At 37.4% G+C, this 129,308-nt stretch overlaps 8 protein-coding genes across 8 annotated transcripts; 3 read left to right on the top strand and 5 right to left on the bottom strand.

Annotated features, from left to right (window-relative positions):
- Nucleotides 1–20,023: 20,023 nt before the first annotated feature.
- mmel1 (membrane metallo-endopeptidase-like 1) lies at nucleotides 20,024–43,084 on the top strand. Its single transcript, XM_055160899.1, has 24 exons — nucleotides 20,024–20,221; nucleotides 24,704–24,875; nucleotides 25,353–25,406; nucleotides 26,310–26,369; nucleotides 27,158–27,319; nucleotides 28,071–28,151; nucleotides 28,247–28,342; nucleotides 29,679–29,797; nucleotides 29,885–29,950; nucleotides 30,877–31,011; nucleotides 31,334–31,423; nucleotides 32,197–32,333; nucleotides 32,417–32,510; nucleotides 33,142–33,270; nucleotides 33,433–33,531; nucleotides 34,024–34,107; nucleotides 34,211–34,314; nucleotides 34,481–34,539; nucleotides 34,935–35,054; nucleotides 35,321–35,454; nucleotides 36,604–36,669; nucleotides 36,764–36,859; nucleotides 39,107–39,183; nucleotides 40,227–43,084. Exons 1-24 carry the CDS (start codon nucleotides 20,108–20,110, stop codon nucleotides 40,324–40,326), a joined length of 2,448 nt encoding a protein of 815 aa, XP_055016874.1. The 5' UTR covers nucleotides 20,024–20,107; the 3' UTR covers nucleotides 40,327–43,084.
- Nucleotides 43,085–46,836: 3,752 nt separating this feature from the next.
- On the bottom strand, nucleotides 46,837–53,235 carry prxl2b (peroxiredoxin like 2B). The gene is made up of 7 exons (XM_055161019.1): nucleotides 53,033–53,235; nucleotides 51,683–51,887; nucleotides 51,275–51,326; nucleotides 51,108–51,171; nucleotides 50,930–51,005; nucleotides 50,080–50,198; nucleotides 46,837–47,464 (listed from the first exon to the last, which is right to left on the bottom strand). The coding sequence occupies exons 1-7, from the start codon at nucleotides 53,090–53,092 to the stop codon at nucleotides 47,438–47,440; spliced, it is 603 nt and encodes a 200-aa protein (XP_055016994.1). The 5' UTR covers nucleotides 53,093–53,235; the 3' UTR covers nucleotides 46,837–47,437.
- A 2,926-nt stretch (nucleotides 53,236–56,161) lies between these two features.
- slc45a1 (solute carrier family 45 member 1) lies at nucleotides 56,162–63,876 on the top strand. Its single transcript, XM_055160801.1, is given in 9 exon segments — nucleotides 56,162–56,386; nucleotides 56,388–56,586; nucleotides 57,475–57,567; nucleotides 58,754–58,978; nucleotides 59,387–60,252; nucleotides 61,128–61,281; nucleotides 62,057–62,233; nucleotides 62,724–62,929; nucleotides 63,604–63,876. Coding segments are annotated over 9 exon segments (2,418 nt in total).
- A 3,444-nt stretch (nucleotides 63,877–67,320) lies between these two features.
- si:ch211-222l21.1 (prothymosin alpha) lies at nucleotides 67,321–70,063 on the bottom strand. The gene is made up of 5 exons (XM_020932253.2): nucleotides 69,888–70,063; nucleotides 69,258–69,326; nucleotides 68,774–68,837; nucleotides 68,544–68,617; nucleotides 67,321–68,178 (listed from the first exon to the last, which is right to left on the bottom strand). The coding sequence occupies exons 1-5, from the start codon at nucleotides 69,936–69,938 to the stop codon at nucleotides 68,107–68,109; spliced, it is 330 nt and encodes a 109-aa protein (XP_020787912.1). The 5' UTR covers nucleotides 69,939–70,063; the 3' UTR covers nucleotides 67,321–68,106.
- A 20,248-nt stretch (nucleotides 70,064–90,311) lies between these two features.
- Nucleotides 90,312–98,306, bottom strand: odad1 (outer dynein arm docking complex subunit 1). The gene is made up of 14 exons (XM_055160625.1): nucleotides 98,227–98,306; nucleotides 97,749–97,839; nucleotides 97,232–97,421; nucleotides 96,500–96,625; nucleotides 96,312–96,425; nucleotides 95,946–96,013; nucleotides 95,690–95,862; nucleotides 95,116–95,253; nucleotides 94,783–94,865; nucleotides 94,542–94,710; nucleotides 94,277–94,440; nucleotides 91,194–91,297; nucleotides 91,028–91,115; nucleotides 90,312–90,740 (listed from the first exon to the last, which is right to left on the bottom strand). The coding sequence occupies exons 1-14, from the start codon at nucleotides 98,291–98,293 to the stop codon at nucleotides 90,636–90,638; spliced, it is 1,680 nt and encodes a 559-aa protein (XP_055016600.1). The 5' UTR covers nucleotides 98,294–98,306; the 3' UTR covers nucleotides 90,312–90,635.
- Nucleotides 91,534–93,951, top strand: LOC129411043 (uncharacterized). The gene is made up of 2 exons (XM_055160626.1): nucleotides 91,534–91,700; nucleotides 92,107–93,951. The coding sequence occupies exon 2, from the start codon at nucleotides 92,207–92,209 to the stop codon at nucleotides 93,704–93,706; it is 1,500 nt and encodes a 499-aa protein (XP_055016601.1). The 5' UTR covers nucleotides 91,534–91,700; nucleotides 92,107–92,206; the 3' UTR covers nucleotides 93,707–93,951.
- Nucleotides 98,307–98,968: 662 nt separating the features above from the next.
- On the bottom strand, nucleotides 98,969–104,749 carry LOC110166943 (taste receptor type 1 member 3-like). The gene is made up of 8 exons (XM_020932243.2): nucleotides 104,544–104,749; nucleotides 104,048–104,348; nucleotides 102,243–102,599; nucleotides 101,298–101,711; nucleotides 100,769–100,972; nucleotides 100,546–100,666; nucleotides 100,007–100,377; nucleotides 98,969–99,905 (listed from the first exon to the last, which is right to left on the bottom strand). Exons 1-8 carry the CDS (start codon nucleotides 104,747–104,749, stop codon nucleotides 99,306–99,308), a joined length of 2,574 nt encoding a protein of 857 aa, XP_020787902.2. The 3' UTR covers nucleotides 98,969–99,305.
- Nucleotides 104,750–106,001: 1,252 nt separating this feature from the next.
- LOC110166942 (taste receptor type 1 member 3-like) lies at nucleotides 106,002–110,709 on the bottom strand. Its single transcript, XM_020932242.2, has 8 exons — nucleotides 110,516–110,709; nucleotides 109,739–110,039; nucleotides 108,955–109,311; nucleotides 108,469–108,882; nucleotides 108,198–108,401; nucleotides 107,723–107,843; nucleotides 107,263–107,633; nucleotides 106,002–107,161 (listed from the first exon to the last, which is right to left on the bottom strand). Exons 1-8 carry the CDS (start codon nucleotides 110,707–110,709, stop codon nucleotides 106,562–106,564), a joined length of 2,562 nt encoding a protein of 853 aa, XP_020787901.2. The 3' UTR covers nucleotides 106,002–106,561.
- Nucleotides 110,710–129,308: the final 18,599 nt, after the last annotated feature.

Raw genomic sequence — 129,308 nt, 5'->3', positions numbered from 1 at the left:
TTCTCTTAAACTCTCCATGGGCTTCAGAATGGTGAAAAATTAGGACTGTTACCATACCAATTGATACTTATATTGATATTGTGAGGAAAATGTATTCTCTGCATTTGACCATCCTTGTACCTTAGCTGGAGAATTTTACCTATATTATATGGTGCATATTTTGGGTTAATTGGGGAAATCTGAATGTCTGGAGGAAATCCACCCAAACACAGAGAGAAATGTGCAAACTCAACTTAGAAATCAAGCCCACTCGTTTTCAATGTAATGTTAAAAAATTAACATTGTTTTACTCTAAAGACAAGCCCAAACCCTTTTCCCTAACCTTAACCATGATAGATTTGTGCCTAACCAGACACAACCATTTTGTCCATGAATGTGCTGCTATAGGAACTATGTTTTTGTGTTATTTGTATGTTTTAAACTGCTAATTTCCCTAAGCAAGCAAAGTAGAGCAGAGACAGCTAAAAGATACTTACAAATTAGGACACTTTTAGAAATTTATCAGAAATGTACAATGTTTGAAACTCTTAAGAAGTGCAAATATTTTAATTTGTTTTTAATAACATTTAATAGCAAAATAAGCAAAAACTGAAGATAATAATAATAATAACAGCAATAATAATAATAATAATAATAATAATAATAATACATTTCTTTATAAAGAGTAAATGAAAAATAAAAATGATGACGAGCATGCGGTGGAGGTGCATCCTGGTAGAGGTCTGTGGGGTAGGGTCCTCTCAAGTGAGCCACTTAGCCACCAAGCCGTCAATTAACAATCTGAAACAAAATACTAACTAGGCTTATATCTTTTGAATGTAAATAGTCCTGAAAATATCAAAGAGCAGAAAGCTGAAGCCAGTGAAGTCAGTCTCATGTGAATATGACTGGTGGATTAAACCAAACAAGAGTGAACTTGGAGAAGAAGCAGTAAAGCTTCTATTTGCACTATGTCCTGTGACTAGATAAGCCATTTCAAACGGGTCCTAAAGGACCTATATTATACTGAGTTATGTTATAATATAATACACATGTTCAAACACTAAAAGCAACCATTTTAATCCATTATCTGCTAACAGATAGATGTTTAGTACTGACATTATAAAGTATTACAGTATTAAATCTACCTTTGACACATCCTGACCACTGCAGACCAGGAGCACCCACAGTATCTGCAGGTTTGGACATGCTATGACCCAGTTGTCATTTTCCTTACTGTTAACAGTGTGAGAAAAGATATTATTCTCAGGTTTAGTCATGATTGTTTAGACTTACATAACCGACACACACACACACACACACACACACACACACACACACACACACACACACACACACACACACACACACACACACACACACACACACACACACACGCACACACACACACACGCACACGCACACACAAATAAAGTTTCTAACTGTATGTGGATTTTATTCTCTTTACCTTTACACATGATTGAATGTAAAAAATCTATCTATAAAACTATCCATGTAATTTGCCATGAAATACTATTGTATTATTGTGCTAACAGCATAAAGTGCTATCTAAATGTCCAGTGTTGTCCAGGCTGAAGTCCCAGGCTGAGGCTGAAGGACCTGCACAACATCATTGCCACAGACCTGCTTCATATAGACCTCGAGGGGAATGCCCCGTGCTGGAATGCTCTCAAACATGAAGGTCTCCATGGGAAGATCCTGCATACTCCGGATGTTAACCAGGTTCTCAGCAGCCTGGTTGTTTGTGACCTGGTTGCTGTGAGCCTAGTTGGGCCTGCTGGTGCAGGGCCTGGTGGTGCAAGGTCTTGTGGTGCAGGACCAGGTTGTGCAGGGCCTGGTGGTGCAGGACCTGGTTGGGCAGGGCCTGGGCATGCTGCTGCTGGGAGGTCAGAGCTACAGGAGCAGAAAAGGACTGATGTTTTTTGAAGACTGGAAGACCCTTAGTTTTCCTCTTCTTGGTCTTTTTGCCCTGAAAGGACATAAAGGTTTTAGTAATAATGTTAGTAGCATTCAATTTCAGTTCATTGTGAATACACAGACGCATGACTATTGTGAACATGGTGTAAACAGGTGGAGACATAGTAGTGAATGTACTCTAAGCACTGAAATGATCCAGATCGGTGTGTATAATATGTCTCTTTGATTCTATATTCTGTGATGCACTTACAAAGTTGTCCTTGGTGGACCATCTAGGGTACTTGGCCTTGTGAGCTCTTCTCTCTCTGTGAACCTGTTCAAAGTACAGAGCCTTCTCCTCTTCAGACAGCATCTTCCACAGCAGAGGAACAAGACACACAGGAATTCTACCTTCTGCTCTTACATCTGCTCCAAATGACTCGATACAATTTACATTTGTGAACTGTATTGACAACCATTGGTTCATGTTTTAACCCAAGACCTTGTCTGTGTGATGAACGCTCCTGTAGACTGGTGTGTTCCACTCACCCTCTGTCCCAGCACCACACTGACTTTAGCAGAGTCAGTGATGTGGAGCTCCTGCACCACCTTGACTCTCTGCTCAGCTCTGAACAACATAAAGGCATTGGGAGGCTTCTTTATGTTGGGTTTGTCCTCTGTGTCATCCTGTTTCCTCCTGCTACAAACACAACACACTATGTTACAAGGATATATACAGGGAAATTATTGCTATGGAAAGATGAGTTTGTGCAATAACTTCTCAAGAGAACAAAGATGTGCTGTATGCATAGGTTCTTCCATGGGACTAAGGATTGTATATCTATTTTTCTTTTCTGTTCTTTACCTTGGTGCAGCACAAGTGTCAGAGGAGGCTGGTACCACACATGTGTACAACTGCTTTCCTTGGCTGCAGATAATAATAGAAAGACATTCATTAGTACTGAATGTAATGGGACAAAATGGGACATCGTGGTAACAAGTGTTTTTAGTAGATTAGTAAATTTAAATCATTTTTACTGAGAGATGACAAAAGACATTCCCTAAATAAAAAAATAAAAAAATATTGAAAAAGTACAATATATCTTTGGGTTATGAATGTTCCCTTACAGTAGACCATGGCATGTATGAAGGAGCAGCCATATTTTGATGGCTGTTTGGCTGTTGTCTGGTTACATAACACTTTCCTCTTTCTTTTTGGACTGGAGCACTCACTTGAGTCTCCAAAAACTGCAGCTTCAAAGCAACTCTTTTTTTAACATGTCCAGTCATGTCTGAACCATCTATAAATCCATATATTGATCAAAAGACTCAAAAGGTGAGCCAGGTGATGGGGTTTGATCACTGGACAAAGCATTCACTATCAGCCAGTTCTGCATCGACTAGCTGGTCAGTTCGGCCAGTGTTTCCTCTCACTTTCCTCCCAGAACATAGTCCTCAAACCCTGTGTGCTCAGGTTTTGAATGTGGCGGGGTGATGGAGGGGTAGGAGGTTCCACAGGTGCAGGAGGAGGTAAAGGTCTGAACTGAATGACGAGTCTGCCATCTCCTGCTCGCCCTCCCAACCGCTCAGGAAGACCTCTGGGAGGAGACACCAATTTCCTGACTCCACAGCTAAGAGCTAAGAAATACTGTAAAGACAAAACCCCAAATTCTTTACTGAGTTGCACCACATCCCTAACCCAACAACTGTTATACTACTAACAGTACATCTCATATTGTATCTTGGCAATATTGTATCTTGAATAGTCAGAATGTGTTTTTTATAGTATTAATAAACTGCTTGAACCATTTTACACTGAAGCTGCTTGTCATTCGTCTATTTCCAAAAGTTAAACATGATCACATTTAGATATTAAAACTTCTGCAAAGATCATTTTATCCAATATAATGTATTATTTTACTTTGAGACTACTGTTTTTTCCCCCCAATGTAACGTCACAAAAAACGATGACTCCCATCTCCCCAAGATTCATCGTGTTATGTCAAAATGTTTTAAAATATGGTGTAATATCATATTTATTCTGTTTATAGCTGTAAATTAAACTAAAAATAAAAAATACTACCAGAAACAACTAAACAGGACCAAAACTCAACCATGAAGTAACCCAGAGCTTTCTGGGTTTAAAGCAGTGCTTCAAACCATCACTTACCAGTTGGACTCAGTGAGAACAGATTTAAACCTTTGGAGGCTTTAAATGAAGTTGTTTGAGAAAAGTTGAGGAGAGATTGTGTGATGTGGCTCTCTGTATGCTCAGCAGACCAAAGTGATCTTTGGTATCAACAGAACAAAACTGACAATGCAACCTTCACGTCACACATTATAGTGAATGTTATAGTTGTAGTAAAGACCTCAAAACTATGAAAGATACATGTGGAATGCAGCAAACAAAATCTCAAAACTTTGAACACTGGTTTGCACTTTTAACATCTCTTGACCCTTACAAGGGCCACCTGTGAAGTGAAAACCATTTCAGGAGACTTCGTCTTGAAGCTTATTGAGAGAAGGCCAAAGGTTTGCAGGGCTGTCAAGAAAGTAAAGTGTGAGGATTTGAATGTAAAATATATTTTAAAAATATTTAGTTGAGTTAGTTCACTTTTATTCTTACATTTCTCACAATTCCTTATATTTATTTGTGTATATTAAATGTGGAAATTTGTAAATATATATTAAAAAAACAAAACAAAACAAAAAAACACACTGAACGAGAGCATGTCCAAACTTAGGAGTTACTGAGTACAACACAAGTCCTAATCCTCTCTCTTGTCCTTTTGACAAACACAACAGCACTGCATTGCCTGTCCTGACTGGCCAGCACTGGTCAGAATATGTGGATAGTGTTTTCAAAAAGCAACTTTTAATGTTACTTTTCATGTTGTAACGTTTAGGTTACTACAGTTGTGTTGTGCTGTGTATTGTGTATAAAAGTAACCAGTGGAAATAAACACACTGAATCAACTTTTTTGGAACTTAACATAGGTATAGGTTTATCCTATTGCATACATATATGTTATTTGTCAATCATAAACTGTAGTCTGTGTTGTCAAGACAAAATGAGTATATGGATATCTCATACTTTCCACATCAAATGCACATATTTATTTAAAGGACAGTGTTGTGTAAAATCCCAAACAAGAAAAAGCCTCTTGGACCAAAGTTGAACATAAACAGTACCAGCAGAGACTCAAAGTGAACATGGACAAAGTGGTACACCATAACAGGGAGACACTGTAAATAAAGAGGCTTTAAGAGGTAGAGAAAAAACAGCCTTAAATTTTAGAATGCAGTGCATTGAGATACGATGTCTTGGCACTTTAAAGTTTAGACTTGAAGTCTCCTTCAAAGCAGTAATAAATAGTGAGGTAAAGTTTACATTTCCTTATATTGTGTATGTAGTACAGCAGGCCTATTACATAATAAGATTCACTAAAGGTACACAGAGTGACTGGGACTCTTTTGGCTTGTATCTTCAGTTATCAGTGCAGCTGGGACCAAATAATTATGTGGCATAGTTCTTTACATGGTATTGGTTTATAATGGATATCCATAAATACTTGCATTTATCTGGACTCTTTGGAAATATGCAAGTGATTTGTTGCTTAACAGAATATAGGTCTACCAGTTACTTCAATATTTAATGCCAAGAAAGTTGTTTTTACAGTTTTCTTATTTATACTCTGTAGTATTGCATATTATGAGTTAGTGCCTATACAAAATGAAATGAAATAGTATTACATACAGCCTAAAGCTTTGCTAATGTGTGCTACTCACCTACTTTGCTCTTAGCAAATTGTAGTTTTTTGTTATTATGCTAATGACATTGCTGATGGACCATTTGTTGTTAATGTGGTTGGTAATATTTATTTTAATAAGTATTAAAATTATTTTTAAAAAATTGGGAGCTCCAAAGAAAAAAAATCTTTTTTACATTTTTTTGTCTTTGGACCCAGATTTAACTTTTATCAGATGAGCATGTCTCCATCTACACAGTAACTGGTAAAATTGGTTTACCTGCTGCTGTTGCTGCACCATAGACTCAAAGTGCATATTTTCCCAACAGTATGTTGTTGAAACATGTAGATTTTTCTTTCTATAATACTACGATCTACAGTGCATCCTAATCAACCTCCACAGATAGCCTTATGACATCAGTTTATGTAAGTTAAACCAGTGTTCTTTTCTCTCCCTCTCCCCCTCTCTCTTTTCACACAGGCCATGATAATGACAGTGTTGCAGGTGGCGCAGGGTCACAGCCATAATGATATACTTGATCCCCCGTGGAGGTTAGCGCGTGGAGCAGCGTGGGCAGATACCTCGTCAGTATTCAAGTCATGGCCCGATCCCACCCAGAGCTGCACAGGTCGGACCGCTGTGATTAGCTGACCACCGCACAGCCCATTATCATTAAACGGTACCACTCGTCAAGTCATATAGTCCACCCTGTCCCCCTAATTATACCCCCACTGTTACGCTCCAAGCAATTACTGCCTGCCAACAAAATGCTTCATTGTTCATTAGGCACACATAATGGACACATCACAACAAAAACAAAAGAGAAAGGTTGATTTACAATTTAAAAGCTGTATGAAGTAAGAAAACATTGGAAATAGTGCATGTGATAAGTGTGATATGATGACTGCATAACCAGTCAAGGTATTTTCTCTCACTTTTCAAATTATCCAAATTAGAAAAGTGAGAGAAAAATGAAAGATTAATATAATTTAATTTAAAGATGTAACTTTTCAAGTGTATGGTTTGCCCCTTACTTGTTTCCATTGAAATGTTTGAAATGTTCCACAGTGTTGTATTAAACTTACCTATGTAGAGCCCTGAGGTCAAGTTACAGGTCAGATCTGCAGGGAGGCGACCCTGCTCACAGTAAGAATTCATGTTTTTAAGGGAACTTTCTAGCAATAGAAATATCTCTCAATGAATAAATCCAAGATATGTTTAAAAGCATACCAGATCCTCACCACCACTACTACAGTAGACACTAAATGCCATATTTTACTTTTGTGAGTAGTTTCTCTCTTCTACATATTTTATATGGTTATGATGTAGTATGTCCTTTTGTCATCACTTATCACATGAAATCTGTCTTGATTTTGTTGGCAGATGATTTATAAAGCTGGTTAACTAGAATCAGTTACAGTACAAAATTGCAAGGACAAAATGTCCACTCAGCAAAGCTACCCCTGCTGATAGTGAAAGGGCACTTTAGAGTTTTCGGCAACAGTATACAGCTAGAAACCTGATAGAAATGCACTGAGTTTGCATGCTGGGACATTTCATTGTTTTTTTGTCAGAGTATAGGCTAATGCGTTCTATAAATTGTAACTGAAATGCACTAAATATTTTCATGGCATCATATTTAGATGGCTGTCAAAACAAACTTAATATATGATGTACTTTACAAATCATCAGTCAAAAACAGTATAGTCTGTCCGTCCCATTTCTGCATCAACTGCCAACATAATTTTTAGATGGTTGTCAGTGGTGCTATAGAGAGGGATATTTTTTGTCATTATATGTCCCCATCATTGTTTATTATTAGAAAAGTACAAACAGTTTACTTTACCTCTCTGGCCTATCTTTTGGCCTTTGATAACATGCTTTGCTACTTATGGTCAGATAATTATTGCACAGATACAAAGAACAACAGTGTTTAGTTGAACTTATGTCATTGTTATGCTGTTTAAACTTTAGATTATGTCTTATTTGTGAACCACTGTACAATCTTATGCTAAAATTATACACTGTTCGGATATTACACATTGATGAGGTTGGCTCCTGTCACTGTGAGAGAAGCTTTTAATATATAGTGCTGGTAGTAATAACATCACTCCATCATAGTCAGCCTTAAGGTCATTGCATCCATGTTTTATGCAAAATATGCATACTAATGGATATGCTATCTAATTGGTGCCCATTTAAAAACAATGAAAAAAATGTATTGTTATAGTTTCATAGTATAGCCATATGCAACAGTTTGAGAATTGTTGTGAACACTTGGGAGGACCTTTTTCCATTCAGAAGATATAATACATATATTTTTTAATTGTTTATCCTAAAACATGGCACGTTCTGCTTCTGAAGAAATACTTATATTCATTCATATTCATTCATTCAAAAATCACAATACTTGTATATTTAACCTTAGATCTATAGGTGTTCCCCAGAGGTCACTCTTGCTAACAACTTCAATAATTTTCATTAATTCTTTGCTTCATTCAGTGCCATAATTACATAGATAAAAATGTAAAAAATACATGATGCTGTTTGCAGTCACATCTCCTCAGTAAGAAAAACACAGTTGCTCAAAATCTTGATCCAGTAGTGCCTGTGATGGAATGTATTTGACATAAAACTGAACATTAGCCTGGACAAACAGATCTCCTAGAGTTGAGTGAGGTCTTGTACAAACTGCAGCGTGTGGGACTTTGAAAGATAAACTCAGACATGGTCTACAGCTCATAGCAATCTGCCCTCCTCCTGACTCCCCTTGTTGCAGGTTGGCTTGTGGCTGTGGGACTGTAAGAAAAATAACCTGGAGCCAAGGCACACATTGACCCGAGTGTGTGGTAGTTATCTGTCAAAATATTGAAGCTATTTGTAGGTTTTCGTACAAATGGCAGCATCAGACTTCTCAAACCAGATTTTAGTATTTTCCTAGCAACAGTCAAGTGATACAAGTGGGCCAGAGTATATTAGGTATGCACAGGTGTCTTTACTTTACCCCAAAGACGTCTGAGCAGTCGCCAAGTGCTCCCAAAGCACACTTGTGTAAGTATGAGGTATACTTTTCCAACAGTCAACCAAAACAGTAGTCTACTAGTGTAATTTCTGTCTCAATTTCATGGACATAATAGCTGTATTGTATTATACTGTACCTTAGAATACAAATTGTACGTAGCAATAAGTTGATTTGGATTGAAAAACACATTGATAAAGTACTCAAAAATAATTGTATTTCTTACAGGTGGCTTGAATCATTCCCAACGACAACAAAAACTACACTATACTTGTGCAGAAACACACAGTGAACTCTCATAATAAATGAAAGTGGGCACCTGGCAACTAAAAGTGAGAAGTTCAATATGCATCATTCCACTTGAGATGCATTGTTATTATTGTTCTTGACATTTTAAGATGATGTACATTTTCTTTACGTTTCAATCATTTAAGTCTCAGCAGGGTCAGAGAATGATGTAACAGTAGAAAAAGGCATGTTTTTGATGTTATGGATGTGAAGAGGTCAGATGGAGGGAGCTGACGCGGGAGAAGGTTCTGTGTTGATAAAGAAAGAATGGGTCGATTGTCCCTGAAGCTTTAGTGATAGCGCTGGATGCTATTAAGATAAGAAGGATTAGAGCTGCCTCGGCTGTCCTCACCCTCACAGCCAGGTGACAGGTGTGCCGAGGGACCCACACACTAGAGTTTTCACTGATCAAAAAGAAGAGAGAGGCCCTGAATGGGGAAGCGGCTACACAGGCCAAAAGAGGAGAAAAAATGAGTTTGATTTTTGTGTTGTAGTTAAAGGTGCACAGTGTAACTTTTCTCACACATGGACTGCCACCTGCTTTTTTCACAAAGTTGTTCTTTAGTATGGTATATACTTTTATTATTGTATTATTCAATTAAAGAATTGTCAACCTTTGAAAAAGATTCATTCATATATTCATATTCATTCATATATATTAATCGAGTGTACGGGGTTACCTCTCCACAGATCTGTAGGCTGGCCTGCATGTCTTCATGTAAATGGATGTTTCATGCTATTCTGTGGAACATTCCAGGTAAAGCCTGACATCTCCATGGAGCAAGTTCAAATCCAGATAATATAAGTAGGATATTTCATGAATATTGCCAAACTTTGTCCACAGATCTGAACATAACAATGCTTTTGTTTATGTACAATTAAAAACTCTGCATGATTTTAAAAGATGTTTATGTTTTGTGTCTTGGGTTTCAAGCCGAATTTCCAATTAGAAAACAGGAAAAATTTGCCTTTAAAAACAACAAAATTGTTAAGCATTTATTTTAACCTGCTGAACTGTTAATTTGCATATAGTGGATTGTAAGGCTTTCTGCAGCTCTGGGACCAAATGAAGCCACTTCAGTCTTACTTTAATTAAGTTTAAGATAAACACTGAGCAAATGGCATTTCACTTTAAGCAGGTAGTTCCAAATGGCAGTATAAAAGTCTACAGGCTGTCCAAAATTGAATTGAAAAATAACTATTATTATACCTTTGTGCACGGTATCATTAAATAAGTATGTTTTATTCAGTGTCAAAAATAAAACATTAAAATAGTTTATAGGTATTTATGTAATTTTGGTCTGCACAATGACTTAATAGCCTACAGTGTCACAGTGTTCCCAATGTTTTATTTTTAGGCACCATAGTTAGTTGTCTGAATTGTGAGTTGTTGAGTTTGAAACAACAAAACAATTTATGTGCACTAAGGGGCGGCTTTGGTCCCTTTTTCGGGGTCATTATTGATAACGGTTTTCATTTCATTTCATTAAAAGTTACCTATAAATCAGTGGGCAGATTATAGGTTACAGATAAACTTGCATTCGTTTTTTGTCCTCTTAACATCATGCTGCATTTGGTAACGAGAACAGCATCACAGACATTACGCACTATAGGGGCCTAATACTTTTCAGTGAAGCAGACTCTGCATAAGTAGATTACACTTTCCTTTAAATGGCTTTTTTGTTAGGAATTTGTCCCTCAGTGCATTAATGCTGGGCCATGCTTTGTTTATCTTGAGTAAGAGTGAGAGTTAAACGCAGTGAATCTAACTATCAAGTCTGGGGAGCTTCAGCACTGTCCACCTGCAAATGGTCAAGAAATAGACAGTGAATTATTGGCTGGAGACGTGGGCCAGACTTGGGCTGCTGGTGAGCTGCCTATTTAGATAGCACTAGGTCTACTCTTCTTAATAGCTACATGTGCCCTGCCCGAACACTATAAAACACGTGTGGTAAATCAGCACAGAGCCTATAGCCACAGTGTTGGGCCCAGGATCAAGGAAGATGGTAAATTCTGTGAACTGTCAAGAGTCTGTGTAGAGGAACTAATGCAATCATGGCCAAGGAAAGGTGCAGGCCACTAGTGTCAGACAAGAATCAATGTTTTTATTTTAGGAGCAGTCGACTGGTCTGAGAAAATCTTGTTCATGAAGCAAATCAGACGACTGTAGATTTGATAATATATAGCAATAGTAGCTGGTATAAAGTAGCAGACATACTGTATCTGTTCATACTTTGCAGCTGATGTCATCAACATTCCCAGGAGGTGTGATGCTAACTGAGTGTACTGCTCTCTCTGAACCTCTATTAAACTCAAATTAAACTTGTTCTTGAATCCTTGTATTGATCACAGCCTCCTGAAAATATGCTGTTTAAATCCTTCTTGCATTTTTTCTTGGATTTTCAGAATATCGTAAAACTCTTTTGGCTCTGTTTGCTATTGTGTGCACAGTGTCACCATGGTAACGTCTAAACATTCCACTATACACATACATGTAGAACACTCCCAGCATGATGTTGCTGGAAAGTATCAATGTCTGACATGTGTACTGAATGAGAAAGAAAGCTCTAACCTGCAACATTTTCACTAATGGAAATTCAATGGAGTGCACTGAACACATTTGTTATAGTAAATGAATGTGTGTTTTTTATCATTTCATTTCACAATTAATCATGTTCTTGCTCTCTGAGAAATATGTATTCATCTTGTCCATTCTTCTCTTTACCTCCCATGCGGCGCAACACGTGCAAATCAGCTGTATGTATTATTTGATCTTATTCAGCATTTATGTTCTCAAAACAACCAATTCCTTGAAACTGAGCACCCTCCAGCCACAAGAGCGTTTCCAAGCACATGTTTCTGGTTCAGGCTTTTAGTGAAGTTCAGCAGCTTCCTCCATCAAACACATAATGTTTACTGTATCCACAATAGCTTAATTAAAAAGCTTTCAAGGCTGTTTGTCAGATCCACTCATAACTGACACAGTCCAGTATTTGTCAAAGGGCTGTGTGCAAATAAACATAGGCCACTGCAAAACAGTCTCCCATAATCCAATTGGAGAGCCCTTAATAATAATTAGCCTCATAGTGGTCCACAGCTGAGTATATAGTCCTCTGTGAGCTTGTGTGTAACCAGGCGCAATTCTTCAAGGAAACTTCTAGGAAAACTAAACAACAGACAAACAGAGCACACATTCAAAAATAGCTACATAAGTAACGTAAGGAACATGCTACCTCAAAGCATTCAGCAACTACTGTATGGGTAAGCGCTAATTCTTCATGTGTCATTCTGAAAACCATCTATAGATATATTTTTTGTTTGTTTTAAGATACTTCTTGCCTATAATTTTTCTTGTGCTAAAAACAGTTTTTTGTTTCACTTCTGGCAGAACCTTTGTCTTTCTATGGAACTATGTCCTCTGCATTTGACCCATCCTCCAATGCCGCAGGCTTTGGGTAACCTGTCAGGAGCAGTGGGAGCAGTGTAGCACCCTGGGGAGCATCTCCATATCTTGAGGTAGGTTTGCTCTTTACTGTCTAACACGAGGATTAGCCAGTTGTGCTTGTTAGGTGCTTTATAAATACCCCACCAAGAGGAGTCATTATGGAATATTAAATTATAAAGTTAACATCATTATGGGTAAGATACACTTTATGGTCCTGGTGGGAGGACAATGAAGCGTGATTTGGATTTCACGAAACAGCCAGGCTTTGTCTATGATTAAGCAATCAAAGGCTGATTAGTTATTTGACCTTTGAATGCTTAATTGTCTGTGCTGTGTGTTGTACATTTCTGTCTTTTCTCTCTGTGAAATATAACAAGCATTCATTCAGTAATCAACCACTACTGTTAACCGCTCACAACTTGTAAAGATACAACTTACCTCAATTCAAATCTTGTCCCAATGAAATATGTTTTTAGACTAGGATTGTCAGTATTCACTTACTGATACTTAAACTAGATTTTACTTTTAATGTTATTTTGTTATTGATATCAGTGTTGAGTGTCTTGCTTTCTCCACTGTATTGAAACTGAGATTAACACTATTTTAGAACAAAATAGGTACAGAAATAGGTACAAATTTCCCATATAACATTAGGATATAGCATATTACTCATGTGTTTATTAAATAATTATATCAGGGTTTGTATAGTTACTTAAAATTCCTCCTTAGTGCTAAGTAAGACCCATGAATAAATAAGAAGCTCAGTTGCCAACCGTGACTTCCCACTGTCTCTACTCTCACCAGTCCTGTTGATAATTATCGGGCTGGTTTTTAGCCTCTTACATCATCAATAATGAATGCCAAAAGGTTGAATGGGTAAGTCTATAAAATATACCTCATTATATCCTGGTTTTATCATTGGTTTGGGTCTCCTCTGGGCAGCAGCAGGGGCACCACCCGACTGGACGACGGAACAGTGTTGGTTGACCAGTGCAGCCCCCTCTCTCTCTTTATTATGAGCTAATTAGCGTGGTTAATCGGGGTGATAATGAGGCTGCTATTTCCATCTGACTCAGGGCCAGAGTTCACCTCCAGTCTCTAATGTGGCAGCTGGAAAGGTGTACTGTTTCAATGCAAAGGATGTGAAAGAAATAGGGTAAGAAAGTCCTGGTGTGTAGATAAAACACGGATCTAAATCTTGTAAATTACAAAAGCATACCTACATAATTCCAGGTTTGACATTCACATAGACTTAAAGCTGCATTGTGTCACTTTTCTGGTGCAGGGTCCATCAAATGCTTCTCACTGTGCAGATGTTATTGCTTTGTCTAGAATGTTTCACAGTATGGTATTTAATGTTTCTATCTTCATGGAGTCCATACCAGACCAAGTTACAGGTCAGATCTGCGGAGAGGCGACTCACAGTCATAATTCCTGTTTTTCTAGGTATTTTTGAGCTATAAAACCACCTGTAATTGAATGAATCTAAAGAATAAGAAGTTTTATGTCATACTGGAACATTCCAGGCAGAGCAATGACATATCCATAGAAAGAAGCAGGTGACGGAGCCCTAACCAAAAAGTTACATAGTGCACCTTTAAAGCAGTTTCATATTGGAACACTTGGGTTGATTGCTGGCCGTCAAAGTAAGTAATAATGTTGACCAATTAAAAATATAAGAAAACGTATGTCTTTCTCTCAACTGGCTGCTTTTAAATAGAAATAATGAAATTAAATAATGGGAAACAACGCATTGTGAAACGTCAGTACATTTTTTATTTTATTCCAGAGGTAAGAAAGATGGAACAAGCAGTGGCTCAGTGGTAAGGAGGACAGAGGTTTTATCTCAGTGCAGGCTGATGTTGTGTCATTGGGCAAGACATTTAACCCACATGAGGGTGACTTATAAATACATATGTATAAATCATGTGTAATGTCTTGCAGAATGTTATAATTTGCAATCAGTTAACTTGCCACAAAATACCACCTGCTCTGAACAAGATGAGCATAGGTTTTATACCTGGTGCCCTTCCTGATGCAACTTTCCTATTTTGTCCAGGCTTGAAGTGGCAACTGACTCCTGAATGCTTCTTTGGAGAGAAATCCCACAGTCATTCCCCCACACTCACCCTGGTCTGCAAAACATGATCTGGTAGTGCTTGTGTTGCTGTCACCTCCCTCTCTCCTCTTTCTCTCTCTCTCCCACTCTCTCCTTCTCTCTCTCTCTCTCTCCCTCCCTCTCCTTTTGCTCTCCTCCTGGTCACTCATTTGCTCAGTCGTTGGTGGAGCAGAGCGTTGGACCGGAGCAGCCGCAGCAGCGCTCTCTCTCTCCTCACACCAGCTCTGAGGCTCTCAGCGGGGTGTGAGAGAAACCAGCGCCTGTGGGAGATCGGCCCAGGGACCTCCACCGTCCTCCTTCTCAGGTAACACACACTGGGAGTACACTTTTATAAAAAAAATTTCACCTTTATTTTTGTCTAATTTATTTAAACTATATATAAAATAATGAGAATGAAAAGGTGCAGAAAGAAGTGCATTAGAAGTGTATTATCCACCCCCTAAAACAGTTCCAACTTGAACAGAATTTGCAACACAGCTGTCTTTACAAGTGTCTTATTTAAGTGAGGTAGAAAGTTATCTTACTCTGATGGATTTTTTTTTACTTACACGTGTTTATTAACTGAGGTAAGATGCCCACATTTCTGGTTGTTTTAGGCAGTATTTAGAAACAACATCAACTTGAGGTGAGTTACAATTACATTTTGAACATGATTTTTGTAACTTCTGCATTTGGTTGGTTGTATTTTTGAAATTTGAAAGTTGGTTTTACTCATAAAATATTATTAGTTGTGGTTCTGCGTATTTTGGTATCATGGTTTATCTGGCCTGATTTAATAATGCTGAAGGACTTCATCACATAGTTGACATAGTTATTATTATCTGTTTGCCATGGTAGTTTTGATAAAAATGCATTGCATTGAAATAGTTTTTAATGAAATTAGATCAAGACTGAAGTGATCAGTGTGCTTAAAACAGAAAAATATCAGAGGTTTGCTGGCAGTTGTTCGGCAATCTCCCTAGTTTGAACATGTTTGAAGTTGATTTTATATACAGTATTATCATCATGATACTGTCTTATGCAGATCGCAGGAAATTATTGTTGCTTTTGGAATAGTAGATTAGATAACTGCGTAAAATCTTTGATCTTGGGAATAATTCTGCAAGATAGTTATTGTGAACTGACAGAGAAGCTATTTTCTAGTTCAAACAGCCACATGTGGCCATAGTCAAAGATAGTTCAGTTGAAAAGTGCAATATTATTCTACATTTGAGTGAATGTAATCTGATTTTGTTGTAATATTCTTCATGTAAAACATACCTGGTTGGGTTCTTGGTTCATGTTTTTTTAAAGGTGCTGTAGGTAAATTGCTGGCATCTGTCTAATGCTTGTCTCCATGGAGATTTTATTGCTTAGCCTGGAATGTTCCAAAGTATGCCATCATCTATATTTTATTGAATTATAGGTGTTAAAGGTAAAGCAATGAAATAATGCAATGAAAATGTATATTTTTACTGTAAGCAAGCTCATCTCTCCACAGATCTGATCTGTAACATTGCCTATTCTTAGCTGCTTGTCTCATTTGTAACCATTGGAGCATTCCCCATACTACACAGACAAGCTTTAAGACTACAAGTTGCATGTGATGTTTTGATAATGTTGTGTTATTGTTGACTGTTTCTGTAAGAATCCAGTCCAAATTGCTGGAATAGTTAGTGTTAATTAGGTCTGTTTTCAAAGGGCAGTACCAGTCACTGAACCAGCCACATATAATCTCATTTGGATTAGCACAACTGACCTAAACAAGCCAGTCCAGCGACAGTGGTGTTGCCACTGTTGTTCTACTCATACTTTATAGTTTGTATTTGTATATCATGTTGCAGCTTAAAATTCAGATTTTGAAAAGTATTTTAATATTCTCATTACCACTTCAGAGGGGACTGGCACATAGTGTAGATCATGGATTGACAGCCTTTTCTTAATAAGTACTCCCACAAAACTATATAGCTCTCCCACTGTTTTCTATAGTGACTTCAAAATGAGTTTTCCAGCCATATAGTGCCCCACTACTATTGCAGTAACAACATGTGATAATAGCCAAGTATTCTTTATATACTATAGGAATAGAATATTACTAATTCAAAGAAACATCATGTGATTTTTATTAATGATCCAAACTAAGACAACTGTAACCGTGTGTTAAAGAATTGGGTATTTTGCTTGTTTCATTAAAAATCGTATGTCTAATCTTGAAAGATTTTTAAAATATGTTTTTATGATCCATTCAACACAGTGGTATATATTTTCACTATTGCCATTTTCATTTTTAAATCAATTTAGATCTATTTAGCTTGAAGTCATTGAAGAAAAACTGCAACCAGTGCTTAGTGAATAGACTGTAGATGAGGAAAACTATTGTTGGCACCATTCTTGTTGTGTTTTTGTGGCAGGGCATTAAGGTCAAGCCACAATAAATAACTCCAGCAATATTTAAGTTTTAATTATATTTTCAGAGTCGTCGAATAGGAGCCAGGCAGTGTAATTGCATTCAAGTTTTGCCCATGATAGCTTTATAGATCCAAGAGATTTGACTTTGGTTTGGAAGTAAACTGGTGTTTTTCAAAATACAATGGAAAATGTAACCCACAAAATAAGTATGACGCTACTGTGGCAGTTTATGTGGCTGCATCTTTGTCCTTATAATGACAGTAATTGTATCATGTCAGAAATGTTAGTGGTGAAACAATTTTAGCTCACAGGAACATAAATGAAACCAGAACTATTTGTGCTGCAACTTATGTAATACATGCATGTTTTTATCTCCTGCGTGCGTCACTGTGGCATGTGTGGATGGATTTAAATATTTTTGTGAGGTCAAATCTTTCAAGCTACTTAAAGCCACAGTGTGTAACTTTTTCATTTTGATTGTGTTTATTGTTACTTACTGCACCTTTAAGTTGTTTTCAACAATAGTTTTAATAATTACTCACTATAATTGCATCAACTTGCAGATCAAAACAATTCAGCATAGTGCACCATAAAAATCATTCTTAATTTTAGTCTTAGAGTACTGACTTTATATATTGTTCTAACTCAGTTTGACAGTTTTTAGTTTTTTCACAAGACCTACTCCAAGTCTACAGATCTTTTGCTCTGAGGGGTATTAGCCTATTTGGCATCCCTCAGCTTGAGACTGGGGAAATATGTAAACTTGCACAACTGAAAAATTGAACCTGGGTCCCTCTTGTTGGGAAGTGAAAGAAAAAGCCAGCTACGACCATCCTTAGACTTGGACAAACTTTATTGATCCACAAGGTGATCAATATATACATGTCCCTTCTCCCAAACATCTAGCATGAGCAGTGATGTACTTCATCCTCATCATTATCTCCAAACATCTGTCTTTTACAAAAAAATTTCTACTGCACCACAGCAAACCAGCCATCCGCCATCATTGGATCTGTTTCAAATCAAATGATAGTGCATTACCTACATTAAAAGTGCACAGCACTTTTCAGGTTGAAGTTCTGCCATCTACATGTTGATGATATTGATGTTATTATTTTTGCCTGAATGTTTCACAGTATAGCTTTATACATGGAGACAAGCTATTGTTACCAACAGACAAAGTTACAGGTCAGATCTGGTGAGGTGATCCAGCTCTCTGTAAGACAGATGTTTTTCAAGTTATCCCTTAACATAAGGTATCCTTTTAGCAATAAAAGCACATGTTATGGAATAAATGCAAGACAGATTTGTGTTGTAGAATAAATTGAAGTAGTCAAACAGTTGAAGAGAAGAGGGATGATGGTGGAGTTCTAATGCAGGAGGAATTATCCATTTCAGTCTAGTCCAGTCGAGTCACAGTCTGGTCGAGGCTCTAGGTATGCTTCCGTTGTAGGGAGTATTATACCAGTGATAACAGGTTCAAGATAACAAGGACTGAGGTGGCATTGAGTGTACTTGGTACAGCACTGCAGTGCAATTTCTTTAACATTTAGTTTAATGTCATGCTGTGGACCATTCTTGAAAAAAGCAAGAACATCTCCATGGTGACCAGAAAGTAGTAGATCACTCACCGGAAAAGTTACATAGCACATCTTTAACTTTAATGTACTGTACCTTAAAATTTACTTCTTTGCTTATTTCTGTTCGGTCAGCTCATATTAAAAACCTCTCTCCACTTGCTTTTACTGTGTTGCCAGATTTGTGAGTATTTATCAGCACAGGGTAATGGAGCAGGGCAGTGTGAACCTGTGATTTAGAGCTTCCCTTGTCAGGCCTAATGATAGGGCAACAGCACTGGAGTGTACAGAAACAGGTGCTTCCATTTGAATAGAGCAACGCTATGCCAGTGAAAGCCAACACTGATTGTCAATGTCCCCTGCAATTCACGCTCATTTGCAATATTGTGTTCAAGCCTTTATAATTATTGTGCATAGAAATCACCCTTTTGAACTGGAGAGCCTATTCTGGGTCTGAATTTTCTAGGAGATACGACAGTAATGGATAATTTAGGGTTTTGTTAAGGATTGGACGGTCGCTGCCACATTCAATAAACACAGTAGTGGGGCTCTGGGTGGAAGTGATAAGGCATTTTAAAACCGGCAATAGTTCAGTGCATAAAAGAGTAACTTTTAAGGACAAACAAATACTTGAAAAAGAGGAGACACTGTGAAGGAAATAAATAAGGATTCATAGGTTTGTTTAACTATTGCGTGAAAACTGGTTACCCATGTACTAAAGCAAGTTTAAAATAAAATAAAATAGAATTGAATGATATTTTAAATGAAAACTGTATATATGTTAGTGAAATTTAGTCAAATAAGACAATAAACTACTCAAATGTCATTAATCGAGTTTTACAATATTTTGAAATCATAATTTGCATGTTAGAATGTTGTTATCTCCTCAAAAACTCATGTTTTGTTCGGACATGAGTAATCATGCATTATTAGTCTGTCTACATCTCCAAATCTCAAAACACTCTGCTCTACCTTGTGATGACATGTAGTGGTAGTTTTCAAGTTAACAATTATCTTTTGACTTTTGTTCAGTACATGGCTGAAACCATCTGAAATCTATATGATTCTAGTGAAGGTGTAAGGAGTTTAAAAACACAGTGGAGCACTTCCTTTATTGCCACATGACATCACAAGGTGGAATAGATAGCGTATATAAAAATAGCATAATATTAATGTCATATTTTTATTTACAATGTTCCAGCCACTCTCTCAATATGTATGTTTTAAAGTTATAAATCTTTTCATCCTTACGAAGTGTACATCACTGTTAGAAATAACTCCCAAATGTGGGTGTATGTTTTCACACTTTTGGCACTGTTTACATTATATTTAGTAGATGAGACCTAAGTTGCCACTAAAATGTAAGTGTTTAGTTCTTCATATAGATGAAAAAGATTGTTAACTGCTTGTTGAAATCTAACAGCAAATACTTAACATGCTCATGTTATTAGCTGATTGACATTACTAAGAAACCAATCCCAGAGCACAGACCCCTTTTAACCCCACCCCTCTCTTTGTACTCACCTGTTAGTAATCTCCAGTCACATCACAGTTCAAGAGCCTGTTGCCTTTTGCTGTGACGCAAAAGTTTATTATTGAATTTGTCCCAATATCTAAAATGTTTCATGTATTTAAGGCCTGATTTGACCTCATTATTATCCCAACATTTTCATACTCTGGACACAGTCGACAAGGCTACAGGAGCAACCACAAATCTGGTGTATTTTCCTCCTCACCAAGTCAGTCATTTTCTTTTTTTACTTTCTGTCTTCCAGTTCTTACATATTTGTGAAAATCTTGTGTCAAATTGAGCATCATTTAGAGACCAATTTAATATTGTTTTGAATTAAATTCTGGGAGAAATGGCTGAGACTTAGTTCAAATTTTGCAAATCATTGTCACTTGTACTGAAGATAATTTTATGATCTCATGGAGAAATGTACTGACGGCAGCTCTTGATACAAAATAATGGGCAAGTTTGCAGTGACAAACAGGTATATATTTTAAGGAAATCAAAACTGTAACAAGACAATATAAAAGTACAAAAAATCTATCTACCCAAATGCATAGTGGAGATATAGACTACAATCATATTTATGGTACACAGAATTATTACAGTGTTTTCTGTGATGCATTTACTCAAGACATGCATAAATATGACTTTTGTTTAGTGTTTAGCGTTATAATTTATTGTAAAATGTTACTTCCCATAGAGATGTGTAAGTTCAAGATTCAGTCATTTCATCAATAACGTGAAAGCGTCTTTTTAATCAAGAGGTCCAGAGTCAATAAAAGCATGTGGTTTGGAGCAGAGTTCACACTTTGGAAGAATAAATTGGAATATTTTTTGTGATAAATGGCAGGCATTTATTTAAGATAATGAGGACGCTGGTACAGAATGCATTTAGTAACAAAGAAGGTGTACAAAGGTTAATTTGTGCCAAGTGTTAAATAAGCACTGGTGAAATGTATGTGTGTTTGTGGAGTTACCTGGCCAACCACAACCAGATGCTTTGACAAAACTTCACAAAGATGAGATCTGAAGCTGTATCCTGTCTCCCTAATTTCAGAGGGTGTGATTGACAGATGGATTAACCAGTCAGAGAGACGCATGCTCAATTTGAATCAAAAACAAACTGGGCTGCTTCCACGTAAAAAACATAAAGCGCTAAGAAACAGTGCAGAGTTTTACATAATCAACAACCAAAGCCCCCAAACTCTTTGGTATAAGGAGTTTTAGATTTTTTTCTAAATGATACAATAATACTGGAGAGGAGATATCTTCTGCATTTGTAAAACACATATGCTACAAATTAGCAGCTGTGGTTGGATCGTGTCAAGTTTGGACATGCAGCACACTCCTTTTATATGCAGTGAATATTTTATAACTTATTTATTGAACTGTAAAAGTTTTATGAGTGATGTGTTCATGTGATGGTAAACCAAAGACAAAATTCAACTATGGTGGACAATAAAGTTAAGCTACTGTAAGTCTGTATTATTTATGTTTAGGAAATTAAAATCTCACAGAGCTGACATGAAAACAACCGCAAAGCATTTATTTATTTATGTGGGGACATTTTGTTGTGATCCTCACTTTTTTTGATGATTTCTTTGAACTGCAGTGTGCTTTGACTTCAGAGAAAAGTTGTGCAAGTTTCAAAAAGTGGACCAGAACAATAACAAAGTACTGCACAGTTAACAGCAGTGTGTCAGCTTCAGAACACAGTGAACCTCCCGAGAGGGTAGAGTCCTTAACTGTCCCTATTACTGAATACAAATGCGTTTTTATGGAACTCATGAAATTCAAAGACGATATCAAACTGCAGGGACTTGTTGTTTTTTAAAGGTGCACTGCGAAACTTTTCTGGTCTGTCACCTGCTTGTCTGCATGAATATTTTATTGCTTTGCCTAGAATGTGACATAGTATACTGTAGCATTAAACATCTATGTAGCATTTAGTACATTATGGATCTTTTAGGGCCTGATTACATGACGGCGCTTGTGGGTAAAAACGACAAAATATTTTATCAGAAGTGCCTTTTGTTTAGACAGTGACGCTGTTTTTGGGGACTAAAAATGCAAAAATCTGAGACCACCCTTCAGAGTGTAAAAGTTGAATACACTCTATGTAGTGTTTCTGTTTACAGTGCCCAGGACGCAAAAGTCTGGTCAGATCTGCTCACGTTGTGTATGCGACGTGATAGTGTATCACAGTACCACCTAGCCGCCTGGCATACACACCCAGTTGAATTCCACACACTTTTGCGTCACAGTATGCACGCAGATTTCCTCCCAAAAAAATGTTCGTCTAAACACGGAATATAAAGTGAATACGGGATGCCACTTTTGTGTCTTCTGTTCAGACCGTCATCACATAAACGTAGCCTTAATTGAAAAAAACTGTTACTGGGGTTGCCTCTTTGCAGATTTGCAGTAACTTGTGGTGACGTCTCCATGGAGATATATATTTTTATTCCCATACTCTAGTAGAACATATCAGCCCAAAGCAGTAGCATCTCCATTGAAACAAATCCTCTACTAGAAACTATTCTAGTAAAGTTACGCAATGCACCTTTAAGTTTAAACTTTTTTATTGAGACTAGGATGAAAATATGCCAAATATATGATGATATGATTTTTTGAAGACAGATCAAGATTCATGTAGAAATGGTACCTTAATATGTATGTTTTAATATGAAGCTCATGATTTTGTAAGTACCTAATGCTTTTTGAAGTTTGTGGTGGCATTGTAGGCTACATCTGTGATATTGTGTGAGTGTGTGGGTCGGAGAGTGGACAGTGTGAATTGTATTTGACTGAATGTAATTGCACTGTATAGTTTATTTGTGTAAATCAGGGACTGGAAATAGAAACTAGCTATTTAACTATAATCTGGATCTTAATGTCTCTGTACATTGTCCCTTCAAATAAAGACTAAACTAAACTAATGTAAAAGTTACCTTTATACATTCTTTATATAGGCTTCTTCTGAAAGTTTACATCATTGCAATTGGTTAAATCCACCAAGGACATTGCTGTGGCTGAACAATAAGAGGACTGGGTGGGGAAAACAGTTTTAGTTTGAACATAGAGCTGCATTCAGGAGAAAACTTCTGAATCACAATATGGCGATTTAATTAAAATAACATATCGCCATGGGAATGAGATCACTATTCAACAGAAGATCATCTGTTCTCCCATTTTGTGAATTAGTCTTAATTATCAGTGATTTTAATACACAAGAAAGTGTTGTAAATGCCTTGGTCACTCACTTGATTTTATTATATTGTTATTATATATGATTTTATTATATATATATGTATTTATTTGTTCCAATAGGGTTTTGTATTTGACATGCATTCTAATGTTAAAATTCCTTTGGTATATTTGATTTTAGATGGGATTCTTCATGATAGTTAGTGGTTTACTGAGCTTGCAATGATGAATTTGATGGATTTGTGTATTATAAAGGGTGCTTCTATGTGTTTTACATGTCTATATGATGCATCAAGTGGCAGAGAGGTAACAATAACCTAAGAGTAATAAAAGTAAAGGCTTTTTTTCTAATTTTCTCATTTGTTTTAATATAAATTGAAAAACTATGGAAATGCATTTATCCAATTATAGCTCAGAGCAAAAATGATTAAGCCTAAGCTACAGATTTTAAACAAAATACTGGCCACTATTGCTTTTGCTTGTGAGCTTGCCTAAATGTATTTTCTTCATGCAGCTTTAAGTATGTTTGAGCGATGTGTGAAAAGTGACAGACTGTTGTGCAATAACACTGAACGCTGAAGTTGTAGGTGTTGGGCATTCACTGTGGTTCAGCTGCCTCCTGTTTACAGATGGATCAGCCCACTCGCACACACATATACACACACAGAGACTATGTGGACATTAAATAGACTTCTAATATTCTTTTCTGAATACTAACTTTAAAGACACATTATGTAACTTTTTTGCCAATTAACAGATCAAAATAAAAACATGTTTTTATGTAGCATATGACATAAAAATTAACTATCTCCATGGAGAAAGTTCAGAAGTATCGTTTTAATTTTCTGTTTTCATGGAATGATGCAGTTGAACTTCCACCCCAAGAAAGTTATGTATTATCACTTTAAACTTAAAGAGACTTATGTCATTATGTTGATAGGTGTGAGTTCCTTATTAATTTGATAGTTGATAATAATAATAAGCATTAAGACAGTGTCCATTAGTAACTGTCTGAGCAGGTTTAAGTGCCAACTTGACATAAAGATAGACTCAACTACAGCTGAACAATATCCATTTTGCAAGTTTTCTGACACATTGATTGCTTTTAGATTTATGTTTGAACAGTATATTGTGTAACTTTTCTGGTGGGGGGTATGCTACCACAGAGTGGCCTAATGGCTCCATCTGCTGTCTCCATGGAGATAGGTAAGATTAATGCCATACTGTGGAGCATTCTAGGCAAAGCAAAAACATCTCCATGAAGACAAGCAGGTGACAGACCCTCTACCTTTTTAAAGTACAGATTTCAAAAATTTTCAAAGACAATGATATTTGCAAGAAGAGTGAAATATGAAGTGCTTAACCTGATGTCATATTTTATACATATATGGACACAATATATCTTGTAGTTTGAAGAAATAGGTATCCCTTCATCTTGTGTGCTTAGAGATACCTGAAACACAGAATACCACTCTAACTCACTTTGTGTCCTGCTCCTCAGTCCGCACTCAGGAGAATGGGCAAATCTGAAAGTCAAATGGACATCATGGAGAAATCTAGTAAACCTGGGAAACACCGCTGGACCGCGGCTGAGATTGGGCTGTCTGTGCTCCTGCTGCTGGTCAGCTGTGCCCTTGCTGGACTCGTGGTGCTCTACACATCGGCAGTGAAAGGTAAAACATTAACAACATGGGACTGAACAGTTTGCAGAGATGAGAGATAAGCGTATTATGTTCACAATATACATTCACTCCACACTCAATGGAGCAGGCTGACAGATATGCCCCTCTGACCATCATCAATCATTCACAATTGGACTTACTGGTTATATAACAATGATGGGAATGGGGGATACATGTGCCCCCAAAACAGTGCTTTCATTGCATAACATTTTGGTTTTTACTCTTTTAATATTATGTCATACCTGTCTGATGTTCTGGAGGCCCCTTTGCAATGATTGGTGGTAAAAATAACATTATGTTTAATACCAAAGCATACTATTGAATAACCTATCATTACAGCGAATTTGAAGCCCCCTCTGTGAAACCTGCAGTCTGTCGTGCTAGACTGTCTACAAAAACACTTTAATCACAGCTACTTACTTCTAACATTACCTCTTTCTGTCTGCAAATTTTATTCTTCTTCCTCAGAGCAATCTAGCAGGCCGAGTGTGGCGAGGGAGTCCAAGGGTTCCACACTTACAGGTACATCTCCATAGCTTTAGATGTGTTTTTCCGACCTAAAAACAGTAAGAATAGATAAAATAACCTTTATTTGCCCCAAATTTCAGTGTTGCAATACAAAGTACAGGGACAGCAGGAGGATAGAATACAATGTCAAAAATAAAGATGAATAACTGCAAAAATAGAATAGAAATATCACTATTTAATGAGAACATTAAAATATAGGCCACTTTAGTTACGCCTCATTTACGCCGCATAAGCCCCTCAGCATAAGATTTAAAAATAAAGTCATTTTGTCCTTATGGGTGTCATTATGGGTGTTCTTAAAGAATGAAAAGCATGTACCTTTGTGGTGAGGGGGCTTCTCTCCACAGACCAGACTTGTCACTTTTTTGATTGCAATGCAGACACACTACCTGCCTGTCTTCAACGTGTCTGGAATTTTCCACAGATTAGCATAAAAAGGATCTATCTCCATCGTAAATGTTCCATACTTTGTTTTTATTGTTGCTGCTTAAATTATAAAGCTAAACACTATTATGTACAGTGTAAGTGGTTATGAATATGGTTATGTACAGTACAGCATATGGACAACATTAAATAACTGCTAAAATGACTCCAGTGTATTTGGTGATTCACATTATTTGACAGTTGCTGCACATGATTACTACAGGTGTAGGACACATGTACAGGACTAGCACTGGTCATTGTACAATCTGACAGCTGCATGACAGAAAAACCTATCAAAATAAAATAATAGTTTGGCATGGTCATCTATGGAGGTTTGTGCCTTTATGACCCTATAATGGCATGAAATGGTAAACTGAGTGACAGATTACTGACGTTTCTGTGCACTCTATAACCACAGATATTGTATCTTTTCTGACTGTAATGACTTCAAAATTATCTTTTTTTTTTTTTTAGGTCAACAGGATCACTTGAGCTCAGACAATGTTTGTACCACCGCTGACTGTGTTACTGCAGGTGAGTGATCATACTGACATTTTATTTACGACAGCTCACATTTGCTCATTTGCTACAGCTTTTCCATGTTTCACCACCTGTCTGGTGGGTTTCTTCTGGGCACTCCGTTTCCCCCCATCAACACAGAACACGGCTCACTGCTCCTGATAAGTTAGCCCCAGAAGGAGGATTGGTCAAAAACAGAAAATGAATTTCCCTTACAATGGAATAATAAAGTACCTGTACTTGTAAAGTATCTGTAAGATAACCTTATTTGTGTTTAGAATCAAAATCTTAAAGGTGCTGTATTACACAAAATGGATTCTTGTGAGCTGTAAGTCATGTTATAATGCTGTTACCTCCTCAAAAACACATCCAAAATTGTTTCATTCACACAGTCACTCGAGTAAACCTTCTCTAAAGCTCAAAATGCTCTGTTCCATCTTGTGATGTCATGTAGTGGTAGTTTTCAAGTTTACCTTCAGTTCAGTAGAGATTGGCAAATCCAAGGCTGAAATCATCCAAATTATTCTAGTGAAGGTGAATAGAGTTTAAACACACAGTGGAGCACTTATTACCCTATGACATCACAAAGTAGAACAAAGTGTTTCTGTTTGAGAGAATTACTCTCTTGTGTGTTAAATGTGGGAATGCAACAAAACAAAACTCAAAAGAGGTATGTTTTTGATGAGGAAATAACATTATAACATAGAATACTTTTAACATCTTGCTTAGACGGCACATGGATAAACTAGGACTCTTGCTCATATCTTACTTTGCTAATCCCATCCTTCTTGATTTTGTTTCAGCTGCACGTCTGCTACAGAACATGGACAGCTCGGTGAAGCCCTGTGAGAACTTTTACCAGTTTGCTTGTGGGGGCTGGTTAGAGCGGCATGTCATCCCAGAGACCAGCTCCAGACATAGTGTCTTTGACATCCTGCGAGACAAACTCGAGATTGTCCTCAAAGGTCTGTGCTAATATTGATGGATAAATATGTCAAGGTTAATTGATTAATCTGGATTATTCAGGTCACAGTTATTTCTATCCAATACGTATTAAAAATAATAATAAGCCTACTAAATGTGAAATGCTGTTACTTTATTCTAGTCGAGATAAATTGCCATTTACATCATGCATTGTATTGTAAAATCAGCTAAATAAGATTTAAATTGAGACTGCAGTACATATTTGATATATTTCACAAAGCATTTTGTTGTGTGTCATCTAATTCAGGTACTGACACGGTCACCTATTTTTGTCCAATCAGGGCCACTGTTCACTAAGAGTCATGGGAAACAACTGCCTGATACTATCCCAGACACTTGATTCCCGATCATGGTACATTTTCAGTAGTGAAAAAAAACTAGTTGTTATGTGCAATATCACAGTTGCAGAAAGGACTAAGTGAACAGGGCTAAAACTCATGGGCATCAAAATGCCCTGTGAGTCTGTCATTAAAAGTATACACATTTGTGCTTGTTCAGCTATAACACACAACATTTGACTTGCTACTTATATTTGTGTTCAGGTCACTGCTCGGTTGTTTATTGTTCTCTGAAAATCTGGCAACCCTGATCCTGGCATTTCAGCTTTGTGCTTACTACCCTCCTCACCCTGTCTCCACCGCAGCAGCCGAACCATCCATCTCCATTTCCTCCTCCTCCTCTCCTCCACCAGTGTTCAGACCCTTCATTCATTTTTCATTTTTCATTTCTCAGGTGCTCTGGAAACACCAAGCGACCAAGACAGAGATGCCATCAGAAAGGCCAAAGTGCTTTACAACTCCTGCATGAATGAAAGTGAGAAGTGATAACAAACTAATGATTAAAAAGATGGCTGTAAATAGTATCATTAATGTTTTTTTGTTTGTTTGTTTGTTTGTTTTTACCCACAGGTCTAATAGAGCAAAGAGATTCTCAACCTCTACTCAAACTTATAGACAGTATAGGAGACTGGCCTGTAGCATCTGATGACTGGAGCAACACAACAGGTATTTAAGAAGATTTGCAAAGGAGTTGGATGATGTTGTTTTTGATATTTAAAAGTGAACTGCCTCATCTTAACTTGCTTCAGAATATTCAATGAGTTATTTGCTATTAGTGCTTTATGAAAGTTAGTATTTCACATTCCAACAATTATGGAGTACTTTTAACTCAACTGTTTGACTGAATAGAATGAACAAAAAAAGGTGTTAAAAGCACTGTACTTGATTTTGTACTTTCTCAAAAATGTGATAAACAGAATTAGTTTAAAAGGTTTGCAGTGGTCCAGAGTTAATGCTCACTTATTCCTCACTTTTGACAACTCTCGGACACCAGCGCAGAGTTGTGAAGGTAAACCTAACAACGCATGCTAACGTGCACTTCTTGATTACTGGACAATAAAACACTATTTTGACCTTAAGAGCTATATCTGTACAGGGCAAATTTTGCTCAAATACACTGGGAAAAGATCTTCGGTTTTAAGTCATACATAGCCTATTGTATTGGTGTGTGTTAGATATGATGCTCAGTTTCTCACAGATTAGATATGTGATTTTCTGTGCATAAATATAAACACCCTCCCGTGTCATGTCATTATAACTAATATGGTTTGGTGGTTGGTTAGCTGGATCTAATATGTGCTAGATGAATTTCCTGGAATACAAGAGCAATTAACCATAAAATTGCTTTACAGCCAGTTTACTCTTTATGTATTTTAAACCATGCAATCACTGTAATGTCAGTGGTTTGAAATCACACTGCGATAAAATGGTTTATCCTCACCAAACAATTTACCCTCAACCACTGTGTTTGAGTGATAAACATGCAATTTGAAGATTGGCTTATTGGGATGCCTATATCAGCTACATTTACTTGAGAAGCATTTTGTATGAATATACTTTCTTAATTCCAAAAGAAATTTATGTTTTCATCTGCATTTAATGAAAATATTTAAATTTTACGCTTGCTTGAGTAATACATTTTACTGAGTAACAGTGTAACTATTTTGTACTTCTACTTAATAATATTATTTGAAGTACGTAGAACAACCTATGGCTACTCTACCACATCTACCTACAAACTCGCTCGAATTATCCTTTTAAAAGCTTTGTGCTGGGAAACAAATTCAGTATTCAGGTATTCTCATTCAAGAGGCCGTTCCTTAATATAGCGTAGTCTGCACTTCCTCAGCTCTAGGCCACTTTAATTAAACGTAATCATTGACTGCAGATTAAACAGAATTACTGAACATAGGGATTTACTCACTGTAAAAAGTGCAAGAGAAGCAATAGGTCTCTGTATTCAGGATGGTGTAAAGTTGTCTCTTCTTGGTGTAATTTTCAGAGGAAATTTGGAGCTTGGAGGACACTCTTGCCACCCTCACAGCTCGGTTTCACAAGAAGGTTGTACTGGACATGTACGTGTGGACAGACGACCGTGACTCGCAGAAACATATCATCTATGTAAGACCAAAGCTAAGAAGACAGAGGAGTCGGGGAGTGAAGTCTGAGAGGTTGTTTTTAATCATTTTGTTATTTTGAAATGTCCAGATTGATCAGCCAGGACTGGGAATGCCATCAAGAGACTATTACTTCAATGATGGGAACTACAAAAAGGTTATACTTTATTTTATGTTTTGATACTGATGAAAATACACATACAGTGGTTACTTTATTAGGTATACCTTTGACCTAACGAAGTGACCTGCATTAAAATGTTTTCAGCAATGCAATACATTTTTTATTACATTTTTGCCAATCCCTTCCAGATAGCATTGTGTTATTTTGCACTATTAAACCTTCCTCCACATATTAAGGCTATAGGCTGCTGAAGACATACCCTGTGCATTGATTATTTGACTAAAAGAAGATGTGGTGTGGCATTGGCTAGAGTTTAGAAACTTTACAAAAACAACCATGTACACAGTAAAGTACAAGTAAATGAGAAAAAGTGAAAAAGCAGATTAAACTGTTTAGTCACTCTCAAAACTCCTGCAAACTCACTCCATGCATTCTCCTTTCTGCTGTGGTCCTTGGATAATAATAAAATAGCCAGTCCACTATAAAAAAAAATAGGTTGACCGGTTAATCATCTAAATGACTAAAGAACTACAACAGCTCTATCACATATGTATATTTTGTTTACAATGACGACGAAATTTGCCCAAGGGCACACTGACCATATGCACTTAAGATTTAAACGTGCATGTAACCCCAGAGTAATATAATATGAATATGATTTATGATAAGTTAATTTATGTTGCAAATTTCAAGTTCACATTGTTTTCTATGTGTTCTCGTATTTGGTGAAATGGCTCTTGCCATTGGGTACATTTATGGACACAAGTTTGTCTGTTCTCGTAAAGACAGTGAAGAAATTGTTTAATACAACAATTAATCTTCATCACTGGTCAGATTGAGTCGCTGCGATGTAATTGGCTGACAGGTTGTTTGCATTGCCAAACAACCAAATTACTGTACCTAATTAAATTGTCAGTCATTGCATATTATACATATTCATATTTGTTTGTATTACCCCACAGGTACGAGAGGCGTACCTCCACTTCATGGCTTCGATTGCCAGAATTACTCGTGAGGATCGGAATTTGACTCAGGACGACGAGAGGGTTTGGGATGAGATGATCCAAGTTCTGGAGCTGGAAACAGACATCGCAAACGTGAGTGCCAGCCATAACAGGAGATGAATCTCAGGAAAATGCACTGTGACAAGATGAAAAATGAGCAAGTTATTAAAGCTTCCAGTAAATGGGAGATTGGGGGCACATTGAGTATAAACCCAGGATGAGTGCCAAGCTTTTAGCCCGAGTCTGTAGCTGTCGTGAGCAGAGTGATTAATGGATTTAATGATTCAATGTGATATGTAAATTTGAATGTTTGGGTTGACTGTATTTTTTATGTATATGTCTAATAATAAGAATTTATCTTGTTGTTTAATAATAGAAAAACTATATAGCTAAAAATTAGCTTTTTTTTGTGCAGGCCACATCTCCAGCCGAGGAGCGCCAAGACGTTACTGTCCTCTACAACAAGATGACACTGAGCGAGCTGCAGAGCACGTACAGCTTTAACGTGAGAATGATTTTACATGGGCAAGATTTTCATTAACTACTGTCATATTTAAATAACAAATGGACTGCAAATTGAATGCGACTAATGGATATTGTAATTGGCCTGGACCATGCACCGCTTGGGTAATATTAAGACCTGTAATATGACCATCTGTCACAGGTAGTCATGTACATTGCAAAGGAGGGAGTTTAGTTAAAAGCACACTCTAACTTTTCTGGTGGATAGTTCACCATATAGAGATGATATTTCTTTGTCTGAAAGGTTCCACAGTATGGTATTAAAAGTTGTGTGTCTCCATGGAGACAAGCATGTTACACCACCAAGTTACTGGTCAGATCTGTGGAGAGTCAACACTGCACAATGAGAATGCATGTTTTTCAAGGTAAAAAGAGCACATGTAATTAAATACATTTTACATTGAAAGGTTTAATGCCATACTGTGGAACATTTCAGGCAAAGCAATAACTTCTCTATGGATATATGCAGGTGAGGGACCTTCCACCAGAAAGGTTACATAGTCCACCTTAAAAAAAAAAAAAAAAAAACTATTGATTTCTAATGATAACATATCAATTTTCAATCAATTTTACTATTTTAGAGCAGTAAGTACAGGCCACATATTGATGGCTGAATGATTTGGGACTGTATTCTTGGTTTGTGGAAGTCAGTTTATATCTAAATAAATATAATAATATAAAAAGTTACTTTGAATGCTGGATTTGTAATGCTACAGAGTAACACTGTTAAACATTTTTTCTCTCTCTTTTTTGTAGGGATTTAATTGGACCAGATTTATCCAGGGCGTCCTCTCCAGTGTGTCAGTGGAAATCCAGTCTGAGGAGGAGGTGGTGGTTTACAGCGCCCCCTATCTTGAGAAGATGAATGAAGTCTTGTCACGACACAGTGTCAGGTCAGTTTAATCAGATTTAGGTTAGTTAGGTGTCACATTTTATACACTGCAAATTAAAAGTGTTCTTGTGGTTGTTATTGTAGAACTATGCAGAACTACCTCACATGGCAGCTCATCATTGACAGAGTGAACAGTTTGAGTCGCAGATTCAAAGATGCCCGAGCACGATACAGAAAGGTACTAGGCTCTAATGAACTAAACCTGCGTAGAGGGTGGAATCTAAATCCTACTGATGTTTTTAAGTTGGTCAGTGTATACACACAATTGAACATATTGTTTATGAAAACAATTATGAATTATATTCAATACAATACAATTATGTATTATATATGAAATACCATAACAGGGAACTGTATAACCCTAACTCATTAAAGCTCAAGTAATACCATGAACATAGAGGTACAATAACATGCAGAACTAATGTCCATTGGCTCAAGGTTAAAGTTATTCCTCAATTTTCTCAGTTTTGGCCATTGCCTGGCAAGGCAGTCACTTGTTCTTTCTGTCTGAATGCAAGAGAGTCTGGAACAAGACCACGAAATGAATCAGACAACTGTCTAATTTTAGGACGTGCTCTCACTAATTTGTAGCATGTGTCTTTCAGTCTCTTTGGAATATTCTTGTATCATTCCAAACTAAATGTAATACTTTTACACATTAATTTTTTTTTACATGTAAGATACCATGTTTGTTTTGATTGGACCCTGTGTTTCACTGATTGGTAAAAGAGTGCAGTCTTGGCTGGACAGTCAAATAAAAAAATACTGTCTCTTTTTAAAGTAATCATAGATTTATTTGTATTCGTCAGGCTCTTTATGGCACGACCGTGGAGGATGCCTGGTGGCGAGAGTGTGTCCGATACATCCAGAACAGCATGGAAAATGCAGTAGGGGCTTTATATGTGAGGGAGACCTTTGCTGGAGAGAGCAAAAGGATGGTGAGGTCTAAAACTCTATAAAGTATATGTACTGTAATGTAATGTGTTTATGTATATATGTATATGTATGTATGTGTGTGTATATATATGTATATATATATATATATATATATATATGTATATATATAATATATATATAAAAATAATGATAATTGTTTTTAGGTTAGTGATCTTATTGTCAAAATCCAACAAGCTTATGTGGAGACACTGGAGGAGCTGAGCTGGATGGACACACCATCAAAAGAGAAGGCGCGAGAAAAGGTAAAATTGTACAGTATCGTGGAGAGACCAGTTATATGTATGGTGGAGCTAGTGAAAAGATTTAGGAATGAGAAAATCAGAGGTACAGCTGCTGGAAGGGTGACTATATTGGCAGAAGGATATTGAAATTGGATACTGGTCCACACAAAGACTAAGTTAATTGGGGTGTATTCAAGCTAGCACAGTCACCACATTGTAATTGAGGCTAAAAGTAAGTAGGAACTAAACCTGGACTAGACCCGAGGCTAGACCAGTACTAAAACAGGATCAAGCCAAGTCTATTGTTGGACTACTCAAACCAGCATCAAACTAGATCTAAACTAGGACATGTGAATGCATTCTTTATAAAAGACAAGAGGATATGAAATCAATAGTCTTGTGTAATGTTTTATTTCTTGATTATTTTGAGTGTTGACAATATATTGTTTCTTTTATATTTTGAATGTATTCATATTTTATGATATATTTTACTATAATTCTTACATTTTATAGGCAATGTCAATAAAGGAACACATTGGCTATCCAGACCACATTCTACAAGAGAACAACCAGAAACTTGACCAGGAATACAGCCATGTAAATACCAAATACCCCAGTTCACAATATACTTTTCTACAGCACATACATTGGTTTAATTAAACTAACTTAACTTAACTTAACTTATTTATTATGATTTCAGTTAAACTTCAGTGTAGAGCATTATTTTGAGAACATCCTGGAAAACCAGCGTTCTGAAGCTCAGAAGAGTCTGAAGAAACTCCGAGAGCCAGTGGACCCTGACCTGTAAGACCCAGTTTAAACAGGGCTGTAGCTGTAGCCAAAAACATCATGAAGGAATTGTACTTGGGGGTAGATTTTAACTTGATTAGTCCACTTGTATAATGTTACATGCCAAATATGTGATTGCTTACGGTATTTGCTCTTACTTCATTGCACAATGTCTTTTTAGGTGGATCATTGGCGCTGCAGTGGTCAATGCATTTTATTCTCCAAATAGAAATCAAATTGGTAAGAATCAGACCACTTTGAATGTTTTAATGATGTTTGTCTCTGTAATAATAACTCCGTAATTAGATCAGATTTTTCGTGTATGGTACAAAAGAAACCTGATCATCAAAAACATGTAGTGACTTTTGTCTGTTAATCAATAGATTTTTAGAGGACCAGTTGCCTTTGGAAGACAAGGCACAATTAATTTTAAAATAGCTTAATTTTTTTCTTTTCCCTCTTTGTTTTTTGGCTTTGCCACATTATTAGTTTGCATGCAAGCATACAAAAAGAAAGCAGCTTATCACATCAGATGTAACTGTTTTCTGACATTTCAATAATCTGATAACTCCAAAAATCAGATAATAATAAAAGCCAACATCTCACTAAACTTAATTCTCTTGTTTTTGTTTAAGTATTTCCAGCTGGGATCCTGCAGCCACCTTTCTTCAGTAAACACCAACACCAGGCTCTGAACTTTGGAGGAATAGGAATGGTCATTGGACATGAAATTACGCATGGATTTGATGACAATGGTGAGATATCTACTGCATAGCAACTTGTTCACTATATTCCAGACTTGATTTTTAGGTTTTATTTATGCTTTTGTGTGAGTGTAGTTGCCTGATTGTAAATTGTTTTATTAACTGGAATGGGGAAGGATGAGTGAAAAAGACAAAATTCCCTACAGGCATTAAAGTGTATCTTAACCTTATGGAAGATTACAATGACTTCTAAATATTGTCAGTATGATAAAAATTGCTGTTGAATAAAACATTTTTTTGGTTTATTTTTCTTGCAGGGCGGAATTTTGACAAAGATGGAAACATGCTTAACTGGTGGAGTAACTACTCAGCAGAGCATTTTAAAGACCAGTCTCAGTGCATGGTGCAACAATACGGCAACTTTATCTGGAAACTTGCAGGCGGACAAAATGTAAGATTTTAACTATAGAATTTTATTGAAAAAAATTTAAAAAAATAAAAAATAAAAAAAAATTATTGTTGTTAAAACTGACTGTTCATTTGAGGTTTTTCTTTCTTTTAAAAAATAAATATGTGTATATATGTATATATGTGTATATATATATGTATATATATATATATGTGTATATATATATATATATATATATATATATATATATATATATATATATATAAATTTTTTATAAATATTTCAAAGTTCTGTCCTGTATTAAGGTCGGAAATAACATGACAGAATGTATTTCTAACCTTTCTTTCTCAAATGTAATCCCAAAATAGTATTGTGACCTTTTGGCTTGGATGTGATAAAGCAGTGCAAGGCTGAACACAAAGGAAATCTTGGGACAGAGACATTTAGAAAATTACAGAGACTGAATGTGATCCCACAACAATAAAAAAATAATATTAGTTGCCCTTTTTGATAATCTTTGTTCAAATATTGCCATGATTTAGATCAACATTGACATTTCCACTATTACTTCCTTTTCTAGGGTTTAAAACTACAATTCTTTTAAATGTAATTACATATTTTTTCTGAATTGTGGAACTTTACAAATTTCTTACCCTTGTTTCTAATAATTTTCACCTATTTGTTTCCTAGAATAAAAATATTTCAGATTCTCAATTCAAGTTTCTGTTTTCATCACTGAGATTTACATTTTGATCTTTAAAGGCCCCGTATTATGTTATTTTCAAATCTGTTATAATGTTGTATCCTCATCGTAAACATACCCGGAGTGGGGTTAAGTCACATAGCACACAAACCCTGCATATTTAAGCTGTGCCACCTTGACTCCATACATCCTAGAATTTCCGATGAACAGTAGCTGGTGAACGGTAGCTCTTAACCTGAAAAATACTGCATCATGACATCACATGGTGGAACAGAGCATTCTGAGCTGAGATGTAGACAGACTAAAAATAAAAGGTTACTCAAAGTGTGAATGAAACAAAACATCACTCCAGGTATGTTTTTGATGAGGTAACAAAAACTTGCCTTGAAGCTCACAAGAGTCAATTTTACTTGATATAGGACTTTTAAATATGAAATTGTATAAAGTGCTTTAACACCACCGTTCTTTTCTGTGTGGGGGTATTTCAGGTTAGCGGCATCAGCACTTTAGGAGAAAACATAGCAGATAACGGAGGAGTGCGTCAGGCTTATAAGGTTTGACATTTCCCATAAAACTCCATTATAAAAGCTCTTTATTGGTACAGCAGATTGTGTAATTAGCAGTATCTTGTTTCATTGTTTGTTACAGGCCTATCTGAAGTGGGTTGAAACAGAGGGAGAGGAGCCTCGGCTGCCAGGGTTAGACATGGACCACAAGCAACTTTTCTTTCTCAATTTTGCGCAAGTAAGGTCACGTTTTATTGAAGAATTAAGTATTAAATGGATTTGTGTTTGTTGGATTTTACAGTAAAGATGCAAAACATTTCAAATCAGATAGAACATTTTTAGTTGTTTATTTTGTTTTTTTTCACTAAACATTTCCAATAAAAGTCTGAACAAAAGGCAAACAGTGTAACTTTCCTGGTGGAAGATCTATCACCAGCTTATCTCCATGACAATGTTTGCTTTCCCGTGAATGTTCTGCAGAACGGCATAAATATTTCCATGAATACAAGTAAGTAGCAGACCCCCACCAGAAAAGTTACATTGTCCATTGTTTATTAAATGTAGCAGAATTAATTTCTATGATCTTACCCAGGGGTGTCAAACTCAAATTCATAGCGGGCCAAAATTAAAAACTGGGACTAAGTCGTATGCCAAACTAAATATTTATTGAAAAATTTCAACAACATCTGCATGTTTTCTCTTCTTTCGAGATATGTAATGCTAACCCTTTTCTTATTAAAATAAATGTTTAATAATAGTTTTGCTTAAACATTGAATCCAGAACAAGCATAATATAAAATAATAACAACATTTTAATTAAATAATGTCTCTATAGCCTATCTGTAGCCAGCGGGCCAGCTCTAATACATATTTGATACGATCTCAGAGGCCAAATATAATTATATTCTGTGCCACATTTGATCCCGTGAGTTTGACATGGCTGATCTTTTCTATCATTTTGCGATCATCATTTGAATCGCCCAGGCATTAGACATATTGGACTACTGCAAAATACTACATTCAGAAGTATGTTCTTGCTCGGTTCTTGGCTAACTGGATTGTGTGTTTTATTTATTATCATACTGACTTGAATGCAGGGAACAAAAACATTTTTTTAATCAACTAACCACAAACTGTAGCTGTTGTAGGCAATGTCTGTAAAGTGCTTTGCCCAAGGACACATTGAACTTGGCTAGAGTAGGCATTAAACCACCAACCAGCTGCCTCTTTCAATTGTGGTACATGAAGCACTTTGAGGAAATGACTTTGTTACAGATGAGACTACTTAAAAACTATGCCAAGATCACGGTCATCTCCTACAGTTATCTTCATTACATCATAACGTAATAGTCTCATCCGGAGTGAAGTGACAGTGGATGTTCAGAAAAGTAAACAGAAGGACAAGGGCTGAAGTTACACAGGACCATTGCTCAGAATCACTGTGCCAAAATAAAGAGTCTCTTACTGCCAGAAAAAATGTAAAAATAAATCGCTGTGATATAAAGAAACTAAATTTCACTGATTAGATTTTTATTATTTGAGTTCTGTCCAAAAATTATAGGAACAGTACCAAGAGGGCCATTTGCTTTTGTGACCAATTCATCTGAATCTGTGTCCTGCTATAAAAGTCTTGTAAAATAAATCTAACTGCGCTTTAGAGTTCAGATGGTAATTATATTAATAGGCAAAATACCAATGTCAGCCAAACATTCTCTGCTTCTTAATCATGAATGTTTGTAAACTTTTTGATTTGTAAACTTCTAATACCTGATGTTTTCCTATAAATTTACCTACAACTTTTCTGGGCCTGTCGCATAGGCTGTAAAAAGAAGTGGACTAAGCGAGAGTGACGTCACCCATAGCATCCAGCTCCACTCAAATAAAGCTTGAGATGATAGTGGATACAGGGGCGAATTGATATTAGGAATAGGATTTTTAATAGATTGGGTTAATATGATCATTTTAAGACCAAAATGACAGCAGCTGTTACAGAAAGAGGGGGCGACAATATTCCCATGTAAGTCAATAAGAGCCAGAATCAGTAGGAGCTAGAAGTGCCCACATCTTAACTTCCTACTTGGAACGTGGGGGTTAGCGGGTTATCTATATCCATTTATATATACAGTCTGTCACCCACTTATCCCCATGGCAGTACTTTACATGGAATGATTTACAGTATGACATTAAACTTGTAGATCTCCATATAAACAAGCAGGTGATGCCACCAGGCTAAGTTGCAGGTCAGATCTGCTTACAGTAAGAATACATGTCTTTTAAATATATTTTTGTGGTATAAAATAATTCCACACAATACATGTAAGATCAGTGTATTTAATGCTATACTGTGGAACATCTCCATGGAGACAAGCAGGTGGTGGACCCTCCACCAGAAAAGTTACATAGTGCACTTTTAAGAATGCATTTGTAAGTTCCAGTTCCTTGTTTTAATACCTACACTTACACTGTTCCTTTTTATTTTTTCCAGGTGTGGTGTGGGGCGTATCGACCAGAGTATGCAAGCCAATCTATCAAAACAGACTCCCATAGTCCTTTAGAATACAGGTAAATGGCAAAACATTTAATATTTATTAACCTATTATTGTAACGCTACACAAACAATTGCTACAGTAATTTGGTGGATTTCATTCATCTTCATTCAAGCATAATATAAGGAGTTAAAAATGTTTTAACTACTAGGACTAAAGAAAAAACATGGTAAATGTGAAACCTGTTCCCTCCTCCCGTCACCTGGTCCCTCCATCCTCACCTGGCCCTTGCTCAGGCTCACCTGTGTTCTCTGGTCTTGCTCTGTCAGACCAAAACTGGCACACTATCAGACAGAAGTAATGTAGATAGCATCTAGGTGATATGTGATGATACAAAAGGGGCAGGTCAGCCAATCTAATTGCAGATGGTAACTTGAAAGAAATGTATTTTGTGGCAAAGATTACATTATGTTGTCTAAAAAATAGTGTTTTTCTAATCATTGTAGGACCAAAGTCAGTATGGTGGATTGAGCCTTTTCTTTAGTAAAACAAAGTTTGAAATTTGAGTGACAACACAATGGAGCTCAACAGTGACCAACCACCCCCCAGTTTCAGAAGTAAATTTCTCATTCTTTTTTCCCCATAGGCTTTCTGAAAAAAATAACTAATGAACACAAGACCTATAATTTTTATGTAAAATCTGTTTCTGAAATGTTATAAACTGCCAAGTTATTAAAGCATTTCATCATATCTTTGTTTTAAATGAATGGAAATTTTACTTCCAGAACCAGAGTGGGCGTTCACTGTTGAGCTCCATATTACATAAACACAATTACATAAAGGATTTTCTATAACCATGATGTTTCTCATTGTAAAATGTGCCACAAACCAGTACACCTTTCCCAGTGTTTGGCCTCAGCTGGTTCTTAGTGTTATGAAAGCAGTCACTTTATTACAGAACTCCCTCCAGAGCAGACTGTTGTTGTTGTGCCAATTCATTAAAGCAATCAGGGCCGTACTCACTGTTCCTCCTCTTCCTCCTTCTCCTCCTCCTCCTCTTCCTCATAACATCTCTCAGGCCATGCTGTCCTCTCAAACTTGTTTTTGTTTTTCCTTCAGGGTTCTCGGATCTCTCCAGAATTTTGAAGCATTTTCCGAAGCGTTTCAGTGTCCACGAGGAAGTCAAATGAACCCAGAGCAAAAGTGCAGAGTCTGGTAGAGATTTTAAACATGAATATATATATATAAGTAAATATAAGTTATTTTTGGTGAAGTTCAAAGTGATATCCAACAGGTTTTTAAGTGCAGGACTGTGCCAAGATCTAAGGCAGGAACTAGAAAGAATACTTTATATAAATGTTTATAACAGAAGAAAAATAAAAACTGGAATGACTTGGAGAGTTAAGACCTCTTCCAAGGCATTGACGATATCTTGCAATGAACATGTGACAAAGAGTACCAGTACCTTCAGCAACCTCACTCCTGATTGGCTCTTTGGTTGCTGTAATATGCATTCTTGAAATTCCAAATATGGAACTTGGCTCTAAATTAGTCACTATAGCTGCTAGCCTTGATTGGCTTCATTTGGCTGGAGCCGAACGCTATGAGTGACGCCACATTCCCTCAGTCCACTTCTATATACAGTCTGTGGTCCTAGATATAAATTGCTATTTCAGGAGTAAATTGTTAAGTGAGCCAAGATATCTCAAAATGATACAAACTTCCTTAAAACACCTCTGGGCCTATATTACAGTATTTTCTGATCTCTGTTATCTATTTTTCCTCATAAAAACATACTTTGGGTTGTGTTTTGTTTCATTCACACATGTTTAACACACAAATCATGTATATTTAGGAGTTACGCTCTGGTCCTCCTTGTGATGTCATGTGGTAATACAGGCAGCCTCACTATTGAATAATTTGGATGATTTCAGCCCTTGAATATCCTGTCTCTAATGAACAAAAGATAAAAGATAGCTGTTTACTTGAAAACTACGTCTTTACAACATCACAAGCTGGAACAGAGCATTTTGAGCTTTAGAGATGTAGACAGACAGAATAAACCAGGATTACTCAAACATACATGAAAGAAAGAAAGCACAACACCAGGTATGTTTATGATGCTGTAACAGGATTACAACATGGGCTGAAGCTCACAGGAATCCAATTTGTGTAACATAGGATCTTGAAACTCCAATCGAGAAATTTCTTTAACTTTACCACAAACTTTAAAACTAATCATCTATTTAAGTGCTCTCGTTTAATAACTTTTTTCACACCTCAGTACTTTGGCACAGGTCTGAATCTTAGACAGCTTGGAGAGAACAAAATGGCTGACTTTATAGGAATGACATTGTAAAAGGGACGAAGCTGCAGACTGCCTTTGAGCCTTACTGCAATTTTCATTTTGGTTATCTCTGTCTTGTAATAAAACATTACATAGCGACTGTAGCCTGAGCTTGTGATGAATGAACAACAACAGCATTAGTCACAGTTTGGTCACTCATTGTCCAAGAAACAAAAATTACCTAAAGACTTCGACTGTTAAAACTGCGCAGCTTTGACCCTTAATTAACATCCCACAAAAGCTGCCATCATGAGAAGCTTTTGTTTCAAACTGGTATAAGCTAATGTAACTTGTAATGGTTTACATGTTTTTATTTAGTTTTTAATTCCTCATCTGTTACTGTTTTCTTGCCATTTTCGTAGCCTAAATCTTTTTCAGCAAACTGGAGACTGTTATGTAGGTTTTGTCCAAGTATGGTTCATATGTTGACATTTTAGTTGGTACTTTTTATATATATAACTGAAGCTTTGTAATTTCACATGAAGTGGTTAATGACTGTAAGCCATGTATGCTTGGGACAAAAGGTTTTATTGAATTGGCAAAAGCATGAAGGCAGTCTGGCAAATAAACTCACTTTTAATTAAGTCACAAAATCAATATTCTCAACGTTTTTGATGCCTATTTGTGATATAAGCTTTGTCACCTGCTTGTCTCCATGGAAATGAATGCTTTGCCTGGAATGCTCCACAGTATGGCATTAAACTTAACTATTTTGCATGTACTAGCACTATTCAAGTCTTTTAAATACTAAATGGGCACCTTGCGTAATACCATGCAAGTGAGTGTTGTCACCTCTACACAGATCTGACTTTGCCTTGTGGCTTCACCTGCTTGTTTCTGTGGAGTAGAGAAGTTTAATGCTATATTGACAAAATAGATTATCCGCATGATGACATTCAGATGATAATATGGCAGCCCGTCAGATATATGCTAAAACATGAATATTGTTTGATTTCTTCTTTTTGCATATTGTTTTAGCAGTTTTTATTAATGGCCTACTACACAATATTCTAATGTTTCATGTCTCCAAAGCCAGCAAATCCAATATCATTCATTTTTCAATTTCTCTGTCCATAATAAACATGGATCTATGCTTTGTTTACATTTCACAAATCACCCTCAAAGCATCTCTACGCTCTATACACGACTTGTAGCTTTTCGGCCACATCCAATTACATGGAGAAAGCACTCACACCCGGCCGCTCAGCAGATGAGAGGGTGGCCTTCTGATCCCCCATTGATCAGTGCGGCGGAGATGAAAGCGGAGCTGCGTTTAGTGAACCCAAACTAATACTTTCCAGACAATAAGCGCAACTCCGGACTCTTCTATTGTACCTTTATGAAGCAGTAATGACAGATGAATCAAAGGGCAGCGCTGATGCTAGAGCCGGCCATGTTGACTATTTTTGTTGTTTTCGGTCACTGGTCTGAAGCCCTCGATATAACATGACGACTTATGTCTCCCATAGACTCAAATGATTGTGCTTTAGAACATTGCAAAAATACTTTATCTACACTACTCTCAAATTACTTGAAGTCAGATTTTTTTATACGCAAATATGAATTTAAAATCTAACATAACATTGCAAGTATTAGAATGAAGAAAGTGAGACATTTTGTTTTAAGCAAATAGAAAATTGTCCCATTAATCATTTACTGCTTCTTTTTCCTTGTTTATTCCTCGCATGCAGCATTGCCAGTTCATTTAATATTTTTTTTACCACAATTTTAATCTAGACTTTGATCATTTCAGGGTGCTTATTTGAGATAAATTAGATTAGTCTAGCCAAGATTTTTATTAGGTTTCAAAATCATTTGTGATTATTAGTCATCGTCCTAATTTATAACTTGAATAAACCCTTGGCATATTAATTTGGCTTGAAAAGGAAAAAAAATAAAGTAAATCCCCAGTAAAAAAGACAGTAAATAAAATGCAACTGCTCAATTGAAAATCTGAGGTACATTCACAGTTTTGTGGATTTGGTTTGGACCTGATCTAGTCCCGGTTTAGTTGTTAGTTTAGTTCTTGATTTTGTCTGGGTTTTGATACAATGTGAACAAGTAAACAAGTAAAGAGTAAACAAGACAAGACTCCAGTAAATAAGACATAAGACTAAACTAAATTAGTGAAATTTCCTATTTTGAGTAACAGTCATTTCAACAGATGCAGATTTTTTTGCAGCGCAGCTTCATAGTCTGTATCACCTATAGCCTCAGCCACACATTTTCAGTTTGTTTGTGTAGTAAATGGTGAGTGCAGTCGCCTTCAGCTCTTGGTTTCATGTGTGATTGCTGTAAAGGGCATGTCACAACACCACCACCAAAAAATGATTTGGGAATTGCATCTTGAGGCTTTATTGTGATTGGACAGAATTCAGCTACTTCCAATGAAACGGTGCATTCAGATCCCGTAGTTTAAAAGTATACATGAACTATAAGCGGCTATCGAAACATTTGTATTTATATTAAATACCGTCAGCACAGTGACCACTTGTAAAATCATTTGTCTATTGTGTGAAATTGTAAGCCCTTTTCTTAGCCATTGTGTTAAGTTTTTCCCTCTTTTTCTTAACTGTTCCCCATGTTTACGCCATTTGCTGTAGCTTCACTAAAGCAAGGCCCAACTATTACAATAGTTCAGGCCAAAACAAGTGGTGTAATGTTTTAATTTTAAAAAACACTCTACAAAGTAAGCTATAGGTATATTTCAGTGTATCTATCTGACATTTTTTTTTATTAGTTTTTTTTATTTTTATTATTGCTAATTAAAAAATATGTGGGCTTTCCGCGTCACCTGCCTGTCTTCAGGAAGATAAATATACTTTGTGTTATATAATGGCACAACAATATAATATCTCCATGGAGGCAAGAAGGTGAAAAACCATCCTCCAGAAAGTTGCATAGCGAACATTTGATGTACAAATATTCACCATTTTCACACCACTAATTCTAATGCAGCGGATGCTAACCTGCATTCTGCATTCTGTTCTGTCCAAATATGATAAAAGCCCAGATTTTTATTTATTTTTATTTTAGATTTAGTGATTTTAAAACCCACTGTTCTGATTTCTCATTTATAGAGCCTATATTATGCTATTTTCTGATCCATGTTATAATCTTGTTTCCTAATCAAAAACATAGTTGTATTTTGTGTCATTCACACATGTTTAACACACAAACTCTGCATATTTAGGCTGTGATCTGCTCTCAAACTGAAAACACTCTGTTCCATCTTGCAATGTCATGTGGTAATACAGGAACGGCTCCACTGTATGTTTAAACTCCATACACCTTCACAAGAATCATTTGGATTATTTCAGCCAAGGAATTGCCATTTTTGTCCTAAACAAAAGATAAAAGGTAGTTTTTAACATGAAAACTACTGCTTCATGACATCACAAGGTGGAACAGGGCATTTTGAGGTTTGGAGATGTTGACAGATTAATAATAAAAGATTACTCAAATATGTGTGAATGAAACAAAACACAACTCTAAGTAGGTTTTGATCATTTAATAGCATTATAACATGGCTTAAGGCTCAAAAAAGTACATTTTCCAAAATATAGGACCTTTAAGAATTCAACCGTTCTGCTGGACCAATAATGTTTTTTCTTTACGTTTTACTAACTTATTTATCTTTTGTTTTTTCTAATTCTGTTTTACTTAATTTTGTCACATGTTAGTTATCCCGACTCCTAATTCGCTGCATGTTTTTCAAATTGTGGTAGTGTCCATTTACTCATAAATAACAGCTCAAATCATCAGGCTCTAATTATTACAGTATTATTCAAATGCTTTAGGATGACTTTGCAGGCTATCTCACTGGAGCAGGTTGTCTTACTCTGGCAGGTGACTGGATGCGTACACAAAGAGCTCTTTCAGTTAAATGTCATAGCGGTAGTGGGGTGCCATTATAAAAACATCAAGGCTTCTGGACAGGCCTTGTTTGATGAAATGCAGGAGCTGGATTCACAAGAACTGATGCAACATTTGGCTCCCACTTAAAACCAAATGACACGCATATTTTGACGATGTTATGTTGAGTTTAATATCGACTTAGCAAATGATGTATGGTACTGTGCAAAAAGATGTGGGAAGAAGCCTGTGGGCCAAAGCGAATCAATGTACAATAGAGCTTAGGGTGGGGAATTGATACTTTGCAACTGATGTCATCAACATCTGAAGCTTTGTTAGCATTAGACTTTAATCTGAGCTTTATTTGAACTCAATCTGACCAGAAAGAACTGACTCAGCTGGAACTACAACAGGTGAACTGATTTTGTGCTGATAGAAAAGTCCCTTTAAAATGACATTTAAGTCAAAGCTAGCATTTTTTCAATTCGTCATACTCGCTGTTTTTTGTTAAAAATCTAATACCAAAAGATCATGAGTAACTGTTTTGATCACAAGCTCCCGAAAATATGGTTTTTAAATCCTTTTTTCCAGAATTTTCAATTTGAACATATCAGGCTGTGTTTGCATATGTGTGCATTGTGTCACCATGGTAACTGCTGAATATTCCTCTATAGACATACATGCATTACCTCTCCAGAGTGCTGTCATTCCAAAGAATCAGTACAGTAAAACAAACTCCTTGCTCCTGTTGACCAATTTTTCAACAGGAGCATGAAAAATGAAAATCGCTTTTAATATTATGGGTCATGAATACATAGTCAAGGTGTCATAGTACACATAGTGCCATTTTCAAAAGATCCAAGATTGTCATTCTTTAAGAAATTATTGGATCTTAATCAAAATGTGGTACAGTTGTAATGTAAGGAATACAAATCAAAACTAGACATCCGCTGAGGCACCTTTACGATCTCAAATGAGAATAGCAAGAATATTTAAAGCCCCTGACATCCACCTGGGATTTTATTATCTTATAACCCCTCCAAGTAGCCTTTTTCGCCCTGTTCCATTGTTTGCACAGTACTTTACATTCAATTATCTGTTTAAAATTGTAAATAGTTGCTGTTTATTTGAGCAATTCAAATCAGGTAAGATGCGACGTACACCTCTTACCTATGTTAAAGCTTCTATATAGTACTATGGTGCAAAACAGAAAGACCAAAACACATTATTTTTGCTGTATGGACATGTTACCTGTATTATTTGTATACTCCTGAGAGTTTATTTATCTACATGAATATTTATGAGGAATCATAATGCTTTGCAAGAATACAGATTATGTATTTGAATGTTTCTGCTATGTAATTATCTCTAGACTCCTATTTTTGTGACTGAAATCTGTAATTATTGTCATTAAAGTGACTGTTCAAACACTATTGTCTCTCTTTCTCAGTCTATTAGATTCCCATTTTATTTGCTCCTTCTTTTATTTATTTGATCTAAACATGTAGTTTCTATTAGCCACTGGGATAACAGGATATCAAGGCAAGTTTATTTGAAAGGCACAATTAGTACACAAAATTTAAAACATTCAAATCACAATACAAATACAATTGTAAATAATTATAAAATGTATAAGTCATTTTGGTCACACAGGCATCACACAGGCAAACAGACAAAACAAAAAACATCTAGAGCCTGGATTTAAACATTGTCAGGAAAAAGACTTGTTACAAAAATGGACTTTGTAAACTTTTCTGCCCAGAAAGTTTCAAAGTATGGTTTTAAAATCCATGAAGAAAATGCAATGTATTTTAAGTAAATACAAGTACACTTTGAATAGTATGTGCATAATAAGTATTTTTGAGAGCCTTGCTAGACAGGGCCTATGAACAAGAAGAGTTCAAGAAATTACAAAATTACAATATTGTACAATGATACACAATTAACACATGTTGAATAAAAACACAAGATTATCACGTGTAAAACCACATATTTATAACTATGGTTAGAAAATTAAAATTACATTTACACAAAATAGAACTGATTTACAAACTGAAAAAGCAGTGTTAAATTACAAGGCTTTACTTCATTATAAACTTGGGGAGTGTTTTCATCCGCCATAGCACCATCATCTTGTACAGACGTCATCATTGCACTGCAAGAATCAAAGACACATTTAATCACTCTAAAATAAAAGTATCTCAACACTTGTATTTCATCAATGCCTAAATACACTTTGAATCGACATAATCATTTGTTGACCAATTTAGTCTGATGTAACAACTACCACACTGTTATTCAACAAACCAACGTGTTCTGTAACCAAATCAATATGGAGCTAGCTCACTTCCTGCTTTTTATCAGTTCAATGGAACTTCACCTTTTTCTCAGTTAGGGTGATCCTCAGTCACAGCTGCTCTGGGTTTGACTAGTGGCTGCCATTCTTTGCCAATGGCTTCTGTGACCATCAACTTCTCAGAGCCAAGACTCAAGACAAAACAAATTAAATGTTTTGAAATGATTATCTATGTGGCTATATTTAGCTTAAAATAATGTTTAATTTATCTAAAAAAAAGTCCTTAAAGGTGGACTATGTACCTCTTTGTCTTTATTATTGCTATACCTAGAATGTTTTACATGAGTAGTCAAGTAACCCAAGTTATATGCAAGATCTGCGGAGAGGTGAGTCAGCTCTCAAAAAAGTTTTGAAGGCAATCTTGAGCAAATGGAATAAATGCAAAATAGACGAGGGCAAGACTAAAGCCATACTTGGCCAATATGGGAATAGTATCTTCATAAGCAAGAGGCTGACCTCCCACTAGAAATGTGACATATTGCACAAGTTACTTTTATAAAATCTGCTTCTTCATTTGTATCATTATCGGCCAATGACCCATGTCCCAGATCCAATCAGAACCAGAAAAACACTAATTGCTGTCTGGACATGTGTGACGCGAGCAGTTTGTGGGAAAACCCGCTGGGAATGAACAGAGAAACCATGTACTGGACCAAACTACCATCTAAAAGAACTGACAATCACAAGACATACCAAATATTAGGCCCATGACTCACAAAATGTCAAACTCAAGTCTCGATTAATTAACACAATTTTACAAAGATGCACAATGAGGTCTTTCTGTACAGAGTTGTCATGTTGCCCTTTGAGCTGGATCAACAAGGTCTGTGATGAGAAGTATGATATTTTGCTATTGTGGAATATTGAGATAAACTAAAATACTGAAATTACTATTTGCATATCTACACAAACAAAAGTATAATCTCAGTAATATCATTAAAAGAAGGGTGAAGGAAGATGAAGGGCCCCAATGTGCTGCACTGAAGTTTCTCAAGTTCAAAGGAAACTAAACTAATTGATGGGCAAAAATGACAAAATGGATACCTCCAATTCTAGGCCTGTCTTGATGAAACATATTCAAAAAACAATCCATCAGTGTGTGAAACATTAAAATACTATGAACTATTGTGATGAAAAAGCTTAAATATTCTGTATTTATGGTGAGTTAACAACACTATTAAAATCTTAAAAACGTTTAGCATAATAATCCTTTCAATGCTTTTTAAGTTGGCTTGCTATTGTACTCCCGAGTAGATTAAATATAGAAAGTCAGAAAGGCTTTGAAATTTTGCAGTATGCACACACTACACTGCGATAAGTGGATCAGTCAAATATAAAAGCAGAATTATTAACATTGTTGTACTAATACGCAACCTTAATAATGTCTTAAAGGAGCACTATGTAACTTTTCTGGTGGACTGTTTGCCACTTGCTTGTCTCCATGGAGATGCTGTTGCTTGGCCAGGTAACAATACAAGTCACATCTGTGAAGGGGCAAGTCAGCCAACTGTAAAAATGAATATATTTCAATTTAAAGTGAATAAATGCTAGGTTTATAAATGCAATGCCATACTGTGAACCTTCCAGGTATAGTAATACCATCTTAGAGAAAATCAAGTGGTGGATGCCCCTTCAGAAAAGGTACATGCGCCATTAATGAATCATGATTCTTTGCAATCTTTAGTATTCGGATCAGAGCCCATAAATAAATAACTGAGGTTATAAGACAAAACTAATGGTTTGGGTCCAGAGAATATCAGGCTGTCATCTGCAGACGTAAGCGACTTAAATTATTTAATTATAAATTTTGATCAGTGACAGAAGGAGTTTGTTTGTGTGGAGAATGTGATTAGGCTGCTGCTGTGGTAATGGCATTAGCTTAAAGGATTTGTAAAGGCTACCACACAGGGCCTAAAGCATGAGCTGGAATAACATGTGTGAAATCTAATTGTGAACAATGACGTAAAACTGTCTCTGGTGATAAATCTAATGAAGAAATCACCTCTTTGTGCCTTTGATAAACATTTTTAAAATTATATTTCTTTATTACAGCAGAAACAGTGAGTATAAAAACATGGTCATGTGCCTGAAATACATGGGGCTTTACACACTGGGGTAAAAGCACAAAGAATACTGGATCAAATTAATTAATAATGTTTAAGTTTGATGCACTTGAGAAAATATGTTTTTGCACACTTAGAAATATCAAAATTGATTAAGATACTTAAAATAATAATAAATAAATTTATGCTCTTCTTTGAATAGAAAAAGTAATGGATTATAATATCAGGCACAACTAGAAATGTGTGTTTTTTCTATCTTTCAAGTTTTCATTGTTATAAAGTGGACTACTGGAATAAATAGGATGTTTGGTCATTAAAACAGTAGTAAATAGTATGTGTAATAGGTCTTACCACAGGTTTCTGTCCAGCCTGGACTTTAGCCGAGACCCCCACGGCCTTCGAGATCTCCTCCAGAGGAACCATGTCCCCGGGGGAGTCCTGAACAAAGTGTAGCAGTACTTGCTCTCCACCTAGAAAAATATGACAAAATAAAATCACACTTGGCCCTTATTATTACAATGATTTTAACCAGGGTGGTTAGGAACACTAGCGTGCCTTGAAGGATTGTCAGGTGTACATGGAAAAAATAGTAATTTGAATAAATGTGTTAACACATGAATGTTTTTTATCATTTTGGACTGTCCAGAACAACTTCTGATCAAAAAAAAAGAAGACAAAACAGCTACCAATGCCAAATTGTTGAACCAGTCAAAGTAGCATGGACAGGATTTACTACATTTGTATACCATGTTTTTGCAATTTAATAGATAGTGTGCTCCAGAAACTTTTCAACAAAAAAGTATCCATTAAATCGAAAGACAGCGCTTTAAGAGACAGAGTAAGGCCCTGCAATGCCAGTAACTCATGTTATTGTAAGAGTAATTGTGATTGAACCAATATTTTTCCAGTACATGATAGGAGGGCTTTAAAAATGTTTTTGAAGAGTCTATCTTAGCTTTTGAGGGGACTTTTATGTGGAGGTCCGTTCTGAATTTAGCTATTCCCATTACAATACTGCCCTCTAGAGGAGATACAGCAATGGAACACAAAAAGAAACAAGTTTACCAAAGCTCCATTCCTGAAAACTGTTCACATTTCAGTAGAGTATAGGTGATATTTATTGATTCATATCTTGCCATTGCATGTTGATGCATGTGAAAAACAACAGAATTTCATAACATACTTTATCTACGGCTCTTACCTTTGTCCACAATGAGCATGCCTCCACTTTGAAGCAGGTCTCCAGAGAAGTTTCCTTGGATTCCTGCTGCATTTGCCTGATTAAAAAAGTAAAATAAAAGTAATATAAAATACTACTTATAAGTAAGGTATTGTATTGTAGGTTCTTGTTTAATATATGACAAAAGAGCTATTCAAACCTTTGAGGAGATGTCTCGTACTTTCTTCCCCAGAGCAGCAGGAACAACACTTAGAGCAGTGTATCTAAAAGAAGATACAGAATATTCATTAAATCACACTTACATTATTTTTTCATCTTTTATGTGGCAAATACATGAAAACACTGTATGTAAATAAGATGAGTTACCTTTTGAAGCCAAGGTCCTTGTAGCATTTCTTCTTCTCATCAATGAAAATAGCTGAAAATAATGATGATGACGTGATAATCATATGATTAATCCTCTAGTATGCTGAATGTGAGTGTGTGATTTATGGGAAACGACTTGTCAAGTACAGCAGTTTATTTTTGGATAATGCTGTAACATCAAGAAGTATTACAGCAAAGTAACTTATGTCCTTGTAGCTCTATCTAGAGTGACATGATGACTTAATAGAAATGTCTTAATGTGTGAAAGACATACCATTTCTATAGTGTTCATTGTATTAATAATCAATTTGTATTTTACCTTTGTAAAAGTATTTTTTCTACTGTGACCAAATGATTTCCCTCGTGGATCAATAAAATACAATGATCTAAACTGTGCATTTGGTTTACCTCCTTTAAAAAAGCCGCCTTCTTTAAACTCTTGCAACCCAAATTCTTCTGGTCCAACCCCAACCAGAGACACACCACTGGCCTTCAAATCTGGCTCTAATTTGCTTATTTCTGACGCCATCCACCGGCAAATCTGGCAACCGAACCTGCGCAGGAAGAACAGCACCACTGGTTGGTCCTTCCATAGAGACTTCAGCTCCACAGTCTGCAAAAATGGTAACACACAGCGACAAATGGCTTATTAAATTGGAATGGAACAGAAAATATTAATCACATATAACAATCACAACAATGCAATTAAAGTACATAAGGAGTGTATAACATAACTTAATTAATCAATGTCAAATCAAGATTGCAATAAGAGTTTTTGCTATTTGGCATTAAGGAACAAATGATTTGGTCTTTACTGGACCATGTATCATACAATTTAGAACCCGATTATTTTATCATTACTATTTCAGTTTGACTCAATGAGTGTTCTTTCAAGTGAACCCTAATTTAATAAATACATCTCTTCCAATAACAATAATTCTAATTTTAGATCAACATTTAAGATTTTTTCCCTTAACTGTTTGGTTTGATAGCATTAATTTTAAAATAAAGATCATTCAACTTGACCTTACTTGGCCTCTGACTCCAGCCTGACCTTAGCCATATCTTACAGCCCAAATCTTGTTCATATATCCAATTAATTATATCTAGACAGTAGGCTATATACATTAATGTATGTATTACAAAATGACCAAAATCACATTACATGTAGGACAGAACAACTATAAGTAAAATCTTATAACAATAAACTGTATGCATGCTCATAAAACTTAGATAAGCTTGTGGACTTTACCCTGGAAGACCTTAAACTCAATTCTTCAGCCTGGTTCCATATGGTGGCATATGAGAGATACTGTATGCAAACATTCTTTTCTTTTTTTTTTCACATAAAGGGCTCAGCACGTGCAATATTTGAATTATTACAAGATTACACTTAACATTTCAAATTCTGTACAGAGTGGTCTTGTTTCTTGTTTTCAAAGCTTTTGGATGTGTGAAATAATTTAAAGAATTTAGCAGATAAAAGAAATCCGAGAAATGGCATAATGGTCTAATTTGCCTCAAGCTGCTAAATGTCCTTATGACAATTACGCTGTCAAAGCACAGTAGTTATACCACTTGCATAAGTTAATGGGCTATTTATGCAATTATTATCAGCAGGGTTGGAATATCACTTTTCCCTATAGACTTTAACAAGGCCCCTATGAATAGATATAAATAATTAACCCGGTATTTTGTTTTGATAATATAAAATTGGCAGCTAAATTGCCAGTAGATAGAAAACAATTATACCATTACCTCCCCCGTCTCGCTCTTCAAAGTGTTATTTCCAATCGCTGCGAGGTCAATGTTAGCCATTTTAGCAAGCACAAAAATGCGGTAACTATGGTAAAGCTCTGATGTTGTCTACAATAAAAATCTATAGGGTAAAAAGCCAGAAATGTGCTGATAAATTAGTAAAAAAAAAAAAACACGCCCCTGCAACAGTTGCAAAACAGCTACATCCGCATACGCCCACTAAACGTGACGCACCAATCGCATTGCAGTACTCCTCAGTGACCAACCAATCATTGAGCTGTATTCATATAAGAGGCGGGAATAAGATTTTGTAACTTTTAGCACGTGCAGGTAAAAAAAATAAAATAAAATCTCCATTGTTAAATTTAATTACCGAATTCTGCATTAATTAACAAACAATATAGGTGTACTAGCCTATTTTAGAAAGAGAAACAATAGCCTTTAAAATAGAAGAAGTAGTATTTATTTTATATGACCTGCTAGTTGAGAGGTTACATGAGGTGAGCTGTTAGGTCGTAATTTATTGTGGTGGGTTGGGCTCCATTATATGGTTGCCTGTCTTTCCATTACAGCAAATCTAAATCTCTAACCAATATTTGTCAGGTGTGTCACATACAGTATGTTTTAACTACTTTGATATCTGAAAAAGATAACTTCAATATTGATTATTGAAAGGATTTCAATGATAAAACAGCAAAACATGTTTCATTCATCATTGAATGAGTCTATAAGGGAATATTAAGCATTGTTTGTATAGGCCAGTGGAGGAAGAATGGTTATTTAGCCTGTCTCAAATGATGAAGGATGTAATACAGCGCTAGGCCCTAGATATATGCTCGTACCTTTGGGTATGTGGGATTGTATCACTGTGGGCCAGAGGGTACACACGGGACTTTGGTCACTTATGGATAACATGCCATGCTCCAGCTAAGGTAGTCCTGACCAAGCCTAGCTCAAGATCATGGAGATAGGTCCCCAAGCACTGGCAGTAGGTCACTGCCCCTGACAGGTTGCCCCAGAGACACTTGTTGAAGGATGAGCCAAATTCAGAGAATTAATTTCCTTCACAAGGGATCAATAAAATATACCTTACATTACCTTATCACGCTTATGGCAACTGCCTCACAAACAAACAGCAATTATTCAAATCAGGCTACATCATTTCCTGTTCTCTGTTTGCTCAGTTGAATAATAGACAATGCAATCTAGGCTACATTAAAGGTCCCGTATTATTCATCAATACAATAAACAACACTTTATTGAGTGTTAGACAGTTATTTTCCTCCTGTTGCCCTCTCCTCTAGATCTGAAAATACCTTGTTAACCCTGGCCACATTTTAGGTGGTTATTCAATGTTCATTCACCATCACTCAACTAATCCTGATCCATTCAGTTCTCAAATTGCTTTTAGATGCATTTCAATTTAAATGTTAGCACCCTATGTTTGTTCCTTTAAAACAGCTTAGATGTTTCTTCAAATGCCGCACTTCTCAGCGTACACACATCAGTGCGTTTTCTGCCAGCAACCTTCTCAGTATTTATATATATTTTTTTCTAATATTAAACAGTGGTAACACAAACCAAGTTATACCCTTACTGAAGAAGACCAATGGCACTATTTACACGTTGAGTATACATAGAGTTACATAGATGAGTGTTAAAAGTGAAATTACTTTTGACGGTTTTAATAATTCAAGCTGATGCTGTGGTGCTGATGCTGCGCAGGGTGGAGTGTGACGTCACGCCGGAGCAGAGGAAGAGGGACGCGCGCGGACAGAGGAGAGAGGGCGCGCGGGGGATGACTGCATCAAAGGCAACACAAAACAATCATGACTCGTCTAATTCATCCTCCGATTCCTGTAAAACATAAACCTTGGTGTGACCATTCACACAGTAACATGCTGCAATAAATGACGAGCCGCCCCGACAAGGTAAATATACGACCATCTTTCTCCTTCCTTTTGCATTGTGCACGCCGCCTGCTCCATCCGTGTTCCACCAGTTTGCTCGATCTCGTCTTCACGTCTAAAAAATGACATGTCACGTTGAAAAGCGACACTAGCATAAAGGGGCTTAGCTTAGTGCATCCCCACGTAAAGAGCAGCCATCAAATTAGCTAGTTCATCCGATATAGCAATACACTGAAACACCATTGGATATTTGGGGGTAACAATGGCATTGCTAGACTACCCGGAGACTCCTTTGTGGCACATCGACGCTTCCTCCATAAAATATTTAAAATGGAAACAGTGTCGGGAGCGCTGCGGCAGATACAAGCCACGCCGAGTGAGCACATGGCCGCTGCGCACTACGCCACTTGCGCATTGGCTGCAGAGGGCGCTACCTACGTCGTGCTCGTGCTCCTCTTCATCACAGCGGTGTATGAAGACTGCAGTGTCCTCCGGAGAGCGCAGCAGCAGCAGCAGCCTCTCACACCTCACTGCGTCTCCACTGGTGACCTTTGAAATACGTCCTGTCAAATTAACCGCTCATCCTCGGTTCAGTTTTTGTAATGCATTGGAAATGATTGATAGTAGCCTGATTATTTTCAAGAGGACACAGATATCATAAAGAATATAAAGAGGATTTGATAAAAAGTGCTGAGTCCTTGTGCAGTCCCTGTTTAGACATGGTAGTGCTGTACTAGTAGTCTCACTTAAGTTCAGTCACGTCTTTCCATGTTTAGATTTGATCAACCTTGTAAAGTAGCCTGTATTCTTTCATTCTAGGCGATTTAATTAAGATTTGGCCTTCAATTATTGTTCAATAGCTATGTCATCAGTTATTTTTATTATTATTTCTTTTATTCAGTGATTCTTATCTTGTTTTAGTGTTTTATTTTGTTGGGTGATAGTGGTTCAGTCGTTAGTGGTTGTTGTGTTCTTAAGCAAGACACCTGACCCACCTTGCCTAGTATGAATGTGGTGTGTGTGTGAGTGATAGGTCTTCACAGTAGTAGTTTGGTTCAGCCTTGTCTTCTGTCTTTCATGGTTAATTAGCGTTCAGGTTGTCTTATCTGGTAATATAATACATGTTTTAGGAGATCTCCCTTCTATGTTGACTACTTTAGTGTAGTTAATGTGCAGAATGGGTATGTAATCTCTTGTTCTTGTCTGTGTCCGTAGAGCGATGTCATCTCCAGGCATGGGTACACCCACTGACCCTCTGTTACAGGCCAGTCCTGGAGGGAGGCTTTCCTCAGCTCAGGACGGTCTGTGGAGGTGCTCACTCCCCAAAACAGCCAGTTTCCCCACTTCCACCACGCGCCCGCTCAGCCACCGCGCCAACAACTTCCAAAGACAACCCAAACGGCAGAAGCTCATACGGCCCTCTCCTCCGCCCCCACCCAACACCCCCCTGCCCCCTGGACCAGCTCGACCTCAACGACCTGCCCCCCCGACGCACTTTCCAGGAGCTGCTCTTCAACGGGTGCATCCTGTTTGGGATAGAGTTCAGTTATGCCATGGAGACAGCCTATGTCACTCCCGTGCTGCTGCAGATGGGCTTGCCCGATCAGTTCTACAGCCTGGTGTGGTTCATCAGCCCCATTCTTGGTGAGGGTGGACAGAAGGGTTTTGAGGATATTCAAATGTTATGGTTATTTCGGGCTGGGCAAATTTTTATGAAGATAGAGATTCAGTCATTTCAAATAGTCAATGATCAACTGGGACCTTTTTAATCCAAAATCCAAATCCACTTCATTTATATAGCACATTTTACAAACATAGCCGTTTCCAAAGCACCAAAGCACAGAAAACATAAAATTAAGACAACTTAAGGTAAACTACTAAAAACTGAATCATACCAGTCCTAAAACAATATTACCAGTAAAATCAAATAAAAGCTTTTTAATGTAGAGGTTTATAGCCGATCCTCTGTTAGTAAAAGTATGTGATTTTGGAGTTCAGACTTTGGAGGAACAAATTTGACTATTATTGTGTTAAGTGACATGTTAAGGAATTTACTATTTTCTCTCTTGAATGGTTAAAAGTTCTCAAAATGGCTTCTGTAACAATGTATCTTTTACCTTTTATTATCCAGTAGAGACTGCCGATTCCAGGGCCGAAATTATCCAATGTGCTGCGTGTTTTCTGTTTGAGAGAAGAACTCAGCCTAAATATGCAGGGTTTGTGTGGTTAAACACATGTAAATGACACAAAACCCTACTCCAGATATGTCTGTGATAAGGAAACAACATTATAACATATATCAGAATCAGCGTAATATGGGTCCTTTAACAATTGAAATATATGGATATACAAATTATGTGGTTTTATTAAATGTTTTTAATATTATTTATAATATATCTGTTGTGTTATTGTGGTGACACATAACAGAGGTTAACAGAATGACAAGATTTTGGAATGCCATGTTATCTCAATGCCTTGATAAGCCCTTTGTCATTTGATATTGTAATCATTGTTGTTTGTGTTTTTGTGAAGGTTTTCTGGTTCAGCCTCTCATAGGAGCCTGGAGTGATCGGTGTACATCTCGTTTTGGGCGAAGAAGACCATTTATTTTTGCTCTTGCCATAGGTAAGACTGGTACATTTGCAGGTGAAATGATGTAAAAGTGAAAATAAGGCCAGACTGAGATGGTGTTGACAGAAGAGAAATTGTGAACAGTGAATAATATGTAAGGATGCTGAGATCACACTGGGGGTCCCTAGAGGGAGAATAAAGACAAAGAAAAATGCAGACACTTGGTGAAATGGGACATCATGTTAGTTGTCTTAACGCTGCATGGCCTAATTTTGAAACTGCAAACTGAAGAAGCATTTTGAAGCATTTCTAGCTCTCACAAACCCTTTGGTACATTGCTCTTGCTCACATGCATGAAATTGTGGACACATGCATATCTATCTATCTATCTATCTATCTATCTATCTATCTGTCTGTCTGTCTGTCTGTCTGTCTATTTTTCTAAATCTATATCTATCTATTTATATTTTCAGGCAAATTGCCCAGCCCTATGTTGCAGGTCTTAGGTTCATATGATTGCTGCCTAGCCTCAGTACTCCTACATCTTCCTTTCAATGGCTAAAGACAGGACATTTATACTATAAGTAATTTATATTAGGGGCTTTAAATAGCCTGTGTGAAATGAATGTTGGTGAGCAATGGTGTCACGACACTCACCTATATTTCTCTATATACAGTATCATTTAACTCCCAAAAGACATTTTTGAACCATGTGCTCATGGTGCAGATTAACCCATTATACTTTTCCTCAAGCAAAGAAAGAGATACAGGAGGGACAGTATATGTTATAACAATGCCATTATGTAACCTGATATCCTCCTAATCCCCTTTATGTCCACTTGAAAGCTCTGACTGAAATTTTATACCTGCTGTTTGCGAATGTACTTTCTTTACATAAAAGCTTGTTTTTATACTTCCTACTTTTTTTCCATAGTCTTCTTTACATATTTGTTTTTTCAGAGATTCACAAAGTGTATTTTTTATAGAAAGTAATTAAGAAAATGGTCTTTTCAGTATTTTAATTTTAATGTATTTATTTGATTAGGAACAATGCACAAAAAATTTACCTTATTCAAAGAAAATATGTGGAACAAGGGAGTGAATGCACAGTGGCTACATTGAATCTGATAATTTTTCTTGGGAGTTGTGTGTGATTTTTTGATGGTCAGCAAAGGAACTGTGATGCAAGACTGGGAATGGCTGTGATAAATGAAGAGATACACTGGGCCGTCTGTTGCAGGTGCGCTGGTGGGCCTCACTCTGGTGCTGAATGGGCGGGACATTGGGGGTCTTCTGGCTGACACGGCGCTGAACCATAAATGGGGGATCATTCTGACGGTGTGTGGAGTGGTCCTGATGGACTTTAGTGCAGACTCGGCAGATAACCCGAGCCACGCCTACATGATGGATGTGTGCAGCCCAGAAGACCAGGACCGAGGGCTCAATATACATGCACTACTAGCAGGTACTAAAATATATATAATTGGCACCTACTGTATTAAAGGTGTACTATGCAACTTTCCACATGGAGGGTATTGTCACTGATTCATCTTCATCTAGAGATAGATACATTTAATGCCTTACTGTGGAGCAATAGAATATCCATAGTGGCAAGCAGGTAACCTGTATCTGAAAAGTGACATACTGCACCATTTAGGCTCATATTTTACTATAATTTATTTTAGAACCAAATATCTTTTTTCATGTGTAGACCCTACACTACTACATTTTCTAAATTCCCTTTTTACTGAATATGAGTCAACTTTAAATTAATTCAATTAGCCTTGTAAATCAGATAAAATAAATAGCAACAACATACTAATAGTAAAGTCATTCTAATTATGACTGTCTTTCATTACTGTCATTCCTTCAGGTCTTGGAGGTGGATTCGGCTACATTGTGGGCGGCATCAACTGGGACCAGACACAGTTTGGGAAGTCGATGGGTGGTCAGCTGCGTGTCATCTATCTGTTCACCAGCATCACCCTTGTGTTTGCTACGACCATGACCCTAATCAGCATACCAGAGCGCCCCCTACCAAAGACCCATGCCAACAAAACCTCCAGTAAAAACCATTTAAAAAGCCCCAGCCTTCCTCTACCACTCTCTCCCCCCGTCCCACCTGGAGCCGCCCCTGGATTTGAAGAAGAGGAAGAAGATGGCCTATATAGCTATAACTTCTCAAATTCCCATAATTCTGATCCTTTGGCTCATAGCTGCAGTGCCAATGCCCGCCTCTGTGCTGGCCTCACTAGTCCAATTTCACCTCTGAGTCCGCTCACTCCTAAATATGGCAGTTTCATTAGCAGAGACGGCTCACTAACTGGTATAAATGAATTTGCGTCATCTTTGGGGACTTCTTACATAGATAGAGTGCTAATAGACTGCTACATTGGACAGCAGACACCTCAAAATCCTGAGCCAAACTGCACTACTGTGCCGCTGCCACCAGGGGGCACTCCTCAGCCTGTCCAGTCCACACAGCAGACAGAAGGAGCACCTATAGGGCAGGGGGCGGAGGACATTGCACCCGCTGTAGAAGCACAGGAGTCAGAAGGGGTGCAGGGTGATGGGGGAGCGGTGGTCTCAGATGGGACAGGACCACCAGGTGGGGTGGGAGGGCATAGGGGGTCCATCCTGAAGAGACCCCAAAGCCTGGCTTTGATAGAGGAGCCATGTGCCACTCAGACTGTGGGGCTGGAGAACGGGAGGAGGAGGACTGTCACCTTCAGCCAACAGGTCCGCACCGCCAAGAATCTATCAAATGATTTACTAAACAGATTGTATAATTAAGCATGTATCATACTGCACATAATTTAGTTTAAAGGTGCACTCTGTAGGTTTTCTGGTAGAGGATCTGCCACCTGCTTGTGTCCATGAAAATGTAATTGCTTTACCTGGAATGTTCCACAGTACTATGGCAATAAGCATAGCTACCTCCATCAAAACAAGCCAATGACACCACCAACCTATAGGTCAGATTTGTGGAGAGATGACTCCACTCACAGCAACAATGCATATTTTCAATATTTTTCTGAGTAATAAAAACACAAGTAAATTAATCCACACAAGAACAATTTAATGCCATACTGTGGAACAATCGTAGGCAAAGTAATAACAGAGGTGGTGGCCCCTCCACCAGACAAGTTACATAGTGTCCCTTTTAATCTTGCTTTTTTCATTGACTGAATCCTCACCTTTGTATCAGTTTTGACTACTCTGTACAGTTTTGTCAGTCATGATGAATGCAAAGGGTAAATTTTTCTTTCTTTTATTCCTTGTTCTGCCCTGTGTTCCTACATCTTATAATTCAGGCTTATGTTATTCTTGCATTACCTCCTGTTTCTGTGTTATTCTACTTGTCAGGGCAATTCTGGTGGTCTAGTATCTAGTACAGCTCTAGTATAGTAGGATCCTTCTAGTATACACATTTTCAAGATTTAGGGTGGACTAGACCAGGACCAAACCAGGCCAGGCACCCCCAGTAGTTTAACTGTGAATAGACTTGGGTTTTTCCAGTATCACCTGGAAAAACAAATTTGTGCGAAAAGTCTGAAACGTCAGTCTTGAGGAACGAATTTGACGAAGTTCATTCATTTTGTTTTCTTTTGTAGGTTGCCAATATTTTGCTGAATGGAGTGCGTTATGAAAGTGACCTCAGTGAGAATGTGGAGACAGGAGAATCCCAAATGTCCATGAAGCTGCTGTGTATAGCCATCTACCGAATGCCTCCTTCTCTACGAAGTTTATGCACTAATCATTTTCTGGGTAATATGCTTTTTATTTGTTATTTTTCAGGGTTGTAAAGCTACAGTATATTCTAAATAGGTTTCAGCAATTACAGTACTACATCGATAACTGACAATGTGGTTTACAAATCCTAATAATTCAAGAACATATGCGACCATGTGAGAAATAGGAACCAACATTCACTCTCATATGACTGTAATGTTGCAATTATAGTAACATTTTCATGTGGTGTATATGCCAACAAAATGCAACATTTGTTATTATGTTAAGACATCCATTGGCCGGCCAGTGGACTTGGTATATCTAGTCCCTCCTAAGAATATTGATCACCCAAATCCATACATTATATACAATACAGTGCAGTTTTATGTAATAAGAAATAATAGTATAAATGTAGCACAAAGTGAAAATCAAAAGTAGTACAAACCTTATTTCCAAACTAAAGGATTCACCCTAAATTCAAACAGTATCTGTGCATTTCTTATGAAGTAGGGCTTGGACAAGACACAAAAGACAGAAATTTGGTCCACGAAAATGAGACAAGATGAGATTTTGATAAAATTTTTAATAAATAAATTGTGCCATTCAGTTCACAATTTTGGTTTCACATTTTTTTATTTATCTAATTTTATAGGTTTTGCTGTCATTGTACCATTGCTTTTCAGTATTACAATTTCTCTAGAGGAGTAGGAGAATTAACCCTTTTTTATCCAAGGAAAAATAAAAACATGAGGAAAAACGGCATGAAATCTTGTCCCATTCCTATTATGAAGTATATCCACTCTATGTGCAGGCTGGCTGTCCTTTGAGGGCATGCTGCTCTTTTACACTGACTTCATGGGGGAGGTGGTGTTTGAGGGAGACCCTAAAGCCCCTCATGACTCAGAGGAGTACCAGCGCTACAACGCCGGAGTCAGTATGGGCTGCTGGGGCATGTGCATCTATGCATTCAGTGCTGCTTTCTACTCAGGTAAAGTGTATAACAATTAATGATGATGTTATGACTGCTGTCGAAGGAAATTCATTATGCAGACTTTTTAAATCACTTTTATGGACAACTTCATAGATCCCTTACCTACCAACCAAAATTTATATTGCTTTAGACAATTACATAAACCTTTTACAAGTTACTTTATTGTGGCTATTTAAACCATTACATGACTGTTAAGTTTCCTAAAAGGACTAGCCACTGTGGTTGGTGATCCAGAAGTTTAGGATCAAGCCATACAAATAATATATTAAAAAGCATATGGTAATTCATTTTACAAGCCCTTAACAGTGGCACATTATTTCTTTACTCTGCACATGGGACGTGAAAGCTGGTCTGAAGAACCAGCTTTCACCAGCATCACAGGGTGTAAATTATTATTTGTTGCCAGTTGTGCCTGAAGGATGTATATAGCTTTTGACAACAGATTAAGATTTTTTTTATTTTATGTTTGCCTTTTTCATCCTTGCAGCCATATTGGAGAAGCTGGAGGAGCGGTTTTCTCTGCGCACTCTGTACTTCTTTGCCTACCTGGCATTCGGGTTGGGCACGGGCCTGGCCACTCTTTCCAATAATCTGTACGTGGTGCTGTCCCTGTGCGTCACCTATGGAGTGCTCTTCTCCTCTCTATGCACGCTGCCTTACTCTCTGCTCTGCGAGTACTACCAGAGCCCTCAGGTCAGTACACCTGAAAAAACACTATCACTATCATTGGTTATATCCATTGCTTATTGTTCAGAATTTGATAATGTTTCACGAACTCATAATTATCCTTTCAGATAACCTTTATTTATCCCACTCTCACAATAAAGGAAATTTCAGGTTTAAATACTGTATGTTGCATATACTATAATTTATTGCACCATTCAAATTTACATGAAGAGGTAAAGCCAAAAATGTTTGTGTGTGTCATCTTTGCCTGAGCACTGAGCTCCATCCTGTCAGACTTAAGCTGATTTGCTTCATCAGGCACCACTGGTGAACTAATGGTGTGGCAGTACTGCCATTAGAGCAGTTTTTATTGTGCTGACATACACAAGCCTCTTAAAGGTGTCATACTTTGTGCTGCTTCACAGAACAACAACAAGTAAATCAAACATCCAAACCATTTCATTCCTTTTGAAGCAAGTTAACGATATAGTGCTGACCAGTGCAGGGTTATGGGTGTCTTCCATTCTCTTTTTACTGGGAGTCACAATTTTTTCTAGTTAGAACTTAAAGGCGACCTCTCCTGTAAAGTGGCGAATGTTACCTTTTACCTTAAGCCTCTGAGCCTCATTCACAATGACTTACATTGTTATTTGTGGGAGAAAAACACAGTATTACATCTCTCTTCCTCCTTTCTGTGACAGTTTTGCGGCTCGTCGGAGGAGGGCACGAGGCGTGGGATGGGGGTGGACATCTCGTTGCTGAGCTGTCAGTACTTCCTGGCTCAGATCCTGGTGTCTGTGGCCATGGGCCCACTGACCTCACTGGTGGGCGGGGCTCAGGGCGTCATGTACTTTTCCAGCCTGATGTCGTTCGTGGGCTGCGTGTACTCCTCCCTCTGCGTGGTGTACCAGCTGCCCCCCCCTGAGGGTGAGCCCCCCGACAGCGAGACCCAGCCACTGTTGGTGCACATTTAGCAAACGCATCGCTAAGTAGTTTTAAAGACACTCACGTCACATAGATAGCACTGACACGCCGTACATCCTGCCGCACACTGTACAGCACGGTAGTAATAGTAAAAGTTCAAATTCACCAAATGACAAGGCTCTCCTCGGAGCAGGACAGACAGACAGACATTGGCCGCTGCTCTGTGTCTCCAGTGTGTTCTTACAGTGTGTGAGCCCTTCATTTACCCGACTGTGTAGACGTGAATGGAGATTAGGGCTATTCCATAAACTCGCTCAGAAAAGTATGATGGTCTATTAGAGGTGATGTCAGAGGGTAAAATACTCAAATCTTTGTGCTGTAGCAGTTCTAAAGCATATTGTTGAGAAAAGGCATCAGTAAAGCATTGTGAAATATTCCCTTACTGTCTCCATATAATATTTAGTAGAATACATTTTTTGGCACTTACTTTAGGGACCACATATAATCACTATGTGCCAGTTGGTATGCTAATTAGATATTAGATACTTAGCTATTAGTTGGTATTTATCAAACGCTTATTAATGCTTATTAATATTTCATTGTATGAACAGATTGTGATCTCCACTACTGTAATGGGAAGAAAATAGTTCATGACTTAATATTTGCAAAATACAGCTTTAGACAAAAATGCACTGAAAGTACTTTTTAAATACTAACAAAGATGTAATCAGGCACTTATTATGCATTTTACTATTAGCTAGCTATTAATATGTGGCCCCTAAACTAAAGTGTTCATCATTCATTTTATTGTATTTTAGAAAAACAAAAAATAAAAAATAAATAAATAAAAATTCAATCCATATACTTGCTAAATCCATATATGCCATTACATAAAGATAATGATAATCAGTAAACTTGATTTGTCCCACTGACTTGTATTATGGAATAGCCCTCTGAAGTATACGAGGGTGTGTGTGAGAAAAGAAGTTTAAGTTGTTCAATTTTTGCCATAATTTGATCTTGCTTGTTTGAACTCACCATCCATAGTCACATACGTACATGTATATGCATGAAGTTGTAATGTAAGCAGTTTGTTTTGTTTTGGTCATGTGGCCAAAGTAATGTCTAGCTGCCTGTTTCACTGAGTTAGCGGATTAGTAAGATTGGCAAAAGCATAGCCTATTTGATTTCAAACTATGATCCGGCTAGCAGTCATTTTGATTTGCACTGCACACAGGCTAACGTAAAACATAACTATACTCTCAACTCCAACTATATCCACCCAATGGTCTAGTTCTTTTGGAGATATCCATTGATCAGGCATAACATGATATTGTCTAATCAGAGGTGGGTAGTAGTTACATTGAGTTACATTTTCTTACTTTTGAAGAAATTATAGTTGTAGGCTGTTTCACTCATTATATAATTCTAATTATATAATTAACATATAAGTTAATTATTAGCAGTCCTCTTACTTGAATAAAGGTTGAGGCATATTTCCCATGATGAGTAGCCCAAGTAATAAAAGCTTTACATTTAAATTATGTGAAGATTTGAAGCTTGGCCTACCTTACCAAAAGATATTAGATGAATAGTAGATGAATTCAAAGTCCTCCATAATTTTGTCTGTCTTTTGTCTGCTTGTTTAAAGGTGCACTATATAACTTTTCTAGTGAGGGGCCCATCACATGCTTGTCTCCATGGAGATATGCTATGCATGGAAGTGTCCACAGTCTGGCATTAAACTAATCTATATTGCATTCTTGTATGCAATCACAAATGTTAATGGCTAGAAAGATACAAACATGCCTTCTTACTGTGTCCTGTAATTTTCTTTTTTAAATCATTCCTAAAACGTTTGTTACAACACAAAAAAGTGACTCAACACAAGTAGTTTTAAATACTTTTTTACTATTACAAGAGATATCTTGTAAAACTACCCACCTCAACTATAATCATGTTATACCTGGTTGATGTACATTTGGCTTTCAAAATTCAAATGCAAACTTAACAAGGGAAGCTGTCTACATTATAACCTAAGTTTAATCCACAACACATAGAAACACTGGTGGTGGCACATTCAGCCTGGGCCCTCACTTCAGCCTTGGAAAGCCCTGTGCGTTATCACCTGCCCCCTGCTGGCGTACATTTGTAATCACAGTCATTCTTGTCATTATCAGGAAGAGGAGAAGTTGAAACTGGGGTCTGATTCAGCGTTCAAAACACAAGAAGACGAGACGGCTGGTGCGAACTATGGACAGCTACAAAACTGTGGGGGTTTCAAAACAGCCAGCACATATTTTCGGTCATCATCAGGGCGCATGCAAGTAGTCGGCTTCTCCAAAACAACGCTCAGTTTACAGATTTATTTTTATATTTTCTTTATCAGATTTGTTGTGCTAATTCAGTAAAAAAAATCTGACTTTCTTTGTCAGGGCTTGAACAGAGAATAATTTTGTATTTTGTGAGCGACCTCTACTGGTTGGGACTGGAATACTATTTATGATAATTGCTGCATCAGCCGAATGTCGATAATTGCCTAAATGGATTTGAAGCCTTTCGGAGCACTTGGGTGCACAAGCTGCTCATGTTTCTGAGGAAACTGTGACTGTACGGATCATGCTGTTGCAGCTTGCTTAGTTAAAATGTGTTCTAATTGTATCACTTATTATTGCTCAATATTAGCAGTGTTATTGTATAATACCATTTCATAAGACTCAGTTAAAATGACTTTTGCCTATTCTGTCTCCTGTCATTTTTGTACTATCAAGGAAGGCACCTTTTCCAACTTTACAGATGAAATTCTATATATTTCATTGCATTTTTGCTGATTTACACACACTGGATCCACTAATTGCTAAGACAAGCATATATCAACTAGAGTGAATTTTTACTTGGCAAAAAATGTAGGCCTTACCAAGTTTGTAACCTAAAAAGATGAGTTTAATTTATTTGATAACGTATTACTTTCAAGTGTTCTGCATAAACAAGGACATTTTCTACAATATATACCTTTCTTTTTCTATAAAGTGTGATTTGGTAATATTTTCAACTATGCCAGTACCATGACTCGAGGATGAAAAACACAGGTAGGGAGCAGTGCAATTTCATAAAATGGTATATTGACTTCTAAATTTGAGGTTTACAGCTGCTGCATTTAATCCGTAGGGTCTCTCATCATGTTCTGTTCTCTCCGTGAAGTGACCATCAATCTGAACAGAACACCTTGTACTTGATTTGACCTAATACTGTGACCTTCATTTTGATACAAATACTCAAGACCTTGAATGCACCTTCAGTAGCTGCAGTTTCTCAAACTCTCCACAAGATGGAAGCACAAAACATTTGGGAATCAGTGCATGTCATAAGAGCCTTTCGTCATTACTGAGATTAGCCCTTTCTTTATTTTCCAGTGAAGAAAAACTAGGTCAGATGACATCTTTTCTTTAAAACTGCCTCAGGAGGGTGTATACTAAAGGCAACCAGACACGGAATACTTAAAAAGACAATTTATTTTTTCAGAATATACAAAGCAGTGGCTGAAGTAACCGAATGTCATTCTGTTTTTTTTCTCTTTTTTGTAAAGGCAGTCTGGGATACAGAACTGGGCTCCACAGCCATAACATAAACTCGTCGAAACAAAAAAACATAGTAAAACAAAATATAAATGGTACAAACTCGCATGGAATGCACACAGAACAAATCACCAAAGCAGTAAGATTTAAGAGGGGTTAATGAACAAAGTGAAATCCTGCTAGTATTGGGTCAACACAACAAGACCCATAATTCATCTATTATGTTAACAAGGCAAGATTCTACTAGCAGATTAACACAAAAAAACAACTAAGAATATTATCCCCTGCTTAAAACTTATCTTTGGTCTGTACATGAAAGATCAACATGAGCCGTAAAGGGGGATGGCAGCTGCCGGTGTATTTAATGTGGATCCTCTGGTCAGCGCGAACATAGAGACTGTGCTCCTAATAAGAAAACCTAAGAAGAAAACAACTGCTCTCTGGCTGTGGCCCTGGTTTTAGCACAAGTAAGAAAGAAAGCTTGTTTTAAAGACCAATAAATAACATTTCATAAAAAAGGAGATTAGGCCACTACATGTTTTTCAGGACTCCAGTGCATTGTGTGAGCGTGGGAGTGAAATAAAACTACAAAATAAAAAAGGAAATCTCTCTCAGACAAAGCACAAGCTCTATAGGACGATGACCAGGCTGGTAGAACGCTGCAGAAAACCAAGAAGTCGTAGAATAAGGCCACATGAACAAAGTCTAGGCCTCAACCTCAGCCTCTTTAGAGTCTCCATTCTCCTCTGTCTTCTGTTTTTTTGTATCCTCTTTCTCCTGAAAATTCAAGAAAAATATATTTGCATCAGTACAAACGGAATACATCATGTTTTTAGGTTTTATTCACATATTCTAGACTCAATATATCTATAGGCTTCAAAGTGTAAAATGAGCATGGGATAAATAGTAAACTAACAAAATATTTTATATTAATAATAACTTGTCAAAAGTCCTCAAAATATCACCTTGAAACAGGAGGCTAAAATCTATTAATTTACATATCATTATAATCACAATATACAAAGTGCAATTCTTTTGACATTACATGACAAAGTAAAACTTAACTGGTATGTTTTCATCTGTTCTAGTTCTCATTAAATGACGCATGCCTGCTTGCTATTAAAAAAAGTGTTAAGCCCAACCTCCTCATCCTCTGCTGCACGCTTCACTGGCTGTGCGTCGGTTTCCTCAGCAGGGGGCGCCTCTTCTCCATTTCCTACAAGAGAGAAAAAAAGATTTACCACCATGTTCAGACAATTCAAAGTGAACAGTTATTCTTTTCAAATCTAACACTAAGTACAAATGTCCAGATCATTGAAATTGGCATTGCAAATATTATTAGAAATCAGATCAGAAGCGTTTAAAAAAGTACCTTCTCCATTTTTGTGTTCCTCCTCCTCAGTTTCCTTTACTTTGTCACTGTGGTCAGCACCGTTCTGCAAAACAAAGAGGTAATGGTGCTTTAATGTGTCTACACATGGACTGGTTGACAGTTTACTAGATTAAAATAAGATGAAATCCTTTTTGTTTAAAAGTTTAGGGGTTCTCTTTAGACATATTAATTCCCAAATGCGTCTCTTTCCCCATAGACGATAAAAACGTGTACTGTAGGAAACCACGGTCTTAAAATCCCAATGAAGAGATATCCAAAGTCTAGTTAGCCGTAACATCTGTGCCGCCGTTTCACAACCCAAACAAAGCACATTGTGGAGACGGGGGAGAGGAGAGAGGGGAGAGAAGGGGGAGGCGAGGAGGCAGCAGCAGCAGCGACACCTGCATGATGAGGGCTGGAAAGACAAAAGGCCACGAGGCTCCGGGGAGAGGGGCCGAGCACTGGCGGCCGTGGGTACACTCACTGTGCCATTGGCAGGTGCGTCACCAGTCTCCGTCTTCTCCGCTTCAACTTCTTTCTTCTCTTTCAGATCCTAAAGAAGAAAAAAAAATGGGTTTAATTGATGCTAGATCGAAGGGCAACAATCTTGAGTAGTTATTCCTCATACAAGTAGTTGTGAGATAAAAAGAAATCTAAATAAATTGGATGATTTGCTAGACATTTTCCATACAAATTGTGCGCTCTAGAAGCCTCCATCCAAACCCGCCTAGCCTTGCCGCTGCTTCCCGCCCACAATCACTCTTCAGCGGTAGGTTACCATACCATTACCCGCTTTGTCTCTGGCTCCAGACTAATTTGGCAAAATACAGGTCGTAAAAATGACCCCCGGTTACATTTCAACAAGATTAAACCAGGAGCGAGGCAATACACAACCAGAGAGAAATTTCTTCGTTTTTTCCACACGGCTGACGGAGTAGTTTTTACAGATCAAGGCTCAAATTTGCATAAAATACTAAAAGGTGTACCGCTGATCAACAATTCCACCGCTTAACACGAAGCTAGCCAAATTATTTGCAGATTTCCAATTACTTCAGAAAGTTCCCAAAATCTTTTAACACGACGATTCCCTCAAAAATCAGTGAATGAAACGCACCTTGGCTGTCACCTCAGTGGTCGCGGTCGTGTCAACTGCAGCATCGGCCATTGTTAAATTTCCAAATAATTAAATTCCTTTTCGGAAAATGGTAAAATTTGATGGCGCTTCGGCTTTGTGCACACAGTCCAAAGACGCTGGGAGAGAAATGATGTCTGCCCCTCACCGCTTTTCTCGAGCTCGTTGAAAATGCACTCTCGTTGGATACAGCGGGCAGACTCGGCACGCCATTGGTCAGTCTCCGCAAACTCGAGACGCTATTGGTTAAGATGCGTGTCAATCGTTACGCCAAATCCCGCCCACCGAGCAAGTCTGCGTGGATTGGTCAATTGTTTTTAAAGCGCTGTACTCCAAGCTGCAAGTCTTTTTCCTCCCCATCACTGATCACTTCTGTTTTCCGTGTGGTTTTCCCCTAAATGTTGAACAATGAGGCATAGTGGCTGGTTAAAGCTTATTCGTAAGTATATTTACACACAAAAACCTTAATATAAAACGTAATATTACAATATCACATCTTTGGGCGCCATCTTTTTGTGTTTGCTTTCTTTCTCGTAAGAGATTCGGTGTCAAATTACAAGCAAAAAAACTGCAAAGTGACGATCTGAAAGCCACATAGCCACACCTCCTTCTAAATTTAACTTTCACAAAATGTGCTCTAAAGTCAAGTTGCTGTCTGTCGTTTCTACCTCTCTGTGTCGGTAACTGCTAGTGTAAAAATGAAAGCAAACTTTTCCATTGTGTTGTACGAAGCTGCACACAAAGCCCGTTTGTCCGGAGGCTGGCTGGATTAATGATTACAACACTGACATTAATGTCTATAAATGGCATCCGTATTCACAATAGGCAATTAAATTATTGTAACAACAAAACAACCAGAATAAGGTGTAATAAAAAAAGTAAAATTAAAATTTTTAATTCCAGTAATCTTATTAAATAATCTTTGACACTTATATAAATAATATTTGAAAGATTACCGCAATGACTCTTCTCTGGACAATCTACAATAATTAATCAATTTGGTAGCCTATGGGCCACAGACAGACCGCAAACAATTTGACAACTTGATGAATTCCAAAACCACACATTAATCTCCAAGATTACGAGGCTAACTATTTATACAGGTGAGGAAATACTAGAAAGATTACTATAAAAAATACTACTACTGCTACTACTACTACAAAAAAAAACAAAAAAAACAGGTCATGAACAGGCCTTGACTTCAAAACTTTCACTTTGAGGAGGAACGTTGTTGTTTATGACTCATTCTACTGTTAAACCAAAGGAAACACAGCTGTGAGGGCCCCTAGTTTGATCACGTCTTTCCCCCTCTTTCAACAACAACCACCAGTTTTCAGTTTTTTCGATTACTTTATTGCCCAAACTATACCTCCCAAGTCCTCATGTAACCCTAAAGAATCCTCAAATGCCACACCTGCCACTGTTTTTCTATCCACACCCGCTCAACGCCCATTCTAATAAAACATTGACCATTTATGATAATTGTTGAAGTGTCTGCTAGACTCAACATTGAGCATGGTTTTACAGTGTTACTAGACACTCATGCCGTTGTTTTGTCTTTCAGCTTGTTCAAACACGTCCATGGTGGATATCTTGACACAACTATTTCGTCAACCCCTAATTTAATCTAATATGTGCCTCCTACGACATACTTAGGCCACCGTATTTTTGCCACGTCAATAATCAAAGAGGAAAAGCCTGAAAGAATATCAAGACAGGTTTTTAGTTACATTGAATTAAAATGAACTTATAATTATGAAGTCTGTAATTACATTTTAGGTGATTAAGGTTCGAGTCATTTCTTTGTGCACCAAGTATATGCAAAGTCAATTATATTTCAGATTTTAAGTTGTATACCAAATAGTTTACTTCTTTTTGCTTAGTGTATGGTGTAGGAAAGAAGGTAAAAACTAAACAAATTTACTGATTTGACACAAATGTGACTGAAATTTAATGATTAATGTTCTTTAAATATAGATATAGATTTTTGAAAATTGATGATCTAGAGAAGCAAACATCTTCAATGTTTTGGCCCTAATGTGCAGACACCAGCCTCCATCCTTAGCAGAGCAGCAGAAGGCATTACTCACGGTTTTCTGTAAGTGGAAAATGGGAGCAACTTGAGAGAGAGAGAGAGAGAGAGAGAGAGAGGGAGGGAGGGAGGGAGGGAGGGAAAGGGAGTGAGAGAGAAGGAAGGAGGGAGAGGTGGTGAGGCAGGGAGGGAGAGTCAGGCAGGGAGGGAGGGAGATAGAGGGGGAGAGAGAGAAGGAGGGAGGGAGAGGGGGGTGTTTGTGAGATCATTTCCTGTCACTTTTTTCTCCTTATTTGTGTTTAGCTGCTGCATGTAGTGGCCTGCTGCTGTACAAACCCTGTTCCTAAAAAGTTGGGACACTGTGAGTGTAAATAAATAAAATAAAGTACTAGCAAATCTCACAAAACATGTTATGTTATTCTTAATATTGCATGCAAACCTATACATCAAAATTAAACAAAGCTAATTTCAAAAAAGTATTGTTTCAACAAGCACAATTCTGTGTCTAGAAATTTTTCATCTAACTGGTTCCACAGCATTTTGGTTAAGATATCTGGTCCATTAGGCTGTTAATAACACCATATTTTACAGTGCAATTTCCTGGAAAAATAAATTCAAAATAACTTCCAAAAAGACTTCCAGATGAAAATGCTGAATAATGTAAATCTAATAAACATTGCTTGCATCCATAAGAAGACTACTTTCAATTTATTTACATTTTTACCATGTCCCAACTATTTTTGTAGGTATCTTTGTCCTTATTTACCTTCTTTTTATGTATGTTATAGGTGGCTGAGGTGAACCAAACTGTTGCAACAAATAGGATAGTAAACATTTACTCAGCGATAGGTGAAAGCTGTAATCTTTGTGTGACAAAACTGCCACATTTTTACCACTCTTTCCACACGCAAGAACTGCAAAGCTGCTTTATGCATTTAGACTTATGAGGCCACAGAAAGCATTACTGTAGCAACATAAAGGGTCCTTTGTATGAGGTTAGAGCTAGTTTGTATGGGTTTACATAGCTAGCGTTGGGCAACGGGCAGTCCACTATTTGTTTATACAGGTACTGTACATTAAAATAACATGAACTTATTCCCTGTTGAGTTCAGCTTTTTAGGAATTGGATGTGGCCTGTAAGCTCACATGTTGAATACGCTGAATTTATAGCAGTGCAATAATGTTTACAATGTAATTACAAGGCATGCTTCTATGGGGTGTTTTTGGCTTCCTGGTAGTAACGTTTATGGTTGTCAAAATATACCCCAGGATAATGCTCAGAGATGGCTGACCTTAGATGTTTATGATGACGCTTAATTAAACAAACATAAAAGCGTTTTGTATGCACCACTTGGAGCGTGTATCATTCACGAAATCTCCATGTTTCCTTAATGTTGTGGGATTTTGTCTGGACTTTTTATGTCATGTGTCATCGTAAACATATAAAAACAAAGTACTTCCTCAACTGACTGCACTAATAATAATAATCACTGGAATATGACGGATCCATTTTTGTGACTGAAGATGTCACCTAAACTGTACCTTTAAGATTCTTGAAGCCCTCATAGAAATATTTGTATATGAAAAAAGTTCCATATTTTTCAGATGAAGTGGTACTTTTGTTTTTAATACATGTTTCGAGGATACTTGGAAAAAAATCCGTGTAAGGCCTGTGAAAATAGTTGTGATTCATTTGTTCATATTAATTTGACTTGTAGATTTTAGATTTTTGGAGCCCTCATAGAAGAATTTGGCAAGTATTCCACAATTGTCATATTCCACAAAACAATTTCATTTGTTGAAAGAAATCTTTTGAGGAAAAAGCTAAATCCCTGTAAGGCCTGTGAGAATTGTTTTTGATGCTTGTAATTTCTTGTTCTTTTCTTATGTGTTGTTAAAGGTCCTGCATTCTGCAAAATTGACTCTTGTGAGTTTTAAGCCATGCTATAATGTTATCTCATCAAACATACCTGGAGTTGTTTGTTTCATTCATAAAGTTTTTGTTTGAGTAATCCTTTATTATTAGTCTGTCTACATTTCCAAATCTCAAAATGCTCTTTTCCACCTTATGAAGTGATAGTTTTCAAGTGAACAGCAACCTTTTACCTTTTGAGATTTGAGCTTTTGAATGTGCAGAACTGAAATTATCCAAATAATTCTAGTGAAGGTGAATAGAGTGTTTTACATTTGAGAGAAGAACTCAGTCCAAATATGCAGGATTTGTGCAGTAAATATGTATGAATTTAAAAAAACACACACAACTACGGGTATATTTTTGGTGAGGAAACATTATAACATAGATTAGAAAATAGCATAATGTGGGCTCTTTGATTGTATTTTTAGGAAGACTGGTGTCGGTTGATTAGCAGTGGCTAATAAACGGCCCTTACCCTTAACAGAAGAATACAGGCTGCTATCTGCTGCACCTTTGTTTCCCCTTCACTTCTTGGGGACAAAGGACTGACCTGACTTGTGGAATGCCGGGGCCCATCAAAGAGCAGAGGTCAGGATTATACGGGGGAGGGGTCCCCATAATTGGAGAAAATAGTTTGGGTCTAACTAACTGCTTTTGTTTTGAACAGCAGTGTCCTACATGGTCCAACTGGCTTTTTCTGAGTCTTAAGGGGCCCTGCCAGCTCTAGGGACAACACTAGATTGACTTCTCCTCAGGACACTGTACTTATACTGTACCTTCATTACTGCTGGAGCAATGAGAGCGCTTAAGGTCAGTATGGATGGGTAAGTTACAATGCATGCAAGTTATGGTTACAATATGTCCCCCCTCCCACTCACTCATATTTCAGACAGTAACCATATGGAAACGCAAAATCGTTGTAATAGTTTATAACAAATAATTTTTATACCAATTTCACCAAATATTACAGTCTCACATCAAACAAGTACAAGCATGTTAATAAATAAGATAAATAAAACTGGTCAAATAAAACCGCAACCTCCTTCTTCAAGTATTATAGCAGTTCAGTATTTGGCTATATGATGTTTATACGTATTTCTTATTCTGTAAAGCACTTTGAATTACTCTGTGTACGAATTGCGCTATACAGATAAACTTGCCTTGCCTTGTCACAGAGTTAAAATATTGTCTCTTTTATAAACAATGCTATCTTTTACTGGCAACATCTGTGTGTCTGTTTTAGACAAAGGTGTAATTGTGCATCCCTCGCTATATGAATCATTGCATATATTGCACTTAACACAAAGAGCTTATAGATGCAGCTCTGCAAATGCATTGTTAAAAAAGGCTTTGGACTATAAATGGTCTACTGTTTATTGAGTAGAACATTATTATTTTATTAATGACTATAGGGTATTTAATTAGACTTTTGAAATTTAAAAATACTTACAGACTCGAAAGCACAATAAACTTTAACTGTTAGTACTGGATAAACTGAAGGTTAGACCAGGAATGATTCTTTGCTAACTACTACACTTCTTACCACAGGACAGATGTTTTGCTGTTACAGGCTCAGAAGTCAGTACAAATTTTACAGAGCAATAGAAACTAGTTGCTAGTAAGATTTGCAAACACTCAAATAAGTGTAGTAGTAGTAGTAATTCATTCAGTAATTTCGCAGAACTACAAAACAAAATATTGACTACAATGCCATAGATCATGACCACAAGTGTTTAGGATGAAGTAAAAAGTATTTATAACACCTAACCCTATTAAACCAGCATTTGCACCTTGCAGATGTGTTTTCATGATATAAACATTTTAAACTCTATTTTGATATGATAGGAATAGAATAGATTCAATACTCAATACTGATTCTGATACCATGATGAAAAAACATTATTATTTAGAAGATGGAATTTTATTTAGAGAATAGAATGCCATGCAATCTTTTATGTGTAATCCCTCAGTGGTCCTGGATAGTAGTCCATGGGTGTACCCCAGTATATGTGCTCTTATACTTGTTCTGGCACAGCTCAATATCATTCTAAAGCTTTTCAGGAAAGGTTCATTTCTATCTTGTGAATGTGACTTTTTTTTAGTATTGATACCTGCTCAAACTGTCGATACTAGTTTTAGTGTTGATTAGTATCTGATTTTTGATACTTTTGACAATCCTACTACAACCACAGTTTCTTCAATTTTTCATGTCTGAAATCTGTAAACACACATTGCATAATCAGGAGCCTCTGTGAGTCTGTGCCAAGAGCTAAAGAAATCCTGGACTCTTTGTGTTTGTGGTTCTTGACTGATGTGTGGATTACTGAGGAGCTGCTTTGAGGATTTAGAGACTCTAGGTGGTGCTCCAGAAACTGCAGGGGGCAAGTGGAGTGCCAGGATGTGAAGGTGTCATTTGATATTTGATTATGAAATTATGTAGGTCTGTAGGTCTTTAGTGAAGGTTTAGAAGGTTTATCTGGGTTTTAGTCAACAAAAATTACTCATGTAATTATTTTAGGTTGTTCAAGATTATATGCAACAGCATAGAAGAGTAAAAGACTGATTTGGCAGTGAAGTGTGAATTTATTCTGCCCTTTTTACATACATCATTACATGATTTACTAGCACTTTTCAGTGCACTTTGGGTTAAAGATGGGAAGATCATTGTGTTTTGAATGCTTATGTTAGTGGCATGCCCCCTCTTAGTTGACAAATCGATAAGCAAGTCTTTAGTCATCCAAAAATGTCTCCATACGACTTAAGGCCTAAAATGATGATGACTTCTTTCTAGTGTTGGAAATTAGTGTGATCTGGAGTTGGAGATAGGACCATTTTGTCTAATGATTAACAAGACAATTTCCTGTTTCTTCTGATTAAAATTGTCTTAAAATCTCTTGTGTCTCACTGTGTGGTAGTGTGTTAATTGGTGTGATAAGAAGTACCTTTATTAGCGCTGTACTGTATTGAAAATGTGTCATCATGGCTACAATGGGTATCATTTGAAACCTTGACAATATCATGATTCTCTGTGTAAAACTCTGCAGTTTAGTTTTTAGATTTTAAATTGTCAGTCACTTGAAATTCTTTATTTCAAGTAATTCCGATTTGACGTCTTATTCAATTGCTGCTACAGTGGATTAAACTGCGTAAGTCTTACCTTTTCCTTGCCTATTCCATGTTGTTCCATTGCTGTTACATGGGAGTGATGAAGGGAAAACATGGTTCATTTCTGTGTGGAGTAGTGTCTGATTGCAGTGGGCGGTGCTTCAGTCCATTATGGATAAAAATACATCAACAGCACTTTGGCCTCTTAGATGGGAAAATAATACTTCAGATTGAGACAGCAGCAAACATGGATAATACACGAGTCACTGTGTTAGCTTAACATGGATTCACTTTATTGATTCGATGAAAAACTACTTTACATGATACAAAATTAGTACAGTTGCCATAGAAATTAACAATCCTAAACAAAATATTATAGCTTTTGAATAGTCAAACATTCTCAATGTGGTGCCTATTAGCAAAGCTAAAACATATGAACAGTAATATAATGCATATTTTATTTTAAAAAGAAATTATACAAGATTTGTAGAAAGACTTTTTGAAATTGACTGGGTGGGTGGCTGTTTTGTTATGAATGTTTTTGTTTTTTTTTAGAAAACCTTGATGCATTAAATTGGTTTAATCTGTAGGTAAGAGAAGAGTATTGGTGTAGTCAAAACATATTTTAAATAATTATCAAAGCATAACTTAATAGCGTGACTGAAGTCAACATAGTGTCAAAATCAATAAGCAATGATGGATTTAATGGACCTTCTATCTTTTTATATTTTGAATCATAATAGCACCTGATTGACCTATCAGGATTATCTTCTGTTGCTTCCTCTTCACTGGCCTAGTTTAGCACCTTGTTCCTTTCACCTCGTAGCTCCGCCCCCAGATTGTGAGAGAAAAGTGGAATTTTCCAGTCATTGCTGCGGCTCCTCAAGTCTTGCTCCTCCTCCTGCTTTCCAGTTTTCCCGCCTTCCACTCTCCCTCTCTCCCTCTTTTTCTCTTTACCTGCTCATTCCTGCTTAATGCTTAGCTCAAGGCCCTCTGCTGCTCAAAGGAATACAGCCCATTGACTACAGTTAAATCAATGAGATCCCTTTTTCAACCTAGTCTTTGTTGTAACTTGTAATGCATATTTTTTTGCTTCTTTAGATTTGTTTAGCATCCACATCTGACCAAAAATTATTTTTCCAGAAAATGTGTTTTCTTATAAAGTATGATGAGTTTGTCAGCTAAAGTGTACAGATCTTCAAAATGAATGAATAAAAGCAGATACACGTGAGATTTTAATTGGTGTATAATGTAACTACATTTAGTGTAAGTTTTGTCTATTTAACTTGGTTTGTTTATTTCTTCTTTCAATAATTAATTACTTGACTGCCAGTAAACACAGTATTGGCTGAAGCTCTGGCCAGTATTCTGAATATGTGCTGACAAATTAGCTTTAACTAATTGGACAGCACTGATTGAAAGCCCATTTGGACAACTACTTAACAAGCTCTTGTGTCAATGCCTTATTTACTGACATCAGTTTGTTAAGATGAATGGGAGGACAAGTCACAATATGTAAGATACCAATTTTCAGGCATTTTAAATGCATTTTCTTTGTGATTGAGGGGTCAAGTCTGAAAGGGTCTGTTTAGCCTGCTTCTGTCTCTTGGGATTAATTGATGTGGGGCATTGAGAAACAGCAGGGAGATGATGCAATAATGTGAAGAAAATGTGTACAATTGTATGTTTATTTTTCATTTGAGAAAGACATAGAAAAGATTAGAGTGACACCAGCTTATATATATATATTTTTACTTTTTTTTACTCAACCAGTACCATTGCAGGGACTGAAATAATAGTATATATGTCTTAAGAAGATAGAACAATGACTATTTATCAGATCAGCCAGTAAATGATTGTATCAATTTATAGTCCTAACCAGAGCCATATCCTAATCAGATATGGATCAGATATTGTTCCAATTTCTTAGAACCAATATCTGATCCACCTTTTTTTTTTTTTTGGATCAGAGCTTGATGACAATATCAGTGTATTCCTACATTACATAACATGTATTGAAACTATACAGAGAGATAGATAGGCTCTAGCATCAGCATTTAATTGGCAAAACTATGAACATATTATTGAAAGGATTGAAAAAGCAATACACTAAGCAATACAAAGCACAATGTCTAAGGCCTTGGTTTTATGGATTGATACCATTTAAAAACCTTATACCAAGAGATGAGATGCAAACATGAAATGTACCAAAAGATTAGACATTACTATAATTGGCAAAATATTATTCCATCAGGCGTGTGGCGGAAATGGTCGTGTTTATTATGAGAATGAGTAATCCTCTGTATTAACTTACATGTTACTGTTTGATTAGGGCCTAAATGAGGAACTAAAGTGTGGGATCACAGAGCAGATGGCAGATTTGCATTTCAGATTTGGGGTTGTTTCAGAACGATCACATGTCCTGAGCTATGCCAAACACGCGCCAAATTATGTACAATGAGAGAAATATTGAATTTGGGGCTTTATTAGCATGGTTCAGTCTAAATATGGATTTACAAAGAACAAGTGAAATATTGAAATAGGCTGTCACATTTAAATTGATAGCAGATAAATTAAAATGTGCAAGGCGTAGGGTAACCAACTATGTAATTTTCATTTATACACATGGGGATTTTTTCCTGGTACTTCATGTTATGATTAATTAGCAAGGTAACATGAAGTGAAGAAGCCATGGGATTGCATTAGGGGTAAAACCTATGCCTTATTTATGTCCATTGTAAATTGTATGCTGTGGCATCATCTAGGCCTGTCACGATAAATAGTGTATTGACTTTTTTTTAAGGTCAATAATTAGCGTGGGTACTTTTTTGTGCTAGTGGGGGAAATGTTGTCAATTTTTTGTACTACTTGAACTTTAGAGTTTGATGATTACTCATTATAAGTGAGTGAAGTCAAGTCAAATGTATTTGTATAACACATTTAAAGATAATCACAGTTGACAGTGCTTAACATACAACAGTAAACCCTAATTCACAATATATGGCAAGAAAAACTGCTGCAGCTACTTTGGTGTATGATCACCTATTTCTACTGGACATCAAAACATCACATGAACTGCAAATAAAATACAACTTGAGTGAGCAAACTTCAACTCATTATAAATACAAACTTACTGCTGTTAGTTTTTCATTCTGCTTTTTTAGTACAACAATTTTTTTTTCTAATATTCTATATTTAGAATAGCTTTTTAGGGAGATAATCATGCTTTAGTGTTATTGTGTCTGTTTTAACATTAGGTATAGGTATTTTTTATGTTTCAGTTAATTTAGCCGAGTAACTATAAATAAGGAGGTAATGGGAGGGCATTTGAGGTAAAACCTATGTATAATCTTAACAGTAATGAAATATACAGAATAATACAGAATACATTTATGAATTAAAAGTGATAAAAAGTGATAAAAAGTGAGTAGATTTCTCCTCTATATCCTTATGTATAGACACGTGCTGTATGTTGCAGTTCTCACTTCGGTGTATTGTAAATCAGGCCCAAATTAAGCCATAGGCAGCTGTAGCTAACTTTTACTTTGTTCATGGCGTGAGGCACATTAACCTTATCCCCATTGTTTTGAACCAACAAAGAGCCATCTGCACAGCAACCAGCCCCAGCCTAGGGACCTGCTCACTGGGGGGCTCACCAAAGTCTATGGGGGGAGGGCCAGGCCTGCTGCTGAGGAGAGAGGGACACGACCAGGAGGGAATAATAGGCCAGGATTTAAAGGGCCTCCGTCAGCTGTAGTTAAGCTTTGTACTCAAGTGAAAGTGTGCAGTCTAATACTCATTTACAAGATACAAATACACATACTGATTGGTTATTTCCATGTTCTATAGTGTGACGTCAGATGTGGGCAGGTGCCAGTATTTATTAACTGTTCAGTAATTTCTTTCTGTTGTACCTTTGTCTATTTGTTGTTATGTTTATAGTCTGTCAATATGATTATACATGTACTCTTTCCTTTGTTGATATGTCATTTTAATTTTAGTTAATAAAGTAACATGCCATATATTTGAAATTAAATGAAAATACTGTGTAATTCATATAATTTACTGACGTTGAAACTAGCTGACACCAACTGTCTCCACCTCTGGGACAGACGCAGTGCCCTTTGACATCAGCTGTTGCATAAATCATTCAAATTCAGGTCTCCCTCAGCTTAGCAGGTGGGAGGAGGAGTGATCCAAGGGCACTGAAAAATAGAAATAAATGCATAAAGCTATCAAGCTTACAAATAGAAATGACATACAGAAAGTACATCATAATAAGTAAGAAATAGTCTACGGCTGTATGTTTACTGAAAAATTCAGCTTCCAAATATCGGTTCAACTGTTATCCTGGTTCTACATATAAATTGATGTAATAAAACTATTTACAGGTGGTAGAAGTCCCTGAAAGTCTCATAGTGTCTGAATGTTTATTTAGGTTGTTCTGTAGTTACTTGAGACATAAATAACATACACTGGGGTCACTTCTGTCTTTTTAGTTCTGTTATTTTATTTTAAGGTAATAAATCCTGTTTTCAGTCTTTACCCTAGTATCAGTTGATTTCAGGTATTGGTAGATGCCTAAAGATATAGTGCTGGAATCTGTATCGGAACTGTAAAAGCTGTATTGCATCCCTATTTTAAATGGCAAGTCTGGTTTGTCTATGTTACAGAAATTAATATTGAAAGCCTTATATTTTTATAACACAAAATAATATAAAATCAACATTGAGCTCAAATATTCATAAAAAAGAGATATTTTTGTTAGATCACCCTGCCCCATCTACTTGTATAATGATTGTTACCAGGTAATTTAAACTAGAGCATGTCTTTCATTACTAACTAATCAGTAACTAATAAGGCATTGACTGTCAGTATGCATTTTGTCCACATTAATCATTCAAGTTGCCAAGTACAGGCCTGTCACTGAGTAACAGTCTTGGAATGAGTTTTGTAGTCCACCCAACGCCTTTTACATTGTATTTTTCATGAACTCACTATCCACACTTTGTTGTCAAATATATGTCAAATTGCAATCCAAAATAACCTAGCATTTGTAATTGTTTATTCCCACCAGTGGGAATAGTAATAGGCCTGGTTTTGATGGGGCTTCTATCAGCTGAGTAACCTCTAAAAGCTTGCACACAAAGCCAGTATAGAGCTCTCTAGTGCTGCTACAAGTGCAGATGGGAACTGCAGCCTAATCAGTCAAGAGTACATTTCCCTGCCTTCAGTGAGAGAAGCAAGCTAATGTTTAACTCTGAGTGGGCTCTCATGCACAAACAAGCAGCGCTACTAAGGCATCAGTTATAAAGGTGCATCTAGATATTCATGCCATCTAAATTGTTGTCAAAATAAATAAATAAATACAAATAAATAAATAAATAAATGTACTATAATACCTGATACCTGATCACATGCACTGTACTAAAAACAAGGTCACAAGAAATCATGTTTAAACAGTGACCTATATTCAAGCATTACACAGGTAAAGATATGGTGTCAAAAATGCTCTCAAATGCTCTGAATTGTAAGAAATATTAGCACTATACAAAAACAAGGTCATACGCAATCATGTTACAATGGAGTTTATAATTGGTCTAATTGGTCTATCTGTGTGTTTCTTTCATAAATGCATGGATAGAGTAATTTTCTAATAATGCTGGCAGTAACTCAGTCTTCATTACATTTATTTCAGTTGGGCAGCTAAAAAAACACATATGTTAACGGAAAAGGTTGATACCCAAAAGGAGTATGCCTACCCCTTCTTGCATAACTGACAAAAAGTGATAGCTGCTGTTGACATTCTTGTGGACCGGACATATTTTATCATTCAATCTGCTATGTTTTTGGATAGCAAGCTGCACAAGTACACCTCAAAACATTGAAACAAAATTGGTTATGAATTGAAAATGATTACCAAATAAATCCTAAATGTAAAATGGTTATTGCTGAAAAGGCCTTGAAATCCCACTCATTTGATATGCAATTTGTTTATGTCTGGGTTTGCTTTAGTTAGTGATGCCTTAAAAAAATCCTGTAACATATATTGTGGAGCTGTGTGAATTAAGACAGAATGGTGTCAGGGCCATCTTTAAAAATCACAAATATTTCACAGGTAGAAAACCACAGACAGGATTGCTTAGCAACAGCAGTGAAAATGTCTTGGAGCCTGTGTGTCAATGGTGTGACTGAGTGCAGTGCCATCTAGTGGGGACTGTGGTTATTTCTTTCTGGATTGGAGCAAGAAGAGTCAATTTGGGTAGACATTGTTGTAATTTACTTGAAAAAACTGGAAAGCACTGGGATTTTTGTTTATTTAGGAATCAATTCTGCAGCTGACTAAATGAATAGACCTCTTATAGCATTTTTGTTTTAAATTAACTACACATTTCATGCAAATAACTATTAATCAGACTATCAGTACAGTAATAGTAGACGCAGCAATTTGAATACACATAGGTGAAAGTGGCAGAGAAGAAGCAATATATCTGACTGTAAATTCAGTAGAAATTGCTCAGTGACAGTAGTTCTTCTTCAAGTAGTGGTCATAGTTGGGTAATAAAAAATGATAAAGTGAAAAGAAAGAAAAACAAAATAAATTTCATATGTCAAACCTGGGTATGTTTGCAAGGTTTATAATTGTGCTATAATTCTAAAGTTATTAAACCTTTAATCATAAATCCATGGCTATAATTCAAAAACGCATCCTGTGTGCTGATTGGCTCATGAACAAGGGTTGCTAGGAGACAGCTCTGAAGTAGGCGGGGTTTTGAAATATCTCTGCTTTGAGGGAGAGGGAGAGGGGAGAGGAGGGAGAGGAGGGAGGGAGGAGACAGACTGGCTGGGGAAATACCTGGCACTAATCCCAAATAAATAAATGGAACGTAAAGACAGGACATGGGTATTTTCTGTGTCTGGCCAGTCCACAAGATAACGTGCAGTAAACCACCACAAGCAGGCAGACCTATCAAGTACAAGGGGAGGACTGCTCTGGTGGGAAACAATGTAATCATAATGAGGAACTAGATACAGGGACACAGTGTTCTCTTAAAACTAGTGGCAGAGGGTGACTTACTTATGATATACTTGAGTTTGGGCTGTTTTTAGTGATACTTATTTTGAGTAACCACAGCGGTAGTGGTTGTAGTTTTAGTAATTGTTGTGATAGTAGTAGTTGCAATAATAGCAGTAGTAGTAGTTGTTGTTGCTGTATTCAGAGCAGGAGAATAGCGGTCAGTTAAAGTTGAAGTAACTATATATGAAGTTTAGTTTTATGGATTTTAACAACACAGCAATGGCTACTATCACAATGGCCTATTCACATGTTAAACATGTCTAATTATAGGTCACAACAGAGGTATAGAAATGTGCTACAATATCAATGGAACTGCTTAAAGTAGCGCTATTTGTTTTATGTCCTCAATGCATTCAACACTGAAAATTACAGTCTGAGCAGTGGCCTATATAATACTTTTTTGTTTGTTTCTTTTAACAAAATACAATTAAACCTAACTTCACCTTAAAATTTTGGGCTAACAAAAACAATAACATGTAATTGTAGTAAATGGCTGCAGTAGTAGGTTTTGGGGTTTACCTTTTTGCCCAATTATAGGCCTACTACTGTGCGTATACAGCTAAAAAGTAAAAAAAAAACTCTATGCTTTAGGGATTGAGTAAGTGAACCACTGACTGTAAAAAAGAAAAAAAAAACTTGGCAGGTCTCTGTAAACATTGCCTGTAGTTACATGTTAGAGAGTGTGCATAGTGTTCCAAGAGTATTTCTAAGAACAAAATTAATTCTGAAACATCTAATGGTATAGCCTTTGGGCCAAGGAGCAGAAATAGTTTGCATATTTATTCAACTAATATGTAATATTCAAGTACAAACTCATACTTTTTTTGCATTTATTATTCAAACGTGAACTGCCATATGAGGTAGTGGTAGCAGTAGTGCAAGCAACAGTAGCAGTAGTAGTTGTAGCCTAGCAACAGTAGTAGAAATTATAGTTGTAAAGGCCAATGTCGCAAAAAATATTATCAGTGTGTTTTTGCAGCCAATTTTGCCCTCAGCTAGGCAATAAGAGGAATATATTGAGTTGCGAGTGCCTTTGGTTATACTTCTTATCTCCTGCTATTGCTACTACTAGATATTACTCCCACTTGTAATTACCAACTCCACTAAGGCTATTGTCCACTGCTAGTGCTAAATAATACAGGGCATCTAGCCAGCAGTATGTTTACATGCGCTGCACACCAAAAATCTGCTTATTATGTAATTTCTGGTGTGATCAGATCGTCGAAATGCCATACAGTTTGATCTGATATGAGTAATCTGATTTCTCTCTGATTGTTCCCAACACAAGTAAAATTATGCAAAAAGGGCAAACTTATAAAGGCAGAAATGAAAGATAAAAACTGAGAAACTGAAGAGATTGAAGTGTTTATTACAGCAGGATATTTTTTGGGAATTTTAAGCACTACTCCTCTCATGACTACTTTTTTGTAATTGCTACTACAGTACATGACTAAATTTTGGCCTTTATTATTTTCTCTAGGGTTCATGTTTATACCATTTTCACACATGTATGCAGGTAAACGTAAACACTATATGTGGGGTTGAGTGTATGTGAAAACCCTGGAGTCAGTAAAATGTGTAAAATGATCTTTGTGTGAACAGAAGGTGAAGAGGACATGGTGGGCTGGAGGTCCGAGCAGGAGGTGGGCCCATAGCAAATAACTGGTGCAGTCTCACTCTCTTACCCTCTCTCTTTTTCGCTCTTTCTTTTAATTACTTTCTTTTTTTCTTACTCTCCATTATCCTTCTATCCCTCTCTCTCTCTGTCTCTTTTTCTCTTAGTCAAACCGCCTCTCCCTTTGTCATTTTCTCTCTCCCTCTTCGCCCTCTCCCTGTCTTGTTAACCTCGTGTCCTTCCATACTCTCCTTTCTCTCTCTTTCCTCTCTCATGCATTCCCTCTCTCTCCCCCTCAGTCTCTCCTTTCCTCTCTCTTTACTCTGTCTCTTTATCCCTGTGTTCTCTCACTCACTTCTTTCTTTCTCTCTCATGTGTTCCCTCTCTCCCTTCTCTTCCTATGTCCCTCTCACACTCACGCTCATCTTTTTATTCTTTATCTTTGCTCCCACTCTCTTTATCCTTGTATCCACTCCCATTCACTCTTTCTCTCTTCATCCATCTCTCACTCCCCTCCCCTCTTTCTCTCTCTCATGTGTTTCTTCTCTTCCCCTCTCTCATGCAACACCTCTCTCATTCTCTATCTCATGTATTCCCTCTAACTCCCACATCTCTCTCTCTGTCTCACTTCTCTTCCTATCTCTCCCTCATGCGCTCTCTCTTTACCCTTATATCCTCTTCGTCTCTCTCTCTTTGTCTCTCTCTCTTCATCTGTCTCTCACTCCCCCCTCTCTTTCTTTCTCTCATGTGTTCCCTCTGTCTCCCCCTCCCTCTCTCTCTGCAGGCAGTGAGGAGGGCTCTTTGTAAGGAGCAGGAAATGAGGTTTGTGTTGTGATTAAAGCAGGTTTCTATGGGGATGCAGCGGGCCGTGTGCAAAGGGTGAATTTGCTGGGAGGAGGAGGGGTGATAGGAGGAGAGGAGAGAGGGAGAGAGAGTTGAATTTCAAAGAAAACCCAACCTCCATCTCATCTCTCCCTCCACTCCCTCCAGAACCACATACTCCCTTTATCTCCATAATCTGTGTTCATAGCCTCACAGTTAAGAATGAAAGAAGGATAAACTCAAAAGCAACACAGTGTCTGGCTGATTGGTCATCAATTTTAGTGTAACATATTTGCATTTGCTTCAATTCAGTCTCCTGTTTGTTGCCATTTTGAGGACTTTCAAAAGGACCATTCAAAAGATAGAAGATGGATTTTGTTTGATTTATTTAATTCCTGTGGTCATTTTCCTCACTCTGAAAGATATGGATGGCTAAATGAAAGATGGTCAGTAGGATTACATGATGCAGAGAACTCTTAAATATTAAGTTTTTCTGTCAGAAAGAATTTTATAGTTTCCTCAATACATAATAATAGCAGTAGTAATAGTTGTAGTACTCTTAATAAAAAAAATGTTAATGGAAGCCCAGTAGTCTCATGGGAATAACAGATGTAGTCATATTAGAAAGGTAGCCATGGCAGCTGTGATGTCATATATGGTATGGGTGGATAACCTAGATTTGTGGTTCAGCTGTAAAAATATATGGTGCACATGCAGATCATGAAGCCAAGCCAAGGTATTCCCTGCTACATAAAACTGACCCATCCTACAGTGCTCCTGCCCTGGGATAACCTATCAGGAGCATGGGGGTTACTATAGTCCATTTCCAGATACCCTTTTTAGTTGGGTAAAGATTTGACAATAATCAGCCTGGCACATGTGAACAAACAGGAAAAACAGAGACACAGTATGATGTTTCTAGACTGACATAGAATCATCTTTCAAATCACTGGTTGAACTTGTTTGTCTATTCGCTGTTTAGCCTGAAGCACATTTGGCCTAATGGTTAAAGTGCATGACCTCAAATTTCCTTTATTCCCTGGAAAAGCCAAATAAATCCCACCCACCATCTAATAGTAAACAGATTTAATTTCTCACATGGAATGTTTTAGAAATCATGTCTCAACCTGCACTTGTTATTCCAAATTAAAGCTCTGATATAATGTACATTTTATTGTGCATTTACTTAATTTATTCATAATTTTTTATGCTTTTACTTTTGTAGTTATAAAGTTGTAAAACAATTTTGGTAGTAACAAATTGTTGCAGCAGCAGTAGCCTCAAGAATAGTATTTTCACTGTAATCAGTCTATAGTAGTAAAGTAGTAAAAAAAAAAATCCAGTGAGATATCTTGTGAAAATGCAAGTGCACTTAGCCTGGCTTTGTTGTTTAAAACGTATTCTCAAGATTTTCAAAGCTAATGCCACATCTGAATGTTGGTAGTTTTTTTTTTAGACTTTTTTCAGACTCATGGTTGCATAGCCATTGTTAAATCTATGTCCAAGCTGTGACGAGAAATGCAGGGATATGGTATAAAACATGGACAATAATGCCAATACCTAAACCAGACTGCTTGTGCTTTCAGAAGGAGTACTGTACCATCTATTATGCTTATTATTCTAGTTCACTGTAGTTACAATGCTCTTACACATGAAACGTGGCATCAGTTTGCCCTTTGAAATCCAAATATAGAAACATGCTTTTGTTAATTGTCCTAGACAGCTGAGGATAGAATATAAAAATATATTTCCTAAAATAAGTTCTCCATCCTGACTTTCTCTTTTGTACAGAGGAAATACAGAGTAACTCCAGGATGTTTGGACTAGATGACTTTTGGACCATTTCATGTCTGAGTCGACAAAACAAAGTTTTTTCAAAGTTCAAGAAGGTGGGTTATGATTTTTTCAACAAAACATGTCCATTGTTTTAGATGTGAATGGCCAAAATGACGATACTTGACTGTAAATAATGCATCTTAATTTGAACATTTCTTTAGGAGTGTGTAAGGTACTGTTATTTCAGAATAAAATACAACCAAGTACCTGTAACAAAGGTCACTAAATGTTACAAATATTTAAAGGTGAACTATACAACTTTTTCTTTTAATGTTTGTCTCCACAAAGGTGTTATTGCTTTGACGAGAAAGAATGCTCCACAGAATGGCACCAAACATAAACTTCTCCAGTGGAAAAAATGGGTGGTAAATGGCTGACACCTCCAAACCAAAAGATGAGATCTGTGAATGGTTTATGTCTTTTTTTCTTTTATGTAGCAATAACAAATCAGCCATGAAGAAATGTTAAATAGACATTTTAATGTCTTACTGTGGAACATTCTAGGCAAAACAAAAACATTTACATAGAGACAAGGAGGTGGTACCAGGAAAGTTATAGGTTATTTAGTATGTGTGAGATAAATACTTCCACTTCTATTACATTTATAGTACCCATTTGCTACTATTAAAATATCTAAATAATATCCACTAACTACCACTATTAATTTTCCGACAATAGCGCTATAGTGCCACAGTACAAAAGCAAAGTGATACTAGACATTAGATAACATGAATTCAGAGTTACCCAAAGTTCAAACTACATGAGGCATCTAGAAAGACCACTTGTTTCCATCTTCCCCTACTCCACTGCAACACACGCAACTCATTTAGTTGGGCATTGTCCATTGTCCATTGTGTGCAGTGCTTCCATATGCATTCATTACAAACTCAATGTAAATAGATGCCTTGTTAAATGGCTCTATGCTGCACGGGTTCAGGTCAAATTGTTAACATAACTTTCTCATATCTGACATTGTCTGAGGAGAATCGTCTTTTAAATGTACAAAATGGCTACCTAACTCACAAGATTAGCTTTTGTACTTCATCAACATCTGAAATTTCAATGATTTAACAGTCAACTGCTAATTCACGATTTCTGGACACTGCTGTGGGAATATCTTTTTATACTAGATTGCAATTACTAAATCACAGTTGTTGGTTTTTTTTTAATTTATTTTTGCTGTTTTTTCCTGAAAATAATATTGAAAGTAATGTTTATAGACAAAATAAAATCATATATAATATTCTGATTGAGCAATACAAGGAAAAAAAAAACAAAACAAAAACAAAAACATTGCGATTCTTTTTTTTGTCGTATCGCCCAGCCCTACAGTCCAGGCCAATTTCAGTTTTGGCAGGCTTTAAATGCAATATCTTCAAAGAGTCAAAGTAACCATATTGAAAGCAGTAATTTTAATTCACTTATTTTAGAAAACATATTCACTAGGCTTGGATCCAATAATTGTTGCCAGAAGCTCCTCTTGAGTCCCAGCATGCAAATTTCGAATTACAAAAGCATGTGCTGCCCCCCACCTTTCCCTTTGAGAATTGCACTTAACACAGACTGAAGCAGAGCCAGCGACAGAGGCTTGCACAAGGAGCAGACCGTCTATAGTCAAAGCCAGATGGTGAGTCGCACTTCAAAAGGACAGCTGCCTACCAGACACACTCAAGAATCTTTATGGTCCCAAACATAATTACCAACAACTACAAGTAAACCACGCCAAGATATAAAGGGAAATTTGTGAATGGAAGATTGTAAAAAAGGTGACATGGATTTTACAGTGTTTCCAACTTGTAAGAATTTAACTGAGGCTACAGTATGGTGCAGAAGGCTTGTTAAAAGCACTGGGCAAAAAAAAGTAACCTAAAAAAAAAAGTTTTTCAGAATCAAAGTTTTTTCATTTATCCACAAGGAAACATGCATTATTATTATTATGCATTATATCATGGAATATATCAATATAAAGACATAAAATCAAAATGACATGAAATCTGGCAAGTTTCTAATAAGTTATATAATGGACCTTTAGATGATATCCCATGGCAAGCTTTTGGGATTAAAATTGAATTATTTTGTTGCAGGGGGAATGACATAATGTAACAGTTGCTGCTATTGTTATTAATTATACATGACTTCCCTAAAACTAACAAACTAACAAACTACCTTTTCCTTGGTCCATACAACAACATAAATGTTACATGATGTAAATATTCAAGTTCTAAGACACAATCATTTTCTTCTAAACATTTGCAGTCTTGAAGGACTTGGGTCTTGCATTTTCATGTTGGTGGTTTGGTTGGCGAGAGTGTAATGACAGACTAGGATCACAGTAGGGGGTCCTCCAGAGAACGTTGTCTGCTGCTGCTCTGTAAACTGGTCTTGGAGCTTTTTCTTGCCATTTGTCCAGGTGAAGTGTCTTTTTGCATAACCTATAAGATGAATGTTGTGTGTATTAGAATGGTTTATTCATTATGTGACTAGTGAACATGTCACACTTATCACCAGCTGCTTTATTTGGACCTAATTACTGTTGGTGTTGTATAGGCTCTTACATACAATAATACTATAAGGACTTTTTTTTATGCTTGTTTGTTCATTCAATTTGCAGAATTTGGGAAATAGGCTATACCTGACACCAAAAGTTATAAAGTTGATTTAATACTGATGTGCACTGACCCAGTCTTTATATAAAGCCAGACGAGCTATATAGGCCTACCTCATTTATGATTCTTCTCCGTAGTTCTCCTTTGGACAGGGGCCTTTCCTCATCTTCAGCAATATTAAGCTCTTCTGCGTAGTTGACACTGTGGTGCATACAAGGTAATTAGGTCGCCATAGTTTTTAATATTTGGTAGAGAAAGAAATGTGGCCTTATTAAAAACCTGTTGATAGTGGTCTGAGCAGCATCGTCCTCCTCCAGCATCACTGGATTTTGGCCAAGAAGAAATTTAGCCAAGTCTTTGGGATTGTAATCTTTCTCGAGGTCCTGAATTTAAATAACATGAACAAAAAACTTTTAATGTTTTAAGTAATTACATTTCTGGTACAGCCTATTAATTTCAAGGAGAGTTTTAAAATATAGGAATAAAAACTTGATTACTGTTTCTGAATTGTCCGACTACCCCCTGATCACCCATTTTAACCCTTTAATATAGTGACCAGCGCATCGAGGTGGAACTAATCTTCTAGTTTTGTTTCCTATCCGGACCCGTTAAAACAACGGACTTCATTGCATTAAGGGCTGGGTAAACAAGCGCAGCGCAAGCTGCTGCTGCCACTCAATCTAAAAGCGATGCTTTTTAGTGCCTGAGCGGCCTCAACGGCCTCAACCTCGAAGAGGAATCTTTAAGCAAACGCAGCAAACGTCTACAAAGCGTAATGAACACCCGGTAAGTTGAAGGAAGCTGTCCAAAGATCGTCTTTTTGTAAATTGTTAATGCTCAGTTGTGTGGTTAAAGCTATGGTTTGCATGTTATCTAATTGTGTATAAAAATAGGCCTACTATTCCGTTAAGATTACATGCAAGCTTATGAGATGAAATTATTTATTAATTATTCTCTGGTTGGTACTTTTTACATGTTTAGTTTCTAATCCTTGCTAAATGTAGCCTATGAGTTAAAATGAAATGATATTGTCTAATGCCTTATTTGACTATTCTAAAAGTTATGTAGTAAAACGACTAATATCTGCAGTAAAAAAAAATTTCTAATGGGCTTTGTTTTAAAATGTGAATTCTTTTGTTTACATGCTCATGCATTTTAACATTTACCTTTTGTTTTCTGTCTGTTTTTTGAGGTTTTTTGCTGGCCTATCAGTGGCTCATCAGTGAAGAACTGGAGCTGAAAAAACTGGTTTAAGTATTCTCAGTAACAGAAGATAGACAGCTGCAATCAAAATGGCTGACTCCCTGGTGCTTGTCCAACTAAAAGGCAACAGAAATACAGCCAAGCGCCAGTTCTTTCGTTTGGCCAACAATGTGCAAAGAATGTACACCGTGATGTCCGAAGAGGAACTCAAAGACAGTTTTAAAACACTAACAATAGAAGCCAATAAAGTTTTTGAAGCCAATGATGATGTAGAAGACCAGTATGCTGCAGAATCACAGCTAGAGGGAGACACCCTTACAGAGGAGCACAGGGCAGATTTGGAGAAGACGAAAACTGAGTGTGAAAATAGATTAGATGAACTGAAGGATATAATTCTGACAACTCTCTGGGCTAAATACGGAGAAGAGGAGCTAAAAATGGTAGTAGAAACAGCAGAGTCAGAGGCACAGCGAATTGGAGCAATTGAACCCAATGAAGATGAAGAAGGTTATGATTTCATGGTAAAACACCTGGGGACTCTGGTCGGAAGAGCCAAAACTCTCCACACACAATGGAAGTGCTGGGCCCCTCCCCCAGAGCAGAAGGACCTCCAGTCTCGTGTGAGTGACCTGGAACGAGCACTTCTTAAGCTAACCGCTAGAAAAGTGCAGTTTATTCAAGCCAGAGTCAAAGACAGACTGAGCTCCACTATTGACTACATTGCAACACCAGCCATAAAACTGAACGTAACACACCTGCCCAAGTTTCCTGGCATGAAATGTGATTTCTACCTCTGGAAAAAGGACTGGGAAGAACAGCAGGAACAAAGAGCAAGAGAACTTAAAAAGCACCAGCTACTCAGCAGCATAGATGACAGAACTGTAAGAGATCTCCGCTTGTCAGCCTGTACCAGTGCCAATGACATCTTTAGAGTCCTTAATGATCACTTTGGCAGCAAGACCTCTGTCAACGAACAGACTCTTAAACCAGGGCATGATTCAATACAGAATGGAACCATAGGGTCAACCAGTCTTTCTCCAGGTTGTGTCATCTGCGGTGATAGCAAGCACAGCAAAAGATTGTATTTCTGCAAACGATTTCAAGTACTCAAAATATCTGAGAAAAAAGATGCTGTAAGAAAACTGGGGGCCTGTATTAAGTGCCTCGAGGTTCACAGCGAACATGACAATTGCAAAGAAGAATTTTTCTGCAACCGACCCGAATGCAGCAAAAGCAAAGAGCATCACTTTCTCCTGTGTCCCAGACCTGTGCCAAAGACCAGGGTCAGCGCAGTGGGTGGTGACAGTAATAAGAGCTATACAGAAGCCCAGAAAGAGTTTGTTAAAAAACTCCCTTCAGGACGTGCCAAAGAAAACAACCATGTTTTCAGCAACTCCATGACCAAAACCTCCATTACAACAAGCAATCAACCTGCTGGAGAATGGTTCGGAGGAGCTTCTCGTCAAAATGATGCTGCTCGAGGTAACGGCCAACGATGGGTAAAAGATTGGCACGCTCAACGACCTGGCGCCAGATACAAATCCTATAACTCACAGTCCACCCAAAAACCTCAGCCTCAAAAGTCTTGAAGATATACATACAAAAAGTTGTGGTTAAAACAACTATTTTGATGAAGAATGTTTGCTAAAATATAAAATACTAGAAGTTTGACTTGACTGTAATGAGTTAATGATAAGATGGAAAAACTGTAATAAGTTTAAAAATAATTTTTGGGTTAATGCTAGTTGAAAAACCTAACCCTTGTTACATTTGCCTTATGTATTTCACCTGCCCTTAAATGGACAATGACATCAATAAAAAACAGAGAAACAAACATTAAGTCTGATCATTGGAGTGAATTACATTGTCCAAATCAGTGCTTGCTATTGTTTGAGTAGTAGACGGAAATTAGCTCTCAAACACTATTTTGCATGATCATAATAAATGCTTATATTGTATGGAGAACCACTCAGTTCACATCTTGATAATGTAAATAACCCAAAAATACTACAATTTAGCCAAAAGTGCAGCAATGTAATGCACCACAGCTAGCAACATTATTCATTCAAGGAACATGCTTTCAACTATCCTGTATACTATTATAATATGATAATGGTGACCAATAACCTTTTTATGTTTATCTCTTGCCCTGTCTTTACCTTGGACTGAAGATAGGCCCGTACAGTGAGCATCTCATTGGTTTTCTGCTCAATCAGACTCAAATAGGACATAATGTTATTGTCATTGATTCCAGTTGATGAACCCAAAATGTCTTCTATCACAGACTGGTCACACTCCAGTTTAGTGAATATATTGTTGATCCCTGTAACAAGATACAACAAAAAATGCATGGTGCTGTATGAAAAACGTGTGGTTACATTTTCATATTTATTCAAATAAGTTGGTTGCAGAAACTCGACAAACCTGTTTTAACAAGATCCAATGTTTTGCTTATGCTGTCTGCTTGGTTTTCATATTCTTCAGCTTGCGATAAAATGTCCTTTTGTTGGTTGTCAATTTCTTGAACCAACATACCTTGATTCTGTTCTTGCAACACGCCCTCCACTCTGAACTGCTCCATCTCCTCTTTAATCTAAAACCGCACAAATAATACATGAAATTTGAAGCCTTAATTATTATTATTTTTTATTTGAACAAGTCTTACCTGGTTGATTTGCTCCCTCAAAGCTTCAGCCTCCTTGTTTTGCTCATTAACAAAATTAAAGAGTGCGAAGTTCCTGTCCTCAACTTTATAGAGAAATTGACAAATACCAACACTTCAGATCCTAAACTTAAATAATCTTTTGTTTTCATCTCAAAATATACAACTTTAGGCATTCTGGTAGCAGTCATTGCATAAAACTGAGCAAAACATACTTTATGCATAATATAGCGCATAATAATATAGCCCTCAAAATGCAAACAAAAGTGAACAATATACAAAGTAGTTAACACTATAATTTATCTAATAAGCATTATCCTCTTATAACATAACTACCTTGAAGGAACTTGGCCACCATTACTTCCAGGTTGTCTTCTCCTGTGACCTTCTGAATTCTTTCAAACACTTCCTCCAGAGTTTCCAGTGACTCTTCCCCCAAAGAGTCCATCCTCCGCACTTCTTTCATGTCTGACACTGGAATCATATATATATATATATTCCTCAATAAACAAATGTTGCCCAGTTTAGGGGGGGTAATTGGACTAGATTAACAATGCATTATGGTAATTAAAGGTGTATCTTTTCTGGTGTAGTGTCCGCTACTATAGAGATATTATTGTATTTTGTATTTATTTATTGTACTTATTACTTTTGTATTAAACTTAACAATAATGCATTTAATCAATTATGGGTGCTTTAATTGCTCTCTAGATATGAAATAAAATCTCCATGGAGACAAGCTGATGGCAGGGCCTCCATCAGAAAAGTTATATAGTGTACCTTCTTGTTGACCATATGCTTCTTGATGTCTAACTATCAGATGGCATATTTATTACCTAAATACTTACATTTTTTTATTTGCTAATTGTGCTGTGTCGATATAGTTGAATTGTTCAACCCCACATCTTACCCTGTTTTTGGTCTCCATCACCAGGACGGTCATTGCACTTGGTGGTCATAAATGATTTGTGATTGTGGTCGTGTGAAATCAGCCTTTCCAGCTCCTTCATCTCTGTGTTGTACTGAGCCAGATCTTTAACTGTCTTCTCTTTCATCAAGCTCATTTTGGTCTGAGCCTCCACTCTGAAGTTTTTTTTTTTGAATTTACATTTACATTTACAATCATATAAATTGGTATTAATGTAATTTTTATTCAAGGCAGTTACCTTGCATCATAAGCAGCTGTGGATTGTTTGATGACTTCACCAATCTTTTTGCGAACTTCTTGAAGCTCCTTAAAAGTTCAAAATATAATAAATTAAACTGATGAAACTTGACCACAAACAAAAACAATGTAGCCACTTGAAGATTTCTAATAGTCAAGAAAGACAAAACATATTATTGTAATTAGTAAAACTGTGGTATTTGACTGAATCATGTTTTTACTTACCAATATTCATATGATTATTATTACCATTGCGGTTAGTTATACGTACCTTTCACCAGCATATTGTTTGAGCAAGAATAGTGCAAGTACCTGATAATCTGAGTGCAAGTTAAAATAGTATCTCAATGTAGTTTATTCTCCAAACCTTATCCAGCCTTTTATACAGTTGTTGGAAGCGGACTCTTTCAGTGTGCAGAAGCTGCAGCTCCTCTCTCAGATCCCTGTTCTTTGTCAGCTGTTCACTAAATCGAGCCAAAGCCTAGAAACATAAATATTAGTAGTAAATTGATAATATCATACATGTAAAAGTGCTCTCTGGTTGTAAAGACTCACTCTGTCCAGTTTGTTCTCTAAAGTGCGGATGGCTTTTTGAGTTTGCCGGACTTCAGTCTTGAGTTTGTCTCCTCTGCTAACCTCTCCTTTCCTCAACTCCTCCAGCTTCAGCTCTATACCAGAAATCTGTACAAAATACAAATGTTAGTCATAGTAAAACATAGGTTTAATTTAGATGACTACTATCTGCACTTTTAATGTTTTATTATTTATTGTTGTTATTTATGTTTAGAATGTTATTTAGAGCGAATACTGAGCAGTATCACAATGAACCTTCACTCTTGATAATCTCAAGAGTATAACAGAGCAAGTCCCTTGTGTTTAGTTTCTCCTCTTGTCCTCATTACACATTACAACATTATATAGGCTTGTAATATTTGAGACACATTCAGCCAAAACAACAACTGACAATGAAGTATTTGAGAGTGGTTGAATTATTATAGCATTATACAAGTAATAACTCATATGCCTCTAATATCATCATCACGTTTAACATTTGTGGATTTTGTATTTCTTTTGCATGCCTCACAAATTATACTGGATTACTGGACCCCATCTGATAGTGTGATGTCATTGTACTGTAAATTTCTGAATCCAACAACATTTTTGTAAGATATGTCCCTGTATTGTATTTTTATTTGTGACAAAGCCCATTATTGAGCTGCATTGATGCAGTCACATTACAAACTTGACATATTAACATATTTTCAGTTGCCATTTAGGAGTACAGACCTCTTGCTCCAGTTTCTTCTGGCTGTCTCTCTCTTTTTCAAAGTCATCTTCCATGAGTTGAATCTGGTCCAGTAAAGTCCTGAGTCCTTGTGCCTCTTGCTGGTCCTGCTGCTGTCTGCTCAGACTCTTACACACTCCCAGCTTACACTGCATCTCCTCCTGCTCCTTCAACAGCTTCTCGATCTCCTGTCTATGCACAAAAGCCTTTTAAATGACTCAAAAGTCAGAGAAATGTAGTTAAATGAATACACTGAAAAGTACATGTAAAGACAAGAGCCAATATAAATATTCATTTGTTAATTTAAATTGTCTATCTTTAAGTAGCAGTAGGTCTTTAATTTTTTGGGGGGCACTAGCCTATATAATTCCTAAAAGAAGGTAAATTCCACAATACAAGTTCTGAAATATCCCCCTTTCTTGTTTCTAATATGGACCATTCAGTTATATGGACATTTATATTTAGTTTAGCAAAGCAATTTCAGTATAGAAGTTATTTTTGTTAGTGTGGTATACTTACTCTTGTTTGCGGATTTGCTTCCGAGCTTGAATACTGTAGGCCTGGCGGTCTCCATCCATGATTCTGAACTGTCTCTGCAGCTTTGCAATTTCTAACATGTAATGACAGTAATGATATGCTTTTCTAGACAAATGAATGTTCTTACTATTATAATGATTTTTAGGTGTAGTAGTAGAAGTAGAATTTGCTATTTAAAGACACTTGTAACTTTTCCCGTGGGGGGTTCACCACTTGTTTCCATGATGATGTAATTGTTTTATCTGGAATGGTACACAGTATGGTATTACTACTACTATTTCTTTTCAGATCTGAGGCAACCCCGTTAACAGTAAAAAGAACCAATAAAATGCCTTTAACTGAATACATGCAAGATAAAAAGCTTAATTTATTGCTATATTTATGTGGTGGCAGAGTCCCACCTACCAGAAAAGTTATGTAGTGCATCTTATTTAGTACCAACAGTTGTTTGTTTTTTTACCTGAGGCATCCACATCCATCTCACTGTCGTCTGTCCGAGTACTGATGGCAGATTTTCCTCGTGGCATGATTGACACTGGTCTTGTGATCTAAATAATTTTTTTTATCTGCAAAATCATTGAAAACATGTTCCAAAGGATTCCTATGTCTCAATCTTGAACAGCTACTGTAATGCCTAACTCTACCACTAGGGGACAGACAATTAAACCTTAAAATGGTCTTAGCTTAATAAAGGTCGACAAACCCAAGTGGCACATACACAGCAGATACTTCTTAGATCAGTTTTGGATACAGTTCTACCACAAACTAAATTTAGAGCTTAAATTCAAATAGGAAAAAAGCTACAAATTGGCATAAAACTTGGCAATAAGGACCATTTAATTTTCAAATAACTTTATGTAGCATTTGAATTAAGAACTGATGAAAGAAACATTCAGTTCTTTCTTTATTTGCCATCCTAGAATAACTTGTTTCATTTGCAGTACTGGTGCTGAATGTTATGCAAATAATTTGCTATGTAATAACAACACTTACATTAATAGTATTTTAGCAATTTGGTAATTTTAGTAATTTAGTAATTAATCAACTAAAGTCTTACCTGCTAAAGCCCAGTGTATGAGTCCTATACTGAAAAGCTCTGTTGTTAGCAACTGTTACTATGTCCCGTGACTGCTGCCCTGTGTTTGTTCTCAAAGGAGCCTAGTCCCTCCCCTTAAAAAAAAAAAAAAAATAGGCAGGCATCCATTTGTAAAGAAAATTCTGAATCTTAATGGGACTTTCCTCCTTAAATTAAGGTCAGTAAATTTATATATACATATTTTGCATTATTATTTGTTTGGATACGTAGCCGAGTGTTTTACACAAAGATGCACCAAGATAGCTTGTAAAAAGGAGAACAACAAACCAGATACAATACAATATTATCATTTCAGGATGCTACAGTAATCTATTACAGTTAAAGGAGCCCACTTTTAGGGCCTCGGAAATACAATGCCCTGGGATCTTTTCACATAATATGTTTGGCCTTGAGGCCCAAAATATATTATTATTGCATGTTTAACATTTTCCACATTAAAAAAGTTACTGCACAGATTCAGTCTCAGTTTTGGGCTGTGGCTCGTCCTGAGGAGGAGTTGGGGGCACTCCCTCCAGAATGGTGCAGAAATGCTCTTCTGTATTAAGGTCAGGTTTTCTCACCATCAGATAGCACTTGGGGAAAAAATAAAATGCCATGAGCCCAAAGTTACTGGCGAGAGAAAAAGAGACGTGAACTATGGACTTCATCTGGTCCTTCAGTCCAATGTAAATGGGGATGAAGGTGACCCAGAGGACACAGTAGATGAGGCAGGAGAAGGTGATGTCTCGGGACAGATTATACTGGTGCAGAGGCTTCATAGCCATGAAGGTGCACATGAAGGAGACCAGTGCCAGAACCACGTTAAAGCCCTGTAACAGAGCGAAGCCTATCAGAGGCTCCACTGGGCATGTCAGGAACGAACTCACAAAGTTTATCTCCATGTTCTTCATGTAGGTTGAGAGAGAGGAGCCCTCCTGCACAAACCAGGCACAGATGCCAGCCTGAGCCACACAGCAGGACAACACCAGGAGCCAGCTGCCTGGACCCCGGATAGTGTGCAGGTGAGGGGCCGCCCGCTCAGGGAACTCCGACACAAAGAAGATCTGGGGGAATGGGTTTGAATTTACTATTCTAGGTTAATAATGAGGTGGTGTGGTTCAAAGTGAGTGTTACATAGTAAAGCTGGTAATGTGGAGTGTGTCACCTGTAGAGAGATGGAGGTGATGATGGACAGAGCCACTGTTTGCCAAATGGAGGTGAGGGGCACCTGCAGAAGACACACTGTGTCTGTGGGCTGTCCGAGGAACAGCACCAGGCTCAAGCATGCCCCCATCAGGCTGAGGAGTGCCACACAGGCCAGGGGTCCTCCTGAGGCCAGCACCAGCGGGGTGCTTCTGTGTTTGAGGAACAGGAGCAGCACTGAGCTCTGGGACAGCAGCAGCAGAACTCCAGCCAACACCATCAGCACAGACTCTGGCCTGTCCCACGACAACACCTCGAAGGTGGGCTCAGTGCAGGACGTGCTGCGGAGGATGGACCACTCGCCCCTCGGACATTTGGTGCACTGGATGTCATCTGAAAACATGTATAGAAGTGAGTAAGCTCTCTCAACAAATCATACTCCCATATACACAGTCGCCCTGGGAACAAAATTCAGCAGCCTGGCAGCACCCCGGTAGTACAGATTGCCAGTCCGAGCCTGCATATACATTATACATTATGTGTTCTGATATGAGTGGTCACCGCGGCTGGCCTGGTAGGTCCCGGGCAGACAATCAATGCAGTCGAAGCAGCAGGAGTGGAACCCTTTGACTCGCCGCACTTGTCCAGACTCACAGGCTGCAGAGCATGTCGACACTGGCACCTGTTTATATACAAATACCAAGAGCTGAACTCAACTGCATCCATTACAACACACTTTTGCCACAAGAGTTCCAAAAACCCTGAGGAGGTGGATGAAAGTTACCATTGAATCCTTGGTGTGCCAAGTGATGAGAAGTTTGTTAATGGACAAAGTTTTCCGAAAAGTTCCAGCATTTCGAAACTGTACATTTGAATCGTTCCAAACCCACTGTATCACATTGTATCCAATGTTTGGATTCCCATTACTGTCAAATTGAAACTTTGTGCCGCTTACATCAATGGAAATATTCTTTAACACCTGCAACAGCTGCAACAACATAAATAATTAGTAAAATACTTCCAAAATGTGAAGCAATGTGAAAGGAGTGGAGATCTTTGCCAACTGTATTCCCAAGGTCACAATAGCTATGTTTATGGTGCAGTTTTTTTCTCTACATCTTAAATTGATAAATAATCTAAACCTATTGTTCTCTATCAATGAAGTATTTTCTAAGTCTGTATTTAAACATTTAATTGACACTTCAGCATTTATGAAGTGGGAACTGGGTATACAGCAAAAGTAAACTGTTGGCAAATATCCCTTTTCACACATACAAGAAAAATCTATATATATACTTTCATTCAAAAAATACCTTCCAGGGATAGACCTTTGTTGTGCCCGGTTTCCAATCACACTGAGTCTTATTACAGTGAAGAAGTTGATGTAGTGCCTCTACCACACTGTAGACAGCTGTATAGACACTGAAAGCCTGTCTTTGAACTGTAGGATCCTCCAGGATGCTTACGTTTGCAAGAGTGAGGTTCCAGCATTGGGGACAGGGCTCACTTGGGTTGTAGTTGTTGTTTGTTGGTGGTTTAATTCTTTCTTCACTTATTTTGGTAAAAAGTGCGTGTGCATATTCAGGGAGAAAGTTCACATCCTGAGTCTTGTCTGTGAATCCAATGAGTGTACCGATGTTTCTCATTTCAGGGATAGAAGTGAGTTTCCTGCTATTAGCCCAAGCCGTGCTACCGATCCACACACCAGTCAAATTTTGCTTTATGACCTGCGATGGACAAATGAATATATTATTTTTTTTTGCCGGTTTATGCCAGAGATGTGACGCACCACTGGCGGCCATATTGGTTGTGCCTGTTTTAAAAGATATTTTGGCAATAAAAACACTTTTTTGTGAGTTGTGAATATATGCAAGACTGATTTGTTTATGAAGTTACAAGGTTCTCCGTCCATCTACAAAAGATCATTGTTGAGATATTCCTGTGAGCATTATTCCCTGAGCATTGCATGGATCCTGCATTTGCTGACTCTATACAAGCTGTTTTTCTTTGTAAAAAATATAAGAAAGTTGAGAATGATGACCCAGAGAATAACAACAGCGATGGAAGCTGATTGCCTGGGGCTCCTGCATATGTCCCCCTTATTAATATTTGACTTCTACAAACTTTCTTAGAAATTTTATTAGTGGATTGACCAAAACCAAGTTATGCAGAATGATAAAAGAAGAACTGGAGCAATAGACAATGTGAGGTAGATGAGTAGATAAAGAGGCAGACCCAAAACATTGATTTGTCCTCACCTGCTTAAAAAAAGCAGCCGCTGATTCTGACAAAGCGAAAACCACGATGACACTGACATTGGAAGCTTTAATGTGGCTGATGATGTTATCTATGGTTGGTCCTGGGTCAGTGTAGACTGGAATCAGGGCCTGATAGGCTACACACAGGGAGCTCTTCTCTGCCATTTTAGAGAACTCCTCCACCCCCGTCTGGCCGTACGCCTCCTCACTGCCAATCACTGCCACCCAATTCCAGTGAAACTCCTGGATCAGCTGCACCATTGCCTCCACTTGCCACTTATCACTGGGTACCGTGCGGAAGAACGACGGATACGTTGTTTTGTCACTGAACTGGTCACTTGTGGCTCCATAACTGACCTACGGGAAAAATTTACTTGGTTATTTTAGTATTTCTGGTATTAGGAATAATCTTTTGTTAAGACAAAACATTTTTGCACTTTCAATGCAAAAACAGGAAGTGAACAGTGTTAGAAACAGGAAAGATGTTTAAATATGATGAACAATGAAGGGTAAGAAGTGCAAGAAAGGCCTACAAGAACCAAACTGAGCATCAGTCCAGCATCAGTACAGTGGAGACCTGAACGCTGCATGGAAGGGCATCAAATCCATGTTCTCAATCTCCCTAGTACAAAATGGTACTAATAGAAATCTTGTTGAGATTGAGGGAATTGAAGAGTCAGATCTTATATCTTTAATGATTTCTTTTGCTGTTTTGAAAGAAGTGTTTTTTCTGATTTTGACAAATTGTCCTTCTTGAAAGAGAACATGTCCCCTGACTCCAGTATTGTGGTTAGTCAGGAGTGTGTCAGATACCTCATCTGGAGGGTTAACATTAGGAGGGCCCCTGGTCTTCACCAAATTTGTGGGCAAACCTTAAGAGTTTGTGCTGACCAACTTAGTGTTGTTTTTCATTATATATTTCAATTGTCTCTTGACTGTAATCAAGTTCCCTTATTATGAAAAACCTCTGCTGTCCTCCCTGTTAACCAAACGAATGTGCCAAAAAGGCTCAATGATTTCCACCCTGTTGGACTCACCTCTTTGTGTATGAAATTGTTTGAAAATTTGTGAAAAGTGTTGTCCTTCAGCATGTAAGTGAAAAGATTGAGCCGCTGCACTTTGCTCATCACTCAGGGAAGAGAGTAGATGCAAAGCTGTTTATTTTAGATTCTTTGTACAAGCATTTGGAGAAGGCACATTTTTTTGACAACCAACTTAAATTTTATGTGAACACGGCATCTGTTGTTAAACATGACCAGCAGGGACTGCACCTTTTTAGAAAGTTTAACTCTTTTTCTGTTAATTCTCTCATTTTATGTTGCATTTGTCAGTGCTTTATTGAGGGCCTGTTGTGTTTTTCTTTTATTTATTTTTTAAATTTAACAACCTCTCTGTCAAAGATAAGAACAGTCTTAATTCTATTGTTAAATTCTATTTTTAAATTGTATTGTTAAATTGTATTGTTATCTGTTCTAAAATCACAGGAGTGCAGAAGAGAGACTTGGCTTCCTTTTGTACACATTTTACAAAGAGGTGATTGTTAACTCACTCTTTAAAATATGACTCTGAGAGCTTTCCTTATTGCCTTATGTTGTCCACCTATTCAAATACAAGTAGGTATTATCTTTTATTCCTACTGCCATTCACCTTTTAAATGCTATATAGATATAATATAATTTTTATTGGGTGGTTCTTAATCGATTACTTTGCTCAAACCATATTGACTTTTAAAAATTGAATTTATAACCTCTGTTTTTTCTGACTGCAGCAATACAGTGAATCTGTATTTTTGTTATTGGACACACCTGTGGCATAAGAAAGAATCCCAGTAGTTTTCCAATGACAGAGACCATCTCTGAACTATAGGGGCCGATGACTGCAGAGATGCTGGGGTCATAGTCTGTGTAGTTACACTCCACAGATAACTCCTCTGTTGATCTGTTTGCCAGAAAGGACAGTGTGGGCTGGACGATGACTGATGGCTGTCTACATGTGTTGTAGATCCTATAACCTAATCTAACTCCAGGAAGAAGGACTGGGTTGGCATTGACTTCATCTATGGCATACTTCATCACTAGGGAAAGGCCAAGTGCCGTCTGATCCAAACTGGAACAACACAAATAAATAAGCAGATTACACACAAATGTACAAAGTACAGAATTGAACTGCAAAAGGTCTAGATGCATGTTTTACCATTCCAAAATACTACATTTATACTGTGAGATTGTTACTTCTGAGAAGTGAATTAAAGCTCCATATTGTTAAGTGTCTTCAAGTGTAAGAAGTATTTATAGCTTTTACCTTCCACATGTGAGTTCATCTGGCTTGGTCCTTTCACTTAGGTTGCTGGTCAACAGTCTAGTAGGAAATAGTCCTCCAAGGATTACATCTCCAGACAAATTAAACAGATCAGTGGGGACATCTTTAAACCATTCATTTGAACTTAAACCATAACCCAGGTTCACTACACAACAAAAGATAAGAAGCCTGAAAGACGTTGAAGCCATTGTTGACCCACGGAGACTCAAAGGACGGTATTGATAGAACAAAAATATACTGGCATGTTATGCAAATTCATGCCATGCAGCAAACGATTTGGTGTGTTAGGCCCCTCCTTTCTCTTCCCCAATGGTATAAGTCCGCTATCTCTTGTCAAATGTACCATGCAATTACCTGCACTGACCATTCCATCCTGTACTCTTTTAATGAGACAAATTATTAAAGACTTTTTGTCAAATAACTCAACAACTAACTAATACTGAAAAAACAAAGTAAACCTATGAACAATTTTATTTTCATTTTCTTTGTGTGGGTTTTAAAAAGTTAAGCATAGAAAGTAACTACATTATGACAGTAGAATGTATTTGAAATAAAAATACCAACATAAGTATAGCTATACAGTTTCACCACCATTTTCTGGGGAGCCCAACCATTTGTCATTACCTGATAATTTCTTACCATGTATGCTGTTTAATATTTAAAGTTTTTGATGGAAACTACTATACAGTACAGTAATGATATGTATCTCACTAAATGCATCTCCACTTAAACTTGGCTTTTTACATTGTCTGGCCTCAAATGATAAGAACTGTTTAATGCAGGTAAAGTACTACATGCAGTAGATCTACGCTAGTAGTAAATGTGACAAATTTAAAAAAACAAAAGTGGTTTGTGAGAGGTGTAATGGAGTTTGTGGTATTCATCTTTCCGGAGCATTTTACTGTCATTTGTTTGTTGGTTGCTATTTGCGTAAACCATGGGGACAAAAGATGAACACATTGAAACGGCTATGCTGGTTTGGCATACTTTGGAAACAATGCAAATTTTTCTTTCCAGAAAAGTAGTAATATGCAGTAGCTGACTTCCTTTCCCTTATAAAGTTGCTATTGTTATTGCTTTGCCTAGAATGTTCCACAGTATAATACTCAACTTGTCTTTTTCCATGGAGATCAGTGGACTCTACTCAGGTCAAATTGCATGTCAGATCTGAGACTCCGCTCACAATAGAATACATGTTTTCAAGTTTATTTAAAAAATAAGAACACCTGTAATTGAATAGATATATAATTTTAATGCCATACTGTGGCTGAGACAAAGAAATAACCTATCCCCAGAGACCAGCAAATAAAGCCTCAGTATGACAACTTTTTTTTTGAACTTCATAAATTCAACATTAAGAGGAAAATATGACAAAACTATGTAATGTTAACAGAGAACGTATATTGCCCATCATTTTCAATAAGTAACAAACAGAAAATGTGCAATGTATTAGTTAAAACATGGATGCTGTTGATGTATGAGAGGTAACACACAATAAGGATACTAAACTACTTGTGCACTGCATGTGGGTTACATAATGATTATTACAAATGTGTAATGATTTTGAATATTGGTTTGAAATGAGTAATTTTATATTCAACGCAGAATCCTAAACAAATACATGCATTTTTATTACATTGTTAATATTGTTGTTTACATAAGATGATTACTGCCTGTGGCCCGTGCAAATTCTCAGGGATGCTAGCCGTCACATAAGAGGCAGGCTAAAACCTCTCACACAATGATTTGGGTACTCAACAATATACTCTAACATGCATTTACAGATTTCTTGCTCATAGTAGTTTCTCTTGAGCTGAACACAAAATATGTGTTCATTAGACACTCATTAATTAGATGAGTAGAGTACAAAGACTGATGATGGACAAACAATATTTCATGAAATGAATATTGTGCTACAGCACCTACCAAAGCATGTTCACCATTTTACAGTGCCACTCAATCTAAACTAGCAATTGCTCTATTGTATGTAGCTAAACAAGTTACTGCACAGATTCAGTCTCAGTTTTGGGCTGTGGCTCGTCCTGAGGAGGAGTTGGGGGCACTCCCTCCAGAATGGTGCAGAAATGCTCTGCTGTATTAAGGCCAGGTTTTCTCACCATCAGATAGCACTTGGGGAAAAAATAAGATGCCATGAGCCCAAAGTTACTGGCGAGAGAAAAAGAGACGTGAACTATGGACTTCATCTGGTCCTTCAATCCAATGTAAATGGGGATGAAGGTGACCCAGAGGACACAGTAGATGAGGCAGGAGAAGGTGATGTCTCGGGACAGATTATACTGGTGCAGAGGCTTCACAGCCATGAAGGTGCACATGAAGGAGACCAGTGCCAGAACCACGTTAAAGCCCTGTAACAGAGCGAAGCCTATCAGAGGCTCCACTGGGCATGTCAGGAACGAACTCACAAAGTTTATCTCCATGTTCTTCATGTAGGTTGAGAGAGAGGAGCCCTCCTGCACAAACCAGGCACAGATGCCAGCCTGAGCCACACAGCAGGACAACACCAGGAGCCAGCTGCCTGGACCCCGGATAGTGTGCAGGTGAGGGGCCGCCCGCTCAGGGAACTCCGACACAAAGAAGATCTGGGGGAATGGGTTTGAGTTTACTATTCTAGGTTAATAATGAGGTGGTGTGGTTCAAAGTGAGTGTTACATAGTAAAGCTGGTAATGTGGAGTGTGTCACCTGTAGAGAGATGGAGGTGATGATGGACAGAGCCACTGTTTGCCAAATGGAGGTGAGGGGCACCTGCAGAAGACACACTGTGTCTGTGGGCTGTCCGAGGAACAGCACCAGGCTCAAGCATGCCCCCATCAGGCTGAGGAGTGCCACACAGGCCAGGGGTCCTCCTGAGGCCAGCACCAGCGGGGTGCTTCTGTGTTTGAGGAACAGGAGCAGCACTGAGCCCTGGGACAGCAGCAGCAGAACTCCAGCCAACACCATCAGCACAGACTCTGGCCTGTCCCACGACAACACCTCGAAGGTGGGCTCAGTGCAGGACGTGCTGCGGAGGATGGACCACTCGCCCCTCGGGCATTTGGTGCACTGGTTATCATCTTAACAAATTAAATGTTGACATTACAATGATTACTGTCCAGAAGAGAAAGAAGGAACAGAAGAGTACATTATATAATAAAGTGATCACCGCGGCTGGCCTGGTAGGTCCCGGGCAGACAATCAATGCAGTCGAAGCAGCAGGAGTGGAACCCTTTGACCCGGCGCACTTGTCCAGACTCACAGGCTGCAGAGCATGTCGACACTGGCACCTGTATGTACACAAATACCAAGAGCTGGACTTGAAACTATCAGACTATTACAATAACTCCAGATGTCTTAAACAATTCTGTTCACATTAAGATTAAGATTATTTGGTGACATTTTGGTAATTACACTTTTAATATATTTAAAGGGCCCATATCACAATATTTTCTGATATATGTTATAATGTTGTGAGGCCTTATGAGGGCTTGGGTGGGAGACGACTGAGAATACCAGGTGCTGCAGTGGGGTGACATTGACAGTGCTATGTTGTTGAGACACTTCACCCACATTGCCTAATATGAATGTAGTGTTTGCATGAGTGTTTGTGGTGGTCTTTGTTGTTTAGTTGTGCATCTTACCATTGAGCCCTCTGTGTGCCACGTAAAAAGAGATTTGTTTAGTGACAATGTTTTCAGAAAAGTTCCAACATTTCGAAAATGTAGATTGGAGTTGTTCCAAACCCACTGCATCACATTGTATCCGATGTTTGGATTTCCATTGCTGTCATATTCAAACTTGGTGCCATTTATGTCAAAAGAAATATTTTTCAAAACTGGCAAGAGCTGCAAAAAAGACATTTTATTTTTATTGCATGACAAGAAAATAGTGCCATCTATAATGTAAGCACACCTTCCATGGATAGACCTTAGTCTCAGGTTTCCAAACACATTCTGTGTCATTACAGTGAAGAAGTTTGTGCAGTGCTTGTACCACACTGTAGATGGCAGCATAGACACTGAAAGCTGCCTGCTGCACTGCTGAATGCTGGACAATGCTGATGTTGGCAAGAGACAGGTTCCAACACTGTGGACATGGGTTAGTGGGATCAGTGTGGTTATCTGTTCTTGTCACGTTTCTGTTCTCTTCACTGATTTTAGTGAGAAGTGCCTGTGTGTATTCTGTGACCAGGTCCACACTCTGGGTCTTGTCTGTGAATCCAATCACTGTCCCAATAGACTGGATCCCAGGGATGTCAGTCACTCTGTTGTTGTTTGCCCAACTCGTGCTGCCAATCCACACACCAGTGATTTTGTGCTTTATGACCTGCATTGAAAACACATAGTCTTAAAATGTACCAGTATTTTTAAACCTAGTTTCTCTAACTTAACCATGTACTTCTCTGAAGAATGCAGCTGCTGGCTCTGGTAGAGAGAAGACCACAATGACGCTGACTTTGGAGGCTTTAATGTTGCTGATGATGATTTCTATGGTTGGTCCTGGGTCAGTGTAGACCGGGATCAGGGCCTGGTAGGCTAAACACAGGGAGCTCTTCTCTGCCATTTTAGAAAACTCTTGCACCCCCATCTGGCCATATGCCTCCTCACTCCCGATCACTGCCACCCAATTCCACCCAAACTCCTGGATCAGCAGCACCATCACCTCCACCTGCCACTTGTCACTGGGCACCGTGCGGAAGAATGACGGATACAGCGTCTTGTCACTGAACTGGTCACTTGTGGCTCTGTAACTGATCTGCAGTTTGGAAAAAGGGACTATAAAAAGTAATAACCTTTTATTTTTTGGCACAAAGTGACCCTGCTTAGCTTTCAAATGGAGGACCTGTGTAGTGAATCATAACAAAGTCATAAGATTTTTTTTTTTTGCAGCTTCTTTTCTCTTAGTTGAGGAGATGTACTCCTTTTTTATAATTAATATTTTGACTACTTTAACAAAGGTGTTTGTAGTATCTACCCGGTAACTTTTGGCATTCACAACTTCAGAACTCTGAGAGTATGTATTGTATGTGAAAAATGTTTGTTCTTGTCACCATGACTTATATCAAGTGTTTTGATAATAATTTGAAACTTCCAATGACAGCTAAACTTTTATTAATATGCTCATCATGTATTTGGTTGAGAAATGATCTGAAACACTGGAAGAAATGACTTTGTACACATACCTGTGGCATGAGAAAGAATCCCAGTAGTTTTCCTATGACTGAAACCATTTCTGAACCATTTGGACCAATAACTGCCACCATAGTAGTCTCATAGTCTGTGTAGTTGCACTGCACAGAAAAAATGTTCGTGGATTTCTTAGTCAGGAAGGAGATGGTGGGTCTGACAATCACTGAAGTCTGTTTACAAGTATCATATATTTTATAACCCAGCTTAATCCCAGGTAAAAGCTTTGGATTGGCATTCACTTCATCCACTGCATACTTCATCACTATGGAAAGACCCAGTCCATATGTATCTACTCTGTAAGAAACAACAAAGGAATTGTATGTAAGTATGTACTGTATGTAATAAACAAGACCTCCAGATATAGGCAGGTTCAAATCAAATATATCTTTATATCGATCTAACAAAAAAAAACCCAAAAACAAAACGTGCTCCCACTATATCGGGGGGTATCCAAACCTTTTCCTTGGTGAGCCAAAATCAATCCATATTAGTGCACTAAGAGCTAATTTCTTTGCACTCTTTTTTTGTGGAAAATAGATTTTTCTTACAAATATCAGCAACTCTTGGAGGGGCATGTTTGGCCCGTGGGCCCCACGTTAGGCACACCTCCTCTATATGTAAGTTAAGGCAACTCAGTTTTAACAAGGTATTAAAATGTATGGCGGAGCAGGCTATATTTAGTTTCGTTTCATATACTTGGTATACTAAACTGAACTATGTGCAATACAGTTTATGCAAACTATATTAAAAAGACATTTTGCAACGCTTACCTTGCACATTGAACATCACCCGGCTTGTTTTGTTCACTTAGGTTACTCGTGAGCTGATTGATTGGAAAAAGCCCCCCGATCAAAATATCTCCTGGCAAGGTAAACAAGCTGGTAGAGATATTTTTAAACCACTCATTTGACGTACTTCTCCCAAGCACTAAAGCCAGTACAAGCAGTCTGAAAGTAGACACCATAGTTATAGACATAGTGTGTGGAATGTGACTTCAACTCTTGGGACAGGACTAAGAAATATTGTGAAATTATGCAAAACTTCCATGGCTGAATGAAAGTATGTAAAGATGAAAGAAAGCTTTAACTCACATCAAGTGGAGCAATGGTACTGACCTAACATGGCAAATACATGTGGTTAATGTGTGGCAGTGTGCTGCTTATCATAATTTTGTAATGTTGCACCGCAGATATATGACTTTTTCTGGGAAATGTATTTGTTTATATATGGTTTTCTCTGTGGGAATACTTTGAATTGGTAGCACAAATGATGCTTTGCTCTTTGGAACATTTTTAATCTTCACAAAAAGTTTCTGGATGTTTTCTTAAATGTCCTATATTACACAAAATTGACTCTAGTGTTGTAATGCTGTTGCCTCATCTAAAACATACATGGAGTTGTGCTTTGTTTCATTAACACATTTAAGTAACTCATCGCCAAAGCTCATAATGCTCTGCTCCACCTTGTGATGTTATGTAGTGGTAGTTTTCAAGTTAACAGCTACTTTTTATATAAATTTTTTTTTTTCAGTTACAGGAGTGAAACTGTACAAATGACTCTAGTTAAAGTGTATGGAGTGGAGCACTTCCTGTATTGCCACATGACTTCACAAAATGGAACAGAGTGTTTTCTGCTTGAACGAAGAACTCACCCTAAATATGCAGGGTTTGTGGGTTAAATGTGTGAATGAAACAAACAATGAAACACAACTTCAGGTATGTTTGTGATGAGGAAAACACATTATAACATAGATCAGAAAATAGCCCAGTGTGAGCCCTTTAAGTGAAAATCAAACGGTTTGAGTATCTGGCATTTATAACAGTTTCTTTATGGAAATAAAAGCTTTTAGTTAATCCTGATGCAAATATTAAGCGATTGTGTAAACTATTGGTCAGAGTAATCTGAAGTTTCAAGTTTCATTTTTGCGGCATTTGCATTTTACCACCATTTTGGTTTTGTTTGTTCATTTGTTTATAATGTCACTGACCCACTGTATGCAAATAGGACTCTCTCCTAAATCATTTGCATTTACCTACACAGCAGGCACTCCTCACAGGACATTTTACATATATGTTGTGTTTCCGGCTTTTGATGATTCATGTTGTCTTTAATCGTTCAAACTAAGTTTAAGAGTAAATAAGCCACATTTTAGTGTAGTGAATAGGGTGACTTCAAATTGTAGGAAAAGAGAGACAAGTTGTTGAATGATGTGGGACATGAGGGGACGGACGCAGAAGATTTTAAGATCGACATTTTGGAGATTTCTTCTAAATTTCTATCCTCACCAAAAACATGCCTGAAAAGGTTCTATATGTCATCCCCTGCATGTCCTGATATCTCTCAGCACTATTCGGTCCTTCGGCTCCAAGACTTAGTGTTGAGGAAAATAACCCTTTTCCTTGCATGTTCGTTAGTTTCTGCTGAGACAAAAAATACCCTTGAAACCAAGATATACTTCAGAAAATAATTTATTCGATCAAAGCAGTAACGGGCAATACTTGTAAGGTTTCTGCTTACCTCTTATTTCGGGTCCAGTGAGTGTGGAGAAGGGTCCAGCCTTGGAGAGAACCGAGGGCTCAGGTGGCAAACCCTAATTCCGGGCCACATTGTGGTCCGATGCCAATGGCCTAGCAGAAATCATGTCAGGGTCACCTAATTGTTGAGGAAAATAACCCTTTTCCTCGCTTGTTCGTTAGTTTCTGCTTAGACAAAATTACACTTGAAACTGAAATAAAGTCCAGATAATTAAATTATTCATACTTGTACAAGGAGTCTGTGCTGACATTCCCATGCAGAGACTGAATATTTACACCTATACAATGCTTTTTATACGCAAACTATAGTGGGAGGTGACCATGGTTTAGACTTAGTGCCTCTTTGTTGGTGCACAGGCCAGCCAGGCCTCTTGGTACGTTGCACAATCTTATCCAATTCTGACAAGGATCCCCCGGATTCATCTCACTCCCCTCACGGCAGCGTCTTGTTGGTGAACCAGGGTGATGAGTCGTGAGTCAGCATAGCTCTATCAATAAGTCCTTGCCCTATTTAGTTAATTGATTAGACATCTAGATAGAAATAGAATATCTTTTACATGAACTGCATCCCTCATCTGTAATCTAGTCCCTGTTTTCTGGGTCATTGTATAGCGAATTCTAATAGTACAATAATAAAATATAGCAGTACATCAATAATATCATAGCAGTAGTTGTACACCACCTAAGCCTAGTTTTTTATCCTAACATTAGCTCATGGACATTTTACATAAATATACAAAAGCATGATACAAACCAATACACTACAACTTCACAAACCTGATGCGATGTGCAAAATGCAGTTCCATTAGCAAAATGCAGACTGATTATAATGTGATAGCAGTGGAGGAGTGACTTGGCACAGGCAGCAATGGAAGTGGGGAGCTTGGTGTCAGAGAAACAAAAATATATAAAAAATGTGACTGTAGTTTTTCAGTTTTTGTTTTGTTTTGTTTTGGGGTTTTTTCTTCTGAAAATTGCATCTTCAGTATAAGCAAAGATAAAGTGTAATACCTCCTCTTTAAGCTCATTTATGATAACTACTATGACACCATATGATTTAGTTTTTGGTCAATTGTAACAGAGAGAATGGCATTGCTATAGATGCAAACATATTACAACCCAGAAAACCAGTCATCTTAGCCTTATTTGCCAGAATCATGTCTGTACCAATTCAGTATCAGTGAGTCTTGCTGACAAGAGATCCTTAGAGAAGAGAGAGAAGACCATTTATTTAGAGTGGACAAAACACAGGAAGTATTTGCCAAGTGTGGAACGTAGGGGTTTTATCTTGAATCTATATCTTGATGCAAGTCACTGCTATCACTCTGACTGATCTGAACTTAGTTTCATATTTAGCCACGGGTCACTGCTGTGGCTTTGTTTGTGCAGAAAAAATGAAAGATTAAATGTGCATTTGAATAGATTGAGATTGAGAAAGTTTTCCGTTGTTTGCAGAGAGTAGAGTTGTATGTATCTCATTTGCATGTATCGAATTTGATGTACTGTCTTTTGATCTGTGGCTGCAAAAAAGAGAAAAAAAAATGAATAAAGTAAAACAATATGGAACTATTCAAGACAACGTTTTACTATGAAGTAAACAGTAAACTTAGTATGTCTTTTTGTGGGTGTCGGAAAAAGTAAATCTAACATACAAACAAATGGAGGATTGCAATATTACATTAATTTCATTAAGGCTGTTAACAACTAGAACAACAAGAAGAACTAGAACAACTAGAACAACAAGAAGAACTAGAACAACTAGAACAAGAAGAACAAGAACAACTAGAACAAGAAGAACTAGAACAACTAGAACAAGAAGAACAAGAACAACTAGAACAAGAAGAACTAGAACAACTAGAACAAGAAGAACTAGAACAACTAGAACAAGAAGAACTAGAACAACTAGAACAACAAGAAGAACTAGAACAACAAGAAGAACAAGAACAACTAGAACAAGAAGAACTAGAACAACTAGAACAAGAAGAACTAGAACCAACTAGAACAAGAAGAACTAGAACAACTAGAACAAGAAGAACTAGAACAACTAGAACAACAAGAAGAACTAGAACAACTAGAACAACAAGAAGAACAAGAACAACTAGAACAAGAAGAACTAGAACAACTAGAACAAGAAGAACAACTAGAACAACTAGAACAAGAAGAACTAGAACAACAAGAAGAACTAGAACAACTAGAACAAGAAGAACAAGAACAACTAGAAGAACAAGAACAACAGCAAGAACAACAAGAACAAGAACAACAAAAAATCATGTTCATCAATCGACTCTTCACAGATCTGACCTGTAATCTGACGAGTAACCTGTCATGTTCTGGATCAGTTGGCAATGCAATAACACTTTTGTGTAGAAAAACTGGTAGCGCACCATCCACCAGAAAAGTTGCATAGTGGACCTTTAAAAATGCAAAATCTAGTGGAAATACAAACAGATTTTTGGATTTAGAACATCATCTCTTGACATTTCTAAACACATTTTCCAAGCAGTGGGTCAAAGAAAAGTATAAATTGGAAAATTGTATTACTAAATGGAAATCTCCATCTCGTTGACCACTAGGAGCAATTCTGTCTTTTGCCACTAGATGTCACTTGTGTTTTGAGCAGCCCTCTCCATGGTACCAACAGACCTGAACAGGATATATTCTAATGCGGAGGGGGTGGGGCCTGGCTGCAGATGTGTGAGCAGCAGCAGGTACACTGTGTAGCACTGCTCTGTTTGAACAACTGATAACACTGGGAGCTGTGTGCATAAACAGTCCCACCATTTACCCATGTTTTGGCACACTTATATAAAGAAATACTTTGCTTTTTGTCCGTTTAGAGGACATTTACCTTGTTATGTGAGCCATGAACTGTAAAAACACACAACTCTTGCACAACACAATGTAAAATGAGAAAACAGTTGTTGCGACAAGAAGACGTATTGTTTTGGTGTAAAGTGTCCAACATTGGGGTGCAGTGAGTAACATATTGCAACATCACTGCTCTGAACTACATATGTCACAATACATTTGTGTAGTCCTAGAACAAAATGTGAAGAGCTCAGTATGACAGCTGAACAGTAATGAAAAGTTATGATTAATATTTGTAATGTCACTGTAGATCATGTTACTAAAAGTTATTGTACATAAAGGTCCTACATTACGCAAAATTGACTCTTGTGAGCTTTAAGTCACGTTAAAATGCTGTTACCTCCTCAAAAGCATGCCTGCAGTTGTGTTTTGCTTCATTTGGGTAACAATTTATTATTAGTCTGATTACATGGACAAAGCTCAAAATGCTCTGTTTCAACTTGTGATGCCATGAAATTGCAGTTTCGAGTTAACAGCTGCCTTTTACCTTTTATTTAGTAGAGATGGGCAATTCCCGTTGAAATTATCCAAATGATTCCAGCGAAGATGTAAGGAGTTTAATAAACACCGTGGGGAACCTCCTGTATTACCACATGACATCATAAGGTGGAACAGTGTTTTCTGTTTGAGAGAAGAATTCAACCTAAATATGCTGGATTTGTGTGGTAATCATATGTGAATGAAACAAAATACAACTCCAGGTATGTTAATATTAATGAAGAAAACAATATTATAACATAGATCAGAAAATATTGTAACATTGTCTGTTTAAAGGTGCACTATGCTGATGTTATTGCTTTGCCAGTCATGTTACACAATATGGCATTATTCTCTACTGACCTGACCTGTACCTTTTGTGTCACCAAGCCTCCATCAAGAGAGTCAGATAAGGTTAATGCCATGTTGTTGAACATTCCAGGAAAAGCAATAACATCTCAACCATCAGCCAGAAAAGTTACATATTGCACCTTTAAAGGTAAAAAATGTATTTGCATGGCCTATACTGTTGATGGTTAGTTTGATGGCAGTTGATGTCCGTAGCCAATAATGAAGCAATATTTGTTCCTATTTTTGTTAGAATCACTTCACTTTTCACTTTTCTTTTTTGCAGAATTGGCTCTCTCCATCCCCAGACCATGTTTGTTTCCACTGATGCTTCTCTGTCTTATAAGACCTGGCCCAATGACTGTCCGGTGAGTGTAGCGCAGGGACAGTGGGGGAGCTGTGAGTGAGCTGGTGATTTTGCAGGAAACTTGAGATGATCTTGTTTAACCAAACTGTGGGCGGATCAGCTCTGAGTCCTGCAATACATTTAAGCTTTCAGACTTATATGAGTTTAACATGGTGTTTAATAGCAGCAGTCTCGATGGTTTGAATGTGTGCATGTGTGTAATGAAAAAATAATGTATGAATTTTTTTAATCTGAGGAAAAAAATAGTATAGTTTAGTTCCTAATGAAATATGTGCAATCGTAAAATGGGCAACACAAAGTAAACATATTTACATTCCAAATTGAGCTCAGCATTGAGCATTAAAATACGTATTAAATCCATTCTGTTTGTTGCAAGCATTTAAATGTTCAAGAGAGATGAGATGAAGAGATTAATTAGTCAAAACAAGGGTGGTGTACCTTAGTAAGCATGTTACAGCAGTAGTTAGCATCTTAAAATCTTTATAGGTTTAATATTTGACGAGCAAAATTCTCTTAGGTATGACCACACAATCATGATCTCTATAACCAAAAAACGGAAATGGAAACCTAAATTCATATAGGCCATGCATGTAGATACATATATAAATATACATACAAGCAAAGTGACTCAGTGGCATTTTATAACAAGGATGATACCAATAACAATTAAATTAACTTGTTTTGGACACTTTTAAAAGTTGCTTATAAAAACAGATGAATATATGAATCTTATTTTGATAATTTTTTTCCCACCAGGAATGCATACCATTTATAGAGTTTTATTTAAAGGGGAGTTTGCATTGAACAGGCACATACTGTTTAATAATAGTGTAGAGACCAGTTGAGTTTTAACCCACATGGCCATAGTTTACTTAGTGCAGTGTGCAGTGGAGGAAAGGGTTAAACCAGATCTATCCTGAATATAGCTGTAAAACTCGTTCTTCCTCGTGTCTTCTGTGTCTGACTCAAAAAGTGTTGCAACCTCTGCTTCTACCTAAATCCACATGTGAGATAACAAATTATGCTTTATTAATTTATGCAATGATTTATGTTGCACTTTAATGAGAAAATACTTTCTTAATCTAAAAAATAAGGCAAAAGCCAGTAGCCAAGTCCAAAGTAAAGTCCAAGTAAACTGAATGGACGTTTACCTGGTTTAAAAAAAATAAAAATAAAATAAATACATTGAAACTATATAGAAACAAACATAGACAATGCTGAACACTAAAAAGATGATTGATGGTTCTCACGGTGACACTAAAAGGAGAAAAAAACAAGAGAAAAACGATACGATATCTAAACTAATATGTTGACTTTATCCATGGGTGTATTGTTTAAAAAGATCATAATAATTAAATGGAGGCCAATTGAAGGCCAAGAAGGTAATAACTGTGACACTGATTTGACTCAGAGTTGATTGATCACTTTTGATGATGCAATCTCTAAACCCGAATAAATCCTGCCCCAGAGAAATAAGATTTGTTGTGTCAGTCACCATGGCGATAAAACCTGTTCTAAACCAAACCACTTTTAAGTGCCAGAAAACCTAAACCTGCATCACGCAACAGGCATCGGAAGATGTTTTTTCGCCTTCTTCTCCATTGGGGTAATAAAAAAAACACCTGCAGTTATTTCTAATTTCAACTGCTGGCTCAAGTTCTTTTCAAACATTTCAAAAAGTAAAATTTATTTCAGCTCAGTTGTTTGTAGATTTATTTACCAATCTAACGTTATATGACATTGTATATTCTATTTGCATTTGAGCAAAACTCATACTATCAAAGTCACTGTGATTGTGTGATCAAGATTCAAGAGTTCATTGTCATTGTCATAGAAAAACAAAACTCTAGTGGTGGCTGGTGAGGCAGTTGGTATAGAATGGCTGCCATGTTTCCCAGACTGCCCCAATCCTACTGAAGTGGCTTCCTGTTTCCAGACAATGAGAAGTGAATGATTCATAAGCCAAACTGTAAAGTAAGTTTGAGTGCTCTATATACTATAATATAGAGTGTTATAAAAGTGTATTATTGATGGTACTAGCAGTAAAAAGAGGCTTTTGAATAGCTTATGAATAAATTAACCCCAGAGGACATTTCCGCACAGTTAAAAGGTTGTTGGGTTTGTCTCCCTTGTAGCAACCAAAAGCATTCAGTGGTTAAGACTTTTACGAGTGTTTTGAACAATCGCACAACATTTGACCGCATTAAACCATGAGTCTGATGCCAAACAGCTGAGTTGTGCAGATCCTCTGGATTAGAGGCGCTGCAGAAGAATGCAGGGCTCTGGTGAAAGAGTGACCACAGGCCTTGGACAGTGTCACTGTGACGATTGATTTGATGACTGTGTGGAACTGCCAGCTGTGTAAACCAGGCTTATTGCATTTAAAACTAAAGCCTTTTGTAGCATTTTCTATAGACATAGTCATACAGACAGGTGCATGCATTTAACATTTCTGTCAGAGTCACCACACCTTTAATAAGGCTTGGAACATTAATTTTAGGTCTGTATCACAATGTAATATGAGTTTATTGAGGTTAGAATGGTAGAATTACTTACATTTGCAGTAAAAAGTACTACCCCTCATTTGAGCCAATTCAAAGGGACAGAAAAACAATCAGAGTCTGACCCTGAGATAATTTTTTTTATTTATTTTGGACATCCCTGCACTATTGTAGTATTGTATTGCATATAGTGTTCATCCAGGCCTCTAGAGGGCACACTGCTAACCTGCATCACACTTAATATTGCTTCCTATTCTAGCTAACTGACTTAAAATGTCAATAAATGTCCATTATTGAGCTCTACTCTACCAATTAACAACACATTTTGCACAAGCATGTATGTACATATTTGATTACCATTGCTTCATTTGTTTGTCAAACCTACACTTTAAAATGTTATGTAATGTTTGTGTATTTAAACAGTAAATACATGTCTAGCTTTAGAGACGCAAACTGTCAGACAACCATTCACTCCATTTAACGCGGGCCTCAACAGTTAACCCACACAGGCATGTTTTTGTGGCTGCTTCAGAAACTACTCTGGCACTACACGTACTCCCTAGTTTAGCCAATTTATATAACGAAACACCTTTACCCTGCCAAACCAGCTTTTATGGCTATGTACTTCAGTTTGCTCATGTTGTTCAGTAATTGTCTAGCATTTGTGTCTAGTTGCTGGTTGCCACAAATTACTACACAAAAATCTCCAAATTGATGTTTACTGTCCACTTATGGTCCTACATTATCTCCTTATCAAATTCTGTGTACGCCCAGCTTTTTAATGGACTGTCTGCCACTTGCTTGAGACGTTATTACTTTGCCTGGAATGTTCTGTAATATAACATTGGACCTATCTACGCAGGTTGTGCATTCATGCCAAGTTACCAGTGAGATCTGCGGAGAGGTGAGTGCGCTTACAGTAAGAATGCATGTTTTTTTTTTGTTTTTTTTGTAATAAAATGTGTGAATAAGTGCGACAAAGATAGGCTACATTTATTTCCAAACTTTGAAATAGTCCAGGAAAAGCACGCATATTACCATGGAGACAAGCAGGTGGCTGACCCTCCCAACAGAAACATTAATAGTCAGTTTTTCCCACCTAAAATAAGTAAAATAAAATAACATTCTCTCTCTATGGCTATTACTTAAATGTATTGTCCATATCATTGTCTTTTATTTTGTTCACAAATATTTGCTTTTACAATAACCTGTATGCAGTAAAAGGGCTGAACATGAAGAAACGAAGGTTATGGTACAGGGCCTTACATTATAATCCTATTCATTATTCAACCAAAGAATATCTTCTCTAACTGACTGCCTTGAGACAAAGCATGTATGTTAAATCCAGTCTGTATGTGTATAAAATCTGGTACAACGCCGCTTGGACTGAACATGAAGATTGCTGTAACAAATGAAACATCTGGAGCTTGTTCTGAGTGTTTGTTAATGTGTTCCAGGTCAGTGGCTGTTGCCCCAGGACGCTCCACAGAGAAGAGGGAGGACCAGGAGCCAGGATCTGGAATACAGGGGTCTGGACTACAGGGATCTGGACTATAGGGCTGTGGGTGAGTCTGTTCTCAGGGTGAATGATCCCTCCCACATGAGGTCACAATGTTAAAATTTAGTGTTACTGTTTTTGTACTTTATGTGGGAATAACTTTTACTGAATTTTAGACACCACCAAGAACTTGGACTATTACTAGATACTATATACTAGATTGACTAGTTTGACAAATATCACCAAAAGAAAGATCATTTTACTTCCTGGTCAGACATTGGCAGCAGACTTAAGTTATTCTGAAATAGTGCCCAAGCAACCACACAGTAAATAATGCCCAAAGCTATTGGGATTTTGGTTAAAGTATTGTTTAAACTGTCAGAAAAATATGTGCTCATTGTGCATAAATTGTCCCTGCATTTTGGATGAAATTTTAAATAATGCTGAAAGAGGGATTCCTTTTTAGCACTCTGCTACTTCCTGTCATTTTAAAACAAAAAAATGTCACTTGGCATATGTCAAATATATATTGAGCATGTACTTTCCCACCAACACAAAATAATAATTACAAATGGAAAAAACATTCTCTTTAGGTTCATTTTTGCAACATTTAGTGACGAATAGCCAATACATCTCCAAGTCAAGTTGATCTTTTTGCACAGGGGATTTCTGCAACACACTATCACCTATATTATACTGTATATTATAAATAGGGCTATGATGTAATGTGATTGACATATAGTTTTGTGAGGATAAATTGGAGTATAAATCACATTAAATTCAAACATTAATCTACAAATTGAAGTATAAAATAAATATTGTTGTGCAGAAAATTCCCACGTTTCTCTCCTTCTGTAACACTGAAGCAGGTCTGTCCCAGGCCGAGCAGCTGTGGAGGAGGCTGCAGCAGTAACAGTAACACAGTGTCAGGAGAGTGAGCGGACAGTGGAATTTTACCAGCGCACATTATGTAAGAGTCTGATACAGAAGACAACAGACAGTTGAGGGCCAGTGGGAAAAAGATGGTTCAGAGAATTTGTACCATCATGGCACTACAAGGAACTAGAGTTCACTCTGGCTCCAAACTGTTCTGTCATGAGTACCCCCCTAAGATTGGTTATATTTTCTTAGACAACCTAACTAAGGATTTAATAAGAATAGACAAATAAAACAGCTGATTAATAATAATAATAATAATTCAACCTTAAACTTGTAATTTGCTTTACAGATGCTGACTCCATAGTCGCTGATGGTAAGCTAATATTGTAGCTACAGCTGCCCTGGGGTAAACTAACGGAAGTGGGCCTGTCAATCTACGCTATAGACAGTGGCGAGCTTTTCTGTGGCACAAAATCTGAAATATTTAGACAAAATGAAATCCAGGCACTCCAGAAAAGTAAAAGTAAGTATAGCCCTGATGAAGAGCGATTGTGGTCAAACACACTTTTAGGTATACTTTTCCTTGTGCTACTTTTATTTTTGTGGAGCGCCTGGATATTGTTTTGTTTAAGTTTTGATCCTTTTTTCCAAGAGCGCCCTCTACCTATTCTCACTGATTCGAACACCTGCAGCAACCAGCCACGTTTAAATTTTTCTGTAAAATCTGGAATATGTTTAAAACAAATTCCGCTGAACACTAAAGGTGCAATTTTTACTAATTCCACAACTTCTTTAGGTGCTTGTTACTACTTGTTACAGCTATGTTTCTTCTCCTGTGCGGTGAAAACATACCTAAATAAATGACAGGGCTAAACGGTGGGTTAGGGTTACATTTACAGTACACACATCTGCTTTTGCTCCTCTCCAGGACAGAGTCAGAGGAACTGGGGAAGCATCAAAACGAGTGCTAGCATGAGTGATGAGTGAGTTCTTTATGGTCAGAGACAGGCCCTCCCCTCCTCACCTCTCTTTCTGTCTACTGTACCCCTCCGCTCTCTCTTTCTCTTTCACTCTGCCCCTCGCTTCCCCCTCTAATCCTTTTTCCTCTCTCTTTGCCTCCGCTGCTTCTCTCTTATCCCCCCGTCTTACTTTCTCTTTGCGCTACTCTCTCTGCACCCCCGCATCTCTCGCTCTTTCTCTATACCGCTTTTTAATCTCTCTCTTTCTGACCCTCTCTCTTCTCTCTCGCTCTGCCCCGTCCCTTTGTGCCCTCTTTCTCTCTACCTCTTTCCCCTCTCATTCTCTCTTTTTGCCCCTCTCCCCTCTGTCCGCTCTTGTTGACTCTCTCTCTCTCTCTCCCTTCTCTTTCTGCCCCTCTCTTCTGTCTCTATTTCTCTCTCCCTCCCTTTCTTAATCTCTTTCTCCTTGACCCTCACACTTATTTCTCTTCTCTCCCTGTCTCCCCCTTCACGTTCTCTCTCTCCTTCTTTCACACTCTCTCCCCTTTGCTCGTTTCTAACTCCCCCTCTCTCTGCTACCCCCTTTCTCTCTGCCAACATCTCACCCTCTCTTGTCTCCCTACATGGCTCTATGTGCCCCCTGTGGCCTCTCTCTCCCTCTCACTCTCTCTGCCCCCCCCGTCTCTCTACCCCCCATCTCCTGACTCAGCCCTGCTCCCTCACTCTTGTCTGTTCAGATGTGGTTTTATTAAAGGGGGCTGTGTGTGCTCTGTGACTCAGTGATGGCTCTGATCTGCAGACAGACACAGGACAACATCTGTTACAGAGACCAGGGTCTACAGCAGTCTGAGGAGGAGGAGGCGGAGGAAGAAGAGAGAGAGGAGGAAGAGGAGGTATAAGAGAAAAAGGATGTTCCAGGTTCAGAGCTGCGTGTGAGAAAACATTATATAACACTGGTTTATCCTCCATATGTTAGTTAGAGGTGGTAGATTATATTATGATGATTTTTTTAACCTAGATATTCAAGATACATCTTTTTCCCTACGCTCAAATGACATGAGATTTTTGTTTTTGTTTTTGTGAAATTACATATGGTTGTTGGGAATATATGTTTTTAATAGAACTAATTTAGACAAAACTACTGGGAAGCTAGAGCAGATTTATAGCAGTTTAACACACCTACAATTTCCACCACTACTACTATACAACAATCCCACTGAAATACTTGCATAAGAGTGTAAACAAGAGGGTGAAGTGTCTTGCCAATGGACACAATGGTAGTGGGAACTATAAGCACTGGATGCTTATGGAAGTTGCCTCTTAACTACTGCAACTCAAATAAGTTAATAGTTCCCCAAGTTGTACCATGGGACTGGTTGAGATAAGCAGCTGCCATTAAAGGTGCACTGTGTAACTTTTTTAGTGCTTGTCTCCATGAAGATGTTATTACTGTGCCTGTTTACACGAACTTGTATGTCTTGGATAGTGTTTTTTATTGCAGCCAATTGCTCTGTGGCATTACCTGCTTGTCTGCATGGAATTAAATGCCATAGTGGGGAACATTTTAGGGAAAGCAAGAACATTGCCAAAGAGACCAACAGGTGGTGGATTCTAATAATGGAAAAAAAAAAAAAAAAAAAACATTCTCCCATTTGTGTTGGGTAATGTCTTTAGCACAGCAACAGTGTAAGACTAGCCCTAAACTCATCATCACATTACGCTTCACACTGGCCCCATTTTCCACTGCTACTGATGAGATCCAGATCAGTACTGGCCCCTGCCTTTTCCAGCTCTCATTAAGAGGCTTAGTGGATCACTATTTCAATTATTTTTAGTGTAGCGGCCCAAGGGCAAGTGTGCAGCTGAGGAGGAGGAGGAGAGCAATCAGAGACAGGCGAAGAAAGGGAGATAAAGGACTAAAATTAACATAAGGAAATGAACTGAGCAGGCGTCTGTGTTAACACGTCTGTGTTAACCTTAAGCTAATTCAGCTCCTCAAATCTATTCTTACTTTAAAATACATCTGAGAAATCAACTGGTACCCAATTCTCAATCAAATGTACCATCTAAAACACATCGCAGCTCTTGGTATACATGCTTGCTTCATCAAAATTAAACATTTAAGAATAACCCTTCCTTACTAAAATTATTAAATGCATCCATGTTTCTGACTATATATGAACTAAACTTAAATATGACAGTAGCGTTTTTGCAAAACACTGATCCATCTTAGTCTACCAGTATTTATGGTGTTTTAAATTGGAATTGGTCCATGATTCTAATCTTGAGGAGAGTCAAAACACATGGACTACTCATGCAATCTCTGCAAAAAATGAAAGTTCGTATTACACAAAACACATTGTGCAGATTTCTTAATTTCTGTTTCTACTCTATTTTGGATGCAGTTTTTTCATTGCTTATGTACCCTAGGAGTGAATGTACTAGTAGATTCATCCTTAAAAGGTCCCAGAGAGTTTGAGTAGGTCTTTCCAAGCTTGATGTAAAATCTATGCCAAATAACAGTTGTATAAATCTGTCTTCCAATACTTGTAATTTATTGAATATCCTGCACCTCTCTTTGAGAAGCACAGTTAGCACTATTTGAAAAGTCCAGAAGTGTGTGTGAGTCTTGCATGTCTGTAGTATTTTATTTGGATGGATGAGTCAGGCCACGCTGTTGAAACAGGTTTGCGTCACTCAGGTGGATGTTCAGGTAGATCCACATAGCAGCTCTGCACAGGTGACAGAGCAGCGTCCTGATGAGAGCACTGGGCTCAGGTCCAGGGCAGGGCTCACTGCAGATCCTCCATGCACCTCATGTGGACCATAATCCCCAGTCTGTCTATTTAGGGACATCACGTTCTCAATGTGTCATCAATTATTGTAAAATGGCTCATTAGCAGGCTTTGCTATAATAGCAAAACTTTCTTAATTCGTGAAGTGGAATTATGCAATCCAGTCTTTGTTGTAATTCAGTAAAACCTGCGTAATATCATAGTATACTGTCATCACCAGGCTTTTGTCATGATCAAGGAAAACCTGTTAGATACTGCATTTGCAATTACTGTATAATGCAAAAAAAAGTGACTGTAGAATTATCATTGTTATTACTTGGTTATTTTGTGTGGGTGGTGCACAAGTGAACATACATGAGATACATACTGTACATGCAATTACGCTGGATTAAAGTCATGGTCAAGGTGCTGAAGTGTCTTGCCTTAGTACACAATCAGAGTATGCACAGACTAGGTATTGCTAGTGGTCTCCCATCCAAGCACTAACCAAACCCTGCTTCACTTTGAAGATCATACAAGACCGGCCATTCTGAAGTTGGTACGGTCATGCTCACTCCAGTCACAGGAATGTTACAGGAATGTGACTGATTCTTTAGAAAATCATTTAAATAGACATTTCCGTGTGCGATCAGCAGACTTAGTTTACCACCTCGATCTGTAAGAATTTACCGATAATGTGCCTTGTATGGGCTGATATGTGGGGATGGGTACTTAACTGTCTTTGTGGACACAGTTTTCCTCAGTACTCATGTTGCTGGGGCAACCTGTCTGGAGCTCGGGACATCCTCAGTGCTGCACCTTTGCTGCACCTTGAATTTTTTGGTTTAACTTGTGACATCAATTCTCTCATTTATGTAATATTTTTGTTACAAACAAATCAACTAATGTCATCTATTTTATGAGCAACAACAATTTAGTAATAACTAGGGCTGCAGCAATGAATTGGAATAATTGTAACTAGTCAGCTATTAAAATAAACGTGATTGTATTTTGATAATTGTTATTGTTAACAGGACTAAACAGAATCACAAAGCAAAACACATTTTGCATAAAAGGCAGCAGTATTATTAAATCAAAATGTGAAAATTAACAGTTTGGATGTTTTTTTTTTCTTTCTTCATATCTTTAAAACATCATATTTTTATTTATATTTATTCATTATCTAGGAGCCTTCTTTTGCTTTATTTCAACCTTAATTTGGAAAGAAATGTATACAAATCTCATACAACAGTGATTTGTTAATTAATTGACTAATCAAACAAATAATCGATAGCTAGTAATTGTAATTGTAAGGTGGAGACTATTACAACTCTGTATAAAAAAACTCACCTTGATTAAAACATGCAAAGTGCTAAATTTAATAACAGCACTAAGTAACAATTTGAAATAAGTGGCAGAGTATTTGTTCATGAGCTTTGACATTTCATAATTTCCTCCCTGCACATATATTGGAGACAGTCTGGTGTCAGGAGCGGTTTGATTGAGTACACTGGTGGTGCTGCAGCCTCTTGATGTCTCAGAGCTTCAGTGCAGTGTGCAGCAGTGATGACTGATGCGCAGAGCAGTGACACAGGGCTTGCGTGTGAAGATTCAGACTGGCTCACAATTATCGACATAAAACAGAGGGGAGGGGGCGGGGCTTAAAACACCGATTTCTGACTCATGCACAGGTTAATCACACACCTTCACGTCTCCAGCCCTGCTCTGCTCTGCTCCGTCACACATGCAATCAGCCAGTGCCAAATGAAAGAGCCAGAGCTACACTAAAGCAGAGTTCACACAGGATTCACAGGGACACTGGTAATAGTAGTGGTTATGTACACTGTTATTATAAAGTAGTCTGTTCTGTCTCTGGCTTAATTTGTGGCTTTAGTTTTTTCTGCTGACTTTTTGTGTAGTAGGTACTGAAAAACATGATGCTATCGGTTTGGGTTAAGGAATAAATAAGGGCATTGGGGCTGATTTGTTGTTTGATTTTTACTTTGAAATACAAAACTACTACTACTACTACTACTGTTTTTATTACCTTTTTTAATTCAGTTACAAAACAATAATTGCACCCTCTGATCAGACTGTAGCTGGTTTAAACCTCACTCAAAAACTTACTTGATATACAGTATATAGCCCACTTTTGTCATATTAAACAGACTAGTTTGCCTGGCAAGAATGATATTTCTGTTTCTTGTCTGGTCCCCACACCCTCCGTCACATCTCAAGCCACATTTAGATAGTACCGTGGGATTGGGTTTGTTTATTTAATGATTATTTTTATTTAATGCATGAGCAAAGATGAGCTCAGAAAATGCAGTTTTTCTCACCTCACATAATAGTTTAGTGCTTCGCTCACTGACTGTTTATTGAAAATTTTTTGGGCCCAGTGATTTTTTTTCTTTATCTTTCTTTTCACCTCAAAAGCAGCCATATTTGTTTTGATGAGGACAGGCCATGCATGTCCCTGATTGGCTAATGTACCTGTCAGTTGCACCCATCTGAACTATTGGAGATAGAACTGATGCTTGCAACAGAACTGTGACTATGAGCAAGAAAGTTTGAATACATTTTCTTGTTTGTTTTACTGCTTGCACATTACACATACAGTCTAGCGTGTGAGTTTTAACCACTGACCAATATAGAGTAACCTTTGCCATGTTATTTAAATACGTGTGCCATACCCATACCACACAGGGTTAAAGATCAGACCTACATACGTACATATTTATACAGCACTTGAACTGAAAATTTTAAACACTTGAACTGAAAACCTTTATTGACACATCCCTTATCTCTACTGTATCTATAGAACACTATCGCCTGGCAAGTGCAAATACATAATGTTATTTCAAAGTGGGTCAACAGCCTGAACAACAAAATTTATTGACTGACTGGTCCATACTTTACACAGGAGAGCAGTGATGATGCGTTCAGGGTCCACGCAACACTTAGTGGTGGTGTGTTCATGTGCAGCGGGTAAAATAGAGAGTTGACTCCAGTGGAATGTGGAGCTGACTCAGTCCATGTCTGCTCTGCTCTGTGGACTCATTCACACTCACATGAGACAGGAGGGGGGTGGAGGGGGGCCGGAGGGGAGAGCAGGGGGACAAGGGGAGGGTCGGGGACTGTTGCCTCATGTTGTATTTCCGGCTCGACTCTAAGAAATTCGGGGAACTCAACTCTAGGAAGTGGAAGAATACTACCGCTTTATTTGGGTGCAGGCAATGAATGAAGTATAAATAAGTTAACGCAGTATAATAACACAAGTATGGAAATGCTAATCTTAACCTTGTATTGTAAACTAGTATATTTTAGTATTGGAGTGGTGTTTGAATCAGTTTTATTATGTTATAACTGTTGGGTATATATTACTTATTATTAATATTTATTTGATTAGTTCTGACAATTCAGTGTTAGTATTTTCAGTCTGACAATACTAACCTGTATAACCTGAGCTACTGTTGCTCAGTTGGTACAGTGTAAAGTGCGTATTAATGGAAGTTTAATGATAATAGTCAGCCTGTCCCTAACCTAATATAGAGGTGAAAACTTGATAGTGGCAGTCTATTTCCATAGCCATAGCCGCCCTGGGACATACTGATGGAAACTTGGCAGCAATGTTATGCCTCCGTCTTTCTAACCCCCGCCAATCAAAGTGTCCATAGTGACAGCCAACCTTTCTGAATCTTGCAGAAATGTCTCCACCTGGACTAAGTGAGTGACAGCTGGACGGCTTTAACCAGTTACAGTGAAAAGTGAACTCTCAGAAGAAGATGACAACTTTAGGCAAAAGACAATTACATGTGTACATGAATCATGATCAAATCAAAATCAAAACTTGTGATCTGGCTCCATGAAAATCGTGAATTTGGCCATATCGCTAGTGGTGGAAGAAGAACTCGGTTTTGTTATTAAGAAAAAGTGCAGATACTGGAGCAAAAAAAATATGCATGTAAAAGTATCACATGAAGTAAAAGTAAAAGTATTAAAGTAACAGTTTAAACATGTACTTAAAGAGTAAAAAGTAGTATTTCATACAGATTTTGAGATCTAATAAAGCTTCAAATGTAGTAATGTTGTTAAAGATTTTACTGAATTTTGTTCAGCAGAAACAATTTGATCAAATGTTTTTTCCTTGCTGTTTTTACTTGTATATTTTTGTTTGCTCAAACTATGAAGATGTTAAAATAAGCCCTCAAGCTGTTCTGCAGGTCTCAAACAATAAGAAAAAATACTTTTACTTTTCAGTCCTGTTGAAGGATGTATTAGAATAGAAAGTACAGATACCGTTTCCTCATTAAAATGTACTTAAGATAAATTACAGATACTTTTATCTTTTACTTGTA

Source organism: Boleophthalmus pectinirostris, unplaced genomic scaffold (assembly GCF_026225935.1).
Source record: "Boleophthalmus pectinirostris isolate CB_2022bp ecotype Guang Dong unplaced genomic scaffold, ASM2622593v1 HiC_scaffold_3, whole genome shotgun sequence".
NCBI classification, from domain to species: Eukaryota; Metazoa; Chordata; class Actinopteri; order Gobiiformes; family Gobiidae; genus Boleophthalmus; species Boleophthalmus pectinirostris.
The sequence above is the reverse complement of the archived record's forward strand: the minus strand, read 5'-3'. Positions and strand labels throughout refer to the sequence as shown.

What these genes read in the sequence shown, in the direction of transcription:
- mmel1 (XM_055160899.1), top strand. Translation starts at nt 20,108, where the DNA reads ATGTATTTAAGGCCTGATTTGACCTCATTATTATCCCAACATTTTCAT. An exon ending in ATGATGGGAACTACAAAAAG is followed by an intron (nt 29,951 to 30,876) that starts GTTATACTTTAT and finishes ATTACCCCACAG; the next exon opens with GTACGAGAGGCGTACCTCCA. An exon ending in TTGACCAGGAATACAGCCAT is followed by an intron (nt 34,108 to 34,210) that starts GTAAATACCAAA and finishes TTATGATTTCAG; the next exon opens with TTAAACTTCAGTGTAGAGCA.
- LOC129411043 (XM_055160626.1), top strand. Translation starts at nt 92,207, where the DNA reads ATGGCTGACTCCCTGGTGCTTGTCCAACTAAAAGGCAACAGAAATACA.
- LOC110166942 (XM_020932242.2), bottom strand. Translation starts at nt 110,709, where the DNA reads ATGGTGTCTACTTTCAGACTGCTTGTACTGGCTTTAGTGCTTGGGAGA. An exon ending in GGCACACAGAGGGCTCAATG is followed by an intron (nt 107,844 to 108,197) that starts GTAAGATGCACA and finishes GTGTACATACAG; the next exon opens with GTGCCAGTGTCGACATGCTC. An exon ending in GACCTACCAGGCCAGCCGCG is followed by an intron (nt 107,634 to 107,722) that starts GTGATCACTTTA and finishes TAATTTGTTAAG; the next exon opens with ATGATAACCAGTGCACCAAA.
- odad1 (XM_055160625.1), bottom strand. Translation starts at nt 98,293, where the DNA reads ATGCCACGAGGAAAATCTGCCATCAGTACTCGGACAGACGACAGTGAG. An exon ending in TGATGGAGACCAAAAACAGG is followed by an intron (nt 95,254 to 95,689) that starts GTAAGATGTGGG and finishes ATATGATTCCAG; the next exon opens with TGTCAGACATGAAAGAAGTG. An exon ending in GGAGAAGAATCATAAATGAG is followed by an intron (nt 90,741 to 91,027) that starts GTAGGCCTATAT and finishes TTCATCTTATAG; the next exon opens with GTTATGCAAAAAGACACTTC.
- LOC110166943 (XM_020932243.2), bottom strand. Translation starts at nt 104,749, where the DNA reads ATGGCTTCAACGTCTTTCAGGCTTCTTATCTTTTGTTGTGTAGTGAAC. An exon ending in GATGAACTCACATGTGGAAG is followed by an intron (nt 104,349 to 104,543) that starts GTAAAAGCTATA and finishes GTGTTGTTCCAG; the next exon opens with TTTGGATCAGACGGCACTTG. An exon ending in GATTCTTTCTTATGCCACAG is followed by an intron (nt 102,600 to 104,047) that starts GTGTGTCCAATA and finishes TTTTTCCCGTAG; the next exon opens with GTCAGTTATGGAGCCACAAG.
- si:ch211-222l21.1 (XM_020932253.2), bottom strand. Translation starts at nt 69,938, where the DNA reads ATGGCCGATGCTGCAGTTGACACGACCGCGACCACTGAGGTGACAGCC. An exon ending in GGAACACAAAAATGGAGAAG is followed by an intron (nt 68,618 to 68,773) that starts GTACTTTTTTAA and finishes TCTCTCTTGTAG; the next exon opens with GAAATGGAGAAGAGGCGCCC. An exon ending in GTGCAGCAGAGGATGAGGAG is followed by an intron (nt 68,179 to 68,543) that starts GTTGGGCTTAAC and finishes TTGAATTTTCAG; the next exon opens with GAGAAAGAGGATACAAAAAA.
- prxl2b (XM_055161019.1), bottom strand. Translation starts at nt 53,092, where the DNA reads ATGGCTAACATTGACCTCGCAGCGATTGGAAATAACACTTTGAAGAGC. An exon ending in AGGCGGCTTTTTTAAAGGAG is followed by an intron (nt 51,327 to 51,682) that starts GTAAACCAAATG and finishes CATTATTTTCAG; the next exon opens with CTATTTTCATTGATGAGAAG. An exon ending in CATGCTCATTGTGGACAAAG is followed by an intron (nt 50,199 to 50,929) that starts GTAAGAGCCGTA and finishes ATATTTTTCTAG; the next exon opens with GTGGAGAGCAAGTACTGCTA.